A 144,179-nucleotide genomic window follows, 5' to 3' on the forward strand; every position below is an offset into this window, starting at 1 on the left:
AGGTGTATATTAAATATGCAGATACTCTGAATCCCCAGTTATTAACTGTATTTGAGGACGCCTTTCAGAAGGGTGAATTACCAGTCTCGATGAAAGATGCCACTATAGTTGTCATTTTGAAACCAGGAAAAAATTCAGAGGAATGTGAGTCGTACCGCCCGATATCCCTACTCAATGTGGATTATAAAATCCTAACCAAACTTTTAGCTAATAGACTTAGTGGCGCTATCACAGATATTATTCATCCAGACCAATCCGGTTTTATCCCAGGCAAATCAACATCGGATAATATCCGCAGAGCTCAGGTGGTGACCCAGATAGGGTGGTGGGAGCAGCAGGACTGGGCATTGGCCTCGTTGGACGTGGCTAAGGCCTTTGATTCAGTAGAGTGGCCTTATTTGTTTGAGGTCCTTCGCAGATTTGGTTTTGGCGAGAGATTCCTTAAATGGATTAACATCCTATACAAAGATCCGAAAGCATCGGTGTTGGTCAATGGGATTTTGTCTCCCACCTTTTGTCTCCATAGAGGCACGAGGCAGGGATGCCCCCTGTCCCCTCTTCTGTTTGCAGTGGCCATCGAGCCCCTGGCTATCCGCATCCGTCTAGATGCGGCTTTTCAGGGTATCCGCATAGGACCACAGGAGGATCGGATCGGTCTTTATGCCGATGACATGATTTTGTATATGGCTAATCCAAACGCCTCCTTACCAAGAGCAATGACAATACTGGAAGAGTTTGGACGGTTCTCAGGCCTATATATCAATTGCAGTAAGTCATTTCTTATGCCCCTTAGACCCGATAACTGTAAGTGGGATATGGAATTCCAGGGACTGCAGGTGGTTTCCTGTTTTAAATACTTAGGGGTCTATATAGTTAGGGATAGTGGCGCTTCATATGATCTAAATATATATCCCCTATTGACATATCTGAGAGATAAATTTGCTGTCTGGAAGGCGCTCCCTATATCGACAGCAGGAAGAATAAATTTAATTAAGATGATAGTGCTGCCCAAAATGTTATACCTCCTAGAACACGCGGACACCCTGGTCCCTAAATGATTTTTCAACCTGGTAAGCTCCTTATTTTCCTCATTTGTATGGGGGGAGAGTCGCCCCAAGCTTAAACTTAGCACGCTCCAACGCCCCAAGGAACAGGCGGGGGCTGCTCTACCTGACGTGTTCTTGTATTACTTGGCAGGCCAATTAAGATATATTAAGGCATGGGTGGCTGAGGAACCAATGCCTAATGCAGATCTCCACTTGGCCCATTTTCTTAGGATCCCCTCTTTGTGGCCCATACTTGAGCCGCATGGATATAGCCCTAGGCATTCCTTGCCAATAATTAAACTAGCCAGACAGGTCTGGTCACATGTTAAGAAAGTTCTGGAATGGGAGGACATAGTTGCAGAGCTGCCACTTTGGTCTCATCAGGGTCTTTCTCATTTTAGGGGGATGCAGGATTCTGATTTTTGGATTGAAGTAGGTATAACGCAGGTGCAAAACCTGATAGATGACGAGGGACATATGATATCAGCCAGAGAGATACAGGATACATTCCGGGTCCCTGAGAGAGATGCATTCCGCTGTGTACAGATTAGGCATGCTTTACAATCCCAGTTCAGGGAAGATCAGAGATCCATTTCTTCACTTCCACTCATTGGTATTCTGAGAACACAGGGACCAAGGGGGATGGTATCTGCCCTTTATACTTACCTCCTGTCGCAGAGGGTCGCTCACGCTGAGATGTCGGTTGAGGTTGGATGGAGGGGTCTTATTCCCACACTATCCAGTGAGGACTGGGGGAAGGCCATGGGATCACATCTCTTGGTCTCGCCTGCAGCGAACAATAAATTGACGCAATTGTACATCATACACAGATGTTATATTACCCCCATCAGATTATATCGGATGGGAAGGGCACCTAGCACACAATGTCCTAGATGCTCTCAAGATCAGGCTGGCTTTGATCACATGATGTGGTTATGCCCAGTCATAGCCAATTTCTGGAAAGAAGTAACGCAAATACTGTCCTCAATTATGACCATCCCGATTCCATGTGAACCAGGTCTATGCTTATTGGGGCTGTTGGGAGAGAGGACCCGGACACACTATGAGGGTATCTTCCTGCGAGAAGCCCTGTTCTTAGCCAGAAAAGCGATAGCCATCCGATGGATGGGGGACACTTTTCCGGATACATCACAATGGAAAAGCTTGGTCAATGCTATTCTCCCATATGAAAATATAGTATATAAACATAGAGGATGTCAATATAAATTCTTGAAAATCTGGGGAGAGTGGTGCTCCTCACCTCTTGCCTCCTTCAGCGTGGGCGACCTTAGAGAATCCTTACCACTTCAAGTAGGAGGGATCTGAGATCTATTTGACCAGGTATTTAATGCCCTAGGTGTGAGAATGGAGCTTGGATCTGGTAAATAACTGCGACCTGTATGTCTACAGAATCACAAATAAGTGAGACACTGACCTGCCTGCGTGCAGTGAATATTTTGAGTCTCCTGTGACTCGCCTTCATGTATAAATGTAAATTGCAAACTCTTGTTTCTAATGTGTATTCATGGTATGCAGGAACGTTAATGTTAATGTCATTATTTTGTTTCCATTTGCTGATGATTTTTGTATGTACTTTTACAATAAACCGAGTTTAAAAAAAAAAAACGGAGTATAGAGAAACTGTGTATGAAATATACAATAGTAGGTTTTGCTAAACTTAATACCTTATGCCCCTAGAGACAAGAGAACGCCCGCATACACAATGCCGAAGACTCAAGTCTCACAAAGAACTACTCTACCAATGTGTCGATGTATAATCAACACAGAGGTATACGTGTTACTCCATACCGGGATCTTTGGAAAGAAAGCCAAGTCCTACACACTCAGTTAAAAAAAACTCCCCATATACAGAACTACCATTCACGACTCAAACAGCAAAAGGGTCAATAATCAACCCATATGGTAACAGATTAAAAAATAGCAGATGTGGTGGAACTGTGCATCGTCATGGCAACATTACAGTATACACGGTTAAAAATATATAGAGAAAAATGATTTTAATTCAATAACAATCTTATGGACAAAAAAGAAAACCACATGTGTTCAGTGTTCCTTGTTCTAGTTGGTGAGTGTCTTCTAATACCCAAACCGAGACGTCGATCTATAATGAAGAAAGAAGAGATGGGTAAGTACATTAAAATTTGTTACAGTATAATTACTGTCTTATTTCCATACATCAAAAAATATATCGAGAGTAGTGAATGGATCGTGAACAAATATCACCAGGCAAGAGAATCCCCAAGAGCAGCACAGGCCATATCAAAAAGTCTGTATATATAGAGGATGAAAACTTCTCAAAAGTAGCTGGACCACAGTGTCCTAGAAGTAAAGACAAAATTATCATTCGAATACATTCAAGGGATAATCAATATTGAGACCATTGGGATGAAGAGAATTCAATCTGTTGATCCATTGAACCTCCCGTTGTTTAAGAATCAATTCCCTGTTCCCTCCACGCTTAAGAGGGGGAACCTTGTCTATAATGGAAAATCTAATTTGTTGTACACTATGTCCCATCTCCACAAAATGTCGTGGTACAGGGAGTTCAACCTTCTTTGTACGTATACTGGACTTGTGATTGTTTAACCTCAGTCTACATTCAGTTGTAGTTTCACCCATGTAAATCAAATTACAAGGGCACTGTAGAACATATATGACATAGTCGCTTCTACACGTATAGTAGGAAGTGATTTTATAAGCTCTGCCAGTGGCAGGATGTATAAAAGAGCTGCTGTAAAGGATCTGCCAGTCACAGCTTCTGTGTCGACGCCCGTGGGTAATCAGTCTGCACCTGCTCCTATGTCTGTGAGACTGACTGCATCTTCCACCACTCAGGATGGCAGGCTTAGGAGTGGGAGAGCCTATCACAGCCTGGCCAGACGGAGCTAGCTCCCGCCCACTGTCTATTTATACCTGCCTTTCCTGTTCCTCCTTTGCCTGTGATTCTGCTCTGCTTGTTTCCTGGCTTTGCTGCTGCTGCTTGAACTACTGATCCTCTGCTTGTTATTGACCTTGGCTTACTGACCACTCTCCTGCTCAGCGTTTTGTACCTCGTGCACTCCTGGTTTGACTCGGCTCGTTCACTACTCTCGTTGCTCACGGTGTCTCCGTGGGCAGCTGCCCCGTTTCCCTAGCTTCTGTGTACCCTTGTCTGTTTATCTGTCGTGCACTTACTGAGCGTAGGGACCGTCAGCCAGTTGTACCCCGTCGCCTAGGACGGGTCGTTGCAAGTAGGCAGGGACTGAGTGGCGGGTAGATTAGGGCTCACCTGTCTGTCTCCCTACCCCGTCATTACAGCTGCCCTTGAGAATAATAGCACAGCTATCACAGGACAGACATGGGAAACATCCATTCCGTGTCAAGTCCTGTTGTCTACCCCTAACCTGAATATTCTTTGAACTGACATCCGTCACGACAAGCCTATCCCTAAGATTACGGGGTCTTCTGTAAGAAAATAGGGGAGGAGATTGGAACTCTACTACCTTATCATAATAATTACTCAAAATTCTCCAGTGTCTTTTAATGATTCCTGCCACATTTGGGCTACATACACTAAATGTGGAGACCATAGGTAGTCTGTCAATCGTCTGTTGGTTCCTCCTATTACTCTGACTTAATTGGGCCTTGTGAACTCGCCTCACTCTCTCAAGGTGTTTCTTCAGAAGTTTTCCTGGATATCCTCTGTCTAGAAACTTCCCTACCATCATATTGAGTTTATGATCTAAACTAATGGGATCATCCACAATCCGTTTAACCCTTAGTAACTGACTGTACGGTAAGGACTTAATAATCCCCTTAGGATGATGACTATCATAGCTGAGCAGATTATTACAGTCTGTCTCTTTAACAAATAGGTCAGTCCTTAACTTATGATTATGTATGCAGACCAGGGTATCAAGAAATTGGACATGGGTATCAGAAACCACCATCGTAAATTTTATGTCAGTCAATAAGATTCAAGTGTCCTTGTTTATCCAGATTGGTGAGTGCCAGCTTTTGTGTATTGTATTGTGATGAATAATTAATATGCAATCAATGTATTACACGGTTTTATATGCACATACTGCACATGCTAGGATTTTAAAGTTTTCTATATCTCATGTCATAGATTGACTCTTCTACACATCTATATGATATTTTTATACACTGTTACACATGGTCATTTTTCTACATGAATTGTATAATTGCTGTTATTTAGAGCACTTGTTAATTGAGCTCTGCTCTCCTAATATATACCTGTGTGTGATTTTCACAAATTGCTTGAAAATGAATATATATATATATATATATATATATATATATATATATATATATAATAACCCCAATGATCGCAGTGCCAGAGCATTGTGATTATTAAGTGGTTAAACGGATCAGATTGGAGGAAGGACTGCGAGTGATCACATTGAGTTATACTGCCACCTGCTGTCAAAACAGAGGAGGCACATTCAACCTCACTGGGACCCAATGTCCTGGGGTTGCTGTACCCTTAGAGCAGGGGTGGCCATATTGTTGAGCAAAAAAGGGTCAAGCTATCTTGGTACCAAAGGCAGAATTTTCTGGGACCACCCCCCCACATATTCAGGGGTGCAGCCATAGAGTGATGCAAAGGCATCAGTCAGACGTCGGCCCTGGAGCCCGAAGGAGGCCCTTCTTCAACATTTAGTGATGCAAATTTTATGGCACATGGTAGGTGAGGGCCCTACTACAGGTTTTGGATTGGTGCTCCTTGCACTTCAAGTTAAGTCTGAATTTATTGGTTGGTGATCAGGAGGAATGCATTTACATTCTCATAGGTGCAGACATAAGTCGGCACAATACGCGAATTCTATCTGTAAACTACAGTGTGCTATACAGATATGTCTTATCGGGCATTGAGTCACATATGGAAGATTTTTACTATTAACCCCTTAAGCACCAGGCCAATTTTTTTAAAATCTGACGTTTCACTTTATGTGCTAATAACTTTGGAATGCTTTTATTTTTTCAAGCAATTTTGAGATTGTTTTCTTGTGACACATTGTGCTTTATGTTAGTGGTAAAATTTGGTCAATACATTCAGTGTTTATTTGTGAAAAACACCAAAATTGTAAGAAAATTTTGCAAAAATGCTAATTTTTCTAAATTTAAATGTATCTGCTTGTAAAACAGACAGTTATACCACAAAAAATACTTACTAGTTAACACTTAACAGATGCTTGCTCTGAAGAAGTCATGTGGTGACAAAACGCGCCGAACCTGTGGGTTCGGCTTTATGCCGCTTTGGATGACAAACATGCTGCATATGCTTTCCTCTATTTGGCCTTCGAGACAAACTTCATTGCATCCCTGATTGTGGGGATTACTTCATCATTCACTGTGGAGACTAACTCACTGACCATTCCGCCGGCTGGACTTTCCCAACACTGTCAGATCATCGTCTACAATTTATGCCAAGCCTGCCTCGGATGAGGCATCATTATGGCGGATAAGTATAAGGTCTAATTGACTTGCTTTCTCTGTGAAGATTTGTTGATCATCTGTCTGCACTTGAGCCTCGGACTGGGTACATGGTCTATCCACTTTGGAAATAATCTACTGGGCCTAACAGCGGATGTTATGCATCTGTCAATATATACAGTGTTTCTGTGTATTTCATGTCTCTATGGCCATTGCTTTCGTCAGCTAATATTCTACATCCTTGCATTTTATTATGTTGTTTTCTAAACCCACGTGGTGTTACATCAATTTAGGCTGATAGCCTTCACCAGCCCCCCCTTCATTGTAAGGGATTTATATATTTACTTATTTTGCTCTACATTCTCTGTGTACATATTTGATCAATAGTATCCTTTACTATGTGATATTGTTTATACAGTATTACTCTAAGTGCTCTAGATTACTACTTGCACAGTATCGGTTTGTGTAATTTAGATCACTAATTGCAATTTGTGAACAGTATTTCATATCTTGGCAGTAACATTTCTATCCGGCTAGTTTATAATGTAAATTTTATTGTGATGCAGGATCACATATGATGTTAATTTTTTGCATATATTCTAATAAATTAAAATGTTGCTAATAAACTCTTTGATACTTTTAACAACCCTTGAGCCAAGTGCCCTTTTCTTCCCAGGGTTCCCCTTTTTCCCTCCCTTTTTTCATTTCCTATATAGATAACATTATCATATGTCTACTTTATGTTGGGATAATTTTTTTTAAAATCCTTTTATTTTTCTAGGACGTTACAAGGCTTAGAACTTTAGCAGCAATTTCCCACATTTTCAAGAAAATTTCCTAAACCTATTTTTTTAGGGACCAGTTCACTTCTGAAGTGGTTTTGAGGGCCTTATATATTAGACACCCCCATAACGCTCCCCATTTTATAAACTGCACCTCTCAAGGTATTCAATACAGCATTTAGAAAGTTTCTTAATCCTTTAGGCGTTTCACAGGTATTAAAGGAAATTGGAGTTGAAATTTACAACACAGAAATTCTGTAACAGAAGATTTTACCAGAAAAATGCAACTCAATATTCATTGCCCAGATTCTGCAGTTTTTAGAAATAATCCACATGTGGCCCTAGCGTGGTAATGGACTGAAGCACAGGCCTCAGAAGCAAAGGAGCACCTGGAGGATTTTGGGGCCTTATTTTTATTAGAATACATTTTAGGACTAGGTCAGGTTTGAAGAGGTATTGTGGTGCCAAAAACTTGTAAACACCACCAAAAAGACACCATTTGGCAAACTACATCCCTCAAGGACATTTTATAGGGGTATAGTGAGCATTTTGACCCCAAAGGTTTTTTGCTGAATTTAGTGGAATTAATCCATGAAAATGAATATCTAGATTTTTTCCAATAAAACGTAGACATTTTACTAGAAATAAATAAGAAAAAGCACCCAAACATTTGAAAAGCAATTTCTCTTGATTATGACAATACCCCATATGTGGTCATAAACGGCTGTTTGGACAGACGGTAGGGCTCAGAATGGTAGGAGTGCTATTTGGCATGCAGACTTTTGAGCGCCATGTCGCATTTGCAGAGCCCCTGAGGGACCAGTGTAGCGTCCATGGCTACGGGCCGTCGGGTTTACTCACTGACCGACGCCCGCAGCCATGGATTCTTCCTAGGAGACGCCAGCGATCACTTCCGCTCCGGTCTGCTGTGTTCCGTAGGGCGCGCACGCTCGTGCCCGGTAATAAAGGGCCAGTGCACGCACATGTGAAACAATCATCATCAACTACACATGATTCTTGGACTATAAGAAGGGCTCTGCCCTTCGGGATCCTTGCCTGAAAAATTGTCAGAGTATCCCAAGTCTGTCTTGCAAATTGTCCCTTAGTGTTTTCCCATTCCAGTTGTTACGCGTGTCCTGTTACCCGTGTCCTGTATCCCGTGCTGTGTTCTAATTTCTTAGAGTTGGAGTCGTGTCCTACTGCACCTGCTGTCGTTTGCCCCGTCCGGTGTAGTTTGCCACGTCCAGTGTTGTTGGCCACGTCCAGTGTCTTCTGCCACGTCCAGTTTCGTCTGCCATGTCTAGTACTGTCTGCCACGTCTGGCCAAAAATCCTCTGCCGCAGCCACTCTGTTGCCACTTATATACGAGCTGTTTGACTGTATACGAGGAGCCAGAATTTTTTCAAAATTAGACTTGCGTGGGGCTTATAATTTGATTTTAATCCGGGCACTACGAATACCTGGTGATACCCTTCGGACTGTGTAACGCTTCCGCAGTCTTTCAGGAATTTGTTAATGATGTTTTCCGAAATCTCCTCTATATCTGTGTTGTAGTCTATCTTTTTTTTTAAATCAAACCAGTTTTTATTGATAATACAACATACATTATACATCTCATGTACATTAACTTGGGTCCAACAGTCAATACATTTTCAGTTTTGTACATCATATACAGTTACATGTAACATAACTCCCCCCCCCCCCGCAGTACCTCCTCTTTTCCCTGACTCGTATAACCATTCTCTCTCCTGCCTCCTACTTATATATCCATACTCGCCTCCTGATCATTCCACCTTAAGGTGTATCCTACCTCCCTGCCGTGCCATAATTGTGTACCCATTTTCCCCATTGCTTATCGTGTTTGTGTATTGCCCCACGTTTTAGATATATCCGATGTTCCAATGCCACCGTGTGGTTAACGTATCCCACTAGTTCAGACACCTCCGGGGGATCCGTATTCAGCCAATATTTTGCTATTAGTTTCCTAGCATGATACAAAACCTTTTTTATGGCCAGTAATTCAGCTCCATCTCCTCCCTCTTCCCCCATGCAGCCCAACACATAGATCTTAGGTTCTAACGGAAAAACTCTCCCAAATACCCTCTCTACCATGCCTCCAACCTCCTTCCAGTAATCATTCAGCTTCGGACAACTCCAGAACATATGCTTTATGTCTGCCCCCTCAAACGAACACCTGGGACACTCCTGCGTTGGTCTGAGTCTCATTTGCATTAACACCTTAGGCGTCCTATACACTCTATGTAGGAGAAAAAGTTGTGACCTCCTGTGTGCTACATTAATGGAGAGCATTTTGGGCGATTCAAGTATCTCCTCCCACTCATCATCCGTTATATTCCCCACATCCTCTTCCCATTTGCGTCTGATCTCCCCCATCGGATCTCCAAGGAATTTGGAAAGTAATGTACCATAGATCACAGAAATAATCCCTTTAGTGTCCTTTGCTCCCAATACCTGTTCCATCACTCCCATAGTAGAGCAGCTCAAGTCCACCAATCTACCCTGAGCCTGTGCCGCGTGACGCAACTGGAGGTATTGATAAAACATCCGATGTGGGAGTCCAAACTCCTCCTGTAGCTGTGAGAACAATTTGAGACTTCCCCCCTCATATACCTGGTATACATATCTGACCCCAGCTTGTTCCCACTCCTGAAAGCCGTCCAAGATATGGAATTCCCATAAGTATGGATTATCCCATAGAGGCATATAATTGGAGCACCCAGTAACGCCCAGTATTTTTTTGCATTCCCACCAGACCCTATGTATCAATAGCAAAGTCGGTTTCCCTTTCGCCTCCCTCCTCAGTTTATGAGACTCCATTGCCTCTAGTATATCCGCGCACCGACTCAAATGATGCACCAGTTTCCCACTAGAACCCCACTCTTCCCTATTCTTCCAACCTTTAAAATGTTGTGCTTGGGCTGCTAAGTAATATATCCACGCATTTGGAATAGCTAATCCTCCCTTTTCCGTTGGTAATTGTAATTTTTCCAATTTAATCCTGGGGATCCCCCTTTTCCACACTAAGTCCCTAAACAGATTATGTATTCTCCTGAACCAGTATTTAGGCAACCACACTGGGGCATTATGCACCACATAAAGAACCTGAGGCATCAGAATCATTTTAATCAGGTTTGCTCTTCCTAGCGCTGAAAGTGGTAGTCCAAGCCATATTCTAGTCTTATCTTTTAGTTTGTCCAATAATGGTTTCACATTCAGCGCAACAAAATCCTGCACCCTCACCGAGACCTTAATCCCCAGATATTTAAATTCCTTAACACAAGGTACAGCAATTCCCCCCACCACCAGTGGCACCTCCGATGGTTTGAGTGGCAGCAATGTCGATTTACTCCAATTAATTTGCAACCCTGAAAATTTACCAAACCGTTCCAATATGGTCATTATCAACGGCAGTGACCGAACTATCTCTCCCAGGAATAGTAAAATATCATCCGCATATAATGCTATGCGTTCCTCCAGCTCCCCACATCGAAACCCTTCTATACCCGGATGTTGCCTTACCACATTTGCCAGAGGTTCGATCGCTAGAGCGAATAATAGCGGGGAAAGTGGACATCCCTGACGCGTCCCCCTCCCCAGTCTAAAGGAATCTGACATCCGCCCATTGGCTCTAATCCTAGCCACCGGTTCCTTATACAGCAATTTTACCCATGTTATAAAATTATTCCCAAATCCAAACCGCTCCAAAACAGCCCACAGATACCCCCACTCCACACGATCAAATGCCTAAGGACAACACTGCTCTACACTGTGTATCTGCAGCCTCTGTCTGCAAATTCAAAAATAATCTTCTCAGATTAACTGCTGTAGATCTTGATGGCATAAATCCCGACTGGTCCGGGCCCACTACCTTAGTCACCACTCTTGTCAGCCTATTAGCCAGAACCTTTGCCAAGATTTTTACATCTGCGGACAGCAGGGATATTGGTCTATAAGAATCCGGCTGTGTTCGATCTTTCCCCTCTTTAGGAATGACTACTATTGCCGCTTCATACATAGTCTGCGGCAGTCGTCCCCTGGCAAAACTATCTTGGAACACCTCTCATAACTCTGGCAGAAGCTCTCCCCCATATGTTTTGTACATCTCAGTAGGTATACCATCCATCCCTGGAGCCTTTTCATTTGCCATAGAACTCACTGCTTCCTGCAGTTCCTCCAAAGTAATTGGCTCTTCCAGCCACTCTCTCTCTTCCTCCCCTAAGGTAACCCACTCCATTTCCTCTAGATAGTCTGTCAGTAGATCTTCCGGATAATCTACCCTCGTACAATACAGCTCGGTATAGAAGGACTTCAACACACCCAGTATGTCCCCTGTTTCTCCAACCAGTGTCCCCTCTTTGTCCTGCAATTGGTGGATGAACGCACCCTCCCGCTGAGGTCTAGCCATATTTGCCAACAATCTGCCCGTCATTTCCCCCTCCTCATAGTATTTTTGTTGCAAAAACAACCTTTTATTAGCTGCTTGTTCCAGCTGATGTTCCTTTAGTAATTTTAGGGCTACCTTCCACTGGGCCTTCGTTTCTGCTGTATTATTAGCTACATGGTTCTCTTCGGATAATGTCACCCTTTCCAGCAGATGTTTTCCCACCTGTCGTGATCTATTTTTTATGGTCGTGATTTCCCGAATATACACCCCCCTGATATTTGCCTTCATAGCGTCCCATAAGATATCTATGGGAACCGTACCTTTATTAAACTCAAAGTACTCCTGCAAGCTCGCAGTTATTTTCTCCTCCCCCACTAGTCGTATCCAGAACGGATTTAGCCTCCAATGCAGTCTTAGCCCCCCTATCTGCGGACTAGTTCGGACCTTCAATATCATTGGGGAGTGATCAGACAGTGACCTTGGCAAATATTCCACCCCTTCCACACACTCAATCCCTAACCCGTTACTAAACATCAAATCTATTCTAGACAACGATCCATAAGTAGATGACACACAAGAATATTGCGTAGTAGAGGGCCACTTTGCCCGCCAAACATCCGTGTACCCAACCTCCATCATGTACTTCCCAAACCGCGTCAGAACAGCCTCTCCTACCCCCCCCCCCCCTTTTGGAAATTTATCACGTCTTATATCCATTACATTGTTGAAGTCTCCCATAAGTATAGTCGGGACCATCGGCCAACTAGCCAGCCTTTCCAACACTTCTCTTATTGGAACCACAGAGTATGGGGGAGGTACATACAGTACCACAATTATACATTCCCAATTAAACAACTTACAATGTACCCCTGCATATCTGCCCTCTCCATCTCTAAAGGAAGCCAAACAGCAAAAAGATACATCCCTATGAACCAGGAGACTAACCCCCCTTGAATATGTGGAATGATAGGAGTGAAAGCTGTGTCTAATCCACACCCTATGTGCCTGTTGCACAGTATCAGCGGTAAGATGCGTTTCCTGTAGTCCCATCACTCCAGCAGACTGCCCTTTCAGAAAGTCAAATATAGCTCGCCGTTTTGTTGCCTCTCCCATACCTCTCACATTCCAGGACAAAAGATTTACCCTACCCCCATCTATCCATTTTTTTTATCTGACAGAGGCCATTACCCTTGAATCCAGTGCCAATCAGAGCGTACTGCATTTCCAACTCCCTTTCCCTCCAAAACATGCTCCTCCCTGCACCCCCCTCCCTAGCCCACTCAACATTCCAGAAACTTACCCTCCAAAGAGGGCCCGGGCTGGCGAAGAAATCTCCACCAATGTGACTGTTCAGCTTCCCATTTACACTGCAGAAACACATCTTTTCCCGCAATATAAACCTGAGAACCACAAACCTCCCGCCACCTTACTACCATAGACATATAGCATTTTAGTGACTCCAACCTCTTCAATTAAACTGACATCTCTGTCTTTCCTTCAGCATTATAAACCTAGAGGCTGCAGCCCCAAATTAGAACAGCAAATAAAATGCAGAAAAAACAGTGCCTTATTCCCCTGTGCGGCGCATCCTCCTTCTTTTTCATAATAAGCAGAGTCCCCTCTTCAACCATCCACCTGATAATCACGCAGCAGCTTCCTCTCGATTCTGACGAAGGCGATCCTCGTGACTGTCCAGCCATCTTAACGCATCTTTTGAGATCTCAAAAAATTGTACGGATCCCAGCGCCGCAACCCGAAGTTTTGCCGGGTACAACATGGAGTATTGAGCACGCAGATCCCTCAGTCGTCGTTTGATATCCAGAAATTGCATCCTTCTTTTCTGGACCTCTACAGAAAAATCCGGGTAAAATGACACTTACACACCATTCACCCGTATATCTTGCTTTTTCCGGGCCTGCCGAATAATTAAATCTCTGTCTTTATAATGAAGCAGCTTTACCAGCACAGGTCTTGGCGGCCGTCCAGGTGGACCCGGGCGAGTTGGTACTCTATGGGCTCTTTCCACCGCAAACAATGGTGTCAACGACTCCTTACCAAACACCTCCAGTAGCCATTTTTCGAAATAGGAATCCGGATTGGACCCTTCCACTTTTTCGGGTATTCCCACCATCCTTACGTTATTGCGACGTAAACGGTTCTCCAGGTCATCCGTTTTAGATAACAGATAAGTAACATCCACAGCTACCGCATTTACATCCCTCCTCATGGGCAGCATTCTGTCTTCCACATCACTGACTCTACCTTCCACCGCTGTTGTACGCTCCGACACCTTCTGTAGATCGTGCCGTATTATGGAAATATCCTCCTTAATTCCGCCCACCTGGCAAGTGAGTTTAGCTAGCGTGGCATTACATAAGCTTACCGCCGAAAAAACATCTGCCAGCGTAGGCCCAGGCTTATTTGAATTGTGCGGGCCTCGATCCAGCCCTCCTCCTGAGCTGCCTGCAGCATCTTCTCCATTCTCCTCCTCCTCCTCTGAGTCCATCTGTGCCCGCAGCGGTTCATATCTGGACCCGGAGCAGCCTGCCTGCTTTTTCCCTCCACCTGTCATCTCTCCTCCAGCATCTGCCTTCACGGGTGTCTTTCTGGCAAAGCACTCCAGTCGGGATGCCGCTGCCCCTCTCAGGTCTCTGCTCTCTGCCATCACGCACATGTCGGCGCCATCTTGTAATCCCAGCTCACCTTCCTCTGCCGCCTTAGACTTCCTTGAACGGGTCATTACAGCCTCCAGATTCTGCAGAATAGTGTCACCAGGTTCTCCTCCTTCTCCCCTCTCTGCACAGGTATGTCTCCGTTAGAAGAATTTAGCCACAGGATGTGTATCAGGATATCGGCAGCGGGAGCTCCGGTTCCTGCGTCTGCTCACATATGCCGCTAAGCCACGCCCCCCCGTTGTAGTCTATCTTGATGATATTTTGATTTTCTCCCCAGATCTGATGACCCATCAGAAGCATGTTAGTCAGGTTCTACTGCGACTAAGGGAGAATCGCTTATATGCCAAGTTGGAGAAGTGCGTCTTTGAAAAAAAGTCTTTGCCCTTCCTGGGCAACATTATCTCGGATCAAGATCTCAAGATGTATCCTGAGAAACTAAAGTCTGTCCTGGAATGGCCACGTGCTCAAGGCCTGAGGGCCATACAGCATTTCCTGGTATTCACCAATTTCTACCGGCAGTTTATTCTAAACTTCTCATCTCTGACGGCTCCCATCTCTACCCTTACCAAGAAGGGTGTGAATGCCAAGGTGTGGATTCCAGAGGCAGAGTCTGCATTTTTTAGCCTCAAGAAAGCCTTCACTTCAGCCTCGATCCTCCATCATCCAGACGTATCTCGGCAGATTTCATTGGAGGTGGACGCTTCTTCTGTTGGTGCAGGTGCACTTCTGTTCCAGAGGAGCTCCAAAGGAAAGGCAGTAGTATGTGGCTATTACCCGAGACTTGTTTCTTCTGCAGAGCGCAATTACTCTATTGGGGATGGGGAGCTACTGGCCATCATCAAATCAAATCCTCCTCTGGAGGATTGGAGACATCTTCTAGAGAGCGCAACTCACCCAATCTTGATCTACACCGACCACAAGAACCTCACCTATCTCCAGTCCGCTAAACGACTAAATCCCCGTCAAGCCAGGTGGTCACTGTTCTTCACCCGTTTCCAATTCGTGCTCCACTACCGTCCGGGTGACAAGAATGTGTGGGCCAATGCCCTGTCCAGGTCATTTGAGACAGATGACACAGTGGAGCCCCTTCAAAGTATCATAGACCCATCCTGCATTGTCACTGCCAACCCTTTGAAGGTTAGAGACATCCCTTCGGGGAGGACTTATGTTCGGTTGGCAGACAGGAGAAGAATTCTCCACTGGGGACACAGCTCTAAACTGGCAGGGCATGCTGGTGTTTGTAAGACCCGGGACCTGATTGCTCATCTCTTCTGGTGGCCCACACTACCCAAAGATGTTGTGGACTTTGTCTTTTCCAGCCCGGTGTGTGCTTCTAACAAGGTTACTCACTGCAGGCCTGCTGGCCTGCTCCAACCTCTGCCTGTACCCAATGCTCCCTGGCAGCACATTGCAATGGACTTTGTCACAGACGTTCCTCCCTCAGCAAGATGCAACACTGTCTGGGTGATGTTGGACCGGTTCTCGAAGATGGCACATTTTACCCCACTGACCGGCCTACCTTCTGCTCCCCAACTGGCTTCATTCAGCACATCTTACGCTTGCATGGCTTGCCCCTTCACATTGTGTCTGATCGAGGGATTCAATTTACCTCAATGTTCTGGAGAGCCCTCTGTAAACTCCTGGATGTGAGATTGGACTTTTCCTCAGCCGATCACCCCCAGACCAATGGCCAAGTCGAGAGGATCAAGCAGATCATGGAGAATTATCTCCGCCGCTTTATCTCCTTGCAGCATGATAAATGATTACAGCTTCTTCAATGGGCCGAGTTCTTGTATAACAACCACACAAGCGAGTCAACAACTTCCACTCCGTTTTACATTGTGTACCGTCAACATCCTAGAGTCTCTCTTCTTATGTCGACTACATCTCAGATACCCGCTGCTGACTCTGCATTTGGGGACTTTCTGCAAATCTGGCAACAGACCCGGTCCTCTATTTTGCTGGCAGTCGATCGCATGAAACGAAAAGCGGATACAAAGAGAAGAGAGTCGTCTCAGTATCTTCCAGGTACCAAAGTCTGGCTGTCCTCACGGAACATTCGTTTGAATGTTAGAATTTCTATTTGGTGGACTGGAGAGGGTTTGGTCCTGAGGAGAAGTCCTGGGAGCCGGAAGAGAACCTCAGTGCCCCTGCTCTCAATAAGAAATTTGTCTCTGGATCTGGTCACAAGAAGAGGGGCGTAAGAGGGGGGATACTGTAGCGGGCGTCAGGTTTACTCACCTCCCTACGCCCGCAGCCATGGATCAGCGAGCGCTGGCTTGCATCTCCTTCCTAGGAGTCGACAGCGCTCACTTCTGCTCCGGTATGCTGTGTCCTGTAGGATGCACATGTGAAACAATCATCATCATCATCAACTACACATGATTACTCGACTATAAGAAGGGCCCTGCCCTTGTGATCCCTGCCTGAGCATTGTTAGTGTATCCCAAGACTGTCTTGCAAATGGTCCCTTAGTATTTTCCCGTTCCAGCTGTTACCCCTGCCCTGTTACCCATATCCTGTATCCTGTGCTGTGTTCTCCTTTTTGAGCCTCTTAGTGTTGGAGTCGTGTCCTACTGCACCTGCTATCGTTTGCCATGTCCAGTGTCGTTTGACACGTCCAGTGTCTTCTGCCACGTCCAGTGTCTTCTGCCACGTCCAGTGTCGTCTGCCACATCTAGTACTGTCCGCCATGTCTGGCGCAACCTGCTGCACCTACCTCTATCCGTGCTGAAGCCACAGCCACTGTCTGGACTAGTTCAGGTACCCGTGTGTTACGAACTGCTATAAACTTTTGTATAGACCGTGACTAGGCCAGCTGCCTCTCCGCAATGGCGGAGCGGCCTAGTGGGTCCATATACCCTGTGATCGTGACAACCAGTACAGTGGTAAGCCCTTAAAGTGACTCCATTTTTTAAACTACACCCCTCAGTGCATTAATATATGGGAGTAGTGAGCATTTTGACCCCACAAGTGTTTCACAGATTTTTTTAGAATTAGGCAGTTAAAATGAAAAATCTAATTTTTTCCAAAAATATGTCGTTTTAGCTCCCAATTTTTTATTTTCACAAGATGAAAAACACCACAAAATTTGTTACTCAATTTCTTCAGAGTACAGAAATACCCCATGTGCGGCCCTAAACTGCTGTTTGGGCACATGGCAGAGCTCAAAATAGAAGGATAACTATTTGGCTTTTAGGGTGCAGATTTTGCTGGATTGGTGTTGGGCGCCATGTCGCATTTGCAGAGCTCCCTTAGGTAACAGAGAATAGTGGGAAAACCCAGAGAAGTGGCCACAGTTTTGAAACTACACCCCTCAAGGTATTTAGAATTTTCCTGAACATATGACAAGGCTTAGGAGTGAAAAGCCACTATGCCAATTTGAGGCCTATTTTGGTGATTTTCACAGCATTGGCCCAGCATTGGTATATGTAAGCTGTGCGGAGTACATCAGGGTATATGTAAGCTGTGCGGAGTACATCAGGGTATATGTAAGCTGTGCGGAGTACATCAGGGTATATGTAAGCTGTGCGGAGTACATCAGGGTATATGTAATCTGTGCGGAGTACATCAGGGTATATGTAAGCTGTGAGGCGTACATCAGGGTATATGTAAGCTGTTCGGAGTACATCAGGGTATATGTAAGCTGTGCAGAGAACATCAGGGTATATGTAATCTGTGCGGAAAACATCAGGGTATATGTAAGATGTGAGGAGTACATCAGGATATATGTAAACTGTGAGGAGTACATAAGGGTATATGTAAGCTGTGAGGCGTACATCAGGGTATATGTAAGCTGTGCAGAGTACATCAGGGTATATGTAAGCTGTGCGGGGTACATCAGGGTATATGTAAGCTGTGCGGAGTACATTAGGGTATATTTAAGCTGTGCGGAGTACATCAGGGAATATGTAAACTGTGCGGAGTATATCAGGGTATATGAAAGCTGTGCGGAGTACATCAGGGTATATGTAAGCTGTGAGGAGTACATCAGGGTATATGTAATATGTGTGGAGTACATCAGGGTATATGTAAGCTGTGAGGAGTACATCAGGGTATATGTAAGCTGTGAGGAGTACATCAGGGTATATGTAAGCTGTGCGGAGTACATCAGGGTATATGTAAGCTATGAGGAGTACATCAGGGTATATGTAAGCTGTGCGGAGTACATCAGGGTATATGTAATCTGTGCGGAGTACATCAGGATATATGTAAGCTGGACGGAGTACATCAGGGTATATGTAAGATGTGCGGAGTGCATCAGGGTATATGTAAGCTGTGCGGAGTACATCAGGGTATATGTAATCTGTGCGGAGTACATCAGGGTATATGTAAGCTGGATGGAGTACATCAGGGTATATGTAAGCTGTGCAGAGTGCATCAGGGTATATGTAAGCTGTGCGGAGTACATCAGGGTATATGTAATCTGTGCGGAGTACATCAGGGTATATGTAATCTGTGCGGAGTACATCAGGGTATATGTAAGATGTGTGGAGTACATCAGGGTATATGTAAGCTGGACGGAGTACATCAGGGTATATGTAAACTGTGCGGAGTACATCCGGGTATAAGTAAGCTGTGTGGAGTAGATCAGGGTATGAGTAAGATGTGAGGAGTACATCAGTATATGTAAGCTGTGCGGAGTACATCAGGGTATATGTAAGATGTGCGGCGTACATCAGGGTATTTGTAAGCTGTGCGGAGTACATCAGGATATATGTAAGCTGTGCGGAGTACATCAGGGTATATGTAATCTGTGCGGAGTACATCAGGGTATATGTAAGCTGGATGGAGTACATCAGGGTATATGTAAGCTGTGCAGAGTGCATCAGGGTATATGTAAGCTGTGCGGAGTACATCAGGGTATATGTAATCTGTGCGGAGTACATCAGGGTATATGTAATCTGTGCGGAGTACATCAGGGTATATGTAAGATGTGTGGAGTACATCAGGGTATATGTAAGCTGGACGGAGTACATCAGGGTATATGTAAACTGTGCGGAGTACATCCGGGTATAAGTAAGCTGTGTGGAGTAGATCAGGGTATTTGTAAGATGTGTGGAGTACATCAGGGTATATGTAAGCTGTGCGGAGTACATCAGGGTATATGTAAGATTTGCGGCGTACATCAGGGTATTTGTAAGCTGTGCGGAGTACATCAGGATATATGTAAGCTGTGCGGAGTACATCAGGGTATATGTAAGCTGTGAGGAGTACATCAGGGTATATGTAAGCTGTGAGGAGTACATCAGGGTATATGTAAGCTGTGCGGAGTACATCAGGGTATATGTAAGCTATGAGGAGTACATTAGGGTATATGTAAGCTGTGCGGAGTACATCAGGGTATATGTAATCTGTGCGGAGTACATCAGGATATATGTAAGCTGGACGGAGTACATCAGGGTATATGTAAGCTGTGCGGAGTGCATCAGGGTATATGTAAGCTGTGCGGAGTACATCAGGGTATATGTAATCTGTGCGGAGTACATCAGGGTATATGTAAGCTGGATGGAGTACATCAGGGTATATGTAAGCTGTGCAGAGTGCATCAGGGTATATGTAAGCTGTGCGGAGTACATCAGGGTATATGTAATCTGTGCGGAGTACATCAGGGTATATGTAATCTGTGCGGAGTACATCAGGGTATATGTAAGATGTGTGGAGTACATCAGGGTATATGTAAGCTGGACGGAGTACATCAGGGTATATGTAAACTGTGCGGAGTACATCCGGGTATAAGTAAGCTGTGTGGAGTAGATCAGGGTATGAGTAAGATGTGAGGAGTACATCAGTATATGTAAGCTGTGCGGAGTACATCAGGGTATATGTAAGATGTGCGGCGTACATCAGGGTATTTGTAAGATGTGTGGAGTACATCAGGGTATATGTAAGCTGTGCGGAGTACATCAGGGTATATGTAAGATTTGCGGCGTACATCAGGGTATTTGTAAGCTGTGCGGAGTACATCAGGATATATGTAAGCTGTGCGGAGTACATCAGGGTATATGTAAGCTGTGCGGAGAACATCAGGGTATATGTAAGCTGCGATGAGTACATCAGGGTATATGTAAGCTGTGCGGAGTACATCAGGATATATGTAAGCTGTGCGGAGTACATCAGGGTATATGTAATCTGTGCGGAGTACATCAGGATATATGTAAGCTGTGCGGAGTACATCAGGGTATATGTAAGCTGTGCGGAGAACATCAGGGTATATGTAAGCTGCGATGAGTACATCAGGGTATATGTAAGCTGTGCAGAGTACATCAGAGTATATGTAAGATTTGAGTACATCAGGGTATGTGTAAACTGGGCGGAGTACATCAGGGTATATATAAGCTGGGCAGAGTAAGGGGGCCGGCACAGCCCCCCCATGTCCAATGGCGCCTCTAGTAGCCGCTATGTCTGCTGCAGCGGTAGTGACCGCACATCCAATAGTATCTGTGTCCTTAGGATGGCACAATCTACAAGGAGGAGGTGGTTGGTGCTATCTACAAGGGGGGGGGGGGTTGTATGGCACTATCTACAAGGGGGGATGGGCACTATCTACATGGGGCATTATCTACAGGGAGGCTGTAGAGCACTATCTACAAGGGGGTGGGGCACTATCTACAAGGGGGGATGTTAAGCACTATATACAAGGGTGGTGTGACTATCTACTGGAGGGCTGTATGGCACTGTCTACAATGGGGAGGGGGACACTATCTACAGGGGGGAAAGGGCAGCACTATCTAAAAGGGGGTGTGACACTGTCTACAGCAGGGCTGTATAGTACTGTCTACAGGGGGGCTGTATGGCACAATCTACAGGGGGCGCTGTATGGAACAATCTACAGGGGGCACTGTACAGCACAATCTACAAGGGGTACTATCTACATGGGGGGCTGTGTGTGTCACCCAGGGGGAGGGGGGCTCGCACCCAGGGGAGGGGGGCCCAGTCAAAAGTTTGCTATGATGCCCAGTCTTTTCTAGTTACGCCCCTGCTTTTGATCGCTGCATTTAAGGTGTTAATCGGCCGGATCAGAGGTTAGCTCTGGTCCTGGCTTTACAGCAGGGTGTCAGCTGTAATAAACAGTTGACACCCACTGATTATGGATCTGGCTCAGCTTCTGAGCCCGCTCCATCTCTGTCACATGCAGTTACGTGCTGTTGCATTATGTACCTAACTGCAGCGTTGTAACTGTACGTGACATGCCAGTGGTTTTGCTGCCAGGGGTTTCAGGACAATTTTCACACTTTTTACGTACACAAATAAAACTGGATTATAAGAAGATTGTAGAAGCTTGGAGTCCACTATAAAACATTGTATAAGCTTAACTGCTTCTACAATAGAGTGAGGGAGTGTCATTATCATATATACATGTAGTACTTTTTCTTGCTGTTATGTGAATAGAAAGTTGAGCAACTTCATTTAAAGACGTTCTCTGGGACTATAAAAGTGGTGACCTTACCTTAAGATAGGCTGTCAATGATTAAATGGTGGCAGTCTGAATGCTGGGAGATTTCAGCTTTGAAGCTTGCAGAATTCTGAATGCAGCTCTGCAGTATAATACAGGCTGTAACTCAGGATCAGCACAAGATAAATAACATAATGAATGTACACAGTTGGGCAGATTTATAAAAACTTGTATTTCATACACCAGTCTTAGGCTCAGTTTACACAGACTTTTATGGTGCTGATTTTGACGCAGAAACCGGATCGGAATCAGTGTAAAAAAATGGCCCAAATTGCCTCCCACTGATTTTAATGGGAGGCAGAGGCATTTTTGTCATGGTTGGCTTTTGGGCGCCAGCGGGAGAAAAAAGCGGCAAATCAATGGGAGGCAAACAACGCTGGCAATTCAAAATTTGCCTCAAATTCCTGAAGTAATTTTAATTTAGATTTTTTTCTGCCTGTCAAAAAACTCTGTGTGAACTAGGCCTTAATAACAAATTTGCTGGCATAAAATGCAACACCTTTATTAAGAGGCAAATGTCTCTAAATGAATGTGTCACATACCTCCGCTGGCAAGGTGGCACAATTTTAGCGCAAACTATGGGGTGCGGTAAAATCTGCAACTGTTTTTATGCCTGAAAAATGGCGTAAAACCCTTAATATATCCCCCCCACCTCCGTGACTCCACCAGCAGAACAGTGAGTGCAGCTCTGGAGTACAATACAGAATGTGACTTATGTAGATTTATTCTATATGTATACTGTTCAATGTCACGGACATATGTTTTAAACCAATTAAAATGGTGACGTTCCCATATATATATATACTACTCCTCAATTAATAAGAATATCATCAAAAAAGTTAATATATTTCAGTAATTCAATTTAAAAAGTAGAACTAATATATTCTATAGATTCATTATACACACACAGTGATTCTATTTCCAGCATTTTTTCTTTTAATGTTGATGATTATGGGAACAGTTAATGAAAACCCAAAACGTAGTGTCTCAGTAAACTAGAATATTAAATAAGCCCAATTTCAAAACGGATTTTTAATACTAAAATGTTAGATTACTGAAAAGTATGTCCAGTATCTGCCCTCAAAACTTGGCCGGGGCTCCGACTCTGCATGAATTACTGCTTCAATGCGGCGTGGCATGGAGGTGATCAGCCTGTGGCACTGCTGAGGTGTTAACAATGCAGCGTGGCATGGAGGCGATCAGTCTGTGTCACTGCTGAGGTATTACCAATGCGGTGTGGCATGGGGCGATCAGCCTGTGGCACTGCTGAGGTGATATCGATGCGGCGTGGTATAGAGGCGATCAGCTTGTGGCACTGCTGAGGTGTTATGGAAGCCCAGGTTGCTTTGATATCGGTCTTCAGCTCGTCTGCATTGTTGGGTCTGGGGTCTCTCATCTTCCTCTTGACAATACCCTATAGATTCTCTATGGGGTTTAGGTCAGGCGAGTTTGCTGGCCAATCAAGCACAGTGATACTGTGGTTATTACACCAGGTATTGGTACTTTTGGCAGTGTGGGCAGGTTCCAAGTCCTGCTGGTAAATGAAATCACCATCTCCATAAAGCTTGTCAGCAGAGGGAAGCATGAAGTGCTGGAGAATGTCCTGGTAGACGCTGCTCTGACTCTGGACTTGATATAACACAGTGGACCAACACCAGCAGATGACACGGCCCCCAAACCATCACCGACTGTGGAAACTTCACACCGGACCGCAAGCAACTTGGATTGATGCCTCTCCACTCTTCCTCCAGACTCTGGGACCGAGATTTTCAAACAAAATGCTAAATTTACTTTCATCTGAAAACAGACTTTAGACACTGAGCAGCCGACCAGTCCCTGTGAAGGCTTAGGAAACCTTTGAAGGTGTTTGTGTTGATTTGCTGATTAGAGTGTCACACCATGAGTCTACAATTTTCGACCTTTGCCCAACATTCTAATTTATACCTACAAAAACATAGGACTTCAGTATTTGTTGGCTAATAACAAATAAATGTCCTGTCTTGTCATCTTGCACTATGTTGCAAAAATCACAGCAAAAAACGCGATTTGACTATGACTCGTACGGAACGATACAAAAATTTTCATAATAACTTCTTTTCATCAAAGTTTGTTCTGGGGACCAGAAGGCACGAGAAGCACAGACTGTGAGAAAAACTTCAAAAAGATCAAGTTCAAAGGTACAACAGACTCTAATAACATATAGGACTGCAGCATATGTTGGCTTATATGGTAGAAGCGTCCTGTCTGTCATATTAGGACATATATAAGACAACATAAGGTCCACCTCGTTCTTGATGACTGGAGGTCCTGGGTGGATGTTGTCGGGGAGATAGTGGCAGGATGTCATGTCCCAGGCATCCAGGATTATCACCCCCATTCCCTTGAAGGCTGCCCTCAGTAATATGTCCAACTGAAGAGACAACCAGTCACTGCCGTATATTGACTTATAACCCGTATTGGCCGATTTGATTATCACAGTCGTCTCAGGACTCCGAAAAAGCAGAAATGAAATTGCCTGACGGACTCTTTCCAGTCTTTCTAAATAAACCCTCACAGGGTAGGTGGTAAAGTGGGCCCATAGGGTCATGACTATCACAGTGTGGGGTCCTCCACCAATCCCAGCCAAGTCAGCTGCTTCATAGTGGAGGTCAGCTATCAAGGTCTTGGAGGTTCTCAAGGGCAGTCCATGAGCACGCCATCGCATGACCAGTCCAGCGTCGGCATCTGTGGCTAACAATGGTCCCGATTTGTAGGAAGTATGCAAGTCTATCCTCTTGAGACCTTCAATATAAAAATACTTAATGTTACTACATAGATATGACTGCTATATATAAACTATAAGCTATAAATGATCACATAAAACCTTAGATTGTTGCTCCAAGTTTTTCCGGTTTTGCATTTCTACGACTGCTTCAAATGGCCGTAATATGGTCGCATTCTAGGATCCATATTAAAGCTGCAATACCCCACAACCACCTGCCGGGTACTACTTCAGTGAGATCGCAATCGGGATCTATGGTGATCTAAGTTTAGTTTAGTAGAAAGGTAAACCGGTTGTTGTGACTATTTGATCTATTACAGACATCAAAAACCGGCCTGATCAAACACAAGCTTATAGAACTGTGTGATATGTTTAGTAGCAGACTATAAACGTTTAAATAACACAGAAACATGTCCAGATAATGTTAATTTAATTCCTGGTGTAATTATTGAAGTACCATCAGCTCAGTTCTGTACTAGATCATTGTGAGTTGCCATAAAAAAAACTTGACTTCAAAATGGCATCACAGAATTAACTATGTCAGGAGGTGGGAATACAGGGGAGACATAATTTGTGTCTTCCCTGCATTACTGTATGTACAAATCATTTGGAGTAACAATGGGGTACCAAAGCAAAATGTGGGATGTCACCTGCAGCTGTGAGAAAAATTTGTGCCCAACACAATGACAGATATTTACACATACATTATCAACATGCACATACAGTACACACACCTATGTATAGAAGTAGGAAGATACATCCACACATATACAGACGAATGCACAGATGTACCCAAAACACATACATACATACATACATACATACATACATACATACATACATACATACATACACATATACGCATGCAGTGTTAGTCTGGGGTAACTTGGGTTCACCAACAGAATGGATTCTGAAGGGCTACTCCAAATACATAGTGTATATTTTTTGGCATCATTGTACACGCAGGGCATATCATCAATAAAGTCTAATCGGTCTTCCCATATGAAATAAACCACAGTGACAACTAGATGTCTCCAAATAGGGTTGTCTACAGTTGGACATTTGGGGCCCTGTTTTAGTAGGGACCCATTAGGTTGTTAGAACCTGGATCAACGAGAGGACCCTTCTGTAGGGCCAGTCCGACTCTAAAGCACATATACATAATTTTATAACTGTTGGTCAGGCTTCCAAAATGTTAAGTGCAACAGATGTAAGGAAATATAAAGTTAATTATATAGAAAAATATTTCTCATCTCAAGAATGAAGACACTTAATCAGTAACGAGATATTCTTACTTGAAATAAATTGTTCCAGGTATTCAAACCACTGGCGTAGAGTGGAGTCTCCGACCATGTAGATGTCTGTCCCTTTCAGGCAGGCAAGAGCATCAACAGGCTGAGGGAAATGCCGCCCCAAGCATGCGAATGATGTCCAACGATCACCATAATAGAATCCGGAGGGCTGCGGAGATTCTTGGCCAGGTCTGCAGGCTGAGAGGTTCGCGGTGAGTTCTACAAAATAATGGAGTGATAAGTCATTAGAATAAAGTCAGTTTTCAAGTTTTCACCTAACCAAAACCTCTGCCACTTCTGTGGTGATCATTGCAGAGAAGATTATTGATATACATGACTAAAATACTGTGTCTAAAGTAAACCTCCTGTATAAAGCCTACTTTGGGTGCGGTGTATATTATTAAAAGATATTTGTCCATAGGTAGCAGTATTATAGTAGTTATATTCTTGTATATAGGGGGCAGTATTATAGTAGTTATACAGGGTGGGCCATTTATATGGATACACCTAAATAAAATGGGAATGGTTGGTGATATTAACTTCCGGTTTGTGGCACATTAGTATATGGGAGGGGGGAAACTTTTCAAGCTGGGTGTTGACCATGGCGGCCATTTTGAAGTCGGCCATTTTGTATCCAACTTTAGTTTTCTCAATGGGAAGAGGGTCATGTGACACATCAAACTTATCGAGAATTTCACAAGAAAAACAATGTTGTGCTTGGTTTTAACGTTACTTTATTCTTTCATGAGTTATTTACAAGTTTCTGACCACTTATAAAATGTGTTCAAAGTGCTGCCCATTGTGTTGGATTGTCAATGCAACCCTCTTCTCCCACTCTTCACACACTGATAGCAACACCGCAGAAGAAATGCTAGCACAGGCTTCCAGTATCCGTAGTTTCAGTTGCTGCACATCTCGTATCTTCACAGCATAGTCAATTGCCTTCAGATGACCCCAAAGATAAAAGTCTAAGAGGGTCAGATCGGGAGGCATTTCTTCTGCGGTGTTGCTATCAGTGTGTGAAGAGTGGGAGAAGAGGGTTGCATTGACAATCCAACACAATGGGCAGCACTTTGAACACATTTTATAAGTGGTCAGAAACTTGTAAATAACTCATGAAAGAATAAAGTAACGTTAAAACCAAGCACACCATTGTTTTTCTTGTGAAATTCTCGATAAGTTTGATGTGTCACATGACCCTCTTCCCATTGAAAAAACTAAAGTTGGATACAAAATGACCGACTTCAAAATGGCCACCATGGTCAACACCCAGCTTGAAAAGTTTCCCCCCTCCCATATACTAATGTGCCACAAACAGGAAGTTAATATCACCAACCATTCCCATTTTATTTAGGTGTATCCATATAAATGGCCCACACTGTATATTTGTACATAGGGAGCAGTATTATAGTAGTTATAATCTTGTCTATAGGAGCAGTATTATAGTAGTTATATTCTTGTATATAGGAGCAGTATTATAGTAGTTATATTCTTGTATATAGGGGGCAGTATTATAGTAGTTATATTCCTGAATATAGGAGCAGTATTTCAGTAGTTATATTCTTGTATATAGGAGCAGTATTATAGTGGTTATATTCTTGTATATAGGAGCAGTATTATAGTAGTTATATTCTTGTTTATAGGAGGCAGTATTATAGTAGTTATATTTTTGTATATAGGAGCAGGATTATAGTAGTTATATTCTTGTACATAGGAGGCAGTATTATAGAAATCATATTCTTGTACAAAGGGGACAGTATTATAGAAGTTATATTCTTGTATATAGGGGGCATTATTATAGTAGTTATATTCTTGTACATAGGGGCAGTATAATAGTAGTTATATTCTTGTATATAGGTGCAGTATTATAGAAGTTATATTCTTGTATATAGGAGGGCATTATTATAGTAGCTATTTTCTTGTATATAGGAGCAGTATTATAGTAATTATATACTTGTACATAGGGGGCAGTATTATACTAGTTATATTTTTGTACATAGGGAGCAGTATTATAGTAGTTCTATTCTTGTACATAGGAGGCAGTATTATAGTAGTCATATTCTTGTATATAGGAGCAGTATTATAGTAGTTATATTCTTGTACATAGGAGGCAGTATTATAGTAGTCATATTCTTGTATATAGGAGCAGCATTACAGTAGTTATATTCTTGTACATAGGGGCAGAATTATAGTAGTTATATTCTTGTTCATAGGAGCAATATTATAATAGTTATATTCTTTTATTATAGTAGTTATATTCTTGTATATAGCAGGCAGCATTATAGCAGTTGTATTTTTGTACATAGGTGGCAGTATTATAGTAGTTATATTCTTGTACATAGGAGCATTATTATAGTAGTTATTTTCTTGTATATAGGGGGCAGTATTCTAGTAGTTGTATTGTTGTACATATGGGGCAGTAGTATAGTAGTTATATTCTTGTATATAGTGGCAGTATTATAGTAGTTATATTCTTATATATAAGGACAGTATTATAGTAGTTATATTCTTGTACATAGGGGCAGTATTATAGCAGTTATATTCTTGTATATAGGGAGCAGTATTATAGTAGTTATATTCTTGTATATAGGAGCAGTATTATAGTAGTTATATTCTTGTATATAGGAGCAGTATTATAGTAGTTATATTCTTGTACATGGGGCATTTTTATAGTAGTTATTTTCTACTATATAGGGGGCAGTATTATAGTAGAAATAGTCTTGTACATAGGGTGCAGTATTATAGTAGTTATATTATTGTATATAGGAGCAGTATTATATTAGTTATATTCTTGTATATAGGGGCAGTATTATATTTGTTATATTCTTGTACATAGGGGCAGTATTATAGTTGTTATATTCTTGTATATAAGGGCAGTATTATACTAGTTCTTGTATATAGGAGTAGTATTATAGTAGTTATATTCTTGTATATAGGGGCAGTATTATAGTAGTTATATTCTTGTATATAGGGGCAGTATTATAATAGTTATATTCTTGTACATAGGGGGCAGTATTATAGTAGTTATATTCTTGTACATAGGAGGCAGTATTATAGCAGTTATATTCTTGTACATAGGGGCAGTATTATACTAGTTATATTTTTGTACATTGGGAGCAGTATTATAGTAGTTATATTCTTATATATAAGGACAGTATTATAGTAGTTATATTCTTTTACATAGGGGCAGTATTATAGCAGTTATATTCTTGTATATAGGAGCAGTATTATAGTAGTTATATTCTTGTACATGGGGCATTTTTATAGTAGTTATTTTCTACTATATAGGGGGCAGTATTATAGTAGTTATAGTCTTGTACATAGGGTGCAGTATTATAGTAGTTATATTATTGTATACAGGGGCAGTATTATATTTGTTATATTCTTGTATATGGGGGGCAGTATTATAGTAGTTATATTCTTGTATATAGGGGGCAGTATTATAGTAGTTATATTCTTGTATATAGGGGGCAGTATTATAGTAGTTATATTCTTGTACATAGGGGCAGTATTATAGTTGTTATATTCTTGTATATAGGGGGCAGTATTATAGTAGTTATATTCTTGTACATAGGGGCAGTATTATACTAGTTATATTCTTGTATATAGGGGGCAGTATTATAGTAGTTATATTCTTGTACATAGGGGCAGTATTATAGTTGTTATATTCTTGTACATAGGGGCAGTATTATAGTAGTTATATTCTTGTATATAGGGGGCAGTATTATAGTAGTTATATTCTTGTACATAGGGGGCAGTATTATAGTAGTTATATTCTTGTACATAGGGGCAGTATTATAGTAGTTATATTCTTGTATATAGGGGGCAGTATTATAGTAGTTATATTCTTGTACATAGGGGGCAGTATTATAGTACTTATATTCTTGTACATAGGGGCAGTATTATAGTTGTTATATTCTTGTATATAGGGGCAGTATTATACTAGTTATATTCTTGTATATAGGAGTAGTATTATAGTAGTTATATTCTTGTATATAGGGGCAGTATTATAGTAGTTATAATCTTGTATATAGGGGCAGTATTATAATAGTTATATTCTTGTACATAGGGGGCAGTATTATAGTAATTATATTCTTGTACATAGGGGGCAGTATTATAGTATAAATACTCTTGTCCATAGGGGTAGACTGGCTAATCAGAAAACAGAAGGATCCCTTGGTTCCAACATCCTTTTGGAGCCCTATTCCAATTGGGCTAATGACTTCCAGCAGTGGACAACCCATCTGAAGTTGATAGTAGCGCGAACACTTGCTGCTGTTTAGCACTTTTTTGGTTTATTTCACTAATAAACTATTCATTCTTATTTATGACATGTCCTGTGTGTGTAAGTTTACTAGGACAATTAAAGGTGTCCCGTCACATGGAGGATGGGTGCTCATTGTCGGTTTTTTATTTGCAGCCAGGGCAATAGGAAAGGTATCTTGAAGGCTAAGCTAAGGACGAGGGAGAAGGAGTGGGAGATAAAATGAATGTCTCTAGAAAAGTATAGAATGGGAATATAGGTGATAGCTTTCCTTTAAAATAGAAGTACAGTTGTATCATGTATAACCTTGCACGGAACTTACCCATTGAGCTGTTGTCAGACTTCACATTGATTGCAGGTACTGAGCCAGGGATAATCCTGTTTGTGAAAGGGCTGAGAGAGGCAATAAAGAAAAAAAGGGGTGAAACAAAAATTCAGCTCAAAAGGAAATGTAACCATTAAACAACATTTTTAAGTAGTTGCCACCACCCTAAAAAAGAAAAAAATTATATATATATATATATATATATATATATATATATTTGAACGCATATACTCACACCGATCAGTCATAACATTACAACCATTGAAGTGAATAACATTGATGATCTGGTTACTATGGCGTCTGACAAGGGGTGGGATATATTAGGCAGCAAGTGAACAGTCAGTTCTTGAAGTTGATGTGTTGGAGTCAGGAAATAGGGCAAGGGTAACGATCTGGGCGACGTTGACAAGGACCAAATTTTGATGTCTAGATGACTGGGTCAGAGCTTCTCCAAATTGGCCGGTCTTGGGGGGTGTTCGCGGTATACAGTGGTTAGTACCTACCAAAAGCGCTCCAAGTAGAGACAATAAGTGATCCAGGGACAGGGTCGTGAGCCTCATTGATGTGCGAGGTGATTAAAGGCTAGCTCATCTGCTCCGATCCCACAGAAGAGCTACTGTAGCAAAAATTGCTGAAAAGTTAATTCTGGCTATGCTGGAAAGGTGTCAGATCATGCAGGGCATCGCAGCTTTCTGGGTTTAAGGCTGCCTAGCTGCAAACTGGTCAAACTGGCCATGCTGACCCCTGTCCACTGCTGAAAGTACCTACTATCGGTATGTGAGCATCATAACGGGAGCATTGAGAAATGGAAGTAGGTGGCCTGATGAATGAGATTATACATCATGTGGATGGCCGATGCGCTTGCGTCGCTTACCTGGTGAAGGGCACTATGGGAATAAGACAAGCCGGCAGAGGCATAGTGATGCTCCGGGCAATGTACTGCTAGGAGCTGAAAAAAATTTCAGGAATGGTTTGAGGAACATGACAAAGAGCAGTGGCGTAGCTATAGGGGTCGCAGCGGTCGCAGTTGCGACCGGGCCCCTAAGCCTGGGGGGCCCACGGGCCCCCGTTGCCATACAGCATTTTTTATAACTAAATCTTCTGTGCCGTGAAGCCGGCACTTCCGGGTTACGGTCACATGGTACACTTAGTGTACCATGTGACCGTGTTGTCACGTGACACGGCTTCCAGACAGAGCAGAAGAGTCGGTGCGGAGGACTCCAGGTAAGCTGCAGTGTAATGTAATGTAATGTATTGTGTTGTAACGTTATGTATTGTAATGTAATGTATGTGATGCCTTGTAATGTATTGTGTTGTATGCGGTGGAGAGGGGGGGAGCGTTAAATCACAGCCCCCCCCTCCTCCACCGCAAACTGCACAATACAGTATAGTACATAACACATGAGTGTATGAGAGCGGGGCTGCGGCTGTGTAATACAGTCACTGCCCCGCTCCTGAGTCCTAACATGTGCGCGCCGTCAGGATGATGTGATGCGGCCGGCGCTGCACTAATGAGCGTCGGCACTGAAGACAGAACATGGTGGGCGCGCTACAAAACACCCCCATGTTCTGTCCTCAATGCCTGAACCGCCGCTCATTAGTGCAGCGCCGACCGCATCTCCACATGCTGACCGCGCGCGCACTTATATCAGGAGCGGGGCAATGGCTGTATTACACAGCTGCAGCCCCGCTCTATAACGGCGGAGATCAGAGAAACCGCTCATCTCCGCCGCTCATCTCCTGAATGCTGCGATCAAAGCTGACTGCAGCATTCAGGGGAAAATGAGAAGGGCGGATGCCCCTGGATCGCGTCACAGGGAATTCCTGTGATGCGATTAAGGGACATACCATATATGGGCAGACAGCCCAGGGTCTGTTGAAGGACCCCAGGGCTGTCCTACCATATTTCCTGTTGTTAGGGCATACTGAGGTATGTCCTAACAACTGCCTGTGTACTATCCGTACACAGGCTAATGTACTGGCATATAGCTATAGGCCAGTACATTGAAGTTTAAAAATAAAATAAAAACAAAGTAATGTTAAATAAAAAAAATACACATACACTTTTTTTATAATAAACATTAAAATAAGTCTCAATACATAAAACATACACATAATCGGTATTGGCGCGCCCGTAATAACCTGCACAACAATTTTTTTGCATCATTTATGATGTGTACTCTGTAAAAAAATAAAATAAAAATTGCTTTCTATCACTTAGGCCCCATTCACACGACCGTGCCCGCAATCAGGGCCCGCGATTGCGGGCACGGCCGGCCGCCGACTGCCACCCGCATTTTCGGCCCGTGCTCCCATACAAAGTATGGGAGAACGGCCCGCAAAATGCAAATGGACGGACATGTTCCATAATTTTAGTGCTACGGAAATGTGTCCGCGCTCAATGAAAGTGAATGGAGGTTATTTACGGTCGTGTTCATGGGGCCTAATTGTGAGGCACAAGGTGCGATGATGAATTTAACCTCCATGTGCCTCACATTAATAGTAATTAACCCCATCATGTACCTTACACATTAACCCATTATGACTGAGAAACATGATGAGGTTAATTACTATTAATGTGGGGCACATTCAAAATTCATCATCACACCTCGTGCCTCACATCAGAAAATGGAAGAACTTTTTTTTTTTTTTTATTACTGTTGGCAAAGTAAACGAAGTATCGGTATCGAAGTCCAAATTTTGGTATCGTGACATCCCTACACTGTGGGTCGCGTCCCCCTGGGGGTTCGTGAGTCACTCACCGAGGGCCCGGTTCCAATCAATGCTGGAGCAAGGAGCTGACATCTCCTTGATCCATCATTCCCTGTGCCGTGAGCAGCTCGACGCACGCAGGCGGGATGTAGCGACATCATCGCGCCTTCCTGCGCTGAGTCACTCATAGTACACACCGGAGGAGGCGAAGGATCCTCCACTCGACGTGGGAACGGGGATAGGTAAGTAATTATGCACATATGGGGGCATTATACTGTATGGGGGGGCTGATATTGGGGGCAGCTATGGGAGCATTAACTGTGTGGGGGCAGCTATGGGAGCATTAACTGTGTGGGGGCATTATACTATGGGGGCTGTTGGGCAAGGCGTCTGGGCATAGGAGCGTGCAGGGGTCTGATGATGATGGTGGTGCTGGGGAGGGGTAGGGGGGCCCAAGCTGAATTCTTGCACCCGGGCCCATGAGCCTTTAGCTACGCCCCTGACAAAGAGTTCAAGGTGTTGACTGGTCCGTTCCATGGAAGTCCCACCTCGCAACTTACAGGACTCAAAGGATCTTATTCTAATGTCTTGGTGACAGATACCGCAGGACGCCTTCAGACGTCTTGTGGAGTCCATGCCTCGGTGGGTCAAAACTGCTTTGACAAGAAAAGGGGGACCTACACAAAATTAGGCAGATTTTTCCGGAATAGTTTCACCTCTGAACAATATTTCATAATTCACACTAAGGTATAATGTACATATAATGTGGCATATACGGCAGTTGTGTTAGGCCTCATGCACACGAATGTATTTTTTTCCTCCCGTAATACTGGCGTAAATACGGGTACTTTGTCACACGTATTCGACCCGTATCCCACCAGTATTTACGGACCCGTGCCCGTAAATACGGGCCCGTTGTCACCACTTTTCCACCCGTATTTACGGACCCGTTTTCTCATTGCACTAATCGGCAGCCCCTTCTCTCTGTCAGTGGTGGATAGAGAAAAGGGGCAGCCATTTCGGGAAGAGTTTCTGCAGCGGAACGCAGCGATTGTAAGTAAAAGAAGTTCATACGTACCCCAGACGTTGTCTTGGTAACGCGTCCCTCTTTTGACATCCAGTCCGACCTCCCTGGATGACTCAGCAGTCCATGTGACCGCTGCAGCCTGTGATTGGCCTGCGATTGGCTGCAGCGGTCACATGAGATGAAACGTCATCCCATGAGGCTGGACTGGAGGAAGAAGCAGGTAAGTTAACTTTTAATACTATTAACTCCAGCGGTAGTAACTGTCCCGGGTGCTGAAAGAGTTACTGCCGATCAGTTAACTCTTTCAGCACCCTGGACAGTGACTATCCCCTGACGTCGCCTGGCAACGCGCCCGTAATTACGGGTGCACATGCGTAGCCACCCGTAATTACGGGAGCCCCTTAGACTTCTATGGGCCTGCCCGTGCCGTAATTACGGCCTATAATAGGACATGTTCTATATTTTTCAACGGCACGGGCACCTTCCCATAAGCAAACGGGAAGGTACCCGTGGGCAATAGAAGTCTATGGGCCCGTAATTACGGGGGTTTTTACGTTCGTGTGCATGATGCCTTATGTCTTATACTGCAGTCACTTCCAGAGCTGTAGTCACAATTCTTCTGATTGTTGCTTGGAAACAGTCATTGCTGCGCTGACAAACACGCCCTAACAACTCCTGCTGCGCTACATTCAGGGAAATTTAGGGGGAGGTTTATCATAAGGGGTGAAACCAATTGAAAACTCGTGGTAAACATTGCACGTTTAGAGTAAACTGCGTGACTTTTATCAAAACGTTGATTCATAAATTTGTCGCATTTTTCACTACTCACTTAAATTTGACTTACACACTTTGCCACGAAAGCAGAATTGACTAACACCTCACAAGCAGAAGCTCCGACTTTATCATGGAGCCTACCAAAGAAGGAAAAGTCGCAGACTCCATGGCCAAATCATTTGAGTTTCTACAATGGAAATTTGTAAACCAGCATCTATCTGTAAATACTGAGGAAATAATAAGCATCTCGTTAGCTTCCACTACAGCTAGTGAAGCAGTAGTTAGGGTATGTTCACACAGGATGCGCTCCAAAAAAAAGTACAGTGTACCCGCCCTGGACACCGCAGGGAATTCCGGATGAAAAACTGCACCAAATTGTAATGCAGTTTTTCAGCTGGAATGTCAACTGCGGAAAACCGCAGGTTAAAAAAAAAAGAAAGTCTATAGTTACCCGTAGTCATTGCAAAGCATCCCTCTGATGTCCTGCAGCCCGGCCTCCTGGAATTAGGCTTCATCCCATGTGACCGCTGCAGCAGTCACATGGGATGAAACGTCATCCCAGGAAGCCGACCTGGACGGAGAAGCAGAGAGATTTGGGTAAGTATAGGATTTTTTTCTTTTTCTGAGTTGCGATTTTTGCGGCAGAATCGCAGCTTTTCCGATGCAAAAAATTCAATGGGGAAAACCCGCAGCCGAGAACCAGTGATTCCGTAGCAAAAATTAACATGCTGAGGATTAAAAAAAAAAAACGCACCGCAGGTCAATTTATGAACGTTTTTTTCAGCTGATTTTTTTACACGTCTTGTGGAAAACTCTGCCACCACTGTATTATGCTGCGGATTTTCCTCAATGAAATACAAGGCAGGAAATCCGCAGTATTTACGCTACATGTGTGCCATGGGCCGTATTTGGAGTTGGTTCTGCCCTAGGCACTTTTAGTTCTGACGCCCCTGATAAAGCAGCCTCTCCATCCAAAAAATGGCAACATGTGCTATTTATTGCGGGTTTTACCTCCCCAATGAATTCAATGGGGAAAACCTGCAACAGAAAACCAGCAATTCTGCAGCATAAATTGACATGCTGCGGATTAAAAAAAAAACGCACCGCAGGTCAATTTATGAACGGTTTTTCGGTGGGTTTTTTATAAAGCGTGCTGCAACTGTATTACACTGCAGATTTTTCGCAATGAAGTCCTTTGCTGAAAATCCGCAGTGTTTACGCTACGTGTGAACTTACCCTAAAATAAATGCTCAGCGATGCCCCATTAACATTCTCTCAAGTGCCCCCCCCCCCCACATGAACAGTGGGGCCCATTTCCCCTATTATTGATCAGGTCACAGTTAATTATATTTTAGAAAAAAATAAAACACTCCTACAGCCTTCCCTTCCCGACTGGAGCAAATTATGCCCCTCTGGTCACGTGCCTTGTCCTACTTTTTAAAGTAAGCCAATGTACTGAGGAAACCTCAGATCATGTGATGTAATCTATGCAATAACAGCTTAGAACTGACCCTGCTTAGTTTACTGTCACTGATCCGGGAAGGTAAGTATGATAATGGTTTTTCATTTTTACTTATTAGTTATACTAATGTCATTTTTTTTGTGTTTTTTACATGTTCAGTCGTCAGACTACATCGGATTTGAGGACTACTTTAATGACGGTGTTTTTATTTTCAATAAAATGGTTTACAAGTAACAAGGGTTGTGTTGTGGGGGGTCTTATTTCAATAAAATATTTTTTCTGTGTTGGTGTTTTTTAACTTCATTACTACTGCCTTAGGAATGGTGGCTGTCTGATAGACAGAGTCTACCACTAAGGTGGAGCTTAGTGTTAGCCGGTGAAGAGGCTAACACTAACCCCCCATTATTACCCCGATACCCATCGCCACCAGGGGAGCCGGGTATGATCCAGTACCAAACCATCTGTAATGATGGTCGGATACTGGAGCAGCCGCAGGCCGGTATTATTAGGCTGGGAAAGACCAAAAACCGTGGGCCTTCCCACGCTAGTAATGCTAGGCTGCAGCTGCTTTATTGCATTTGGCCGGTTATGAAAAATGGTGGGGACCACATGTTGCTTTTTTCAATTTTTTATTTTTTTTTAAAACGATGTGCCCCCCCCCCCCATTTTTCATAACCATCCAGATACAACATAGCAGCAGCAGGATAGTATTACCAGGGTGGGAAGGCCCACTGTTTTTTGGCTTTTTCAGCCTAATAATACCAGCCTGCGGCCGCCCCAGTGACCAGCCATCACTTCAGATGGTTGGGTGTTCAATTGTACCTGGCTCTTCCCAGCAGCTCTGGTGGCGGTGGGTACCTATTAATGGGGGGTTAGTGTTAGCCTTTTCACCAGCTAACACTAAGCCCCGCCTTAGTAATGGACCCTGTCTATCAGACAGCCGCCATTGCTGAGGCAGTAGTAATAAAGATGAAAACAATAAGGACACACCAAAAATATTTTATTGAAATAAAAACCCCCACACAACCCTCGTTAACCAATTTATTGAAAATAAAAACGCCGTCATTGAAGTAGTAATCGAATCCGAAGTAGTCCAACAACCGAACCTGTAACAAAAAAACACACACACAAAAAAATAGAAATAGACTTCCTGGTAATTCGGTTTCTAGTAAACCCCCCAATGACAGCACCACAGGAGGTAAGACCCCGTCTCTAATATGGACAGGAAAAAGCACAAGAGGTTAAATAGCCCCACTCCACCATTCCTCCTCTGTATGTCCACTAACCGTGTCTGGTAACTTTATTTATCTATTACTCATCATAAATATGTGTAAATAAATAAGGATGGAAATGCAAGCGTGCTGTCATGGAGGGTAGGGGCTGGCTGGGCCAGGGGGCAGGGAGGCATGTGCCCCCCCGGGCCAGTCCCCCAGTAGAAGTTTAGGGCTGCGGCAGCTAGTTGCTACTAGTAAGGGTCAGAGCCAGCTATCAGCACAGCACATCAGCTGTAGAGAGCAGACTGACAGAGATAGGGAGGCGCTGGAGCCACTCTCTATGACAGCCTGATCTTTTTTGTGCACTGTCCGAACTGTCTACAACTCCAGTAGAGCAGACGGCTTGATAATGACAAGACTGCAGCTAGGAGGCGTAGGACCTGTACTGACACCACAGTCACATGATCAAGGTCTTGTGGGCTGTACCCAAGCACCGCAGAGGCAGAGGAAGGTGTGTGTGTGTGTGTAATAGTGCATGTGTGTGTGTGTGTATAGTGCATATAGCATGTGTGTATGTACTGCTTATAGAGTGCATATTATGTGTGTGTGTGTGTGTGTGTGTATAGTGCATATAGTGTGTGTGTGTGTGTGTGTATAGTGCATATAGTGTATGTGTGTATAGTGCATATAGTGTGTGTGTATATAGTGCATAGTGTGTGTGTGTGTGTGTGTGTGTGTGTGTGTGTGTGTGTGTGTGTGTGTGGTGCATATAGTGTGTGTGTGTATAGTACATGTGTGTGTAATAGGGCATATAATGTTTGTTTGTGTGTGTGTGTGTGTGTGTGTGTGTGTACTGCTTATAGAGTGCATATAGTGTGTGTGTGTGTGTGTGTGTGTGTGTGTGTGTGTGTGTGTGTATACTGCTTATAGAGTGCATATTGTGTGTGTATGTGTATAGTGCATATAGTGTGTGTATGTTTGTGTATAGTGCATATAGTGTGTGTATATATATTGCATATAGTGTGTGTGTATAGTGCATTGTGTGTGTGTGTGTGTGTGTGTGTGTGTGTGTGTGTGTGTGTGTATAGTGCATATAGTGTGTGAATAGTGCATATTGTGTGTGTATAGTCCATATAGAGTGCATATATTGCATATAGTGTGTGTACAGTGCATATAGTGTGTGTGTGTGTGTGTGTGTGTGTGTGTGTGTGTGTGTGTGTATATTACATATTGAGTGCATATTGTGTGTGTGTGTGTGTGTGTGTGTGTGTGTGTGTGTGTGTGTGTGTATATGTATAGTGCATATAGTGTGTGTAGTGCATGTGTGTGTAGTGCATATAGAGCATATATACTGTATATAGTGTGTGTGTGTGTGTGTGTGTGTGTGTGTGTAGTGCATATAGTGTGTGTGTGTGTGTGTGTGTGTGTGTGTAGTGCATATAGTGTGTTTGTGTGTGTGTAGTACATAGTGTGTATGTGTGCATAGTGCAAAGTTTATGTATGTGTAGTGCATATTGTGTGTGTGGGTAGTGCATATAGTGTGTGTGTGTGTGTGTGTGTATGTGTATATATATATATATGTGTGTGTGCGTGCGTGTGTGTGTGTATAGTGCATATAGTGTAAGTGTGTGTATATAGTATGTATGGTTTCAATATATAGTGTGTGGTGTGAGTTGTATATAGTGTGTGTGATATACAAAAACAAAACTGTACATCTCAAAAAGACTCTCATAACACAGTATAATGGGTATGGTGCCTCCCGACAGTGGCATAGCTATATGGGTCGCAATTGGGATGGGGGCACGCGGCCCCCATCACCACGTCTATTCACCGTTACTGTAGTAACTGGGGCCTATGTAATAAACCACACTGGTCCCTGTTAATTTATTAACAGTATACTTACCGCTCTCTCCTGAGCGCAGCGCTGGTCCGGACATCTTCAGTGTCATGACGTCACAGAGCTATATGCACCGCGCACAACATCTGGCTGGTAATGACAAATAAGGGGACCCCATGTAATTCTTTAAAAAACATAATAATAATAAGTAGGAAAATAGATGTGGGGGGCCCCCATTTTTCATAGCCAGACAGATACTACATAGCAGCAGCAGGCTAACATTATCAGGGTGGGAAGGGCCACGGTTTCTGGCCTTTCCCAGTCTAATAATACCAGCCTGCGGCCGCCCTAGTGGGATGGGCAGGTTATGGATCATACCCTGCTCTTCCCAGTACCGCTGATGGCACTGTGGTTATAATGGGGGGGGTAGTTTTAGCCTCTGCACCAGCTAACACTAAGCCCCGCCTTAGTAATGGACGCTGTCAATCAGCCAGCGGCTATTACTAAAGCAGTAGTAACAAAGTTAAAACAAATACATAGAAAAAATATTTCATTTAAATTAAAATACCTCACACAACCTGCGTTAACCATTTTATTGAGAATAAAAAAATTACAGTCATGGAAGTAGTCCTCGAATCCAAAGCAGTCCAACAACCCAAACCTGTAAAAAAAAAACACAAACACACAAAAAAAATAAGTAACACATAAAAAAAACGAAATCATTATACTTACCTTTCCTGGGTCCAGTGCTGGAGCCGCAATTTCAGCGAGCTGGGCCCTATATCTAAGCTTATCATATGTGATAAAGACTGCTGAGACACTGTATCTAATCTGTCAGGTCTAAGTGACTAACGGCTTCGGTGACAGCGGGTCCTGCGTGTCTCATAGATGGTTTCTTTTTTGGAACTTTAGGTTCGGGAAGGGTTTTCTTTTTATGTGATGCCTTCTCTAAAATGGTATCCAGATCTGGACCGATCAAATATTCTCCTTGAAAGGGTATAGCGCAGAGTTTGTTTTTTTGATAATGGATCCCCAGACCACATTTTTAGCCACAGGACTCTTCTTGTGGTGTTGCAGAGTACGCTAGCTCTAGAAGCAACTTTTATGGCTCCTGCGGAGGCATCTGCCAACGGTGGCTTTAGAGAGAAGGGGAAAATGTCTTCTCTAGGAGTGCCCTCTTAGGGGTGAACCTCAAGTTGATCGAGCCATCTAAACATAGATCTGGCTACACAGGTTGCACCGATATTTATCTGTACTAGAGCGGAGGTAGCTTCCCAGGATTTTTTGAGAAGACTGTCAGCCTTCCTAATGGTTCTTCTAATTGGGAAGAGTCCTCAAATGGAGAGTAGTCTTTTTCCACACCTTTACCACCAGAATATAAATTTTTGGTATTTCGGACCAGGATTTACTTTCTTAATCATCCAGGGGGAATCTTTCTCTAATTTCATGAGGTATGAAGATCGGTTTCTCAGGAAATTTCCATTCATGCTCAATAAGTCCTTTGAGGTTTTTATGTATAGGGAATACTTGTTTTCTCCGGGTCCTTAGGCCTGCAAACATCTCACCTTGGACAGAGCGTGATTCTTGGACTTCTTCCACCCCCATTGTACTTCTCACGGCCCCTAGCAGCTCGACCATAAGTTCAGATGAGAAATAATAATTTCTCTTCTTTCTGTGGTGTGGAGACAGATGCAATCTCTCCGTCCTCTAGTACACCTGATACCGAGGGAGTATAACCGACACCTTCAGAACCTGAATCCTCTTCAACCATGATTGTTCATTTTTTAGGTGTGGGAGGGGGGGGTCAGTTAGGAGGTATGTTTGAGAAAAAGATGTCAGAGTGGATTGTATCTCCTGTTTGACCATCCCTTTAATTTCCTCCAGTAAAGATGCTGCTCATACCTGATAACTATAACTTTTTCTAAACACATTTGACATAAATTCTTCTTATTTGAAGATAATTTTTTAGTGCAAATAGCACATCTACAAAACTGGGTTTCTTTTTTAGGCTTGAAGGGGGCTCCTTTTCCGCCTATACACAAGAAATAGACAAGATAACAGGATTAAGTCGGCGTGTTGTAAGAAAAACAGATCTCACCCACTTCCCTGGAACAAAGTTACGGATCCAGGGGCCACACAAGGTTCAGAAGAACTGGAATTAAGGGTCAGGTTATCCACAGTGGCGGATCATCATTAGGGCGATTCGGGCGGCTGCCCGGGGCCCAAACCACACATGATCGCATGGGCCCCCTCATGCCTGGTGGTGTCGCTAGCACCGGAGTCAACACTACTTCCCCAGTGGAAGTAGCATGGCCAGGGAGCCTTGGAGAGGACCGCAGCCAGTATCAACCCCAGCTTTACCAGATCGGTGCAGGAGGGGTTGTCGTAGGTCCCGGACCCAGAAGGGAACGGGAGCAGCAAAAGGAGTAGGTAGGACTAAACCCCCGCTGCCTGGTGGATCCCATCTGTTACTAGCCTTCCCTGCCACCAGCCAAGAGACGTTATTATCCTCTTGTTTCCCGATAGGGACAGGAAAAAACACTAAGGAGGAATGGTGGGGTGGGGCTGTTTAACCTCTTGTGCTTTTTCCTGTCCATATTAGAGGTGGGGGGGTCCTACCTCCTGTGGTGCAGTCATGGAGGGTGCCTTGAGAAATCATTAGTAACATAAATAAATAAAAAAGAAAACCATCATCATACTTACCTTCCTGGGTCTGTGACAGTAAACTAAGCAATGACAGCTCTAAGCTTCATGCTGTGTGCTTCGCTGTTACGCTGTTTCCGTAACTCCCGACCATGCCCTGACCATGTAATCAGGAAGTGGCCAGGAGGCAGCGAGACCACAAGAAGCTAGAATGGGGTTTAGGGGGCCCTGTTGGGACCCGCGTCTGTCTGACATTTATGACATATCCTGTGGATATATGTCATAAATGTCTTTCATGGGGAAACCCCTTTAAGGCTGGATTCACACTGCATTTGCACTGTACATCAGAGGTATGCGTCGGGAGTACTGTGCAGAAATTTCGCAGCATTTACAGTAGCAGCAAAAACGCACCATTTGCCACGGATTTGTGCAACAGATTTATCTGCATTTTTTTTTTCGATTCTGCAACGGTTTTTCCGTAGCGGGAATTCGGCAGTGTACTCTAAGGGCACGTTCAGATGTGGCGGATTTGATGCGGAATTCTGCTGCAGACAGGCCGCAGTAGAAATCAGCAGCAGACTTTTTTTCTTTGGTTACTAAAGCTTTTTAGTAAACTTTTTGCAGACATTGGAGAACAACGGTGCATAAAATAGCTTGCGGTGCGGAATTTACATTATGCAGCATGCTCAGTTTGTTGCGGTGAAGCAGCGGATTGTGGTGAATCTTTAGCCAATATCACTGCTGCGAACAAAAAAAAAAGTCAATACTTACCTCACTGACGTTACCACATCCATCTGGTCAACGTTCAGCCTGCCCTCCTGTGATGACGCTGCAGCCCATGTGACTGCTGCAGCCTATGATTGGCTGCAGCAGTCACATGGGATGTAAGATCATCCTAGGGGACCGGGCTGCACGGAGAACAACAAGGAAAGACAGAAGCTGTCGCTATGACAATGCCATGGGGGTAAGTATAGACTTTTCTTTTATAAAAAAAAAAAAAAAAAAAAAGGGGTATGTTTTTTTCAGATTTGGAGCAGCGGCGCTGGAATTTAGGAGCCAGAATCGCAGAAGAATATACTCATGTTCCTCTCCCAGGGGTAGGGACCTCCTCTAGAACCTTCCCTTCTAGGAATTGTAGAAAGGAGACATCCGGGATGACCTGATGTAAAAGAGCAGTAAGAGAAATGTTTTCGGAGTAAGCAAATGGAAATCTATTAAATAGCTGGACTGCATGATCTTAAACCTCAGGAAAAGGTTATATTTTGCCAGCTTCAGAAGACATTTGGAGGCCCCACCTATGGGAAGGGATCTAACGTCAGAGATTGGGCTTTCTGGTGTCAAAAATTAAATCTGAATCACTACCTTCATGGGGGGCTGCGACCTTAAAGAGGCTCTGTCACCAGATTATATGTGCCCTACCTCCTACATAATCTGATCGGCGCTGTAATGTAGATAACAACAGTGTTTTTTTATTTTGAAAAACTATAATTTTTGAGCAATTTTAGATTTATGCTAATGAGTTTCTCAATAGACAACTGGGCGTGGTTTTACTTTTTACCAACTGGGCGTTGTACAGAGAAGTGTATGACGCTGACCAATCAGTGACCAATCAGCATCATACACTTCTCATTGTTACAGTGTGATTGTGCAGTGAAAGAAGCTGGGCTGGAACAATGAGAAGTGTATGACGCTGATTGGTCACTGATTGGTCAGCGTCATACACTTCTCTTCACAACGCCCAGTTGGTAAAAAGTAAAAACACGCCCAGTTGTCTATTAAGAAACAAATTAGCATAAATCTAAAATTGCTCATAACTTGCTCAAAAATGATCGTTTTTCAAAATAAAAAACACTCTTGTTATCTACATTACAGCGCCGATCACAATATGTAGGAGATAGGGCATTTATGATCTGGTGACCGAGCCTCTTTAGACTGCTCGGCCGATCCAATTGACTTTGTTAAGGGCTATGGAGCCTCTTAATCCCCCTCTGTGTAACCTTTGTCTGAGGTTTTCCACGTTTGAATGGTTTATGTCTACCTCAAAGAACTGCGGTAATGATTACCCTTTCTTGTCAGAGAAGCTCTCCATGATCTTAATGAGCTCAGAGCCAAATAATCTACTTGATAGGTTGTACTTGGAAGCATTAACTGCGACCCAGAGTTTAAGCCCGAGAGAACGTCTAGTAGAGATAGATAGGGCCATAGTCATCTTAGCCATCTACTGCGCCACTCACCCTGCTCAGCAGAGCAGGCCCTTCAAAAACACTGACTTGAAGATTTGAAATGACCTCAGCAGATACAATAGTACGCCTGGACAATCTTGCCCATTTCCTCACCTTCCCCAGAGAATTCTCCATTAGAATGATATAATGACTGGAGGCGTTGCCCGTGCAACGCTTAGACTTTCCCGATAGAAGGGAGACTGACTCCCCTCAACATGGATTTTTGTACAGAGTTCTTAACTCCTATCAGGTCACCTTGCAGAGATGATTCACCAGTAATGTCACAAGGGTTAGAATCCTGGCACCTAGAAATTTATATCTAAAAGGCAGGGGGATATGACAATCTCTGCAGCTACAGTGCTTTCAATTGGAAGTAGTTTTTCTTCCCAACAACCTGTAGGGTGGCGAAAAGCAAAGGAGGAACGTTTGACACAGTGTAATGGCAGGAGGGAGGTGAAGGGAAAGTGAGCCCTAATCTACCCACCGCCCTGACCCTGCCTACTTGCAACGACCCGCCCTAGGCGACGGGGTACAACTGGGCGGCGGTCCCTACGCTGTCTAAGTGCACGGGAGAACAAACAGGGAACACGCAAGGGAAGGGGCAGTAGCCCACGGAACACCGCGAGGAAACGGAGCAGTGAATGAATAGTCAGGACCAGGACGAAGTGGAGTATACCAACGTGAGCACGGAGAAGGAAGCAAGCCAGGGCAAAGCGAAGCAGGTTAAGCAGAACTGCAGCAAGGCAGAAGCACGGCAGAAGCAGGCTGGAGCAAGCAGCAGTGGGGCCAGGAATCCAGAAGAATTACAAGCACTGAGGAAGAGAACACGGCAGGTAATAAAGGACAGGGGGCGGAGCTAACTCCGACTGACCAGGCCGCGATAGGCTCTCCCACTCCTGAGCCTGCCACCCTGGTTGGTGGGAGACGGTGTCAGTCTAACAGGTCTGGCCTCAGGTGTGGATTGATTAATCTCAGGAGTATACCTAGACGTAGTACCTGGCAGATCCCTAACAGTACTCCCCCTTTTATGAGGGGCCACCGGACCCTTACTAAGAGGACCCGGTTTAGTAGGGAAGAGAAGGTGGAACCTCCTGATCAATACCCCAGCGTGAACATCACGGGCAGGTACCCAAGTCCTCTCCTCCGGCCCGTATCCTCTCCAATGGACCAGGTACTGGAGGGAGCCCTGGACCATCCTACTGTCCATAATCTTGGCCACCTCGAATTCCACCCCCTCAGGGGTGAGAACGGGAACAGGAGGTTTCCTCGAGGGGGACCAGGACGGGGAGCAGCGTTTGAGGAGGGAGGCATGGAAGACGTCATGTATGCGAAAGGATGGGGGCAGCTCCAGACGGAAGGATACAGGGTTGAGGACTTCAATGATCTTATAAGGTCCAATAAATCGGGGAGCAAACTTCCTGGACGGGACCTTAAGGCGCAAGTTCCTGGACGACAACCAGACCAAATCCCCGACGACAAACCGGGGGTTAGCAGAACGTCTACTATCAGCCTGAATCTTTTGTGCGCTCTGGGATGCCTCTAGGTTCTTCTGAACCTGGGCCCAGACTGTGCACAGTTCCCGATGAACATCCTCTACCTCAGGATTATTGGAACAACCAGGGGAAATGGAGGAGAACCTTGGGTTAAACCCGAAATTACAGAAAAACGGGGAGACCCCTGACGAGTTACTGACCCGGTTATTAAGGGAAAATTCAGCAAGGGGAGTTGAGTCGATACCTACTACAGGGATAGGATAAGGTAAATCAATAAAAGGCATCTTTAGAGACATAGCAAATTCCACAGACATGATATTAGCAGATGAGCCAGAATCCACGAAAGCACTGCCCGTGGCAGACCGGCCAGCAAACGAGACCTTTAAGGGAAGCAAAATGTTATTGTGTTTCACATTAACGGGAAATACCTGTGCGCCCAAGTGACCTCCCCGATGATCACTTAGGCGCGGAAGTTTTCCGGCTTTTTATTCTTGCGCCTGGGACAGGTGTTCAGTAGATGCTTGTCGTCCCCACAGTAGAAGCAGAGACCATTCATTCTGCGAAACTCCCTACGTTGTCGAGGGGACATGGAGGCCCCGAGTTGCATAGGTACCTCCGAGTCCTGCGTGGAGGGGCGAGGAGACGGGACCTCGGGGGGAATCGCAGGGAAGTCAGAGGGGAGCACCTTGAAACGTTCAAGCTGACGTTCCCTGAGACGTCGGTCAAGTCGTACTGCTAATATCATGTCTGTGGAATTTGCTATGTCTCTAAAGATGCCTTTTATTGATTTACCTTATCCTATCCCTGTAGTAGGTATCGACTCAACTCCCCTTGCTGAATTAGTACTGTTAGGGCCATAACCTGTTCAAGGGAGTCAGAAGAGGGGTAGCTAACCAGCAGATCCTTCAGGGCGTCAGATAATCCTAACCTAAACTGGCACCTTAGGGCCGGATCGTTCCACCGAGAAGCTACGCACCACTTTCTAAAATCAGAACAGTATTCCTCAACCGGTCTCCTACCCTGACGTAAGGTCACCAGCTGACTCTCGGCTAAAGCAGTCCTGTCAGTCTCGTCGTAAATGAGTCAGAGGGCAGAGAAAAAACGATCAACAGAGGAAAGTTCAAGGGCGTCAGGAGCCAAGGAGAAGGCCCACTCTTGGGGCCCTTCCTGGAGCCGGGATATGATGATACCCACCCGCTGGTTCTCGGAACCTGAGGAGTGGGGTTTTAGGCGGAAATACAGTCTGCAACTCTCCCGGAAGGAGAGAAACGTCTTACGGTCCCCTGAGAACCGGTCAGGTAACTTGAGGTCGGGTTCTAGAGGTGAGGTGAGGGGTACTACTAAGGCAGCGTCACCCTGTTTGACCCTCTGGGCCAGGGCCTGGACCTGTAGGGAGAGGCCCTGCATCTGCTGGGTCAGGGTCTCAAGGGGGTCCATGATAGCGTCAGTGTAGGAGAATGGTAGACTAGGTATGGGCTTGTAATTATGTAATGGCAGGAAGGAGGTGAAGGGAAAGTGAGCCTTAATCTACCCAACGCCCTGACCCTGCCTACTTGCAACGACCCGCCCTAGGCGACGGGGTACAACTGGGCGGCGGTCCCTACGCTGTCTAAGTGCACGGGAGAACAAACAGGGAACACGCAAGGGAAGGGGCAGTAGCCCACAGAACGCCGCGAGGAAATGGAGCAGTGAATGAATAGTCAGGACCAGGACGAAGTGGAGTATACCAACGTGAGCACGGAGAAGGAAGCAAGCCAGGGCAAAGCGAAGCAGGTTAAGCAGAACTGCAGCAAGGCAGAAGCACGGCAGAAGCAGGCTGGAGCAAGCAGCAGTGGGGCCAGGAATCCAGAAGAATTACAAGCACTGAGGAAGAGAACACGGCAGGTAATAAAGGACAGGGGGCGGAGCTAACTCCGACTGACCAGGCCGTGATAGGCTCTCCCACTCCTGAGCCTGCCACCCTGGTTGGTGGGAGACGGTGTCAGTCTAACAGGTCTGGCCTCAGGTGTGGATTGATTAATCTCAGGAGTATACCTAGACGTAGTACCTGGCAGATCCCTAACACACAGGTCTTTAATTCAATTCTTTACTTCAAATACATTCGTCAACAACTCTTTTTACGAATGGGAGCAAGTAGTACAGAACTGAGGTTGGGCACATGGAACCTGCTGGAGTCTCCCTGAGAGAGTCTGTGCCTGATTCCACGCTACATGCAATATACGTACGTGCCTCCTGCAGTCGCGGCAGGAGCTACCTGCTATTGCACAGAATACCCAGGAATAGGAGCCATACTCAGTCTTCCGGCTGCGCCATGGTAATCAGCTGAACTAACCGGCCGTTGCACCCAGGGCCGCCATCAGGGGGGTATTAGGGGTATTGGTGTGAGGGGCCCGGCCAAACCTAATTGAAAGGGGGGCCCGGCAACTGCCGCGACATTCTTTTGGTAGGAAAAAACGGGCTCCTGCAATGGGGCCCGTTTTTTTCACCAAAGGAATGTCGTGAGCTGCTGCGGGCCCCCTCCCCTCCCCTCGTCATGGGGGGCCGTCAAACCGTCCGCCCGCGCGCACCCGATCGCGTGCACAAGGAAACTCCCGCGCGTGCGCACTCGCGAGCGCGCACCCACAAACGCCCGCACTCGAGACCACCCGCGCGCGCACCCGCGCGCGCATCCCTTATGATGTCGCTCCTGGAGCTGCTGCCGGTCTCTAAATAGGCAATTGGTCCAGTAGAATTTGGAATTATTTTTTTTTGTGAACCAGCTTACAAAAATACAAAACTTTTGTGTTAGGGCCTGTTCACATCACCGTTCGCTTCCGTTCCGGGGTTCCGTCTGAGGTTTCTGTCGGGTGAACCCCGCAACGGAAAGTGAAAGTGACAGCACAGCTTCCGTTTCAGTCACCATTGATCTCAATGGGGACGGAAACATCGCTAATGGTTTCCATTCGTCACCATTCCGGCTGGTTTTCGGACGGAATCAATAGCGCAGTCGACTGCACTAATGGTGACGGAAACGGAAGCTGTGCTGTCACTTTCACTTTCCGTTGCGGGGTTCACCCGACAGAAACCTCAGACGGAACCCCGGAACGGAAGCGAACGGTGATGTGAACAGGCCCTAACACAAAAGTTTTGTATTTTTTTAAGCTGGTTCACAAAAAAAAATAATTCCAAATTCTACTGGACCAACTGCCTATTTAGAGACCGGCAGCAGCTCCAGGAGCGACATCATAAGGGACACACTAGGCGGATATGCTGAGTAAAACTACACAGCTTATCCGCCCCGGTAGCCGAAGGGAATTCCGCCAGCAAAACCGCACCAAATAGTGGCGCAGGTTTCGTGAGGCGTGTCCGCTGCGGGAATCCTGCAGGGAAAAAAAAGTTTAGACTTGCCCTGGCCGTAGTTTAGGTGACGCATCTCTCTCTTCTGAACGTAGCCCCGCCTCCAGGGATGACGCTGTAGACCATGTGACCGCTGCAGCAGTCACATGGGATGAAACGTCATGACAGGAGGCGGGGCTGCGCTAAGAATAGAGGATCGCATCACCTAAACTACTGCCGGGGCAAGTCTAGACTTTTTTATAAATTTAAAAAAGTGCCTTTTTTTTTTTCTCATTTGTGATTTTTGCGGCAGAACCGCAGCATTTCCGCAACAGAGGAGCAGCGATCCCACAGCATAAATGGACATGCTGCGGCTTAAAAAGCCAAAAGCCACACTGCAGGTCCATTTTTTTTGCAGCGTGTGGATGAGATTTGTTCATATCTCATCCACTCTTCTGCGACTGTAATACGCTGCGGATTTTCCACAATAAAATGTGTTGCATAAAATCTGCAGTGTTCATGCCTAGTGTGTTCCTACCCTAAGGCCGGATTCACACAAGCATGTGCTTTTTGCGCGCGCAAAAACGTGGTGTTTTGCGCATGCAAAAGGTCCATAACAGCTCCGTGTGGCAGCAGCGTATGATGCGCGGCTGCGTGATTTTCGCGCAGCCGCCATCATTATGACACTCTGTTTGTATGTTTGTAGCACGTGGTACTGTTCTGTTTTCATTCATAGTTTATACGGCTGCGGAAGTGCTGGGCGTGATTTTCACGCACCCATTGACTTCAATGGGTGCGTGATGCGCGAACAATGCACAAATATCGGACATGTCGTGAGTTTTACGCAGCGGACTCACGCTGCGTGAAATTCACTGACAGTCTGCATGGCCCCGTAGAGTAACATAGGTCCGTGCGAGGCGAGTGAAAATCACTGACAGTCTGCATGGCCCCATAGAGTAACATAGGTCCGTGCGAGGCGTGTGAAAATCACGGGCGTTGCACGGATGTATTACACGTTTGTCTGAATAAGCCCTAACAATAAGGCCCAGTTCACAGAGTTTTTGGGCCTTGATATTGACTCGGACACTGCGTCAGAATCAGCACCAAACAACTTCCAAAATCGCCTCCCATTGATTTAATCTGAAATCAATGGGAGCCAGTCGCGGAAAAAAGAAAAAGCAGCACGTCCTTTCTTGCCGCGGTTCCGCCTCTGACCTGCCATCGAAATCAATGGGAGGCAGAAAATGCATTTTTCGCTGCGTTTTCTGTCTGCTGTCCTCAATCGCCGCGGGCAAAAAACGCGGCAAGATAGTGTAGGCAGGTCAAAATCTGCCTCAAAATTCGGTGCGCGGTTCCAGGCGGTCGCCGGTGCGCATGCACGGGAGTTTGCGGGTGCACGCGATCGGTCGCACGGGCGGCGGTGTTTGACGGCCCCCATGCTACCCAGGGCCGCCATCAGGGGGGGTATTAGGGGTACTGATGTGAGAGGCCCGGCCAAACCTAATTGAAAGGGGGGCCCGCAGCTCATGACATTCTTTTGGTGAAAAAAATGGGCCCCATTGCAGGGGCCTGTTTTTTTTCTACCAAAGGCAAGTCGCGGCAGTTTGCCGGGCCCCCCTTTCAATTAGGTTTGGCCGGGCCTCTCACATCAGTACCCCTAATACCCCCCCTGATGGCGGCCCTGGGTACCATGATATAGTGCTGGACGGAGTACCGTTAACGGTAGGGGGGCCCAGAAAATTTAGCTGTAGGGGAACCTGAAATTCCTGATGGCGGCCCTGGTTGCACCATCGTGGGTCCTAGCGGTGCTAACCGCTACCATTCACGGCCTAACTCTCCCGACCTCAGCCGGCGGCGAAATGTTTAAGCGTGCCTAGGAAAGTAACCAAGCCCTAGGGCACAGGTGTGAAGGGGTGTGAGCTTACTCATATGAGTACGCCCTTCAGTATCTCAGCCACCTGTCCCTTGATTAACTACTTGCGCCCCCAAACTGTACTCTTCATCCACTTTAACAAGGAAACACAATGTTCTGAATAATAAATGCAGTATACATTCTCTACTGAAGGTTCAGGGACACAGGTATTAGTTCGTAATAAGGAGGTATAGCGATCTGTCAGGAATTTAGGCAGTGTACTACTACTGCATAGACTGCCACTGGAAACTGTCAGTGCAATCAGGCTATTTCTTGGACATGTGGTCACACCAGGGTGGGCCGCTACCATTAGTTGCTTTACAGTTAAAGATGGGTTATCTGCCACTTATCTTTTTGTAATCTCTAGATCTATCCAGGTCCTCCTGGGACTGTCGGTCTTTATTTGATCCTTCCGGTTAGAGTACTTCAGTACTCTCTTATAATAGTGGACTGCCGCTGTAGTTTTGTGCTGTACTGTTTCTCCACCCTCTCTCTCTGCTTCCTGCTATTTCCCCTCCTCGCGTCCTCTCTCTCCTCTGCTTCCCATTCTTGACGTCACAATGTAGAGTCGCTCCGCCCCTCCCTCTCCCGCACAGCCCTGACGGAACCTTGCTCCTTCACTATGTGCGGCCGTGTTGACGCCATCAACACTGTTACCATGACGCCACCAACGCTCCTTTCCGAGAGCCGGGATTCTCACACCCGTCTCATTGCCCCCTTGTCCCTGCACTTACAGGGCATAATAAACAGTTCCCCCCTAACAAACAGGAACACCTGAAGACATCTAAGAAACAAATTAATAAGAAATTTATACCAAGAAGGAAAAAAACATATATGGTTTCGCAGAGAATATTTATAAAATTAAATGATAGCTGCGCTTCAATGAGGCAGTGCAGCTTTATGCCCAGATTAAATAGTGGGATGGAGCCAAAGAGAGGCAAAGCCTAGTCTACTGCACCTCTAATGGAGCCTAGTTCCCAAACAGAAAATATTTTAAACAATAGGATGCAGTCATTAAAAAACGATGAACGCAGTAAAAAAATAAAAAAAAAACTGCAAGATTTACTGCTTTCTGTTCAATCTTCCTTCCAAAAGATGTGATAAAAAGAAAATCAAAAAGTTGTATGTAACCCAAAATAGTACCAATAAAAATGACAAGGCGTCCTGTGTATAATAAATCCTAATACAGCTACATAAATAAATGGCAAAGATAAAAAAAAGTTATGGCTCTTAGAATATGGTGACACAAAAACAAATACTTTATTTTTTTTAAAAAGTGTTTTTATTGTGCAAATGTAGTAAAACATAAAAAAAAGTATCAATTTGGTATCGCTATAATCATATCGACCCGCCATGGAAAGCTAGTGCTTCCCCCATTTTGCAGTTTCCATACGCCAAATGCTTGGCACAGGCTCAAGAGATGATCCGGCGTCATCAGCGGTGGATGTCAGCTGTATGATACAGCTGACATCCACCTGTAACGGCAGGAACCGGAGCTAGCTCCGATCCTTGCCAATAACCCCATCGATGCAGCGATCGAAAGCGATCGCTGTATCTTAGCGGTTGCCAGCAGATCGCCAGCCCTGACAGGCAATCAGGACTGACGACTGCTGCTATGACAACAGGAGGCACAATGGCCACCTGCTCTGCCATTACGGAGGCCGATTAGGCCCTGCCGGGAGGCGAAGGCTGGTCGGCTTGCTGTCAGTGAATAACTGACAGATCTAATAAATTGAAATTTTCTTGAAAATGTGAGAAATTGCTGCTAAAGTTTTAAGCCTTGTAACGTCCTAGAAAAATAAAAGGATGTTCAAAAAACAATGCCAATCTAAAGAAGACATATGGGGGATGTTAAATAGCAACTATTGAGTGTGGTATAACTGCCTGTCTTACAAGCAGATACATTTAAATTGAGATAAATGCAAATTTTTCAAATTTTCGCTAAATTTTGGTGTTTTTCACAATTAAATACTGAACATATCAAGAAAATTTTGCCAGTAACATAAAGTCCAATGTGTCACGAGAAAACAATCTCAAAATCGCTTGGATAGGTAAAAGAATTCCGAATTTATTACCACATAAAGTGAAACATGTCAGATTTGAAAAATTAGGTTCTGTCAGGAAGGTCAAAAGTGGCCAAAGCAGGAAGGGGTTAAGACGCAAAAAAAAAATAGTAGCCTTTCTGTTTTTTTCCATTACCCCCCCCCCCCCACCAAAAAAAAAAAGGTAATAAAAGTTAATCAATAAATGATATGGGCCCCAAAATGGTGTAATTAAAAAATACAATTTCTCTCACAAAAAAATACGTTCTCATACAGCTATGTTGACTGAAAAATAAAGAAGTATCTCTAGAACGGGGGTTACCCACCCAGCTGGTATACTGCAGACAGGCCATAAGTGTCTAAGATTGGAATACCCCTTTAATACCTGAAGAAACCATCCGGTGAGAGTTCAGAGAAAGTCACTGATATTAGCTTGTTCCAGTATATTCCAAATCCCCACCCGAGATAATACATCACGCACGTCAATGCTGTTCTACTTTTTACATCTTTTCTACAGTGTCAGTGTTATATGCATTCCATAAAAAAAAACGAATAATTACATTAAAAAACAGGTAGGCACTTTTATGTTAGTCCAAAGTTTTCTACACTTACCCACTCATTATAGAGTTCTCCAGTCTGTTTGTCACTTTGCGGTATCCACCCATGGAGTGATAGACCCAGGAGTTACATGGCAGCTTCCGTGGTCGCACACACTGCCAGGTGTCCCCACTCACGGGGTCCTTATATGTGCACACATCATTTCCCAAAACCTTCAGGTTACACTCCATCACCTCACTGCTGCCATTAAATTGGAAATACCCATTAAAGAAAACCTGCAAAGCAGAAGTGATGGATAGGATTTAACAATAAAGAAACAAGTATTGTCACAGTATTATAATAGTTATATTATAGTAGCTATATTCTTGTACATAGTGGCAGTATTATAGTAGTTATATTCTTGTATATAGGAGCAGTATTATAATAGTTATATTCTTGTATATAGGAGCAGTATTATAGTAGTTATATTCTTGTATATAGGAGCAGTATTATAGTAGTTATATTCTTGTATATAGGGGGCAGTATTATAGTAGTTATATTCTTGTATATAGGGGCAGTATTATAGTAGTTATATTCTTGTATATAGAGGGCAGTATTATAGTAGTTATATTCTTGTATATAGGGGGCAGTATTATAGTAGTTATATTCTTGTATATAGGAGCAGTATTATAGTAGTTATATTCTTGTATATAGGGGGCAGTATTAGGGCATGACCACACATGGCGGAATTCCTCCGCAACTGTCCGCATCAATGCCGCACAGAATCTGCGTTGCAGATTCTGCAGCGGATCTGCACAAAATGTGCAGAAAATTGATGCGGACTGGCCGCTGCGGACTGCAGGAAAAGTGCTTCTCTTCTCCCTATTCAGTGCAGGATAGAGAGAAGGGACAGCACTTTCCCTAGTGAAAGTCAAAGAAATTCATACTTACCGCCCGTTGTCTTGGTGACGCGTCCCTCTTTCGGCATCCGGCCCGACCTCCCTGGATGACGCTCCAGTCCATGTGACCGCTGCAGCCTGTGCTTGGCCTGTGATTGGCTGCAGCCGTCACTTACACTGAAACGTCATCCTGGGAGGCCGGACTGTAGACAGACGCAGGGAGTTCTCGGTAAGTATGAACTTATATTTTTTTTTACAGATACATGTATATTGAGATCGGTAGTCACTGTCCCGGGTGCAGAAACAGTTACTGCCGATCGCTTAACTCTTTCAGCACCCTGGACAGTGACTATTTACAGACGTCTCCTAGCAACGCTCCCGTCATTACGGGAGCCCCATTGACTTCCTCAGTCTGGCTGTAGACCTAGAAATACATAGGTCCAGCCAGAATGAAGAAATGTCATGGTAGTAAAAACAATACGCTCCGCAGCACACATAAGATCTGCGGACTTCATTGCGGAATTTTGACTCTCCATTGAAGTCAATGGAGAAATTCCGCCATGAGTCCGCAACCAGTCCGCCACTGCTCCGCAACAGACAGAGCATGCTGCGGACACCAAATTCCGCTCCGCAGCCTATGCTCCGCAGCGGAATTGTACGCATCGTGTAAACGAACACTGCTAAATTAAAGTGAAAGTCAATGGAGAAACGGCTCCGCTGCGGATTAACGCTGCGGAGTGTCCGCAGCGGAATTTAAGTGAAATTCCGCTATGTGTGAACCCGCCCTTATAGTAGTTATATTCTTGTATATAGGGGCAGTATTATAGTAGTTATATTCTTGTATATAGAGGGCAGTATTATAGTAGTTATATTCTTGTATATAGGAGCAGTATTATAGTAGTTATATTCTTGTCCATAGGAGAGGATAGACGTGTGCTTGTGAGCTCCCTGTTAGGACTATGCATGGCTTCTGACCCAGGTGGAGGGGAGGGGTCCTGGGCTGATGATCCTAGGAAAGCCCAGAGTCTGGAGTTTGGCCTGCAGCATGGAGATGGTGGAGGTGATGATCTGGAAATGGTGGCTGGTGAGTCAACTGAATCTCATGATGTTGGTGAATTGTGCACAAAAATGACAAAGAAAAATATCTTTAAAATGGAAATGCAAGTTCGCAAATTGAGAACTGAAATTAACCAAGAGACTGATCCAAAGGCAAAGCTGATGAAATGTGAGTGTCTGGATGTTTGCACACGTGAGCTGGTGATATTGAAGGAGAGATTGCAGAAAGAATCATGCACAGTACACAAAATAAAGAACTGGGCAATTGAGAACAAAAGGGAGACCAGAGCCCAAACTGTGAAGAGAAAAAATATCATTGCAAAAAAAGACACTGACTATAAGACTGTGTATAATATTGTGGAGCAGGGAAACCCTGGAAGATATGAGTGTGCAGTGGCTGGAGGATCACATCTCTCATCATGTGTGGGGTCTGTGCAATCAGTCAACACAAATGCTGCTAAAGCTGCAGAGAAATGTGTGCCAGCTGACGAGGGGTTAACTGCAGTAGACTCTATGTGCAGTACTGATGAAGTGAATGCGAGTGGCACTCCTGGGAGTGAGCAAGAAAGTGCCGCATATACTGACATTGTAAGTGAGACCTCGCTCAGCGCGGTGATTGACAGTCTGATATCTGATGAACCAGCAGCACAGGCTGAGGCGGACATTGCAGACCCTGTTCTGGAGGTGATTGACAGTCTGATATCTGATGAACCAGCGGCACAGGCTGAGGCGGACATTGCAGACCCTGTTCTGGAGGTTCAGCCGTCCACAGTGTCAGTGAATGGAGTGCAGGTTACACAGCGATCAGGAGCAGACACAGGAGGATCTGCAGTACAATTAGCTGAGGAGAGGTCCAGTCCTGACCCACCTGCTGACAGACCTCAGTACAGGAGACTGTTCTCCAGCGTCACAAGACCGACTAACCCCTCACCTCAGAGGAGGAACGCGGTCAGAATCAGGTACTCAGGACCAGAGGAAAACCTCCCCTCCAGACTCTACATTGGGAAAGTTTTTTTGAAGGAGTTTATGAAGTTTAAAGCTTCTGAGGTGTTCGCTCTGATCCACGTTCCCTCCAGCAGGAATTATGACATTAGTTTCAAGCTGCAATATAGTCTAGATTTATTCTGGAGTATTTATAATGATACAAAGGAGCACGCGATGTGGGAGCATCTACATGTCATCCAGCTGACTAAACCCCAGGTAGTCACTGCCACCATCCTGTTCCAGTCTGAGGTGGTGGCTCTGGCAGATTTGCAGCACTGGTTGAGCAGATATTGTGAGGTGAAGAGACTGCCAACAAAGATCTATGATGAGGAGGAGATCTGGAATGGAGGATATTCTGTCAAGATCCAGCTGGTTCAGGAGAATGGAGTGACCAGACATCTGCCGCACTCCTTCTACCTGGGCTCGGAGAGAGGCGTATGTTACTACCCTGGTCAACCGCGACTGTGCCATAGATGTGGGGGCAGACACCTGGCATTCAACTGTTCCCGTATTAAGTGCTCACTATGTGGTCAGTTTGGGCATGTGAAGGACGATTGTACAGGACCTGTCGTCTGTAACCTGTGCTTAGGACCTGGACATACATTCCGGGAGTGTCCACATGCAGAACATAATAAAGAGGAGACCTTTAAAGAAGCCATGGAGGAAGAGCAGGAGGATGTCTCCATATGTGTAGATACAACCCCAGAACCTGGAAGTCCCAGCGAGGATGTGAGCCAAAGTACCAGAGACCCTGCTCCAGAGACGAATGTCCCATCTGTGGATGCTGCACAAGTGTCACCAGCCACTGAAAATAGAGGTCATGCTAAAAGTAAAATATCCAGTCACTCTGTCACCAAACATCTGCCCGACACCAGTAAGGAACCAGCTGATCCAGCCACAGCGACCAGTAAAAAAACAGCTGGGCCAGCCGCAGCGACCAGTAAAAAACCAGCTGATCCAGCCGCAGCGACCAGTATCGATGAGGAGGGATTTCAGACGGTTAAAAGGAGAAGTAAAACAGATGATTCTTCTAGGAAAAAAATCACTGCTGCAAAGAAATCACCGGAGTCTCCAGTGCTGGCGATAACTGGGGGACGTTACTGTGCGCTGGGGGAAGATGACCAGGAAGAAGAAGCAGAGATGGAGCAAGTCTCCTCACACAACCCAGATGACGAACCTCAGGATGAAGACGCTGACCCCCCAATGTCCACCAAAAGATGGGGTGTTACAGGACATAGCAGTGGAAGAAGGAAAAAAAGTAGGAAAGACATGTAACCAGGATGAGGCTGAAAATCACCTCCATCAATGTGAACAGTGTGAAGAATAGGAGCAGGCGGCAGGCGATATTCCAGCGTTTGTCTGACGACAAAACCAATGTCATCTTTATACAAGAGACTAATCTACAGAGTAATGTCCCTGCTGTGTCCCTGCAGTCACCACATCTATTGGGACAGTGAAACTCTCAGCTGCTGTATGGAGACTTCTACCCCGAACTCCGTTTATATCAGAGGTTCAGTATATGTCATAAATGTGGTGACCGTGTACCATCTGTGGTGTGCGCGATGCTGCCCGGTCACCAATAAAGAAGAACTCTCCTGTAATACTGTCTAGAATAATATCATAAAAAATAGTTGAAACAATCTATACTGGCGCAATATTCATATATTATGGTTTGTTTAATGATTGTGATGTTATTAAGAGACAAATGTTTATTTTCTTTATCTGTTATGAGTGTATTGCAAAGGTATTGTAATAATTTGTTGCAAGTTTTCAAATAAAAAAGATAATTATAGTAGTTATATTCTTGTATATAGAGGGCAGTATTATAGTAGTTATATTCTTGTATATAGGGGGCAGTATTATAGTAGTTATATTCTTGTATATAGGAGCAGTATTATAGTAGTTATATTCTTGTATATAGGGGGCAGTATTAGGGCATGACCACACATGGCGGAATTCCTCCGCAACTGTCCGCATCAATGCCGCACAGAATCTGCGTTGCAGATTCTGCAGCGGATCTGCACAAAATGTGCAGAAAATTGATGCGGACTGGCCGCTGCGGACTGCAGGAAAAGTGCTTCTCTTCTCCCTATTCAGTGCAGGATAGAGAGAAGGGACAGCACTTTCCCTAGTGAAAGTCAAAGAAATTCATACTTACCGCCCGTTGTCTTGGTGACGCGTCCCTCTTTCGGCATCCGGCCCGACCTCCCTGGATGACGCTCCAGTCCATGTGACCGCTGCAGCCTGTGCTTGGCCTGTGATTGGCTGCAGCCGTCACTTACACTGAAACGTCATCCTGGGAGGCCGGACTGTAGACAGACGCAGGGAGTTCTCGGTAAGTATGAACTTATATTTTTTTTTACAGATACATGTATATTGAGATCGGTAGTCACTGTCCCGGGTGCAGAAACAGTTACTGCCGATCGCTTAACTCTTTCAGCACCCTGGACAGTGACTATTTACAGACGTCTCCTAGCAACGCTCCCGTCATTACGGGAGCCCCATTGACTTCCTCAGTCTGGCTGTAGACCTAGAAATACATAGGTCCAGCCAGAATGAAGAAATGTCATGGTAGTAAAAACAATACGCTCCGCAGCACACATAAGATCTGCGGACTTCATTGCGGAATTTTGACTCTCCATTGAAGTCAATGGAGAAATTCCGCCATGAGTCCGCAACCAGTCCGCCACTGCTCCGCAACAGACAGAGCATGCTGCGGACACCAAATTCCGCTCCGCAGCCTATGCTCCGCAGCGGAATTGTACGCATCGTGTAAACGAACACTGCTAAATTAAAGTGAAAGTCAATGGAGAAACGGCTCCGCTGCGGATTAACGCTGCGGAGTGTCCGCAGCGGAATTTAAGTGAAATTCCGCTATGTGTGAACCCGCCCTTATAGTAGTTATATTCTTGTATATAGGGGCAGTATTATAGTAGTTATATTCTTGTATATAGAGGGCAGTATTATAGTAGTTATATTCTTGTATATAGGAGCAGTATTATAGTAGTTATATTCTTGTATATAGGAGTAGTATTATAGTAGTTATATTCTTGTATATAGGGGGCAGTATTATAGTAGTTATATTCTTGTATATAGGGGCAGTATTATAGTAGTTATATTCTTGTATATAGAGGGCAGTATTATAGTAGTTATATTCTTGTATATAGGGGGCAGTATTATAATAGTTATATTCTTGTATATAGGGGCAGTATTATAGTAGTTATATTCTTGTATATAGGGGGCAGTATTATAGTAGTTATATTCTTGTATATAGGGGCAGTATTATAGTAGTTATATTCTTGTACATAGTGGCAGTATTATAGTAGTTATATTCTTGTATATAGGAGCAGTATTATAGTAGTTATATTCTTGTATATAGGGGGCAGTATTATAGTAGTTATATTCTTGTATATAGGGGCAGTATTATAGTAGTTATATTCTTGTACATAGTGGCAGTATTATAGTAGTTATATTCTTGTATATAAGGGCCAGTATTATAGTAGTTATATTCTTGTATATAGGAGCAGTATTATAGTAGTTATAGTCTTGTGTATAGGGGCAGTATTATAGTAGTTATATTCTTGTATATAGGGGCAGTATTATAGTAGTTATATTCTTGTACATAGGGGGCAGTATTATAGTAGTTATATTCTTGTATATAGGAGGCAGTATTATAGTAGTTATATTCTTGTACATAGTGGCAGTATTATAGTAATTATATTCTTGTATATAGGGGCAGTATTATAGTAGTTATATTCTTGTATATAGGGGGCAGTATTATAGTAGTTATATTCTTATATATAGGAGCAGTATTATAGTAGTTATATTCTTGTATATAGGAGCAGTATTATAGTAGTTATATTCTTGTATATAGGGGGCAGTATTATAGTAGTTATATTCTTGTATATAGGGGCAGTATTATAATAGTTATATTCTTGTATATAGGGGCAGTATTATAGTAGTTATATTCTTGTATATAGGGGGCAGTATTATAGTAGTTATATTCTTGTACATAGTGGCAGTATTATAGTAATTATATTCTTGTATATAGGGAGCAGTATTATAGTAGTTATATTCTTGTATATAGGGGACAGTATTATAGTAGTTATATTCTTGTATATAGGGGGCAGTATTATAGTAGTTATATTCTTGTATATAAGGGCCAGTATTATAGTAGTTATATTCTTGTATATAGGGGCAGTATTATAGTAGTTATATTCTTGTATATAGGAGCAGTATTATAGTAGTTATATTCTTGTATATAGGGGCAGTATTATAGTAGTTATAATCTTGTATATAGGGGGTAGTATTATAGTAGGTTATATTCTTCTGTATAGGGGGGCAGTATTATAGTAGTTATATTCTTGTATATAGGAGGCAGTATTATAGTAGTTATATTCTTGTATATAGGAGGCAGTATTATAGTAGTTATATTCTTGTATATAGGGGCAGTATTATAGTAGTTATATTCTTGTATATAGGAGCAGTATAAGGCTATGTTCACACGGAGTATTTTGGGGGAGGAATATCTGCCTCAAAATTCCGTTTGGAACTTTGAGGCAGATATTCCTCTCCCTGCACGCCGATTTTCGCGGCAATTATCGCGCCATTTTTCGCCCGCGGCCATTGAGCGCCGCGGGCATAAAACAGCGAGATATACGCTTTCTCCTGCCTCCCATTGAAGTCAATGGGAGGTCAGAGGCGGAAGCGCCCGAAGATAGGGCATGTCGCTTCTTTTTCCCGCGAGGCAGTTTTACTGCTCGCGGGAAAAAGACGCCGACGCCTCCCATTGAAATCAATGGGAGGCGTTCTCGGGCCGTTTCTGCCGAGTTTTGCGACGCGGTTTCCGCGTCAAAAAACTCGGCAAAATACCCCGTGTGAACATAGCCTTATAGTAGTTATATTCTTGTACATAGGGAGCAGTATTACAGTAGTTATATTCTTGTATATAGGAGGCAGTATTATAGTAGTTATATTCTTGTATATAGTAGGCAGTATTATAGTAGTTATATTCTTGTATATAGGAGCAGTATTATAGTAGTTATATTCTTGTATATAGGGGCAGTATTATAGTAGTTATATTCTTGTATATAGGAAGCTGTATTATAGTAGTTATATTCTTGTATATAGGGGAAGTATTATAGTAGGTTATATTCTTCTGTATAGGGGGGCAGTATTATAGTAGTTATATTCTTGTATATAGGGGGCAGTATTATAGTAGTTATATTCTTGTATATAGGAGGCAGTATTATAGTAGTTATATTCTTGTATATAGGGGGCAGTATTATAGTAGTTATATTCTTGTATATAGGGGCATTATAGATAATGTGTATCTATAATTAGGCGGCATTTTTTTTTAATTTATTTTTTTCTGGTTTTCTGACAAGAAAAAAATTCTGCAATATAGTAATTTCCCTTTTTGTTTGGATGGGATCAATTCCAAGGCTCCTTTCTTTATAAATTCTTGAACCAGATCAATCAATACTAGAGTTGCTTGATTGATGAAAAATTTGTACAGGGGGGGGGGGGGCGTTTGAATTCCAGGGAGTACCCCCTTTGAATTGTGGAGGACACCCACTCGTCCGAGGAGGTCTTGGACCAAATGGACAAAAAAAGATGTAGTCTTCCTCCCCCCTGCGCTTTTACAGCTCTGGCGTCATAAATCATTAGGTTCTGCTTCTTTTTGAAGTTACCCGGGTTGTCTTGGCGAGGTCTGGACCGCCACTGCTTATTCTTTCAGAATTTTGGGGACCTCTTTCTTTTGAAAACGAAAAGGACCTAAAACTGGGATTAGGTATTTTCGTTTGAGGAAAGGAGTGACCCTTCCCATTTGCAAGAGCTTTCAACTGTGGACCAAACAGATTACCTGACTGAAAAGGCAAATTACAACAATTTGTCTTGGCAGGAATATCCCCATTCCAGAGCTTTAGCCATAGGGCTCTTCTGGCTGAATTAGCGGCAGTCATTGCTTTAAATGAATTTTTAATCATATCAAGTGGAGCATCACAAAGAAATTCAGACTCATTTTTAATGAGAGGTAGTGACTCCAAAGTGTCATCTCTAGACACCCCATCCTCTAAATCTTGGGTTAACTGGCTTAACCACACACGTACGGCTCTAGCCACGGAACCGCAGAGAAAAACCATTGTACATGCAGCAGCTGCAGATAAATAGGAACATTTTTTTCTTTTTTTTTTTCTTTTAAATAACCCATTAGCCTTCCTGTCCATAGGGTCTGGAGCATGGTAATATCTGCTGATGGGAATATGGATTCTTTAGAGCGCTTGGCATCCATTTTTGGTACAGAGTCCCACTGATCCACATAATGAGAATACATTTTATAGGTGGATTTAAACTTTGCTCAAACCTCTTTCCAGGCTTAGCCCATTCCCTCTGCAAACACTCAGTGAGGACAGCGGCCAGGAAGACCTTTATCTGTAGTGATAGGAAAGTAAAAGAGCGGCTCTTTATTACTTAGGCCCTGTTCCCACTGAGTTTTTTGACGAGTTTTTTGGGGCTGAAACCTACTGGAGCAGTTTTTGCAGGAGGAATTTTCCTCCTGCAAAAAACTCAGTGTGAACACAGCCTTATACTATGTGTCTTTTTTACACTTATACATTGTGTCTTTTTTACACTTATACTTTGTGTCCTTTTTACACTTATACTTTGTGTCTTCTTTGACTCCATAGTGGCTTTTACCGCTTTAATGAGAGGGAGCAAAATTCTCTTTGAGAAGAAAAAGATCCTCAGGATCATCAGAGTCTTCATCAATAGAAATATATTCCCCTTCAGATGATGGGGATACCTAGAGGATGATGGGGAAGTTGCTCTGGCTGGGTTATGCATACTCTTTTTATGAGAAGATTTAACCCCTTCAAATGTGGAGGAAAATTGCTCTTTAAACCAAGACAAGCAGGATTGGGCTTCAGCCCTCTGAGGATCCTGTTCCTCTATCACAACATATAGAAGAGGCTGGACGGCAGCGCGGAGGGCTTAAGCGGAAGCCTCCATGACTGCCATAGGAGGGAAGAGAGCCAATAGGAGAAGAGGTAGTTGGGGAAAGGGAGGAGACGTACAGGGGAGGGGACGGGGGGAGTTATCTGTTCCTCCCGCTGTTTTCGGCATTGAGCCGGAAGCAGCGGGAGGAACAACAGGTAGAATTGAGCTCCCACCGTTAGATTTTTCTTACCTCCCGTGGCAGCGTTAGGATGGCTTCCCTGGCCGCAATGTTCGAGCAGCTGCAGGCTGCAGCGGCGTTTCACGATCCGGGCTGGAGATATATAATCCCAGCACACACAGAGGTACGCAAAAGATCCAAATGTAAACAAATTTAAGTTTTATTGCAACAAAAGATGGTAAAGTTGAGGTGGAAAGCGACTTGGTAAAGACGTTTCGGCCGAACCTCGGCCTTTGTCACGGTCGCTGTAAGACGATATCACTGGTATGGGTTTTTCCGCCGGATATTCCCTGTGTGTCCGGGCTGGCTGGAGGAAACAGTGGCAGTGCTAGCCCGGATCCCTCAGGCAGGCCCGTCGCGCTCTTTGTCGGCAGCCGGCATAGAGGCGTCCCCTTCCCCCACCCTTTTCACGGGCGTTAGTGTCACTGCAGCAGGGGGAGAGATGATCCCTGCGGCCCCTGCTACAATAAAGCAGGTGGCGTCGTCGGGAGCGGTGGCTCAGGCCAGGTCACCCCGCCGCTCCCGGCGGTCCCGTCCACCAGAGCGTCTGAGCCCAGACATGGCCCCGCGGCCCCGGCGTCGCAGGGGGAGCCCTTCCAAGGACGCTGCAGGCCAGGTTGCTGGGACGGGCGCCTCCTCCCAGGGCCTGCGTCCTGGCAGGAATCCCCAGCCGCGACGGGGCTTGGCGGCTAACAGGGAGTCGCAGGCCGGGCTCCCGATCACACCCCCGCCTTCAGCCGCTGTATGCAGTGTCCAATCGACGGCCGCTCCGCATGGTGATGTGCCGGCCAGGGGGCAGGCTTCCTCGAGATCGGCGGGGAGGACGACAAGATCAACGCCGACGTCGAGGCAACAAGTCCGGTCGGAGGTTTGGATCCCTACGGTCGGGCGGCAGGTGGCCGGCCCTTCGTCAGCATGTCGGAGTCCCCATGTCGTAGATGTCGGTGTGAGCGCCAGGCGGCACCAAGAGAGGATTTGGAAGATGGAGAGCTGGATGAGACGCAGCGCGGTCAGGATTTTCCGGCTGGCGGGAATACAGCGCCTGGGCAGCCCGGTGAGTGTGTAATTCCAACGTTACCGTATACAGCAATTTTCATGTCGGGTTGTGAGGGTGGGTTAGCAAGCGCGGAGGTTGCGGCTGTCGATAGTGGCGTTGTCGGGCGCGATGGCTTATCGGATTTGGTGGGTTGTTTGCGCGAGTTAGTTGGGCGTTTAGATAGGGCAGCGGCCCCTGTAGTTCCTGCGGTGTCCCCGGCGGTGGTATGGGAAGGTCATCGTGATGTACTGCCGCGGTCCATGGGTAGTAATGTTTCAGGGGGTGTCAAGAGAAGCAGTAGCAGTGTCGGTTCAAACTGAGGCGCAGAAGGATGGGGATAGAAGTAGGCTGGATGATCGCGCGCGGGGGAGGTGTATGTCTGTTTTGAAGGTCCGTTAGGTGCTCACCTGAAGCAGGAGGTGAGGGATCGTATTTGGAAAGGTGAATACGTGGAGATATTTTCTCTTCTGCCGCTTGCTAAGTTCAATCTGGATAAAAGCAAGCGGGATGAGAGTAAAAAAAAGGAGGAGGAACGCCGGCGGTATAGGCTTATTCCGCAGACGTTCGTGAACTGGTCGCAAGCTTTCGCTATTTTGGCGAGCGTGATTGGAGAGAAGGTGCCGGAAAACTGCTCGGCGTTGTTCTGTTATTTCGATGCCATCGGGGAGGCGTATAGGGCGTACGGTGGGCAGGCGTGGTTGAGGTATGATGAGCAATTTCGCCAGCGGAAAGCGGTACGACCGGCGATTCGGTGGGATCAGAAAGATATTGCGCTATGGTTAAGGGTTACGGCCCCGGTTAAGCAGTCCTTTCCCGGGAGCGTTGGCCAAGGAGGTCAGTCGGGTCAGTCCGGACAGGGTTCCGGTTCAAAACTTGGGTTCTGCTGGCAGTTCAATGATGGCCAGTGTAAGTTCGGGGCCGCATGCAAATTTAAACATGTCTGTTCGGAGTGTAACGGCTCCTCTCATGGGGCTGCAAAATGTATGCGGAATGGGAAGCGGTCAGGTCCTCAGTCCTCCTCCGCTGGCCAAGGGTCGGTCTCCGGTGAGGGTGGAAAGAATGGCACCGTATCTAACTGAATATCCGGATAGGGTTGCAGCCAAGTTAATTTTTGAGGGGTTTTCGTTTGGTTTTGTTATTCCCCCTCCTCCGTATGAGGTCCTGGTTACGCGGCGTAACCTTAAGTCGGCTTATATGCACTCGGCGGTTGTTTCTGAAAAACTGTTAAAGGAAGTTTCGCTGGGGCGCATGGCCGGTCCTTTTGTCGAGCCGCCTGTTGTGAATTTGGTTGTATCCCCCTTGGGAATCGTGCCGAAGCGGGAGCCCCATAAATTCCGTTTGATTCACCATTTGTCCTTTCCCAGGGGAGCGTCGGTAAATGAGGGGAAAGATCACGATTTATGCTCGGTGGTCTACACGTGATTTGATAAAGCAGTGACGTTGGTGCGAGGGGCGGGACAAGGGGCGTTGTTGGCAAAGACAAACATTGAGGCGGCTTTTCGTTTGCTGCCTGTACATCCGGAAAGCCAACGGCTGTTGGGTTGCTTCTGGAACGGTGGGTTCTACGTCGATAGGTGTCTTCCAATGGGGTGCTCCCTTTCGTGCGCATACTTTGAGGCTTTTAGTAGCTTCGTGGAATGGGTGACGAAGGGTGTAGCGGGGGTGGACTCATTGATACATTACCTGGATGACTTTTTGTGTGTCGGCCCTTGCGGTTCTCCGGTTTGTGGTAACCTATTGTAGTGCTTGCAGAAGGTTGCGTCGGATTTCGGAATTCCGTTGGCACCGGGTAAAACTGAGGGCCCAGTTTCCACCATCTGTTTTTTAGGGATCGCAATTGATTCGGTCACTATGGAGTGCAGGCTGCCGGAGGATAAATTACGACCATTGAGGCAGGAGGTGAGGCGGGCATGCCGACTAAAAAAGATCACTTTGCGCGAACTCCAGTCGCTGCTGGGGAAGTTGAATTTTGCCTGTAGGATTATGCCAATGGGTAGAATTTTTAGTAGGCGTTTGGCGGCAGCGACGGCGGGTATCAGGGTTTCCCATCATTTTGTGAGGCTTGGTGTGGAACACAAGGCAGATCTGCAGGTATGGGACGAGTTCCTCGGGCAGTATAATGGTAAATCGTTGTGGATGTCCCCGGTGCAAGAAATGAGTGACGTGGAGTTGTTTACTAACGCGGCGGGGTCCGGGGGTTTTGGCGCATATACGGGGGGTCATTGGTGTGTGGGGAGCTGGCCGGACAGCTGGGTGATCAGTGGGCTTACGCGAAATCTGGCCCTGCTCGAGCTGTTTCCCATCGTGGTTGCAGTAACCATTTGGGGGGACAGGCTCAGGGATAAAAAGGTTTGTTTCCACTGTGATAACATGGGAGTGGTGTTAGCAATCAACAACTTATCAGCATCATCTCCACCGGTGGTTCAGTTGCTGCGTCATCTAGTGTTATTGTGCTTATCGCTAAACGCATGGGTGGTGGCGGTGCATGTGCCAGGGTTGTCCAACTGTATTGCTGATGCTCTTTCTCGCTCACAGTGGGATCGTTTTCGTCAATTGGCACCGGGAGCGGATGCGTCCGGCTTGGCTTGCCCGGAACATCTCTGGGAGCTGGTTTCGGTCCCGTGGAAGGGTTGATTGAACGGTCGCTGGCTAGGGCGACTTGGAACGCTTATTCGGCTTGTTGGCAGCAATGGGAGGATTGGGTAAGAGTATTGGGCAACGTCTGCACGGAGCAAGACAGGTTGGTAGCATTGTTGTATTGGTTGGGTGATGCGTGGGAGGCGGGGTTTTCACTGGCTAAGGTAAATCGTTTTGTTGCTGGTTTGGCGTTCGGTTTCAAATTACGGGGTTTCCAGGATGTATCCAAGCATTTCCTAGTAAAGCAAGCTTTGAAAGGGTTGCGTAGAGGCAGGGCCGAAGCAGATCAGAGGCGACCTGTGTCTTTTGCCCTCCTTGGTTCACTGGGCACAGCGCTTTAGGGCTGTTTGTAAGTCACCTTATGAGGTTGAGCTGTTTAGGTTGGCTTTTTCCCTCGCGTTTTTTGGGGCGCTCCGAATTGGGGAGTTGGTCTCCCCTAGTAAGGGTAAGGCTGGGGGATTGCGACAGGCGGATGTTGGTCTTTACCGGGATAGACTCGAGTTGTTGGTGCGGCGGTCCAAGACCGATCAGTTGGGCCGAGGTAAGCGGATAGTGTTGTTTGCTCTCCCGGGATCGACGATGTGTCCGGTCGCTTGCATGGGTGCATTCAGGCCGCTGGGCGAGGTGCCGGAGGCGCCATTGCTCCGTCATGAGAATGGCGCGTTTTTGTCTAAGTATCAATTTGATGCAATATTCAAAAAATGCTTGGCTGTGGTTGGTGTGGTGGACGTGTGCTACTCGTCTCACTCTTTCAGAATTGGCGCGGCTACGTAAGCTGGGCGTTGGGGCTTGGATGACGAGGGCGTGCGTCGCATTGGCCGCTGGGAGTCCAATAGGTTTAGGTCTTACGTGCGCCCTCATTTGTTATGAGTTGTTTCGTTGTTTCTTATGATTTTCTGTGAGTTTCTTGTCCTTTCTTTCAGATCATCGCCCATGTTTAGTCTGGCTGTTAGGACATTCTTTTGTGCACTGGGGGGCACTGCGGGCGGATGTGCGCCCGGATGGCCGCCAGCTTTGCATTCCGCGTCGGGATGCGGTGTTACATTGGTTGGGATTTCGAGGTATGTTATGGAGCCGGGTATTGGCCGAGTTTCAAACATATGCTCGCCTGGATAGAGTCCCGGAGGTTTTGGTGTTACATGTTGGAGGGAACGATCTAGGGGTACGCCCCTTTCGTGAGCTAGTGCGGGATATAAAGCATGACTTGCTGTGTTTGTGGGCGTCTCATCCGTCCTTGATGATTGTTTGGTCGGACATAGTTCCGAGGAAGGCTTGGCGCCTGGGAAGGTCGGTGGAAAGGGTCAACAAGGCCCGCATTAAGGTGAATCGGGCGGTGTCACGATTCGTTGCCAAGAATGGGGGCATTTGTGTTCGTCACAGGTATCTGGAGTCCGGGGTTGGGAACTATTGGCGTAGTGATGGGGTGCATTTGACCGAGGTTGGAATTGATCTGTGGAGCTTGGCCTTAGCAGAAGGAATTGAGAGGGCGGTGGTGGTTTGGAGGAACTCACAGGCTTAAGGTAGTCAAGGCCTGTTTTGCTGTGGCGGGGGGAGTCCTTGAGGTTGGTCAGTACAAAATGGTGGGGGGGTCGCATCGGGGGTATGTGTCCCCCAAAAAGGTATATCATTTGAAGACTTCATAGGGTGTTATCCCTTTGAAGTGGTCTTCTGGTGGTTGGAGCCATCTGCAGAGGTGAGCGGTGCCTCCGAGCTGGTTTACGGCTGGAGGTAAAGAGTTGGTGGTGGTTTGCAGATGGCTAGTTTAAAGAAAAATCCGGTTTTAAAATGGCTTCAAGGACTTCCCCTGCTCTGTTAAAGTATTAAAATATGTTTATGGTTAATTCTGATTCTGACCCATGTTGGGTCATGTGAATTAGAAGGTGGAGTTATCCGAATGTTTCGGATTAAATTGCATTTAAATAATGTAAATAAATAAACGGCTGCTGTGGCCATTTCATATCCAACCTCGGTTGTCACGTGTCGTTATTGGGAGATGGGAAAGAGAAGGGGGTGAACAGGTTCATTAGGTAAAATATTGCATGACTCTACTTAAGCCAGTCAAGAACATATATTTAATGCTGCGTCTTCAGACAGGGGCCGGCTGCATCTCACACATTCTATGTCTAGGTTTTCTCTATCCACTGACATGTCTGGAGGAGGACGTCTAGCAGAAAACAGAGAGAAAGCCATTAGGATAATGAGGCAACACCTGCAATCAACATGCAACATAGCAGTGGAAACAGAGCCCAGAAAACCCAACTCAGCAAGTAAAGACTAAGAGCTTTGGTAACAAAAGAGCAACAGCCGCTGTTTATAATGTATAGTACACACAGTAAATACATCAAACATTTTCCACAGATGACCATCAGACTCCCATAGGGACATTACTCACGTGGCAGGAACCGAGGATTCTGCTGTTTAGGCAATGGTGTAATCAAACACATAGCGCCAAAGTTTAAATATCCTCCGAAATCCCATTTATGCGCGCGTCCAAGCCCAGACTGCGACTACATCCCGCACACGGAACAAGCAAGGGATTTACCTTAGATGGCGTCATCTTACGGCAAGTGAGATCGTGCCCGCGCCATCTTTGCCCGGAGTCAGATGGTCAAACACCGGCACCTTCTTTGCACGATTCCCAGGAAGTGCATTGAGAAGGGAAAACCAGGTACGGCTGCCTAAGCAGATTTGTGTGTCCAATATGCCAGTTGGACACACACATTCGTGCAGCAAATGCATGCACAGCCATAGAGTTTTAAATTAAAATAAAGAAATTAAAAAAAACAAAGGGGCATAATGGCTCTTCGGGCCGAGGGACCTGAAACTCTTCTGGTATACAGCCCGGAATGATAGATAAAGAAGGAAGGAAGAAAAGAACTAAATAAGGACTCCAAAGAGTCCCACCTGTAATCTTCTAAACATGAAGAGTAATAAAAATACAAGGAGGTGGGGTTTCCCTGGGCCTTATATAGGAGGTCCTTGCATTACTAGTTAATTGGTTATTGCTTGTTAACCTGTTCTCTTCTAATAATATCTAGGGAGATAACATCTCATATGTGTGCTGCCTCCGGACTCCAGGAAAGTAGTTATATTCTTGTATATAGGGGCAGTATTATAGTGGTTATATTCTTGTATATAGGGGGCAGTATTATAGTAGTTATATTATTGTATATAGGGACAGTATTATAGTAGTTATATTCTTGTATATAGTGCGCAGTATTATAGTAGTTATATTCTTGTATATAGGGACAGTATTATAGTAGTTATATTCTTGTATATAGGGGACAGTATTATAGTAGTTATATTCTTGTGTATAGGAGGCAGTATTATAGTAGTTATATTCTTGTATATAGGAGGCAGTATTATAGTAGTTATATTCTTGTACATAGGGGCAGTATTATAGTAGTTATATTCTTGTATATAGGGGCAGTATTATAGTAGTTATATTCTTGTATATAGGAGCAGTATTATAGTAGTTATATTCTTGTATATAGGAGCAGTATTATAGTAGTTATATTCTTGTATATAGGAGCAGTATTATAGTAGTTATATTCTTGTATATAGGGGGAGTATTATAGTAGTTATACTCTTGTATATAGGGGAAGTATTAAAGTAGTTATATTCTTGTATATAGGAGGCAGTATTATAGTAGTTACATTCTTGTACATAGGGGCAGTATTATAGTAGTTATATTCTTGTACATAGGGGCATTATTATATCAGTTATATTTTTGTATATAGGGGGCAATATTATAGTAGTTATATTCTTGTATATAGGGGCAGTAGTAAAGTAGTTACATTCTTGTACATAGGGGGCAGTTTTATAGTAGTTATATTCTTGTCCATAGGAGAGGATATACGTGTGCTTGTGAGCTCCCTGTTAGGCTGGGTTTGCACAACCTATTTTCAGGCGTAAACGAGGCGTTTTACACCTCGAATTACGCCTGAAAAGCTGGCTTCAATCTGTCTACAAACATCTGCCCATTGCTTTCATTGGGTTTGCCGACGTACTGTGCCGACGACTTTTAATTTTACGCGTCGCTGTCAAAAGACGGCGCGTAAAATTACAGCCTCGGCAAAGAAGTGCAGGACACTTCTTGGGACGTAATTTGAGCCGTTCTTCATTGAATCCAATGAAGAACAGCTCCAAATTACGCCCGTAATTGACGGCTCGCAAAACGCGAGTACGAGCAATTCCGTCTGAAATGCAGGAGCTGTTTTCTCCTGAAAACAGCTCCGTAATTTCAGCCGTAATTGTCGATATCGTGTGCACATACCCTTAGGACTATGCATGGCTTCTGACCCAAGTGGAGGGGAGGGGTCCTGGGCTGATGATCCTGGGAAAGCCCAGAGTCTGGAGTTTGGCCTGCAGCATGGAGATGGTGGAGGTGATGATCTGGAAATGGTGGCTGGTGAGTCTACTGAATCTCATGATGTTGGTGAATTGTGCACAAAAATGACAAAGAAAAATATCTTTAAAATGGAAATGCAAGTTCGCAAGTTGAGAACTGAAATTAACCAAGAGACTGATCCAAAGGCAAAGCTGATGAAATGTGAGTGTCTGGATGTTTGCACACGTGAGCTGGTGATATTGAAGGAGAGATTGCAGAAAGACTCATGCACAGTGCCCAAAGTAAAGAACCGGGCAATGGAGAATAAAAGGGAGACCAGAGCCCAAACTGTGAAGAGAAAAAATATCATTGCAAAAAAAGACACTGACTATAATACTGTGTATAATATTTTGGCGCAGGGAAACCCTGGAAGATATGAGTGTGCAGTGGCTGGAGGATCACATCTCTCATCATGTGTGGGGTCTGTGCAATCAGTGAACAAAAATGCTGCTAAAGCTGCAGAGAAATGTGTGCCAGCTGACGAGGGGTTAACTGCAGTAGACTCTATGTGCAGTACTGATGAAGTAAATGCGAGTGGCACTCCTGGGAGTGAGCAAGAAAGTGGCACATATACTGACATTGTAAGTGAGACCTCGCTCAGCGCGGTGATTGACAGTCTGATATCTGATGAACCAGCGGCACAGGCTGAGGCGGACATTGCAGACCCTGTTCTGGAGGTTCAGACGTCCGCAGTGTCAGTGAATGAAGTGCAGGTTACACAGCGATGAGGAGCAGACACAGGAGGATCTGCAGTACAATCAGCTGAGGAGAGGTCCAGTCCTTACCCCCCTGCTGACAGACCTCAGTACAGGAGACTGTTCTCCAGCGTCACAAGGCCGACTAACCCCACACCTCAGAGGAGGAACGCGGTCAGAATCAGGTACTCGGGACCAGAGGAAAACATCCCTTCCAGACTCTACATTGGGAAAGTTTTGTTGAAGGAGTTTATGAAGTTTAAAGCTTCTGAGGTGTTCGCTCTGATCCACGTTCCCTCCAGCAGGAATTATGACATCAGTTTCAAGCTGCAATATAGTCTAGACTTGTTCTGGAGTATTTACAACGATACAAAGGAGCACGCGATGTGGGAGCATCTACATGTCATCCAGCTGACTAAACCCCAGGTAGTCACCGCCACCGTCCTGTTCCAGTCTGAGGTGGTGGCTCTGGCAGATTTGCAGCACTGGTTGAGCAGATATTGTGAGGTGAAGAGACTGCCAACAAAGATCTATGATGAGGAGGAGATCTGGAATGGAGGATATTCTGTCAAGATCCAGCTGGTTCAGGAGAATGGAGTGACTAGACATCTGCCGCACTCCTTCTACCTGGGCTCGGAGAGAGGCATATGTTACTACCCTGGTCAACCGCGACTGTGCCATAGATGTGGGGGCAGACACCTGGCGATAAACTGTTCCCGTATTAAGTGCTCACTATGTGGTCAGTTTGGGCATGTGAAGGACGAGTGTACAGGACCTGTCATCTGTAACCTGTGCTTAGGACCTGGACATACATTCCGGGAGTGTCCACATGCAGAACATAATAAAGAGGAGACCTTTAAAGAAGCCATGGAGGAAGAGCAGGAGGATGTCTCCATATGTGTAGATACAACCCCAGAACCTGGAAGCCCCAGCGAGGATGTGAGCCGAAGTACCAGAGACCCTGCTCCAGAGACAAATGTCCCATCTGTGGATGCTGCACAAGTGTCACCAGCCACTGAAAATAGAGGTCATGCTAAAAGTAAAATATCCAGTCACTCTGTCACCAAAACGTCTAAAAATCTGCCCAACACCAGTAAGGAACCAGCTGATCCAGCCGCAGCGACCAGTAAGGAACCAGCTGATCCAGCCGCAGCGACCAGTAAAAAACCAGCTGATCTAGCCGCAGCGACCAGTAAAGAACCAGCTGATCCAGCCGCAGCGACTAGTATGGATGAGGAGGGATTTCAGACGGTTAAAAGGAGAAGTAAAACAGATGATTCTTCTAGGAAAAAAATCACTGCTGCAAAGAAATCACCGGAGTCTCCAGTGCTGGCGATAACGGGGGGACGTTACTGTGCGCTGGGAGAAGATGACCAGGAAGAAGAAGCAGAGATGGAGCAAGTCTCCTCACGCAACCCAGACGACGAACCTCAGGATGAAGACTCTGACCCCCCAATGTCCACCAAAAGATGGGGTGTAACGGGACATAGCAGTGGAAGAAGGAAAAAAAGTAGGAAAGATCTGTAACCAGGATGATGCTGAAAATCACCTCCATCAATGTGAACAGTGTGAAGAATAGGAGCAGGCGGCAGGCGATATTCCAGCGTCTGTCTGACGACAAATCTGACATCATCTTTATACAAGAGACTTATCTGAAGAGCAATGCTCAGGTGTATGCAGCCAAGAGAGACTGGAGACACGGACCATCATTCTGGTCCTTTGGACTGGAACGAAATGATGGCGTAGGAATTCTATTTAATAATATGGACGTACAAGTGGAGAAAGTCCTGGAGATCTGCTCCGGCCGCTGCCTTATGCTGGACTTTACCCTGGACACTGTACATTATAGAGTCATTAATATCTATGCCCAGCAAACCAGGAAAGAGAGGACGGAATTATTCCAAAATATTAAGCCCTATTGTTTTACTTCTAAGGTCTTTATTTTGAGTGGTGACTTCAATAGCGTCTCCAGTAATGTGGATCGTTCCAGCAGTCACAAAAGATTGAGATATGATGAAAATGTTCTCAATAATCTAGTCCAGAAGGCTCATTTAGTGGACCCCTATGGTCTACATTGTAGTCGTAAAGCTTACACTTATCATAAGGGAGGTCATGCAAGCAGAATAGACCGTGTGTACATTAAGAAAGAATTGATGTGTTCTCAGTATAGGATAAGTCCTATAGAGTTCTCCGACCATTGTATGGTGAGTGTAACGCTGGATCTGGACGATGCTGTGGTCTATGGTAAGGGCTACTGGAAGGTAAATAGCTCTGCGCTCCAGGATCCACAGTTTAAAGAGTCCTTTATCGCATTTTATAATGACCGGAGAACTACCCAGTGTATGTGCGATGACACAGCGGAGTGGTGGGAGGACATGAAAAGTGACATCAAGCAGTTTATTATAAGAGCTGCAAAGAGACGGAGTAATATGGAGTATATGAGGTGTTCTGCCATGAGACTGCTACTGAGCCGTCTATATAGTAAGATGAATAGTGGAGAGCAGGTAGACGGCGACAGCGTCCGCCAGATAAAGCAGAAGATGAGACAGCTGCAGTATGATCGCCTCAAGTCTCTGAAGGCAGAAGGCCAGTTTGATAGTTGGGGGGTTCATACCCCAGATCCCTTTATTGCCTGTAAGAACCGGGTTAGTAAGAAACTTCTGGTGAGTCTATTAGATGAGAACGGGATGGAGCAATCAGAACAGAAAAAACTTCATAAAATCATTGGAAATTATTATGGAAAACTGTTCGAAGGGGTCAGATTAGAGATGACGACATAAAAGCCTATCTGAAGAGTGTGACCCTGCCAAAATTAGATCCAGCGCAGGCAGATAGCATGGCTGACCCTATATCTGAGGAGGAGGTAAAGAGGAGCATTGACTCCTTAAAAACCAAGAAGAGTCCTGGTCTGGACGGCCTGACCAGCGAGTTTTATAAGGAGTTCAGGGATTTATTGGCCCCTGACCTGGTGCAGGTATATAATGATTGTCTCTCTGCTGGGAAACTTTTACAATCGCAGTATAAATCTGTTCTAGTTCTCCTAGCAAAGAAGGGAAATCTGAAAGATTTAAAAAATTGGCGTCCATTGTTCCTGCTGAACACGGATTATAAAATCCTGGCCAAGATCTTGTATTACAGGCTGAGTGAGGTGGCGGATGATCTCATCATCCCTAATCAGACGTGTGGTGTGAAAGGCCGGACTATAGAGGACTCCTTGCTGCTGATGAGAGAATCCATGACTTATATTAAGCAGCATGAGGTGGGCACATATATAGTAGGCTTAGACCAGAGTAAGGCCTTTGATAGAGTCCATCATGACTACCTGTATCAGGTGTTGTTGGAGTACGGCCTTCCTGCGCAGTTTGTACAATGGCTGCCGGTTCTGTATAAGGAGGCAGTTAGCCGGCTTCTGATTAATGGTCACTTGGCAGACGCCTTCAGTATAAAGTCGGGTGTGCGGCAAGGCTGCCCTCTCAGCCCATTATTATATGTGTTTAGTCTGGATCCATTTTTAAGGAAATTGCAGGACAATAAAAAGTTTATGGGGTTGAAATGTCATTTGCAGAATAAAGTAGAGGAGGTAAAGTTCTGCGCCTATGCGGATGATGTGACGGTCATGTTGTCTTCTGCTGGTGACTGTGCAGCTCTACAGCAAGTGATAGCCAGGTTTTCCCAGGTGTCTAATTCTGCTGTGAATATGGAGAAGAGCGAGGCCTTGTGGTTGGGAAGTGACAGCGATGTCTTCTCGGTGCCCTTCAGAACAGTTCATCAGAAGATAAAGATTTTGGGGGTTGTGTTTGGAGCTGTGGATGAAGGGAAGGTGAACTGGGAGGAGAAGTTAGCGCTGTGTGAGCAGAAGGTGCTGAGCTGGAAGCACTGGCGGCTGACGTATCAGGAGAAGGTCCGCCTGTTGAACAGCTTCCTCCTCCCGCTCTTCCTATATATCAGTGTGGTGTTTCCAGTACCGGATACTTTACTTCCCAGACTGACAAACGTTTTCTTCCGCTTCTTGTGGGGTAACAGGGTCAATGTAGTCAGGAGGAACATTGTCTATCTCCCTCATAAGGAAGGTGGTCTCTCCATGCCCTGCCCGGAGCTCTTCTTTAGTCTTATGTTTCTGATGAAGAATTTTTTATTTTGTAAGAATGCTGAGGTCAAGCCATGGGGCAGTTTGTTTAAAAGTCAGATCCAGCAGTTTGTGTCTGTGTGGTCAATAGGTGACCCCATAAAGAGGATCTCAGGGCGCATTAAGAATAACGTGTCTTGGTATGGAGTCAATATAATCAGGAAGATCATTAAATGGAAGATCTTATATGATGATGTCAAGTTACTCCATAGGAAGGAGTTGTACAAGAAGCTCCTTAGATGTCAGTTCACTGTCCATATACAATTGAGGGAAGCCCCGAGCCTTGATATAAGACAGGCTGCAAAAATCCTGGATGACTCTAGAGTTCCTCCGCACATGAGGGACGTGGCATGGTTGGGATTCCATGGCAAAATGTATGTTAGAGCCAACCTTAAGTGTAGATTCGTGTTGGACAGATTCTGTCCTAGAGAAGAGTGTCCCCAGATACTAGAGACCATGGAACATCTACTGTTAGAGTGTCCTTTCAGTATACAATTATGGGAAGCTGTGTCCCTGTCCCTGCAGTTACCACATCTAGTGGGACAGCCATACTCTCAGCTGCTGTATGGAGACTTCCAGCCTGAACTTAGTGTGTATGATAGAAGTTCATTATATGTCATAAATGTGGTGACCCTGTATCATCTGTGGTGTGCGCGATGCAGCCTGGTCATCAATAAAGAAGAACTCTCCTCTAATATTGTGAGGCATAATATCTTGGAAAGTCTTAAGACTGTGTATTGGAAAGATATGAAAAATAATTTGAATTTATACTGGAGGAATATTAATATATCATGCTTTGTTTAATATTTGTGATGTTATTAAGAGACAAGGTTTGTTCTATATTTGTCATAACTGTCTTGTAAATACATTGTAATATTTTGTTGCAAGTTTTCAAATAAAAAAGATCATTATAGTAGTTATATTCTTGTACATAGGGGCATTATTATATCAGTTATATTTTTGTATATAGGGGGCAATATTATAGTAGTTATATTCTTGTATATAGGGACAGTAGTAAAGTACATTATTGTCCATAGGAGAGGATATACGTGTGCTTGTGAGCTCCCTGTTAGGCTGGGTTTACACAACCTATTTTCAGGCGTAAACGAGGCATTTTACACCTTGAATTACGCCTGAAAAGCTGGCTTCAATCTGTCTACAAACATCTGCCCATTGCTTTCATTGGGTTTGCCGACGTACTGTGCCGACGACTTTTAATTTTACGCGTTGCTGTCAAAAGACGGCGCGTAAAATTACAGCCTCGGCAATGAAGTGCAGGACACTTCTTGGGACGTAATTTGAGCCGTTCTTCATTGAATCCAATGAAGAACAGCTCCAAATTACGCCCGTAATTGACGGCTCGCAAAACGCGAGTACGAGCAATTCCGTCTGAAATGCAGGAGCTGTTTTCTCCTGAAAACAGCTCCGTAATTTCAGCCGTAATTGTCGATATCGTGTGCACATACCCTTAGGACTATGCATGGCTTCTGACCCAGGTGGAAAGGCAAAGCTGATGAAATGTGAGTGTCTGGATGTTTGCACACGTGAGCTGGTGATATTGAAGGAGAGATTGCAGAAAGAAGCATGCACAGTACCCAAAATAAAGAACTGGGCAATTGAGAACAAAAGGGAGACCAGAGCCCAAACTGTGAAGAGAAAAAATATCATTGCAAAAAAAGACACTGACTATAATACTGTGTATAATATTGTGGCGCAGGGAAACCCTGGAAGATATGAGTGTGCAGTGGCTGGAGGTTCACAACTCCCATCATGTGTGGGGTCTGTGCAATCAGTCAACAAAAATGCTGCTGCTGCTAAAGCTGCAGAGAAATGTGTGCCAGCTGACGAGAGGTTAACTGCAGTAGACTCGATGTGCAGTACAGATGAAGTGAATGCGAGTGGCACTCCTGGGATTGAGCAAGAAAGTGCCTCATATCCTGATATTATAAGTGAGACCTCGCTCAGCGCGGTGATTGACAGTCTGATATCTGATGAACCAGCGGCACAGGCTGAGGCGGACATTGCAGACCCTGTTCTGGAGGTTCAGCCGTCCGCAGTGTCAGTGAATGGAGTGCAGGTTACACAGCGATCAGGAGCAGACACAGGAGGATCTGCAGTACAATCAGCTGAGGAGAGGTCCAGTCCTGACCCACCTGCTGACAGACCTCAGTACAGGAGACTGTTCTCCAGCGTCACAAGACCGACTAACCCCACACCTCAGAGGAGGAACGCGGTCAGAATCAGGTACTCAGGACCAGAGGAAAACCTCCCCTCCAGACTCTACATTGGGAAAGTTTTGTTGAAGGAGTTTATGAAGTTTAAAGCTTCTGAGGTGTTTGCTCTGATCCACGTTCCCTCCAGCAGGAATTATGACATCAGTTTCAAGCTGCAATATAGCCTAGACTTATTCTGGAGTATTTATAACGATACAAAGGAGCACGCGATGTGGGAGCATCTACATGTCATCCAGCTGACTAAACCCCAGGTAGTCACCGCCACCGCCCTGTTCCAGTCTGAGGTGGTGGCTCTGGCAGATTTGCAGCACTGGTTGAGTAGATATTGTGAGGTGAAGAGACTGCCAACAAAGATCTATGATGAGGAGGAGATCTGGAATGGAGGATATTCTGTCAAGATCCAGCTGGTTCAGGAGAATGGAGTGACCAGACATCTGCCGCACTCATTCTACCTGGGCTCGGAGAGAGGCATATGTTACTACCCTGGTCAACCGCGACTGTGCCATAGATGTGGGGGCAGACACCTGGCATTCAACTGTTCCCGTATTAAGTGCTCACTATGTGGTCAGTTTGGGCATGTGAAGGATGATTGTACAGGACCTGTCATCTGTAACCTGTGCTTAGGACCTGGACATACATTCCGGGAGTGTCCGCATGCAGAACATAATAAAGAGGAGACCTTTAAAGAAGCCATGGAGGAAGAGCAGGAGGATGTCTCCATATGTGTAGATACAACCCCAGAACCTGGAAGTCCCAGCGAGGATGTGAGCCAAAGTACCAGAGACCCAGCTCCAGAGACGAATGTCCCATCTGTGGATGCTGCACAAGTGTCACCAGCCACTGAAAATAGAGGTCATGCTAAAAGCAAAATATCCAGTCACTCTGTAACCAAAACATCTAAACATCTGCCCAACACCAGTAAAGAACCAACTGATCCAGCCGCAGTGACCAGTAAAAAACCAGCTGGGCCAGCCGCAGCAACCAGTAAAAAACCAGCTGGGCCAGCCGCAGCGACCAGTAAAGAACCAGCTGATCCAGCCGCAGCGGCCAGTAAAAAAACAGCTGATCTAGCCGCAGCGACCAGTATCGATGAGGAGGGATTTCAGACGGTTAAAAGGAGAAGTAAAATAGATGATTCTTCTCGGAAAAAAAATCACTGCTGCAAAGAAATCACCGGAGTCTCCAGTGCTGGCGATAACTGGGGGACGTTACTGTGCGCTGGGAGAAGATGACCAGGAAGAAGAAGCAGAGATGGAGCAAGTCTCCTCACACATCCCAGATGACGAACCTCAGGATGAAGATGCTGACCCCCCAATGTCCACCAAAAGATGGGGTGTTACAGGACATATCAGTGGAAGAAGAAAAAAAAGTAGGAAAGACATGTAACCAGGATGATGCTGAAAATCACCTCCATCAATGTGAACAGTGTGAAGAATAGGAGCAGGCGGCGATCGATATTCCAGCGTCTGTCTGACGACAAAACCAATGTCATCTTTATACAAGAGACTTATCTACAGAGTAATGTCCCTGCTGTGTCCCTGTCCCTGCAGTCACCACATCTAGTGGGACAGTGAAACTCTCAGCTGCTGTATAGAGACTTCTAGCCCGAACTCCGTTTATATCATAGAGGTTCACTATATGCCATAAATGTGGTGACCGTGTACCCTCTGTGGTGTGCGCGATGCTGCCCGGTCACCAATAAAGAAGAACTCTCCTGTAGTACGGTCTAGAATAATATCATGAAAAATAGTTGAAACAATCTATACTGGAGTAATATTCATATATTATGGTTTGTTTAATGATTGTGATGTTATTAAGAGACAAATGTTTATTTTCTTTATCTGTTATGAGTGTATTGCAAAGGTATTGTAATATTTTGTTGAAAGTTTTCAAATAAAAAAGATAATTATAGTAGTTATATTCTTGTACATAGGGGCATTATTATATCAGTTATATTTTTGTATATAGGGGCAATATTATAGTAGTTATATTCTTGTATATAGGGGCAGTAGTAAAGTAGTTACATTCTTGTACATAGGGGGCAGTTTTATAGTAGTTATATTCTTGTCCATAGGAGAGGATATACGTGTGCTTGTGAGCTCCCTGTTAGGCTGGGTTTACACAACCTATTTTCAGGCGTAAACGAGGCGTTTTACACCTCGAATTACGCCTGAAAAGCTGGCTTCAATCTGTCTACAAACATCTGCCCATTGCTTTCATTGGGTTTGCCGACGTACTGTGCCGACGACTTTTAATTTTACGCGTCGCTGTCAAAAGACGGTGCGTAAAATTACAGCCTCGGCAAAGAAGTGCAGGACACTTCTTGGGACGTAATTTGAGCCGTTCTTCATTGAATCCAATGAAGAACAGCTCCAAATTACGCCCGTAATTGACGGCTCGCAAAACGCGAGTACGAGCAATTCCGTCTGAAATGCAGGAGCTGGTTTCTCCTGAAAACAGCTCCGTAATTTCAGCCGTAATTGTCGATATCGTGTGCACATACCCTTAGGACTATGCATGGCTTCTGACCCAGGTGGAGGGGAGGGGTCCTGGGCTGATGATCCTGGGAAAGCCCAGAGTCTGGAGTTTGGCCTGCAGCATGGAGATGGTGGAGGTGATGATCTGGAAATGGATTAGTTATATTCTTGTATATAGGGGCAGTATTATAGTAGTTATATTCTTGTACATATGAGCAGTAATATAGTAGTTATATTCTTATACATAGGAGCAGTATTATAGTAGTTATATTCTTGTATATAGGGGCAGTATTATAGTAGTTATATTCTGGTATATAGGGGCAGTATTATAGTAGTTATATTCTTGTATATAGGGGCAGTATTATAGTAGTTATATTCTTGTATATAGGAGCAGTATTATAGTAGTTATATTCTTGTACATAGGAGGCAGTATTATAGTAGTTATATTCTTGTATATAGGGGCAGTATTATAGTAGTTATATTCTTGTATATAGGGGGCAATATTATAGTAGTTATATTCTTGTATATAGGAGGCAGTATTATAGTAGTTATATTCTTGTATATAGGGGGCAGTATTATAGTAGTTATATTCTTGTATATAGGGGCAGTATTATAGTAGTTATATTCTTGTATATAGGGAGCAGTATTATAGTAGTTATATTCTTGTATATAGGGGCAGTATTATAGTAGTTATATTCCTGTATATAGGGAGCAGTATTATAGTAGTTATATTCTTGTATATAGGGGGCAGCATTATAGTAGTTATATTCTTGTATATAAGGGTAGTATTAGTAGTTATATTCCTGTATATAGGGGCAGTATTATAGTAGTTATATTCTTGTACATATGAGCAGTAATATAGTAGTTATATTCTTGTATATAGGGGCAGTATTATAGTAGTTATATTCTGGTATATAGGGGCAGTATTATAGTAGTTATATTCTTGTATATAGGGGCAGTATTATAGTAGTTATAGTCTTGTATATAGGAGCAGTATTATAGTAGTTATATTCTTGTACATAGGAGGCAGTATTATAGTAGTTATATTCTTGTATATAGGAGGCAGTATTATAGTAGTTATATTCTTGTATATAGAGGCAGTATTATAGTAGTTATATTCTTGTATATAGGGGCAGTATTATAGTAGTTATATTCTTGTACATAGGAGCAGTATTATAGTAGTTATATTCTTGTATATAGGGGCAGCATTATAGTAATTATATTCTTGTATATAGGGGCAGTATTAGGGTATGTTCACACGGCGGGGGTCCGTAACGGCTGAAATTACGGGGATGTTTCAGCCTGAAAACATCCCCCTAATTTCAGCCGTAGCGGCATGTGCAGGCGCTTGAACGCCGCGTCAATTACGGCCGTATTTAGCGCTGCTATTCATTGGAGTCAATGAATAGCGGCTCCAATTACGGCCAAAGAAGTGACAGGTCACTTCTTTGACGCGGGCGTCTATTTACGCGCCGTCTTTTGACAGCGGCGCGTAAATATACGCCTCGTGTGAACAGACAAACGTCTGCCCATTGCTTTCAATGGGCAGATGTTTGTCAGCGCTATCGAGGCGCTATTTTCAGACGTAATTCGGGGCAAAAACGCCCGAATTACGTCCGTAAATAGGCCGTGTGAACATACCCTAATAGTAGTAATATTCTTGTATATAGGGGCAGTATTATAGTAGTTATATTCTTATACAGAGGAGGCAGTATTATAGTAGATATTTCCTGATCGTCCTTGGCAGCACAACACATATGGGTTTTAGTCCCCTAGGTACAATCAAGCAGAGACCGGTTAATTATCAATACGCATTAAGCAATTAGACAATTAAGGACTTCCCCTATAAGTATGTACCAGAAACCGGGCCCCAGTGTATTTTTTCTTTCTCTCTTAGGTCAGTACGGAGACAGCACCCTATCCTTCTAACAGAGGAAAATATTATTGCGGGCTGCATACAGGGCTCCGCCTCTGTCGCTCAGCCGCGATGGTGTACCAAGATGGCGGTCAACGTCTTGGTACACGGCGACGGGGCACCTTAACTGATCTTGGTAATAGTAGCAGGGGAGGAGGACTCCCTGTTGGAGTATCCCCCGTTCGTCTAGGTCCGAAGTGGATTCCGGACCGACCGCCTGTGCTCTGCCGGTTACCCGGAAGTGCTGCTCGGCGTTACAGAGGCATGGATGGGGGCGGAAGTGATGTCATCATTGGCTCCGCGCCAGGTTGGCCCCACCCCCGGGTTGGCCCCGCCCTGGGTTGGCCCCGTATGTGACGCGCGGATTCAGCAGGCTCATAATGCGGGCGTCCTGTTTGAAACCTGGCGCGCTCTGCCCGGGGACATCCCTCTGCTTGCTAAGGTTAGTAATGCTGTTTACATTGATGGGTACTGATGTGTCTCTATGCTGATGGCCAGGGCCGCCATTAGGAATTTCTGGGCCCCATACAGCCATGATGTCTGGGCCCCCCCCTCCATTACCGGGGGTGGGCAACGGAAAGTGTGGCGCTCACGTTTGTACACTATTCGCATTAAATGATTTTGGTGCAGATGTCAATTACAGTGAAGGAAACCATGGAGCCGGCAGTGACCGGTTCATGCTCCGGATTTTGATCTATTTAGCTAAAACGTATCCGACTGTATGGCATATAGTGGGATACGTCGCCTGGGGAATGGCTCAGGGGAAACTACTGAAGTCACTGTCCATGAACAGGGCTGGAGCCTTCTACTAGCGCTCTGCCCAGTGACTATGGCGCTGCTCCTGATGTCCATATACATAAAGTGACGTCCGAAGCTGCACAAAGCCTGAGTACACGGCCGGAGCGTCGGCAACATTCTGGCCAGGGATTCCGGCCCTGGAGAATCCCCTGATGTCACTTTACATATATGGACAGTGATGTCAGGAGCTCCCAGGGACAAAGTCCACGGGTAGAGCACTTGTGATGCTGCCTGGGGACTCCGGAATAACAAAGTTTACTACGCCATTTCATCTTTCAAAAAGAAGGTAAACCGACGTCCACCAGCCCGACGGAGGCTAAAAGGACATAATGGAGCCCTGTGAATTATCGTCTACGTTGTTTATACTGTAAGGTAGGAGATTTCCTGACTACACGATAAACTTAGGGCAACAATACTTTGTGAAGGGGCCTTAAAGAGGCTCTGTCACCAGATTTTCAAACCCCTATCTCCTATTGCAGCAGATCGGCGCTGCAATGTAGATAAGAGTAACGTATTTTTTTTTTCAAAAACAAGCATTTTTGGCCAAGTTATGACCATTTTTGTATTTATGCAAATGAGCCTTTCTTAAGTACAACTGGGCGTGTTTAAAGTTATGTCCAACTGGGCGTGTATTGTGTGTGTACATCTGGGCGTTTTTACTTCTTTTAGGCTATGTTCACACGGAGTATTTTGGGGGAGGAATATCTGCCTCAAAATTCCGTTTGGAACGTTGAGGCAGATTTTCCTCTCTCTGCACGCCGATTTTCGCGGCGATTTTCGCGGCGATTTTCGTGCCGTTTTTCGCCCGCGTCCATTGAGCGCCGCGGGCATAAAACAGCACGAAATACGCTTTCTCTGCCTCCCATTGAAGTCAATGGGAGGTCAGAGGCGGAAGCGCCCGAAGATAGGGCATGTCGCTTCTTTTTCCCGTGAGGCAGTTTTACTGCTCGCGGGAAAAAGACGCCGACGCCTCCCATTGAAATCATTGGGAGGCGTTCTCGTGCCGTTTTTGCCGAGTTTTGCGACGCGGTTTCCGCGTCTAAAAACTCGGCAAAATACTCCGTGTGAACATAGCCTTACTAGCTGGGCGTTGTGAATGGAAGTGTATGATGCTGACGAATCAGCATCATCCACTTCTCTTCGTTACCACCCAGCTTCTGGCAATTCACAGACACACAGCGTGTCCTCGTTCGTCCGACACGATGAAGTTCCTGTGGGAGGAAGTGAGTGACGTCACAGCGTGATCTCGCGAGGACACGCTGTGTGTCTGTGCACTGCCAGAAGCTGGGTGGTAACGAAGAGAAGTGGATGAGCAAACACGAGTTTGCTTAAAAAAATTCTGAAAATCAGGAGCTGTTTTCCCTTGAATATCTCTGTATTTTCAGACTGTTTTTGCTAATTGTGTGAACATACCCTAAGGCCTTATTCACACGACAGTGTCCCGCCGTTTTTCCCGGTCGGTTTGCATTAGTTTTGCATCCGTTCCGGGCCGGGCATATCTGGACAGTGACATCAGGGGCAACTCCTGAAGGGGAATACCCATGTGGCCGGTGATTCCACTTCAGGAAAAGCCCCTCTATCAATGTGAACAGTGTGAAGAATAGGAGCAGGCGGCAGGCGATATTCCAGCGTCTGTCTGACGACAAATCTGATATCATCTTTATACAAGAGACTTATCTGAAGAGCAATACTCAGGTGTATGCAGCCAAGAGAGACTGGAGACACGGACCATCATTCTGGTCCTTTGGACTGGAACGAAATGATGGTGTAGGAATTCTATTTAATAATATGGACGTACAAGTGGAGAAAGTCCTGGAGATCTGCTCCGGCCGCTGCCTTATGCTGGACTTTACCCTGGACACTGTACATTATAGAGTCATTAATATCTATGCCCAGCAAACCAGGAAAGAGAGGACGGAATTATTCCAAAATATTAAGCCCTATTGTTTTACTTCTAAGGTCTTTATTTTGAGTGGTGACTTCAATAGTGTCTCCAGTAATGTGGATCGTTCCAGTAGTCACAAAAGATTGAGATATGATGAAAATGTTCTCAATAATCTAGTCCAGCAGGCTCATTTAGTGGACCCCTATGGTCTACATTGTAGTCGTAAAGCTTACACTTATCATAAGGGAGGTCATGCAAGCAGAATAGACCGTGTGTACATTAAGAAAGAATTGATGTGTTCTCAGTATAGGATAAGTCCTATAGAGTTCTCTGACCATTGTATGGTGAGTGTAACGCTGGATCTGGACGATGCTGTGGTCTATGGTAAGGGCTACTGGAAGGTAAATAGCTCTGCGCTCCAGGATCCACAGTTTAAAGAGTCCTTTATCGCATTTTATAATGACCGGAGAACTACCCAGTGTATGTGCGATGACACAGCGGAGTGGTGGGAGGACATGAAAAGTGACATCAAGCAGTTTATTATAAGAGTTGCAAAGAGACGGAGTAATATGGAGTATATGAGGTGTTCTGCCATGAGACTGCTACTGAGCCGTCTATATAGTAAGATGAATAGTGGAGAGCAGGTAGACGGCGACAGCGTTCGCCAGATAAAGCAGAAGATGAGACAGCTGCAGTATGATCGCCTCAAGTCTCTGAAGGCAGAAGGCCAGTTTGATAGTTGGGGGGTTCATACCCCAGATCCCTTTATTGCCTGTAAGAACCGGGTTAGTAAGAAACTTCTGGTGAGTCTATTAGATGAGAACGGGATGGAGCAATCAGAACAGAAAAAACTTCATAAAATCATTGGAAATTATTATGGAAAACTGTTCGAAGGGAGTCAGATTAGAGATGACGACATAAAAGCCTATCTGAAGAGTGTGACCCTGCCAAAATTAGATCCAGCGCAGGCAGATAGCATGGCTGACCCTATATCTGAGGAGGAGGTAAAGAGGAGCATTGACTCCTTAAAAACCAAGAAGAGTCCTGGTCTGGACGGCCTGACCAGCGAGTTTTATAAGGAGTTCAGGGATTTATTGGCCCCTGACCTGGTGCAGGTATATAATGATTGTCTCTCTGCTGGGAAACTTTTACAATCGCAGTATAAATCTGTTCTAGTTCTCCTAGCAAAGAAGGGAAATCTGAAAGATTTAAAAAATTGGCGTCCATTGTTCCTGCTGAACACGGATTATAAAATCCTGGCCAAGATCTTGTATTACAGGCTGAGTGAGGTGGCGGATGATCTCATCATCCCTAATCAGACGTGTGGTGTGAAAGGCCGGACTATAGAGGACTCCTTGCTGCTGATGAGAGAATCCATGACTTATATTAAGCAGCATGAGGTGGGCACATATATAGTAGGCTTAGACCAGAGTAAGGCCTTTGATAGAGTCCATCATGACTACCTGTATCAGGTGTTGTTGGAGTACGGCCTTCCTGCGCAGTTTGTACAATGGCTGCAGGTTCTGTATAAGGAGGCAGTTAGCCGGCTTCTGATTAATGGTCACTTGGCAGACGCCTTCAGTATAAAGTCGGGTGTGCGGCAAGGCTGCCCTCTCAGCCCATTATTATATGTGTTTAGTCTGGATCCATTTTTAAGGAAATTGCAGGACAATAAAAAGTTTATGGGGTTGAAATGTCATTTGCAGAATAAAGTAGAGGAGGTAAAGTTCTGCGCCTATGCGGATGATGTGGCGGTCATGTTGTCTTCTGCTGGTGACTGTGCAGCTCTACAGCAAGTGATAGCCAGGTTTTCCCAGGTGTCTAATTCTGCTGGGAATATGGAGAAGAGCGAGGCCTTGTGGTTGGGAAGTGACAGCGATGTCTTCTCAGTGCCCTTCAGAACAGTTGAGGAGAAGATAAAGATTTTGGGAGTTGTGTTTGGAGCTGTGGATGAAGGGAAGGTGAACTGAGAGGAGAAGTTAGCGCTGTGTGAGCAGAAGGTGCTGAGCTGGAAGCACTGGCGGCTGACGTATCAGGAGAAGGTCCGCCTGTTGAACAGCTTCCTCCTCCCGCTCTTCCTATATATCAGTGTGGTGTTTCCAGTACCGGATACTTTACTTCCCAGACTGACAAACGTTTTCTTCCGCTTCTTGTGGGGTAACAGGGTCAATGTAGTCAGGAGGAACATTGTCTATCTCCCTCATAAGGAAGGTGGTCTCTCCATGCCCTGCCCGGAGCTCTTCTTTAGTCTTATGTTTCTGATGAAGAATTTTTTATTTTGTAAGAATGCTGAGGTCAAGCCATGGGGCAGTTTGTTTAAAAGTCAGATCCAGCAGTTTGTGTCTGTGTGGTCAATAGGTGACTCCATAAAGAGGATCTCAGGGCGCATTAAGAATAACGTGTCTTGGTATGGAGTCAATATAATCAGGAAGATCATTAAATGGAAGATCTTATATGATGATGTCAAGTTACTCCATAGGAAGGAGTTGTACAAGAAGCTCCTTAGATGTCAGTTCACTGTCCATATACAATTGAGGGAAGCCCCGAGCCTTGATATAAGACAGGCTGCAAAAATCCTGGATGACTCTAGAGTTCCTCCGCACATGAGGGACGTGGCATGGTTGGGATTGCATGGCAAAATGTATGTTAGAGCCAACCTTAAGTGTAGATTCGTGTTGGACAGATTCTGTCCTAGAGAAGAGTGTCCCCAGATACTAGAGACCATGGAACATCTACTGTTAGAGTGTCCTTTCAGTATACAATTATGGGAAGCTGTGTCCCTGTCCCTGCAGTTACCACATCTAGTGGGACAGCCATACTCTCAGCTGCTGTATGGAGACTTCCAGCCTGAACTTAGTGTGTATGATAGAAGTTCATTATATGTCATAAATGTGGTGACCCTGTATCATCTGTGGTGTGCGCGATGCAGCCTGGTCATCAATAAAGAAGAACTCTCCTGTAATATTGTGAGGCATAATATCTTGGAAAGTCTTAAGACTGTGTATTGGAAAGATATGAAAAATAATTTGAATTTATACTGGAGGAATATTAATATATCATGCTTTGTTTAATATTTGTGATGTTATTAAGAGACAAGGTTTGTTCTATATTTGTCATAACTGTCTTGTAAATACATTGTAATATTTTGTTGCAAGTTTTCAAATAAAAAAGATCATTATAGTAGTTATATTCTTGTACATAGGGGCATTATTATATCAGTTATATTTTTGTATATAGGGGGCAATATTATAGTAGTTATATTCTTGTATATAGGGACAGTAGTAAAGTAGTTACATTCTTGTACATAGGGGGCAGTTTTATAGTAGTTATATTCTTGTCCATAGGAGAGGATATACGTGTGCTTGTGAGCTCCCTGTTAGGCTGGGTTTACACAACCTATTTTCAGGCATAAACGAGGCGTTTTACACCTCGAATTACGCCTGAAAAGCTGGCTTCAATCTGTCTACAAACATCTGCCCATTGCTTTCATTGGGTTTGCCGACGTACTGTGCCGACGACTTTTAATTTTACGCGTTGCTGTCAAAAGACGGCGCGTAAAATTACAGCCTCGGCAAAGAAGTGCAGGACACTTCTTGGGACGTAATTTGAGCCGTTCTTCATTGAATCCAATGAAGAACAGCTCCAAATTACGCCCGTAATTGACGGCTCGCAAAACGCGAGTACGAGCAATTCCGTCTGAAATGCAGGAGCTGTTTTCTCCTGAAAACAGCTCCGTAATTTCAGCCGTAATTGTCGATATCATGTGCACATACCCTTAGGACTATGCATGGCTTCTGACCCAGGTGGAGGGGAGGGGTCCTGGGCTGATGATCCTGGGAAAGCCCAGAGTCTGGAGTTTGGCCTGCAGCATGGAGATGGTGGAGGTGATGATCTGGAAATGGTGGCTGGTGAGTCAACTGAATCTCATGATGTTGGTGAATTGTGCACAAAAATTACAATGAAAAATATCTTTAAAATGGAAATGCAAGTTCGCAAATTGAAAACTGAAATTAACCAAGAGACTGATCCAAAGGCAAAGCTGATGAAATGTGAGTGTCTGGATGTTTGCACACGTGAGCTGGTGATATTGAAGGAGAGATTGCAGAAAGAATCATGCACAGTACCCAAAATAAAGAACTGGGCAATTGAGAACAAAAGGGAGACCAGAGCCCAAACTGTGAAGAGAAAAAATATCATTGCAAAAAAAGACACTGACTATAATACTGTGTATAATATTGTGGCACAGGGAAACCCTGGAAGATATGAGTGTGCAGTGGCTGAAGGTTCACAACTCCCATCATGTGTTGGGTCTGTGCAATCAGTCAGCAAAAATGCTGCTGCTGCTAAAGCTGCAGAGAAATGTGTGCCAGCTGACGAGGGGTTAACTGCAGTAGACTCTATATGCAGTACTGATGAAGTGAATGCGAGTGGCACTCCTGGGAGTGAGCAAGAAAGTGCCTCATGTCCTGATATTATAAGTGAGACCTCGCTCAGCGCGGTGATTGACAGTCTGATATCTGATGAACCAGCGGCACAGGCTGAGGCGGACATTGCAGACCCTGTTCTGGAGGTTCAGCCATCCGCAGTGTCAGTGAATGGAGTGCAGGTTACACAGCGATCAGGAGCAGACACAGGAGGATCTGCAGTACAATCAGCTGAGGAAAGGTCCAGTCCTGACCCACCTGCTGACAGACCTCAGTACAGGAGACTGTTCTCCAGCGTCACAGGACCGACTAACCCCACACCTCAGAGGAGGAACGCGGTCAGAATCAGGTACTCAGGACCAGAGGAAAACCTCCCCTCCAGACTCTACATTGGGAAAGTTTTGTTGAAGGAGTTTATGAAGTTTAAAGCTTCTGAGGTGTTTGCTCTGATCCACGTTCCCTCCAGCAGGAATTATCACATCAGTTTCAAGCTGCAATATAGCCTAGACTTATTCTGGAGTATTTATAACGATACAAAGGAGCACGCGATGTGGGAGCATCTACATGTCATCCAGCTGACTAAACCCCATGTAGTCACCGCCACCGCCCTGTTCCAGTCTGAGGTGGTGGCTCTGGCAGATTTGCAGCACTGGTTGAGCAGATATTGTGAGGTGAAGAGACTGCCAACAAAGATCTATGATGAGGAGGAGATCTGGAATGGAGGATATTCTGTCAAGATCCAGCTGGTTCAGGAGAATGGAGTGACCAGACATCTGCCGCACTCATTCTACCTGGGCTCGGAGAGAGGCATATGTTACTACCCTGGTCAACCGCGACTGTGCCATAGATGTGGGGGCAGACACCTGGCATTCAACTGTTCCCGTATTAAGTGCTCACTATGTGGTCAGTTTGGGCATGTGAAGGATAATTGTACAGGACCTGTCATCTGTAACCTGTGCTTAGGACCTGGACATACATTCCGGGAGTGTCCGCATGCAGAACATAATAAAGAGGAGACCTTTAAAGAAGCCATGGAGGAAGAGCAGGAGCATGTCTCCATATGTGTAGATACAACCCCAGAACCTGGAAGTCCCAGCGAGGATGTGAGCCAAAGTACCAGAGACCCAGCTCCAGAGACGAATGTCCCATCTGTGGATGCTGCACAAGTGTCACCAGCCACTGAAAATAGAGGTCATGCTAAAAGCAAAATATCCAGTCACTCTGTAACCAAAACATCTAAACATCTGCCCAACACCAGTAAAGAACCAACTGATCCAGCCGCAGTGACCAGTAAAAAACCAGCTGGGCCAGCCGCAGCAACCAGTAAAAAACCAGCTGGGCCAGCCGCAGCGACCAGTAAAGAACCAGCTGATCCAGCCGCAGCGGCCAGTAAAAAAACAGCTGATCTAGCCGCAGCGACCAGTATCGATGAGGAGGGATTTCAGACGGTTAAAAGGAGAAGTAAAATAGATGATTCTTCTAGGAAAAAAATCACTGCTGCAAAGAAATCACCGGAGTCTCCAGTGCTGGCGATAACTGGGGGACGTTACTGTGCGCTGGGAGAAGATGACCAGGAAGAAGAAGCAGAGATGGAGCAAGTCTCCTCACACATCCCAGATGACGAACCTCAGGATGAAGATGCTGACCCCCCAATGTCCACCAAAAGATGGTGTGTTACAGGACATATCAGTGGAAGAAGAAAAAAAAGTAGGAAAGACATGTAACCAGGATGATGCTGAAAATCACCTCCATCAATGTGAACAGTGTGAAGAATAGGAGCAGGCGGCGATCGATATTCCAGCGTCTGTCTGACGACAAAACCAATGTCATCTTTATACAAGAGACTTATCTACGGAGTAATGTCCCTGCTGTGTCCCTGTCCCTGCAGTCACCACATCTAGTGGGACAGTGAAACTCTCAGCTGCTGTATAGAGACTTCTAGCCCGAACTCCGTTTATATCATAGAGGTTCACTATATGCCATAAATGTGGTGACCGTGTACCCTCTGTGGTGTGCGCGATGCTGCCCGGTCACCAATAAAGAAGAACTCTCCTGTAGTACGGTCTAGAATAATATCATGAAAAATAGTTGAAACAATCTATACTGGAGTAATATTCATATATTATGGTTTGTTTAATGATTGTGATGTTATTAAGAGACAAATGTTTATTTTCTTTATCTGTTATGAGTGTATTGCAAAGGTATTGTAATATTTTGTTGAAAGTTTTCAAATAAAAAAGATAATTATAGTAGTTATATTCTTGTACATAGGGGCATTATTATATCAGTTATATTTTTGTATATAGGGGGCAATATTATAGTAGTTATATTCTTGTATATAGGGGCAGTAGTAAAGTAGTTACATTCTTGTACATAGGGGGCAGTTTTATAGTAGTTATATTCTTGTCCATAGGAGAGGATATACGTGTGCTTGTGAGCTCCCTGTTAGGCTGGGTTTACACAACCTATTTTCAGGCGTAAACGAGGCGTTTTACACCTCGAATTACGCCTGAAAAGCTGGCTTCAATCTGTCTACAAACATCTGCCCATTGCTTTCATTGGGTTTGCCGACGTACTGTGCCGACGACTTTTAATTTTTTATGCGTCGCTGTCAAAAGACGGCGCGTAAAATTACAGCCTCGGCAAAGAAGTGCAGGACACTTCTTGGGACGTAATTTGAGCCGTTCTTCATTGAATCCAATGAAGAACAGCTCCAAATTACGCCCGTAATTGACGGCTCCTAAAAACGCGAGTACGAGCAATTCCGTCTGAAATGCAGGAGCTGTTTTCTCCTGAAAACAGCTCCGTAATTTCAGCCGTAATTGTCGATATCGTGTGCACATACCCTTAGGACTATGCATGGCTTCTGACCCAGGTGGAGGGGAGGGGTCCTGGGCTGATGATCCTGGGAAAGCCCAGAGTCTGGAGTTTGGCCTGCAGCATGGAGATTGGTGGAGGTGATGATCTGGAAATGGTGGCTGGTGAGTCAACTGAATCTCATGATGTTGGTGAATTGTGCACAAAAATTACAAAGAAAAATATCTTTAAAATGGAAATGCAAGTTCGCAAATTGAAAACTGAAATTAACCAAGAGACTGATCCAAAGGCAAAGCTGATGAAATGTGAGTGTCTGGATGTTTGCACACGTGAGCTGGTGATATTGAAGGAGAGATTGCAGAAAGAAGCATGCACAGTACCCAAAATAAAGAACTGGGCAATTGAGAACAAAAGGGAGACCAGAGCCCAAACTGTGAAGAGAAAAAATATCATTGCAAAAAAAGACACTGACTATAATACTGTGTATAATATTGTGGCGCAGGGAAACCCTGGAAGATATGAGTGTGCAGTGGCTGGAGGTTCACAACTCCCATCATGTGTGGGGTCTGTTCAATCAGTCAACAAAAATGCTGCTGCTGCTAAAGCTGCAGAGAAATGTGTGCCAGCTGACGAGAGGTTAACTGCAGTAGACTCGATGTGCAGTACAGATGAAGTGAATGCGAGTGGCACTCCTGGGAGTGAGCAAGAAAGTGCCTCATGTCTGGATATTATAAGTGAGACCTCGCTCAGCACGGTGTTTGACAGTCTGATATCTGATGAACCAGCGGCAAAGGCTGAGGAGGACATTGCAGACCCTGTTCTGGGGGTTCAGCCGCCAGCAGTGTCAGTGAATGGAGCACAGGTTACACAGCGATCAGGAGCAGACACAGGAGGATCTGCAGTACAATCAGCTGAGGAGAGGTCCAGTCCTGACCCACCTGCTGACAGACCTCAGTACAGGAGACTGTTCTCCAGCGTCACAAGACCGACTAACCCCACACCTCAGAGGAGGAACGCGGTCAGAATCAGGTACTCAGGACCAGAGGAAAACCTCCCCTCCAGACTCTACATTGGGAAAGTTTTGTTGAAGGAATTTCTGAAGTTTAACGCTTCTGAGGTGTTCGCTCTGATCCACGTTCCCTCCAGCAAGAATTATGACATCAGTTTCAAGCTGCAATATAGCCTAGACTTGTTCTGGAGTATTTATAACGATACAAAGGAGCACACGATGTGGGAGCATCTACATGTAATCCAGCTGACTAAACCCCAGGTAGTCACTGCCACCGTCCTGTTCCAGTCTGAGGTGGTGGCTCTGGCAGATTTGCAGCACTGGTTGAGCAGATATTGTGAGGTGAAGAGACCGCCAACAAAGATCTATGATGAGGAGGAGATCTGGAATGGAGGATATTCTGTCAAGATCCAGCTGGTTCAGGAGAATGGAGTGACCAGACATCTGCCGCACTCATTCTACCTGGGCTCGAAGAGAGGCATATGTTACTACCCTTGTCAACCGCGACGGTGCCATAGATGTGGGGGCAGACACCTGGCATTCAACTGTTCCCGTATTAAGTGCTCACTATGTGGTCAGTTTGGGCATGTGAAGGACGATTGTACAGGACCTGTCATCTGTAACCTGTGCTTAGGACCTGGACATACATTCCGGGAGTGTCCGCATGCAGAACATATTAAAGAGGAGACCTTTAAAGGAGCCATGGAGGAAGAGCAGGAGGATGTCTCCATATGTGTAGATACGACCCCAGAACCTGGAAGCCCCAGCGATGATGTGAGCCAAAGTACCAGAGACCCTGCTCCAGATACGAATGTCCCATCTGTGGATGCTGCACAAGTGTCACCAGCCACTGAAAATAGAGGTCATGCTAAAAGCAAAATATCCAGTCACTCTGTCACCAAAACATCTAAACATCTGCCCAACACCAGTAAGGAACCAGCTGATCCAGCCGCAGCGACCAGTAAAAAACCAGCTGGGCCAGCCGCAGCGACCAGTAAAAAAACAGCTGGGCCAGCCGCAGCGACCAGTAAAAAACCAGCTGGGCCAGCCACAGCGACCAGTATGGATGAGGAGGGATTTCAGACGGTTAATAGGAGAAGTAAAACAGATGATTGCTGCTGCAAAGAAATCACCGGTGTCTCCATTGCTGGCGATAACTGGGGGACGTTACTGTGCAGAGATGGAGCAAGTCTCCTCACACAACCCAGACGACGAACCTCAGGATGAAGACGCTGACCCCCCAATGTCCACCAAAAGATGGGGCGTTACAGGACATAGCAGTGGAAGAAGGAAAAAAAGTAGGAAAGACATGTAACCAGGATGAGGCTGAAAATCACCTCTATCAATGTGAACAGTGTGAAGAATAGGAGCAGGCGGCAGGCGATATTCCAGCGTCTGTCTGACGACAAATCTGATATCATCTTTATACAAGAGACTTATCTGAAGAGCAATACTCAGGTGTATGCAGCCAAGAGAGACTGGAGACACGGACCATCATTCTGGTCCTTTGGACTGGAACGAAATGATGGTGTAGGAATTCTATTTCATAACATGGACGTACAAGTGGAGAAAGTCCTGGAGATCTGCTCCGGCCGATGCCTGATTCTGGACTTTACCCTGGACACTGTACATTATAGAGTCATTAATATCTATGCCCAGCAAACCAGGAAAGAGAGGAGGGAATTATTCCAAAATATTAAGCCCTATTGTTTTACTTCTAAGGTCTTTATTTTGAGTGGTGACTTCAATAGTGTCTCCAGTAATGTGGATCGTTCCAGTAGTCACAAAAGATTGAGATATGATGAAAATTTTCTCAATAATCTAGTCCAGCAGGCTCATTTAGTGGACCACTATGGTCTACATTGTAGTCGTAAAGCTTACACTTATCATAAGGGAGGTAATGCAAGCAGAATAGACCGTGTACATTAAAAAAGAATTGACGTGTTCTCAGTATAAGATAAGTCCTATAGAGTTCTCTGACCATTGTATGGTGAGTATAACGCTGGATCTGGACGATGCTGTGGTCTATGGTAAGGGTTACTGGAAGGTAAATAGCTCTGCGCTCCAGGATCCAGAGTTTAAAGAGTCCTTTATCGCATTTTATAACGACCGGAGAACTACCCAGTGTATGTGCGATGATACAGTGGAGTGGTGGGAGGACATGAAAAGAGACATCAAGCAGTTTATTATAAGAGCTGCAAAGAGACGGAGTAATATGGAGTATATGAGGTATTCTGCACTGAGACTGCTGCTGAGCCGTCTATATAGTAAGATGAATAGTGGAGAGCAGGTAGACGGCGAGAGCGTCCACCAGATATAGCAGAAGATGAGACAGCTGCAGTATGATCGCCTCAAGTCTCTGAAGGCAGAAGGCCAGTTTGATAGTTGGGGGGTTCATACCCCAGATCCCTTCATTGCCTGTAAGAACTGGGTTAGTAAGAAACTTCTGGTGAGTCTATTAGATGAGAACGGGATGGAGCAATCAGAACAGAAAAACTTCATAAAATCATTGGAAATTATTATGGAAAACTGTTTAAAGGGAGTCAGATTAGAGATGACGACATAAAAGCCTATCTGAAGAGTGTGACCCTGCCAAAATTAGATCCAGCGCAGGCAGATAGCATGGCTGAACCTATATCTGAGGAGGAGGTCAGGAGGAGCATTGACTCCTTAAAAACCAAGAAGAGTCCTGGTGTGGACGGCCTGACCAGTGAGTTTTATAAGGAGTTCAGGGATTTATTGGCCCCTGACCTGGTGCAGGTATATAATGATTGTCTCTCTGCTGGGAAACTTTTACAATCACAGTATAAATCTGTTCTAGTTCTCCTAGCAAAGAAGGGAAATCTGAAAGATTTAAAAAAATTGGCGTCCATTGTCCCTGCTGAACACGGATTATAAAATCCTGGCCAAGATCTTGTATTACAGGCTGAGTGAGGTGGCGGATGATCTCATCATCCCTAATCAGACGTGTGGTGTGAAAGGCCGGACTATAGAGGACTCCTTGCTGCTGATGAGAGAATCCATGACTTATATTAAGCAGCATGAGGTGGGCACATATATAGTAGGCTTAGACCAGAGTAAGGCCTTTGATAGAGTCCATCATGATTTCCTGTATCAGGTGTTGTTGGATTACGGCCTTCCTGCGCAGTTTGTACAATGGCTGCAGGTTCTGTATAAGGAGGCAGTTAGCCGGCCTCTGATTAATGGTTACTTGGCAGACGCCTTCAATATCATGTCAGGTGTGCGGCAAGGCTGCCCTCTCAGCCCATTATTATATGTGTTTAGTCTGGATCCATTTTTAAGGAAATTGTAGGATAATAAAAAGTTTATGGGGTTGAAATGTCATTTGCAGAATAAAGTAGAGGAGATAAAGTTCTGCGCCTATGCGGATGATGTGACGGTCATGTTGTCTTCTGCTGGTGACTGTGCAGCTCTACAACAAGAGATAGCGATGTTCTCCCAGGTATCTAATTCTGCTGGGAATATGGAGAAGAGCGAGGCCTTGTGGTTGGGAAGTGACAGCGATGTCTTCTCAGTGCCCTTCAGAACAGTTGAGGAGAAGATAAAAATTTTGGGAGTTGTGTTTGGAGCTGTGGATGAAGGGAAGGTGAACTGAGAGGAGAAGTTAGCGCTGTGTGAGCAGAAGGTGCTGAGCTGGAAGCACTGGCGGCTGACGTATCAGGAGAAGATCCGCCTGATGAAGAGCTTCCTCCTCCCGCTCTTTCTATATATCAGTGTGGTGTTTCCAGTACCGGATACTTTACTTCCCAGACTGACAAACGTTTTCTTCCGCTTCTTGTGGGGTAACAGGGTAAATGTAGTCAGGAGGAACATTGTCTATCTCCCTCATAAGGAAGGTGGTCTCTCCATGACCTGCCCGGAGCTCTTCTTTAGTCTGATGTTTCTGATGAAGAATTTTTTATTTTGTAAGAATGCTGAGGTGAAGCCATGGGGCTGTTTGTTTAAGAGTCAGATACAGCAGTTTGTGTCTGTGTGGTCAATAGGTGACCCCATAAAGAGGATCTCAGGGCGCATTAAGAATAACGTGTCTTGGTATGGAGTCAATATAATCAGGAAGATCATTAACCCCTTAATGACCGCCGATAAGCCTTTTCACGGCGGTCATTAATGGGCTTTATTCTACAGCGCCGCCATTCTACGGTGCTGCTGTAGAATAAAGTAAACAGAGCAGCGAGCCCTCAAATCTCCCTGCTCTCAGCTGCCAGATGCAGCTGAGGGCTGGGGGCATCCCTGCTCTGCCGGGTGAGATCGATATTAGTATCGATCTCACCCGTTTAACCCTTCAGATGCGGTGCACAATAGCGTGCACCGCATCTGAATGGTTTTGGAGAGAGGGAGGGAGCTCCCTCTCATCCCACCGACACCCGGCGATAAAATCGCCGAGTGTCTGTGTCTTCTATGGCAGCCGGGGGTCTAATAAAGGCCCCCAGGTCTGCCTGGAGCGAATGCCTGCTAGATCATGCCAGAGGCATGACCTAGCAGATGCCTGTCCGTTTTAAACGGACAGGCAGTAATACACTGCAATACAAAAGTATTGCAGTGTATTATAATAGCGATCGGAGGATAGTGAAGTCCCCTAGTGGGACTAGTAAAGAAGTAAAAAAAGTTTAATAAAGTTAATAAAAAAAAAAAAATGAAAAACCCACTTTTTCCCCTTACAAAATGCTTTACTATTAAAAAAAAACTACAATAAAGCAAAAAAGTTACACATATTTGGTATCGCCGCGTCCGTAACGACCCCGACTATAAAGCTGTTACATTATTTAACCCGCACTGTGAACGCCATAAAAAATAAAATAAAAAACAATGGAAAAATTGCTGTTTTCTGTTAATCCTGACTTAAAAAAAATGTGATAAAAAGTGATCAAAAAGTCGCATCTACTCTCAAATGGTACCAATAAAAACTGCAAGTCGTCCCGCAAAAAACAAGACCTTATACAGCTATGCCGACGCAAAAATAAAAAAGTTACAGCTCTTCGAATGTGACAATGGAAAAATGTAAAAAATGGCTTTGACATTAGGGCCCAGAATGCTAGCAGGGGGAAGGGGTTAAATGGAAGATATTGTATGATGATGTCAAGTTACTCCATAGGAAGGATTTGTACAAGAAGCTCCTTAGATGTCAGTTCACTGTCCATATACAATTGAGGGAAGCCCCGAGCCTTGATATAAGGCAGGCTGCAAAAATTCTGGATGACCCTAGAGTTCCTCCGCACATGAGGGACGTGGCATGGTTGGGATTCCATGGCAAAATGTATGTTAGAGCCAACCTTAAGTGTAGATTCGTGTTGGACAGATTCTGTCCTAGAGAAGAGTGTCCCCAGATACTAGAGACCATGGAACATCTACTGTTAGAGTGTCCTTTCAGTATACAATTATGGGAAGCTGTGTCCCTGTCCCTGCAGTTACCACATCTAGTGGGACAGCCATACTCTCAGCTGCTGTATGGAGACTTCCAGCCTGAACTTAGTGTATATGATAGAAGTTCACTATATGTCATAAATGTGGTGACCCTGTATCATCTGTGGTGTGCGCGATGCAGCCTGGTCATCAATAAAGAAGAACTCTCCTGTAATACTGTCAGGCATAATATCTTGGAAAGTCTTAAGACTGTGTATAGGAAAGATATGAAAAGTAATTAGAATCTATACTGGAGGAATATTAATATATCATGCTTTGTTTAATATTTGTGATGTTATTAAGAGACAAGTTTATTGTATATCTGTTATGAGTGTTTTGTAAATATATTGTAATATTTTGTTGCAAGTTTTTAAATAAAAAAAGATCAATATAGTAGTTATATTCTTGTATATAGGGGCAGTATTATAGTAGTTATATTCTTGTACATAGGGGCAGTATTATAGTAGTTATATTCTTGTATATAGGGGGCAGTATTATAGTAGTTATATTCTTGTACATAGGGGGCAGTATTATAGTATTTATATTCTTGTACATACTGGGCAGTATTATAGTAGTTATATTCTTGTACATAGGGGCAGTATTATAGTAGTTATATTCTTGTATATAGGGGGCAGTATTATAGTAGTTATATTCTTGTACATAGGAAGCAGTATTATAGTAGTTATATTCTTGTATATAGGGGGCAATATTATAGTAGGTATATTCTTGTATATAGGGGCAGTATTATAGTAGTTATATTCTTGTATATAAGGGTAGTATTAGTAGTTATATTCCTGTATATAGGGGCAGTATTATAGTAGTTATATTCTTGTATATAGGAGGCAGTATTATAGTAGTTATATTCTTGTATATAGGGGGCAGTATTATAGTAGTTATATTCTTGTATATAGGGGCAGTATTATAGTAGTTATATTCTTGTATATAGGGGGCTGCATTATAGTAGTTATATTCTTGTATATAAGGGTAGTATTAGTAGTTATATTCCTGTATATAGGGGCAGTATTATAGTAGTTATATTCTTGTACATATGAGCAGTAATATAGTAGTTATATTCTTGTACATAGGAGCAGTATTATAGTAGTTATATTCTTGTATATAGGGGCAGTATTATAGTAGTTATATTCTTGTATATAGGAGCAGTATTATAGTAGTTATATTCTTGTACATAGGAGGCAGTATTATAGTAGTTATATTCTTGTATATAGGGGCAGTATTATAGTAGTTATATTCTTGTATATAGGGGGCAGTATTATAGTAGTTATATTCTTGTATATAGGGGGCAATATTATAGTAGTTATATTCTTGTATATAGGAGGCAGTATTATAGTAGTTATATTCTTGTATATAGGGGGCAGTATTATAGTAGTTATATTCTTGTATATAGGGGCAGTATTATAGTAGTTATATTCTTGTATATAGGGAGCAGTATTATAGTAGTTATATTCTTGTATATAGGGGCAGTATTATAGTAGTTATATTCCTGTATATAGGGAGCAGTATTATAGTAGTTATATTCTTGTATATAGGGGGCAGCATTATAGTAGTTATATTCTTGTATATAAGGGTAGTATTAGTAGTTATATTCCTGTATATAGGGGCAGTATTATAGTAGTTATATTCTTGTACATATGAGCAGTAATATAGTAGTTATATTCTTGTACATAGGAGCAGTATTATAGTAGTTATATTCTTGTATACAGGGGCAGTATTATAGTAGTTATATTCTGGTATATAGGGGCAGTATTATAGTAGTTATATTCTTGTATATAGGGGCAGTATTATAGTAGTTATAGTCCTGTATATAGGAGCAGTATTATAGTAGTTATATTCTTGTACATAGGAGGCAGTATTATAGTAGTTATATTCTTGTATATAGGAGGCAGTATTATAGTAGTTATATTCTTGTATATAGAGGCAGTATTATAGTAGTTATATTCTTGTATATAGGGGCAGTATTATAGTAGTTATATTCTTGTACATAGGAGCAGTATTATAGTAGTTATATTCTTGTATATAGGGGCAGCATTATAGTAATTATATTCTTGTATATAGGGGCAGTATTAGGGTATGTTCACACGGTGGGGGTCCGTAACGGCTGAAATTACGGGGATGTTTCAGCCTGAAAACATCCCCCTAATTTCAGCCGTAGCGGCATGTGCAGGCGCTTGAACGCCGCGTCAATTACGGCCGTATTTAGCGCTGCTATTCATTGGAGTCAATGAATAGCGGCTCCAATTACGGCCAAAGAAGTGACAGGTCACTTCTTTGACGCGGGCGTCTATTTACGCGCCGTCTTTTGACAGCGGCGCGTAAATATACACCTCGTGTGAACAGACAAACGTCTGCCCATTGCTTTCAATGGGCAGATGTTTGTCAGCGCTATCGAGGCGCTATTTTCAGACGTAATTCGGGGCAAAAACGCCCGAATTACGTCCGTAAATAGGCCGTGTGAACATACCCTAATAGTAGTAATATTCTTGTATATAGGGGCAGTATTATAGTAGTTATATTCTTATACAGAGGAGGCAGTATTATAGTAGATATTTCCTGATCGTCCTTGGCAGCACAACACATATGGGTTTTAGTCCCCTAGGTACAATCAAGCAGAGACCGGTTAATTATCAATACGCATTAAGCAATTAGACAATTAAGGACTTCCCCTATAAGTATGTACCAGAAACCGGGCCCCAGTGTATTTTTTCTTTCTCTCTTAGGTCAGTACGGAGACAGCACCCTATCCTTCTAACAGAGGAAAATATTATTGCGGGCTGCATACAGGGCTCCGCCTCTGTCGCTCAGCCGCGATGGTGTACCAAGATGGCGGTCAACGTCTTGGTACACGGCGACGGGGCACCTTAACTGATCTTGGTAATAGTAGCAGGGGAGGAGGACTCCCTGTTTGAGTATCCCCCGTTCGTCTAGGTCCGAAGTGGATTCCGGACCGACCGCCCGTGCTCTGCCGGTTACCCGGAAGTGCTGTTCGGCGTTACAGAGGCATGGATGGGGGCGGAAGTGATGTCATCATTGGCTCCGCGCCGGGTTGGCCCCACCCCCGGGTTGGCCCCGCCCTGGGTTGGCCCCGTATGTGACGCGCGGATTCAGCAGGCTCATAATGCGGGCGTCCTGTTTGAAACCTGGCGCGCTCTGCCCGGGGACATCCCTCTGCTTGCTAAGGTTAGTAATGCTGTTTACATTGATGGGTACTGATGTGTCTCTATGCTGATGGCCAGGGCCGCCATTAGGAATTTCTGGGCCCCATACAGCCATGATGTCTGGGCCCCCCCCCCTCCATTACCGGGGGTGGGCAACGGAAAGTGTGGCGCTCACGTTTGTACACTATTCGCATTAAATGATTTTGGTGCAGATGTCAATTACAGTGAAGGAAACCATGGAGCCGGCAGTGACCGGTTCATGCTCCGGATTTTGATCTATTTAGCTAAAACGTATCCGACTGTATGGCATATAGTGGGATACGTCGCCTGGGGAATGGCTCAGGGGAAACTACTGAAGTCACTGTCCATGAACAGGGCTGGAGCCTTCTACTAGCGCTCTGCCCAGTGACTATGGCGCTGCTCCTGATGTCCATATACATAAAGTGACGTCCGAAGCTGCACAAAGCCTGAGTACACGGCCGGAGCGTCGGCAACATTCTGGCCAGGGATTCCGGCCCTGGAGAATCCCCTGATGTCACTTTACATATATGGACAGTGATGTCAGGAGCTCCCAGGGACAAAGTCCACGGGTAGAGCACTTGTGATGCTGCCTGGGGACTCCGGAATAACAAAGTTTACTACGCCATTTCATCCTTCAAAAAGAAGGTAAACCGACGTCCACCAGCCCGACGGAGGCTAAAAGGACATAATGGAGCCCTGTGAATTATCGTCTACGTTGTTTATACTGTAAGGTAGGAGATTTCCTGACTACACGATAAACTTAGGGCAACAATACTTTGTGAAGGGGCCTTAAAGAGGCTCTGTCACCAGATTTTCAAACCCCTATCTCCTATTGCAGCAGATCGGCGCTGCAATGTAGATAAGAGTAACGTATTTTTTTTTCAAAAACAAGCATTTTTGGCCAAGTTATGACCATTTTTGTATTTATGCAAATGAGCCTTTCTTAAGTACAACTGGGCGTGTTTAAAGTTATGTCCAACTGGGCGTGTATTGTGTGTGTACATCTGGGCGTTTTTACTTCTTTTAGGCTATGTTCACACGGAGTATTTTGGGGGAGGAATATCTGCCTCAAAATTCCGTTTGGAACTTTGAGGCAGATTTTCCTCTCTCTGCACGCCGATTTTCGCGGCGATTTTCGCGGCGATTTTCGTGCCGTTTTTCGCCCGCGTCCATTGAGCGCCGCGGGCATAAAACAGCACGAAATACGCTTTTTCTTCCTCCCATTGAAGTCAATGGGAGGTCAGAGGCGGAAGCGCCCGAAGATAGGGCATGTCGCTTCTTTTTCCCGTGAGGCAGTTTTACTGCTCGCGGGAAAAAGACGCCGACGCCTCCCATTGAAATCATTGGGAGGCGTTCTCGGGCCGTTTTTGCCGAGTTTTGCGACGCGGTTTCCGCGTCTAAAAACTCGGCAAAATACTCCGTGTGAACATAGCCTTACTAGCTGGGCGTTGTGAATGGAAGTGTATGATGCTGACGAATCAGCATCATCCACTTCTCTTCGTTACCACCCAGCTTCTGGCAATTCACAGACACACAGCGTGTCCTCGCTCGTCCGACACGATGAAGTTCCTGTGGGAGGAAGTGAGTGATGTCACAGCGTGATCTCGCGAGGACACGCTGTGTGTCTGTGCACTGCCAGAAGCTGGGTGGTAACGAAGAGAAGTGGATGAGCAAACACGAGTTTGCTTAAAAAAATTCTGAAAATCAGGAGCTGTTTTCCCTTGAATATCTCTGTATTTTCAGACTGTTTTTGCTAATTGTGTGAACATACCCTAAGGCCTTATTCACACGACAGTGTCCCGCCGTTTTTCCCGGTCGGTTTGCATTAGTTTTGCATCCGTTCCGGGCCGGGCATATCTGGACAGTGACATCAGGGGCAACTCCTGAAGGGGAATCCCCATGTGGCCGGTGATTCCACTTCAGGAAAAGCCCCTGTCGTCTGTGTCCATTTATGGACACTGAACGTTACTGGCTTCTCTTGGTGTGGAATCCCCGGTCACAGAGTGTTCGGGGATTCCGCTTCAGGAGTTTCCCCTGATGTCACTGCCCAGATATGGACAGAGACATCAAGCGCTCTGTCCAGGAGCGGAATCCCCGAACACACAGGGATTCTGCTCCTTCATGGAGCTAAAGTGGGGCTAGCACATAGCAGAGCGGGGACGAAGCTACAGCAGTAGCAGCCGCAGCAGCTGCTAGCGGCGCCATCGGCCATGGTAGGTGTCGCCGCTAGCAGCCGTATTGGCTGCTATAGCTGTAGCGATGCCTGAAGAAGCGCCAGGGCGGAAACGAGGCTGATTCGCCGGGCCAGGGGGATTTGGGAAGGGAGCCAGCGCAGTGCCCCCTTCCACCTGCTGTACACCCCAGCCCTGCCACACAGTACCCCTGCACATAGCAGAGCAGGGACGTCGCTACAGCAGTACCCCCACAGTGTTACCTCCAGCGTAGAGTGCTTCTTCTGAATGAGATACACTCCTCCTCCTCACATGCACTCTGCTCTGTGAGGAGGAGAGAGCGAGCGACGGTAGACACGGCCATCACTCGGGACACATTCCGGTGATGGCCGGGTATGACCCGGCCCCATAGACTTCTATGGGAGCCGGGCGGCCGGGTAAACGGCCGAAAATAGGGCATGTCCCATTTTTTGACGGCCGGTTTTCCCGGCCCGTCAAAAAATCGGTCGTGAGAATAGCCCTTTAGGGGTCTATTGTTCCTACTGCAGCCGGGTGACGGCTGATTTATGAACAGCCGTCACCCGGCCGGGAAACCCTGTCGTGTGAATAAGGGCTAATAGGCATGCAGCTTCCCTCCTCAGCCATTTTTTGGATTTTAACTTTTGTTTATTCCTTGACACCTTTTTACTTGAGGGCTTGTTTTTTGCGGTACAAGTTGTCGTTTTTCATGGCACCATTTATTGTACCGCATAATGTACTGGGAAGCTGAAAAAAAATTATTTGTGGGGTGAAATGCTGCACGTGCATGACGTTCTGACTAACCCCATTCACATGAGTTGGGGCTTATTCAGACTAACGTGTTAATCGTCTTTGTGAAGGAAGTTTTTTTAATGGCCGTCACACGGCTGCATATATTTCTATGGGGTTAATCACACGGTTGTTGTTCTAACGGATCGTGTGAAGGGCCTGTACAAAAATAGGACATGTCCTATTTTTGTGCGTTTTCACGGATCCCTCAATAGACGCAAGTCTATGAGGGATGTGTGAAAACGGGTCCCGCATGGCTGCAAATCGGCCACAAAAAACGGCCGTTCTTCACGTCTGATTTCACACACGTTGGTCTGAATATCGCCTTAGGCTTTATTCACACGAACGTGTCCGTTTTGCACGCGCAAAAAACGCTGCATTTTGCCCGAGCAAAAGTTCAGAGTGGCATCAGCATATGGTGCGCGTCTGCGTGATTTTTGCGCAGCCGGCATTATTATGACACTCTGTTTTGATGTTACAACACAGTAAAGAAGGGGGGGCTTTTATGTTTCCCTTCTCTTCTTTACCTACTGTAGCGCGAATCACGCGCGTCACCCGGAAGTGCTTCCGTGTGCCGTGCACGATTTGCACGCACCCAATGACTTCAATGGGTGTGTGCTGCGCGAAACACGGGCAAGTATAGGACATGTCGTGAGTTTTACACAGCGCACACACGCTGCGTGAAAATCACTGACAGTCTTAACGGCCCCATTCACTAACATAAGTCTGTGCGACGTAATAAGTATCACGGACGTATAACACGTTCGTGTGAATAAGGCCTTATATTGTAATTTGTAGTGAATTTTCAGTGCGCAATCCGCACCAAAAATAGGAGGCAAGTAAGTGGCTTATTCAGATGTCCATGTTCGGTCTGTGATATAAGGACCGTGTATCGGCCATATTTCCCAGACCGACCACAGTTCGTTCAGGGAGCCGGGTTTCTAGCATCACAGTTATCTATGATCATAGTCCCTCCCTTCCCGTGGGAATACTGTCCCCGGTCCCGTACAGAAAGCATCATTACAGTATGGGACAGTATTCCCGCAGAGAGGCAGGGACTCCCAGCAACACTGATAACTATGATGCTATGAGTCCGGCTCCATGAATTGTGGTCAGCCTGTGAGATACAGCCGATACACGCTCCGTATGTCACGGACCGAATGCGGCCGTCTGAATAAGGCCTTAGTCTAGTTACACAGTGCGGTGAAATCCCATTTTTTTGCCACAATTTTTGCAAAAACGTGATTTGACCGCACTGTGAGAATATAGCCTAACAGCACTTTTCATGTTTTGTATCTTTTTTTTATGCAATTTTCGTAATTGCGGCACAAATCACGCGGTTTTGCCGCGATTTTTATATAATCGCGGCAAAACTGCGCCATTTTTGCCGCGATTACGAAAATCGCGGCAAAAAACCGCTAGGAAAACGAAAAAATACCAAAAAACTTTTTAACCAACTTTATACAATCTACAAATGGGGTCAGGGGGATGGGAAGCAGGATGGATAGGGGAAAATACTCACCAGTCTGCAGGTCCGTTCGGCAGTGTAGAGGAGCTGGGGGGCGGGATCTCCACACGCAGCTTGAGCACATGCTGCATCTTCCCCGTCCAGTGAAGCTACAACAGGTATGCAGGGGCTGCCGCGAGTGTTTCTAGGGGGGGTCACTAGGGGGGGGGTCGCTAGGGGGGTGCCGCGGGCGTTGCAAGGGGGGCCTGTGAGCGTTGCGAGGGGGGGCCCGTGAGGGTTGCGAGGGGGGGGGCAACAGTCCGAGGGGGGGGCGACGGCAGCCCGGCGGGCCCCTTTTCTTCATTCATGTGGCCGGGCCCCTGACGGGAGTACCAGTAATACCCCCCTGATGGTGGCCCTGCTGATGGCTATGCACATTTTCCTACCATGCGTTTCTTTCTGCCTCTTCTCTAGATGTCTGCCAGAAGAGAAGGCAGGAAAAGGACCCACAAGTCCAGGCACAGGCTTTGCAGGGAATGCCTCCAGCCTCTGACGGTGTCAGATCTATGTGTATCTCATGCTCCACCCCAGTCACCTCCCCTCCCAGGAAGGATTCTAGGGGATTTATGCAATTGTTTAAACAGCTGTCTGTAGTTTTTGAGGATGTAAAATCATCACACCATCTAAGAGGGCCAGGCGCTCTCCCTCTCCACCTCCTCAATACCAGGAGGATTCCTCCTCAGCAGGAGGTTCAGATTCAGAGGTGGTCTCTGACTCCCCAGACTCTGACGACCCCGAGGAATGGTACATCCTGAGTAAGGATAAGCTCCATGATCTCCTCAGAGCGGTGAAGGATACATTGAAGACGGGGAAGGAGGTTAAGCATAAGCCTAAAAAGGACAGAGTTTTTTATTTTCCAATTACCAAAGGGAAACATTTTCCCAGCCATCCTGTCCTAACGGAATGGATGTAACGGGATTGGGATAAGCCTGAGAGGAAATCAGAACTGGGCTCTCAGTTCAAAAACCTCTACAGGCTGGATAAAACTGGCTCCAAAGATTGGGAGAATATACCAAAACTGGATTTGCCAGTGGTTAAATTGGCAAAGAAAGACGTTTTTCCACCCGATGAATCAGCCCTGCTGAAAGACCCCATGTATCGCAAGGCGGATTCCCTTCTGAAGAAGGTGTATACTTCAGCAGTGGGCTCGTGCAAAGCCTCCTTGTCTTTAGTACCGGTGGCTAGAGCACTGCAAGTCTGGCTAAGCCACCTGTCAAGGGATCTAGAGGATGGAGTCCCAAGGGCAAAAATTCTCCAGTCCCTCCCAGTAATGAAGTCAACTTCGGAGTTCCTCTGCAACTCCCAGCTGGATAACATTAAGTATGCATCCAGGGCCTTATCCCCATCAAAGGCGGCCAGAAGGGCTCATTGGCTTAAGTTATGGTCTGGGGATAATCTCTCCAAAAATAATTTCTGTAGCCTCTCTTTTCAGCCAGAATCTCTGTTTGGTCCCCAATTAACGGATATTTTGAATTCCTTAGGGCAAGACAAAGGGGCTAGGTTTCCTGAACCTAAAAGGAAGGATACCAGGCGTTCCTTTCGGGATCAGAGAAGAAAATCCCTGTAGTTCAAAAGAAGGTTTCCAACCATCTGCGCACGTTTAAAACGAAGAAGGAAAACCCTCCTTTCGGAAGAAAAACCCCGCTCAAAATCCAAACAGTCTATGATGCCCAGCCAATCCTACAAGTAGGAGCAAGGCTTCAGAGATTCTCCTCTCGGTGGTCGGTGACATCATCCAATCATTGGGTGACGACAAACATCAGGAGAGAATACTCTTTGGAGTTCAGAACTCTCCCACCAGACCACTTTTTTCAAAACAGGCATCACAACCCGATAGTCCATAAGCTTCTGCAGGCCTTTCCCCAGAAAGCAGCCCTGGAAGATGTCCCAGTCTCAGAAAAAGGGCAAGGAGTTTACTCCAGAGTGTTCCCTGGAGGCTGGTAATAGACCTAACTTTAATCAATCAATATCTGGTGAGGAAAACCTTCAGGATGGAGACTGTCTGGTCAGTGATGAACCTTCTGGAAAGGTATGACGTGCTGGCAACAATCGACCTCATGGACGCCTACCTGCATGTCCCTATTTTGGCCGCGCGCAAAAGATTCCTCCAATTGGCGGTCCAAATGCAGGGCGGAGTATAGCACTTCCAGTTTACCTGCCTACCCTTCGGGATTTTGTCGGCACCCCGTGTGTTCGCGAAAATCGTGGTGGTCCTAACAGCAACACTGAGGCTAAAAGGGATATGTGTGGTCTCTTACTTGGACGACTGGCTAATAAAAGCATCATCAGAGTCCCTTCTACAAGAACATCTCCAAACCATATTGGATTTTCTTCACTTTCACGGGTTCCTGGTGAACTTCAGAAAGTCACACTTCTCACCATCACAGAATCTGAAATTTTTAGGGTTCATGGTGAATTCTCAGTCGATGACAGTCAAGCTGTCTCCAGAGAGGATTACTGCAATCCGGGGTTCAATAGAACGCCTTATTTGCCATCCGAAGATATCGGTTTGAGGAGCTATGAAAATCCTAGGTCTAATGACCTCATCCATAGATGCGGTTCCCTGGGCCAAAGCTCACATGAGATCATTGCAGCTTGACATCCTCATAGATTGGGACGAAAATTTCAGAAATCTGCACGCCCTCAACAAAGTCTCCGACTTCACCGTTCAAGATCTCAGCTAGTGGTTAATCCCAGACACTCTCCCATCTGGCAAGTCCCTTGTTCCCCCACCACAGAAAGTCCTCACAATGGATGCCTCCTCCTGGGGCTGGGGTGCCCATGTAGATCACCTATGGGTTCAGAACAGTTGGAGTTAGAAGGAAGTGTCACTATCCTCCAACATGAAGGAACTCAGAGCAGTGAGATTGTCGCTAATGTCGTTTCATTCACATCTGAGAAATACCCAAATCCTGATCCAGTCAGACAACCTTGCAACTTTGTTCTATATAAACAGGCAAGGAGGAACGAGGAATGCCTCAATGTCAGCCGAGTGCAGACGACTTATGAGTTGGGCAGAACAACATTCATTGGGAATTTCAGCAGTTCACATCAAGGGCTCCTTGAACCACACTGCAGACTTCATCAACCGCAATCTCCTCCATCCGGGGGAGTGGAGTTTCAACCCTCAGGTTTTCAGCAGCTTAGCTGCCACATGGGGAATGCCAGACTTGGATGTGATGGCATCAGTAGAGAACAACAAAGTCCTCGGCTTCTGTTCTCTGTACCACACCCGCCATGCAGTTGCAATATACGGCCTGTCTGCCAGTTGGGGAGGAAAATTAATCTACATTTTTCCTCCCCTCCCCTTAATACCCAGAGTATTTAAAAACGTTCGGGACGAGAAAGTGGAAGCCATTGCAATCCTGCCATTTTGGCCCTGCAGGGCCCTGTTCTCTCTAGCATTGTCTCTCTCGAAGGGCAGGATCCTAAAACTACCAGTGTCACCGGACCTCCTGTCCCAGAAATGGGTGTATCACCCGAACCCTCGCAGTCTACATCTCACGGCCTGGAGACTGACCGGGAGAATCTGACAGAAATGGGGCTTTCATCAGAACTTATTAACACCTATCTGTCCGCTAGACGCCCCTCAACGGTCAAAGTATACAACAGAGTTTGGACCCTGTTTACCTCCTGGTGCTCTAAAAATTCAGCAAAAGTAGTCTCTCTGAATACTATCCTACAATTTCTTCAGGAGGACTTCAATAAAGGTTTGAAGCTAAATACCCTTAAGGTGCAGTTAATGCCCAGCAAAATCATTTCTCCAACCAGCAGTTGGTGAAGACCTTCTTCAAGGCTTTAAGAAACCTTAGCCCAGTCTCTCGGGTACCCTCTGCTTCCTGGGACCTTTCAGTGGTGGTGTCGGCTCTAACAAAGCCACCGTTTGAACCCATGCAAGAGGCATCCATCAGATTTCTCTCCTTCAAGGATTTCTATCTAGTGGCAATCACGTCGGCCAGGCGCAAAAGCGAGCTGCAGGCCCTTTCCTTCAAAGAACCCTATTTGAGGGACCTGGGAGATTGTCTTCTACTGCGTAGCATGCCTGGATTCTTGCCTAAAGTTCCCTCCTTTAGGAATATAAATCAAGAGATATTATTGTCAGTTCTTTTCCCTCATCCCCAAGGTGAAGATCAGGAGAATTGGCATACACTGGACGTGAGAAAAGCCGTTCTCACCTATATTCAAAGGACCAAGGCTTTTAGGAAAGCAGAAAATCTGTTCCTTCAACATGCCGGTCCTAATAAGGGGCAAAAAGCAAGTAAAGCCACCCTAGCCAGGTGGATTAGGTCAACAATTGAAAAATGCTATCATCTCAGTGACCTTCAATCTCCTCTGCAAATCAGGGCACATTCCATACGCTCTACAGCTACCTCATGAGCAGAAGTCGGGCATATTCCCCTGGATCAAATCTGCAGAGTGGCTACGTGGTCATCTGCATCAACCTTTTTCAAGCACTACAGGCTCGACTCGCTGGCATCAGAGGGTACCCTATTTGGCAAAAGAGTGCTTGAAATGCTGTCTGCTATCCCACCCATATAGCTATTACTTGACAAGTCCCATATGTGTTGAGCTGCCAAGGATGACCAGGAAAAAGAAAATTTTCTCACCGAAATTTTTATTTTCTGGAGTCCGTAGGCAGCACAAGCTTCCCCACCTTGCAGGACTTATGACTATTGCTTCGTAAAAATACGCTGGGGCCCGGTTACCGGTACATACTTATAGGGGAAGTCCTTAATTGCTTAATGTTTATTGCTAACTAACCTGGTTCTGCTTGATTGTACCTAGGTGACTAAAACCCATATGTGTTGTGCTGCCTACGGAGTCCAGGAAATAAAAATTTTGGTGAGTAAATTTTCTTTATTCTTGTATATAGGAGGCAGTATTATAGTAGTTATGTTCTTGTATATAGGGGGCAGTATTATAGTAGTTATATTCTTGTATATAGGGGCAGTATTATAGTAGTTATATTCTTGTACATAGGGGTAGTATTATAGTAGTTATATTCTTGTATATAGGGGCAGTATTATAGTAGTTATATTCTTGTATATAGGAGCAGTACTATAGTAGTTATATTCTTGTACATAGGGAGCAGTATTATAGTAGTTATATTCTTGTATATAGGGGGCAGTATTATAGTAGTTATATTCTTGTATATAGTTGCAGTATTATAGTAGTTATATTCTTGTATATAGGGGGCAGTATTATAGTATTTATATTCTTGTATATAGAGGCAGTATTATAGTAGGTATATTCTTGTACATAGGAGGCAGTATTATAGTAGTTATATTCTTGTATATAGTGAGCAGTATTATAGTAGGTATATTCTTGTATATAGGAGCAGTACTATAGTAGTTATATTCTTGTACATAGTGGGCAGTATTATAGTAGTTATATTCTCATACAAAGGTGGCAGTATTATAGTAGTTATATTCTTGTACATAGGAGGCAGTATTATAGTAGTTATATTCTTGTATATAGTGGCAGTATTATAGTAGTTATATTCTTTTATATAGGGGCAGTATTATAGTAGTTATATTCTTGTATATAGGGGCAGTATTATAGTAGTTATATTCTTGTATATAGGGGCAGTATTATAGTAGTTATATTCTTGTATATAGGGGGTAGTATTATAGTAGGTATTTTCTTGTACATAGGAGGCAGTATTATAGTAGTTATATTCTTGTATATAGGGGCAGTATTATAGTGGTTATATTCTTGTATATAGGGGCAGTATTATAGTAGTTATATTCTTGTATATAGGGGGCAGTATTATAGTAGTTATATTCTTGTATATAGGGGCAGTATTATGGTAGGTATATTCTTGTACATAGGAGGCAGTATTATAGTAGTTATATTCTTGTACATAGGGGTAGTATTATAGTAGTTATATTCTTGTATATAGGGGCAGTATTATAGTAGTTATATTCTTGTATATAGAAGGCAGTATTATAGTATATTCTTGTATATAGGGGCAGTATTATAATAGTTATATTCTTGTATATAGGAGCAGTATTATAGTAGTTACATTATTGTATATAAGGGGCAGTATTATAGTAGTTATATTCTTGTATATAGGGGGCAGTATTATAGTAGTTATGTACCTGTACACAGAGTGAAGTATTGACCCCCCCCCCCCCCACACACACACACACACACACACACTTTCTATTTTGCCCCTGTGATTGTTAATCTGCTGAGATCTTCACGCTTTACCTTTCCTGGAGAATCTTCTCTTTTTTTCTTCAGAATATCAACAGCTTCACTAGAATGAATGAGTCTGATCAGCACTTGAGCTTCTCCCGGCCATGAAAGAAGGAATGTGATCAAGTAGCTTCCATTATTATAGTCCTTCACTCGTCCGGTCACCCCGGCCTTTAGTGCTGGCGAGTGAAGCTTTGGACGAAAGTAGTCTCCACCATATTGCTTTGGTTGACCATTGTGATCCCGAGCCGTGATGATCACTTCCAGTTTCTCCCCAATTCTATATACTTTCCGTGGTCTCAGAAGATAGTAAGTACATTTTGTGGGACTGGTGGAGAAGTTAAAGTGTCTGACAGAAGTTGGGGGTCCAGGCCAATCAATCAGTTTTAAAAGATTTTTGAATTTGGGGTTAATTGTTCCCGGAGAGGCTGTTGTGGTGTGGGCGGTGCTCATATTAAGAGTGTGCGACTTAGGGGCCGGTGGTTTATATTTCTCCATAGAAATCACATTTAGGAACCTGAAAACCAACTAAAAACATTGTAAATTAAAAAAAACTAGTCATAAAAATCCATTATATATCTCATATCTGTCTTTTTTATTTCTTTATATCTGCTATCCATCAATTTCTATGCATCATCTCTTATCTATCGTTTTAAAAATAAATATGCAATAAGCTAAACAACGTAAAAGATTAATAGTTTCCAGGTCAGGGTTCTGTAAGACATAGTCCCAGGTCAGGACCAAATGAGACAAAGAGTGACCACATTAGTTTGAGGAGTTCAAAGAGTATTAGGTAGGAACCAGCCTGAAAATTGATGTATGTGTTATAAGAAACAGTCCTGTTATCGAAAAGGCCCCCGTGTAGTTTCACATATGACACATTCGCCCCGATCTCATCGTTGAAAATTGCAGGGGCGGACATACCGCATGTGCAGCCGGTGCAGCTGCACAAGGGCCCCGCGTGGGAAGGGGGCCCGTTCAGTGGCGTAACTACCACAGTAGCAGCCGTAGCAGCTGCTACGGGGCCCGCGGCATGGGGGGGCCCGTGTCGCCCTGACAGGCACATTACATTTTATGTACCAGGCCTGGCGGCACGGGCCCCCTCATGCCTAGTAGCATCACAACACTAGGCATGAGGGGAGGGAGGGGGCGGGGGCCCGGTGATAGCCGCCACACTGCACTACCAATCGGGAGGGAGGGGGCGGGTGCCCGGGCCCGGTGATAGCCGCTACACTGCACTGCCAATCTGGCACAGATGAATAGGACAGGACGGCGATGCTGGTGGTAGGAGGAGCGCTCAGGCAGGGGAGAGGACAGGGGGCGGTGCGACGTAAGACTTCGGGCGGCTGGACAGTACAGTCAGGACTGCCGGAGAACTCATAGGATGAGCGGAGGACAGACACAGGACGAGTGGAGGACGTGCAGACTGCAGAGGACAGGTAGATGAAGTTAAAAAGTTCATGTCAGAAGGGAGAAGTTTTTATGTAGAAAAATCTGCCTCATAATTCCTTCCGGAATTTTGAGGCATATTTTGACCTGCCGGTAGAACACTTCCCGCGTTTTTCATTGCGTTTTTTTGTGGCGTTTTTCGGCCATCGGGCCGTGGGCAGGGAAACGCAGCAAAAAACGCATTTTCTGCCTGCCATTGTTGTCAATGGGAAGTCAGAGACAGAAACGCCCGAAGAAAGGGCATTGCGCTTCTTTTTCCCGCATGCGGTTTTTACTGCTCGCAGGAAAAATTTCATGGATTTCAATGGGAGGCACTTTCTGACGTTTTTCGCGAAAAAAACCTCAGTGTGAACTCCCCCTAACACAGGGGCGTAACTACTGCTATAGCAGCCGTAGCGGCTGCTACGGGGCCGCGGCATGAGGGGGCCCGCGTCACCTGCCGGCACGGGCCCCCACCTTGGCCGGAATCTCCGCTAGCTGCCGCTATGGCTGCTACAGCGCGATGCCACGGAACACTACGGCAGAGCAGGGAGTATCTCCCCGCTCTGCCATTAAACATAAGACATGTATCCCCTATCCACAGGATAGGGGATACGTGTGTGATCGCTGGCATTGATAGGGAGAACGGGGGACCGAAAGTCCCCTGAAGTTCTCCATCACAAACCTCGGACTTCCGGGGTCTGTGTCGGCAGCTCCGTAGAAATGAATGGAGCGCCGGTCACACTTGAGCTGCGCAGACACCGGAAGTCAGAGGTGAGTGATGGAGAACTTCGGGGGACTTTCGGTCCCCCGCTCTCCCTATCAATGCCAGCGATCACACATGTATCCCCTATCCTGTGGATAGGGGATACATGTCTTTTGTCTTTTCACACTGTAGGTCGCATTTTTTTGAGTGATTGGGGGTGTATGGCGTTCCCTACAGGGGGGGGGCTGTATAGCGTTCCCTACAGGGGGGGGCTGTAAGGCGTTCCCTACAGGGGGGGCTGTATAGCGTTCCCTACAGGGGGGGCTGTATAGCGTTCCCTACAGGGGGGTCTGTATGGCGTTCCCTAAAGGGGGGTCTGTATGGCGTTCCCTACAGGGGGGGGCTGTATGACTTTCCCTACAGACCCCCCCTGTAGGGAACGCCATACAGAACCCCTGTAGATAACGCCATACAGACCCCACTGTAGATAACGCCATAAAGTCCCCCCTGTAGATAACACCATACAGCCCCCTGTAGATAACGCCATACAGCCCCCCTGTAGATAACGCCATACAGCCCCCTCTGTAGATAGCGCCATACAGTCCCCCCTGTAGATAGCGCCATACAGTCCCCCCTGTAGATAGCGCCATACAGTCCCCCCTGTAGATAGCGCCATACAGTCCCCCCTGTAGATAGCGCCATACAGTCCCCCCTGTAGATAGCGCCATACAGACCCCCCTGTAGATAGCGCCATACAGACCCCTCTGTAGATAGCGCCATACAGTCCCCCCTGTAGATAACGCCATACAGCCCCCTCTGTTGATAGCGCCATACAGTCCCCCCTGTAGATAACGCCATACAGCCCCCTCTGTAGATATCTTGAGATTCAGTCCTGCTTGATAGGTAACAGTGCAGTAAGCTAAGCATGATAAGATCATCTAAATTATTGCATCTCAGTTGCATGAGTGCTTTGTGTTATATTCAATGATTCAATTTAACCTAAGTCTCTAAATGTGGGCAAAGAAAATAAAAAAACTATACTCACCTCCTCCCTCGCCTCCGTTCACCCGCCGCAGCCCCCATCCTCCTGTCTCGGTCTGTGTTACAAGTGTACAAGGCTGCACTGGTGACGCGCTGCCGATGGCACGTGACCGCTGCTGCCAATAACTCCTCATTGGTGTGCTGCTGAGGACAGTAGTTCCACAGCAAATCGCTGTTGAGGGCATTGATTGGCTGCAGCGGTCATGTGCCATCGACCGCGCGTCACCACAGCAGCTTTGTAAACACAGAAAGGGATAGGGGCTGCGGAGGGGGAACGGAGGCGCCGGAGGAGGTGAGTATAGGTTTTTCATTTTCTTTGCCCACATTTAGGGACTTAGTTTAGATAAGAATTTAACCCGGAAAAAAATGTGTTACTTGTGTTCTAAACTGGTAATAAAATGTACAATATAAATCTTCCTTCATAATTTTTATTAGTAAGGTTTATTTTTATATGCATATATATGTTTAGGTAACTTTGTCGGTATTGGGGGGGGGGGCGGGGGGGCCCTGGCACATTATCTGCACAGGGGCCTTTTGCAGTCTGTGTCCGCCACTGGAAAATTGCTTTTCATTAGTTTAATGTTGTGAACTCATTGTGACAAGTCTTTATTGTATGTCATCTCCTGTATGGTGTTCTGCCAAAATTGTCAAACCTTTGTTGTGAAAACTCACCACTTTTTTAAGACTTCATCACCAAACTAATAATCTTTATATAGCGCCAACATATTACGCAGCGCTTAACGATTGGGGAAATTACAAAAACAAGAAAATTACAAATCATTAAAACAAATAAACATTGAGACCAAAGAAGAGAGGCCCATAACAATCTACATGAGAGAGGACCCACCTTTCCCATAAGAGCTTTCACTCTACAGGAGAGGTCCCTGCCCATAAGAGCTTACACTCTATAGGATGGATGACCCTGCCCATAAGTGCTTACACTCTACAGGAGAGAGGACCCTGCCCATAAAAGCTTACACTCTACAGGAGAGAGGACCCTGCCCATAAGAGCTTACACTCTATAGGATGGATGACCCTGCCCATAAGTGCTTACACTCTACAGGAGAGAGGACCCTGCCCATAAAAGCTTACACTCTACAGGAGAGAGGACCCTGCCCATAAGAGCTTACACTCTACAGGAGAGAGGACCCTGCCCATAAGAGCTTACACTCTATAGGATGGATGACCCTGCCCATAAGTGCTTACACTCTACAGGAGAGAGAGGACCCTGCCCATAAAAGCTTACACTCTACAGGAGAGAGGACCCTGCCCATAAGAGCTTACACTCTACAGGAGAGAGGACCCTGCCCATAAGAGCTTACACTCTATAGGATGGATGACCCTGCCCATAAGTGCTTACACTCTACAGGAGAGAGGACCCTGCCCATAAAAGCTTACACTCTACAGGAGAGAGGACCCTGCCCATAAGAGCTTACACTCTACAGGAGAGAGGTCCCTGCCCATAAGAGCTTACAATCTACAGGAGAGAGGATCCTGTCCATAAGAGCTTACACTCTACAGGAAAGTGGTCCCTGACCATAAGACCTTACACTCTGCAGGAGAGAGGTCCCTGTCCATAAGGGCTTACACTCTGCAGGAGAGTGGTCCCTGCCCATAAGACCTTACACTCTGCAGGAGAAAGGACCCTGCCCATAAGAGCTTACACTCTACAGGAGAGAGGCCTCCGCCCATAAGTGTTTACACTCTATAGGAGAGTGGTCCCTGCCCATAAGATCCTACACTCTGCAGGAGAGAGGACCCTGCCCATAAGAGCTTACACTCTACAGGAGAGAGGACCCTGCCCATAAGAGCTTACACTCTACAGGAGAGACCACTGCCCATAAGAGCTTACACTCTCCAGGATAGAGGTCCCTCCCCATAAGAGCTTACATTCTACAGGAGAGAGGTCCCTGCCCATAAGACCTTACACTCTACAGGAGAGAGGTCCCGGCCCATAAGAGCTTACACTCTACAGGAGAGTGGTCCCTGACCATAAGACCTTACACTCTGCAGGAGAGAGGTCCCTGTCCATAAGGGCTTACACTCTACAGGAGAGTGGTCCCTGCCCATAAGACCTTACACTATGCAGGAGAAAGGACCCTGCCCATAAGAGCTTACACTCTACAGGAGAGAGGCCTCTGCCCATAAGTGTTTACACTCTACAGGAGAGTGGTCCCTGCCCATAAGACCTTACACTCTGCAGGAGAAACGACCCTGCCCATAGGAGCTTACATTCTACATGTGGGAGGTCCCTGCCATAAGAGCTTACACTCTACAGGAGAGTGGTCCCTGCCCATAAGAGCTTACACTCTACAGGAGAGAGTACCCTCCCCATAAGAGCTTATACTCTACAGAAGAGAGGTCCCTGTCCATAACAGCTTACACTCTACAGGAGAGAGAGGACCCTGCCCATAAGAGATTACACTCTAGAGGAGAGAGGACCCTGCCCATAAGAGTTTACAATCTACAGGAGAGAGAACCCTGCCCATAAGAGTTTACAATCTACAGGAGAGAGGACCCTGCCCATAAGAGCTTACACTCTACAGGAGAGAGGTTCCTGCCCATAAGAGCTTACACTCTACAGGAGAGAGGTCCCTGCCCATAACAGCTTACACTCTACAGGAGAGAGAGGTCCCTGCCCATAAGAATTTACAATCTATAGGAGGGAGGACCCTGCCCATAAGAGCTTACACTCTACAGGAGAGGGCCCTGCCCATAAGAACTTACACTCTACAGGATAGAGGTCCCTACCCATAAGAGCTTACACTCTACAGGAGAGAGGACCCTGCCCATACGAGCTTAGACTCTACAGGAGAGAGATCCCTACCCATAAGAGCTTACACTCTACAGTTGATAGAACCCTGCCCATACGAGCTTAGACTCTACAGGAGAGAGATCCCTGCCCATAAAAGCTTACACTCTACAGTTGAGAGGACCCTGCCCATAGGAGCTTACACTTTACAGGAGATAGGTCCCTGCCGCCCATAAGAGGTGTATATCCCTGCAAGAGAGGTTCCTGCCCATAAGAGCTTACAATCTAATGTAATGGGAGGAGTGACACAATAGGTACATGGTAATAATTTTTTCCTGGGGATGAGCCCCTTGTGTTGGTACGGGAAATAAATAAACTGCACGAACCTAACACCCAGTCAGTATCTGAACCAACACAGATATAAAGTGCAGAGCAATGCATTGTGGGTAGTTAGATGAGGACAGTGTGGGGTGAAAATATTTGTCACCAGGTCAGGTTGTGTATGTGTCACGATTTTTGGTTTTCAAGGAGCTAGTCTCATAGTTCAGGGCAGTAAGTTCCACAGAATGGGTGCAGCAAGAGAGAAGTCCTGCAGACGGGACTGAGAGAATATTTTAAGGGAGGATGAGAGTTGTAGGTCTTTGGCTGAGCGGAGAGCACGGGCGAGTTGGTAAATAGAGATAAAATGGGAGCTGTAGGACGGTGTAAGACGTTATAGTATTGTGGAGAGCTCTGAATGTAAGAAGAGACTTCTGCGGACTGTAACAAGCACCTTGGCCCTACAGAAAAAGTGCACTTAGGACTACCTTGTGTGTCACTGTATTTAGATATCTTTTAATATGTTCTGTTGGATCTTTCATATGTTGGCACTATACCTTTTAATTTAAAACCCATGATGACTTGGCAATACAGTGGGTATGTGGAGATGTTGGCGGGCTCTGGTCATGGTGTGGACACCTGAGCATGGCGCCACATGGGCTTCGTGAGTTGGGCAAAGTTAGTTCCATATAAGGAGAAGCTGTGATGCATCTCATGGATGGAGCGAGTCCGTCAGTGAAGAGAGACGGTGTGAGATAGATTTTTGTTCAAATCCCTCACCACCACTTATTTATTTCTTCTGGGTGCATTAGAGAGCGCCATATGCTACTACACTCAGACGCTATCCGGTAAGCTGTTATTAGCTATAATACGATGTATACCTTTTTAGCCCAGTTTATCTATTGTACAGGTATCTGTGCCTTTCTGGGATTACTATAATGCTCTTTTCTACTCAACACATTGGACATATTGGTATACTAGCGACTACTATACCTCAATATATATGTACTAGGAGTCTTTATTGGACTACATGGGCTCACAGTTGTCTTCAGATCTAGCATTCTATTCGTTTCAGTTACTACTGACACCATTTACGATATACAGTTCCACCTTTTCTATAACAGCACTACTACAGTATTAACATCGAAGTTCTTACCACTTTCTACAGACACATTATATTTGCACCGTCAGAGTATTCCCCTGAGTCACATCCACGAGTTTCATGATCTAATGTAACTACCTGTTTAACACATTATGCATTGATTAAGTTACAACTACATGTTAAGCTATTTTCCTCCTAGACCATGATGAAATGTTTGCACAATATATTTATATGTGTTTGTCTATATTATAGGTATTTGTCTATATTATTTTTATGATGTTACTTTGAATATTTATCGTATCCCTTTGTATTGTAATTATTTTATAGTATCTGAGGAAGGTCTGGTGTAAGACCGAAACGTTATTTTGGATTACTACCAATTGTATGATTTAATAAAATACTTATTTCGAGAATCATATTGGAGTGCAAAGTTCCTATTGTTACTATACATTGGTGTGTGAGATAGAGATAGAGTACAGAGTCCAGTGGAGCAAGCTGTCAGGTGCGAAAGAAAGATACTGCACGGAGCAGGCAGTGCAGATGAAACCTGAGGAAGGTCTGTGGAGAGGAGTGGGTTGTGCCGGCGTTTGTCGCTGCAAAGGCAGAACCTGTGGATCCTGCTGGGTGGCACACACCAGTTAGGCTATGTTCACATCAGGGGCATAACTAGGAAAGACTGGGCCCCATAGCAAACTTTTGAGTGGGGCCCCCCTCCCCTGGGTGTCACACAACTCCCCCCCCCCTTTGTAGATAGTGCCTTTTTTACAGCCCCCCCCCCCCCCCCCCGTAGATAACGCCATACAGCCCCCTTGTAGATAACGCCATACAGCCCCCCTGGAGATAACGCCATACAGCCCCCCTGGACATGACGCCATACATCCCCCCCTGTAGAGATTGCCGTACAGGCCACCCTGTAAAGAACGCCATACAGCCCCCTGTAGATAACGCCATACAGCCCCCTGTAGGTAACGCTATACAGCCCCCCCTGTAGGTAACGCTATACAGCCCCCCCTGTAGGTAACGCTATACAGCCCCCCTGTAGGTAATGCTATACAGCCCCCCTGTAGGTAACGCTATACAGCCCCCCTGTAGGTAACGCTATACAACCCCACTTGTCGGTAACGCCATGCAGCTCCAACCCCCAAAAAAAATCCGACCTATAGTGTGTCCTATAAAAGACATGTATCCCCTATCCAGAGGATAGGGGATACATGTGTGATCGTTGCCAGCGATAGGGAGAACGGGGGGCCTTTGTAGATAGTGCCTTTTTTACAGCCCCCCCCCCCCGTAGATAACGCCATACAGCCCCCTTGTAGATAACGCCATACAGCCCCCCTGGAGATAACGCCATACAGCCCCCCTGGACATGACGCCATACATCCCCCCCTGTAGAGATCGCCGTACAGGCCACCCTGTAAAGAACGCCATACAGCCCCCTGTAGATAACGCCATACAGCCCCCTGTAGGTAACGCTATACAGCCCCCCCTGTAGGTAACGCTATACAGCCCCCCCTGTAGGTAACGCTATACAGCCCCCCTGTAGGTAATGCTATACAGCCCCCCTGTAGGTAACGCTATGCAGCCCCCCTGTAGGTAACGCTATACAGCCCCCCCTGTAGGTAACGCTATACAACCCCACTTGTCGGTAACGCCATGCAGCTCCAACCCCCAAAAAAAATCCGACCTATAGTGTGTCCTATAAAAGACATGTATCCCCTATCCAGAGGATAGGGGATACATGTGTGATCGTTGGCAGCGATAGGGAGAACGGGGGGCAGAAGTTCTCCATGACTGACCTGACCTTCCGGAGTCTGCGCAGCTCAATAAGAATGAAAGGAGCGCTGGTCACGCATGCACACAAGCGCGACCGGCGCTCCATTCATTTCTACGGAGGTGCCGTCAGGTTTGTGATGGAGAACTTCAGGGGACTTTCGGTCCCCCGTTCTCCCTATAAATGCCAGCGATCACACATGTATCCCCTATCCTGTGGATAGGGGATACATGTCTTTTGTAAAAACAACCCCTTTAATGGCAGAGCAGGGAGATACCTCCCTGCTCTGCCGTAGTGTTAAGTGGCGTCGCGCTGTAGCAGCCGCGGGCCCCGTAGCAGCCGCTACGGCTGCTACAGCGGTAGTTACACCACTGGTTCACATCTGCGTTGGGGTCCCGTTCTGACGTTCCGTCTGAGCTTTCCGTCAGAACGGGACCCTGAGCAGACACAAACTGACACGGACAGAAACCAGGGGTTTCCGTTTCCATCACCATTGATTTCAATGGTGACGGATACGGTGCCCATGGCTTCCATTTGTCTCTGTTCACTGGATCCGTCGTTTTGCCGGAAGCAATAGCGTAGTCGACTGCGCAATTGCTTCCGGCAAAACTACGGGTCCGGTGCACAACAGAGACAAACGGAAACCATGTGCACCGTATCCATCACCAATGAAATCGATGGAATGGAAACGGAAACTCCTGGTTTCCATTCGTGTCAGTTTGTGTCTGTTCAGGGTCCTGTTCAGACGGAAAGCTCAGATGGAACGTCAGAACAGGACCCCAACGCAGATGTGAACAGAGCCTTACCTTGACCAAAACCGGCTCCTGCGAATGACTTAAGCTCAGACAAGACGAATAACGTGTCTGCTCTGGGTGGTAATGGACCACTTCTAGAGGAAGAGAGCTCCTGTACCTAGCAAGGTGGAGACTATGAATTCCTACCAGAAGGATCAAAAATGAAGCCAAAAGGAGCCACGTTACCCTATGTCCCGAAAGTGCTGTGAGTTGTTCTGTGCACATGAAACCGCCAAGCAAGCCCTGTGCCCACTTACAGACTGCAACAGCCAAGCCTGTGCCCATTTGTATCTGTAACCACTACAGATGTAGCCGTCTTTACCTTGACTTTTAATGCATTAAATAAACAATGACTAGATCTAGTTGTTATGTACCAACTCCTGTGAGTGCCAAGCAGTGTGCCGGATTGTAACCATTAAAGAGGCTCTGTCACCAGATTTTGCAACCCCTATCTGCTATTGCAGCAGATCGGCGCTGCAATGTAGATTACAGTAACGTTTTTATTTTTTAAAAACGAGCATTTTTGGCCAAGTTATGACCATTTTCGTATTTATGCAAATGAGGCTTGCAAAAGTACAACTGGGCGTGTTGAAAAGTAAAAGTACAACTGGGCGTGTATTATGTGCGTACATCGGGGCGTGTTTACTACTTTTACTAGCTGGGCGTTGTGTATAGAAGTGTCATCCACTTCTCTTCACAACGCCCAGCTTCTGGCAGTGCAGATCTGTGACGTCACTCACAGGTCCTGCATCGTGTCGGCACCAGAGGCTACAGATGATTCTGCAGCAGCATCGGCGTTTGCAGGTAAGTCGATGTAGCTACTTACCTGCAAATGCTGATGCTGCTGCAGAATCAACTGTAGCCTCTGGTGCCGACACGATGCAGGACCTGTGAGTGACGTCACAGTGCTGCACTGCCAGAAGCTGGGCGTTGTGAAGAGAAGTGGATGACACTTCTATACACAACGCCCAGCTAGTAAAAGTAGTAAACACGCCCCGATGTACGCACATAATACACGCCCAGTTGTACTTTTACTTTTCAACACGCCCAGTTGTACTTTTGCAAGCCTCATTTGCATAAATACGAAAATGTTCATAACTTGGCCAAAAATGCTCGTTTTTTAAAAATAAAAACGTTACTGTAATCTACATTGCAGCGCCGATCTGCTGCAATAGCACATAGGGGCTGCAAAATCTGGTGACAGAGCCTCTTTAAGCTCGTTGCCCCCAACAGTTTCTGTTGTCACCCGCTATGACAGATACATATGAATATGATTTATACATACACAGCTAACTCTGTAAAGTGAATAATGTGTCTTATACATCAGTGTTTCTTAATGTTGCACTAAAAAAAAATTACATCAAAGTGCCCCCAAGACCATCACATACACGTTGCTGCACATTAAATACATCATGACGACATTGTGAGGACCCCCTAGAGACATGGGGTGTAGGCCTTGGGGTGTAATCACTGCAGGCTGAGAACCTCAGATCTAAAAATATTACATTTTATTACGGACGGACTTCACGACACTTTCAAGAGTTGCACCCAGACCAAAAACACCAGTGACTCTACTCAGTCCTTATATATTGGTGTCCCTACAGATAAATACAGGAGGGGGGATCTTCCCACAACACTGACTATAGATCCCCAAACTTGTCAATTCAGAGAAATACAGGGTTATTCTACAGCTACAGGCATCATGATATAAGTGACGCTTGTACTTACCCCTCCCATCCATACAAAACCCAAAAACACGGCGATCCACTTCTGCTTCACGTCCATGATGTAAATACAGTAAGTGAGAAGTTAACGGAGCGTCCTGTGTAGTACAGAGAAAAACTGCAATAAACCATAGTACAGACAGAGCTCATATAATGTCGTAGCAGAAACAGAGGTCATCTAGTGCGGAAATATATCTAATTTATCCCTGGAAAAAACTGTAAAATAATAAACCTGAGGCGTGGCCAGCAGCCAAGAGGGCAAGGTGTGTCTAATCTGGGGGGACCCTGCTAATCCTGCCTAAATCCTGCGCCATCACTCGGCAAACATACCCCGATGCTCATTACCGACTTTCCTACAAGGCTCCTAACTGGTTTAGTGTCACATACTGGCTATTTGGAGAAGGATAGCAGCGGATAGCTGGCTAGAGCTGTGTGACAGTCATTGTCAATGAGCAACCTGTCAAAGACCTGAACTCCTACTTGGACGGGTAACTTTCTTCTCTGCCGCAGTGAACCTGCTCCCTTCTAAACTGCTTCTGGTCCGTGATCTGACTTGACCTGTCAAGTCACATTAAGCCACGCCTCTAACCCATTCCCAATTTCCGCCAATACACACCTAGTTCAGCCCACACAGTATCATGCTTCCATAGTGCCTCCCCATGCCCCCATAAAGCCCTCCACACAGTATAATTGCCCATAGTGCCCCCACACAGTTTTATGCCCCCATAGTGCCCCCACACAGTGTAATGCCCCCATAGTGCCCCCACACAGTGTAATGCCCCCATAGTGCCCCCACACAGTATAATGCCCCATAGTGCCACCACACAGTATAATGCCCCATAGCTCCCCCACACAGTATAATGCCCCATAGTTGCCCCCACACAGTATAATGCCACCACAGTGGCCCTAACACAATATCATGCTCCAGTATAGCCCCCACACACAGTATAATGCCCCCATAGTCACCCAGCACACAGTATAATGGCATCATGTTTTCCCCACACAGTATAATGCCCCCATAGTGCCTCCCCACACAATATAATGCCCCCACAGTGGCCCCAACACAATATTGTATTCCGGTATTGCCCCCACACAGTATAATGGCCCCATACGCTATAATGCCCCATAGTGCCCCCACACAGTATAATGCCCCATAGATCCTCCACACAGTGTAATGACCCATAGTTCACCCCACATAGTATAATGCCTCCATAGCTGCTCCCACACAGTATAATGCCCCTGTACCCAGTATAATGCCTTCATAGTGCCTAATAAAAATAATAAAATACCTACCTAACCCCGTACCCATGACTGCGTCTAGCAGCTCATGACCAGCGTTATATAGTAAATGTGTAGCATGCAGCTCGCACAGGGTAAGCGGAGCAGGCCCAATATGGTGGCAGGATATATGTCTTAACGAGGCCTTGGTCCTGGTCACAGTGGTTAACAGACCTACTGTAATCTCTCCAGTTTTGCCTGGGCTAAACACACACCAGTGATGAGGGGGATTTTGCACTAGGGGTGAGAGGATGGCAATCTCTAGTTCTCCCCCGGGACACTTTCGGTATGTACTCCTGTCCTGATGGTGTTTGAGGCGTCCTTGGTGTTTAAGTGGAAATTAAAGACAGGAGGCCTCGGTAGCAGTTGAACAGGTTTAGCTCGAGGTTCAGTTTACTTAAGGTTCAAGCGTAATGGTTTAAACATTTACAACATGAAGGCACAAAAATTCTTATAATAAACACAATCTTTTTCTAGTACCCGGCCATACACAGGAGTGGAACTGCCTGTCCTGTCTTTTCTTTATGGGGACTGACGCTACCTGCGACACAGTGTACAGCTACTGGGTGTGGGTGACCCTATGTCAATGCTGTGGACTTAGATTCCTGTCAATATCTCTGACTTTGTGGCAATCACTCTGTGTCCTTCAATACATAGATCTATTCTGGACTAAGATGAATCTGCTCTCTGAAGGGTAGTCAGCAGATAATAGAACTGGTCCCACCAAGTCTCTGGTGGCGACGTCCAAGTCGGGTGTCAGCAATGGCTGCCGTAGTAATCCGTCTCTCTTTCTTTATCCTCTTGGCAGAAACGTAGCTAAAGTCACATGTGCCCAGGTGCAAAAGTTCTTCTTGGGCCCCCCCAAACTTCTTCTCATGGCCGATGTCCCGCAGCTTTCAGCTGCATTGCTGGGTCTCCTATGTGACCCAACGATGCAGCACTAGCCGCCAGGGGCGTCACTAAGGTATTAAAACATCAGGGGCAAGAGCCGCAATACATATGTGTCTCCCCAAAGAAATGTGTGAGTGTATGTATATGTGTGTCTGTGTGTGTGTGTGTGTGTATATATATATATATATATATATATATGTAGTGCACAAAAAAAAAGATATATATATATATATATATATATATATATATATATATAGGAGACAGCATATTGATATCACTACGACCCCATAGCTATAGATAGGATTATATACAGTGGCTCAGCAGACAGTATCACACATGATAGGCTTAGATATAGGGCCCAGCTCACTGACATTGCGGCTCCGGCGCTGGACCCAGGAAAGGTAAAATAATAATTGTTTTGCTTGTTTTTTTTTTTACAGGTTCGGTTGTTGGATTCGAGGACTACTTTGATGACGCCGTTTTTTTTATTAGCAATATAATGGTTAATGAGCGTTGTGTGTTTTTGTTTTTTTATTTGAATAAAATATTTTTTCTATGTCCCTGTATTTTTTTAAACTTTATTACTACCGCCTTAGTAATGGCCGCTGGCTTATTGACAGTGTTCATTACTAAGGCGAGGCTTAATGTTAGCCAATGAAAAGGCTACCACTAACACCCCATTATTACCCCGGTACCCACCACCACCAGGGGTAACGCGAAGAGCCGAGAGTGATCCAGTACCCGACCGTCTGTAGTGACGGACGGGCACTTGGGTGGCCGCAGGCTGGTATTAATAGGCTAGGAAAGGCCAGAAACCTCGGCCCTTCCCACCATGGTAATGCTAGCCTGCTGCTGCTGCTGCTGTGTTGTATCTGGCTGGTTATGAAAAATGGGGGGAACCCCACATCGTTTTATCCAATTATTTATTTAAAAATAAAAAAATGACGTGGGGTCCCCCCCATTTTTATAACCAGCCAGATACAACATAGCAGCAGCAGGCTAGCATTACCAGGGTGGGAAGAGCCACTGTTTTTGGGCTTTCCAACCTAATAATGTCAGCCTGCAGCCACCCATGTGCCCGACCATCACTACAGATGGTCGGGTATTGGATCGTACCCATCTCTTCCCGGTATCCCTGATGGCGGTGGGTATCGGGGTACTAACGGGGGATAGCATTAGCCTCTGCACCGGCTAACCATAAGCCCCACCTTAGTAACGGACGCTGTCAATCAGCCCGCAGCCATTACTCAGGCGGTAGTAATAAAGTTTAAAAAAATACAAATACACAGAAAAAATATTTTTATTGACATAACCCCCCCACCCCCACACACACACACACACAACCCTCATTAACCATTTTATTGCGAATAATGGTAGGTTTAAATACAGGGCCAATCAGACAGGATCACACATGGGCCATGTATCTAAGCTTACCATGTGGTCATGGTAAGACGCTTAGATACAGGGCCCCAGCAGACAGTAATCTTATACAGTATAAGATTAATGTCTGATGGGGCCCTGTATCTAAGCCTACCATGTGGTTGGTTTAGATACAGGGCCCAGCAGACAGGATCACACCATGTGTGATCCTGTCTGATGGGCCTTGTATCTAAGCCTACCACATGGTAAGCTTAAAGGGGTTGTCCAGTCCCTAAAAATTAATGGCCTATCCTCAGGATAGGCCATCAATAGCTTATGGGTTGGGGTCCCAGGATAGGCTCTTTATCAATATTCTTTCACACGGTATGAGATTAAAGGGGTTGTCCACCTTCTGAAAACTCATGACCTATCCAACGGATAGGTCATCAGTATATCATCTGTGCGGGTCCGACACCCGAACCCTGCACCGATAAGCCGATCCGGTGGCCTGCGGGTACCGGATGTTATGTCCCATAATGTTATGTACGGAGTCCGGAAGCAGTTGGCTTCGTACATACCGCAGCGGCCATGCTGCAGAACTGCAGGTCCACTCTTATTTTCTTGAAAAATAGGAGAGCTGCAGTAGTGCAGCTCGGCCGCTATTCAGTGGCCGGAGCTAAGTGCTCCCGGTATGTACGTCCGGTGTCCGGACCAGCTGATCTGTGCGGGGTCCAGGTGTCGGTGGATAGGTTATCAATTGTCAGAAGGTGGAAAATGCTTTTACATTTAATGTAGCTGGGTTTTTCAAGGTCACGAATGTTATTATGTTAATGTTAACGTCCGAAAATGCTGCATAATGACCAGGCAATCCCACCAATGACTGAGACAGAGGAGGCTGAGCCAAACTAATCTGTACCATGCAACGGTTGTGACACTCGGGGCCCCACTGGAGAACCTCTCCAGAGTTCCAGTTCAGGACTGGGGCATGTAGTCGGAGCCAAGGCAGGCCCAGCAGCGGCTTTGGACAAGACAAAGAACGAGAGAAGCTCGGAGTGGAGAGCTCCCACCTCGAGCCTCAGCGGGTTACTCACAGCAATAACTGGGTCTGGCAGAGGTAGTCCATTCACAGATGCAACCACCAACGCCCTCTCCAGAGGGGTAGTGGGCAATTGGAGACGATCCACCAGGTCTCTACGAATGAAATTAGCAGCGGATCCAGAGTCCAGATACGCAGAGACCCGATGCGTTTTCTCGCTGGACACTATGGTCACGGGGATGGATAATTTAGACGGAAGTCCTTCTTTACCCAAGGTTGTCTCTCCCACCAACCCTAGGCTTTGGGGCTTTTGGGGACACAGATGCACAAGATGGCCTCCGAGGCCGCAATACAGTCCCGAAGTGCGTCTGCGTTGTCTCTCCTGGGTAGATAGCTTACACTGGTCCATACTCACAGATTCCTTAGGAGGGTCGGCATCAGAGGACAGCAGGGGTCGCTGCAAGGTAGAGACCGGACTAGAGAGGCCTCCCGACGAGCTTCTTGGAGCCGTTCTCGGATCCTTATATCAATCCGGGTGGCCAGAAGGATGAGGTCATCCAGGGTAGACGGTAGATCTCAAGCGGCAAGTTCGTCCTTAATCTTAGGAGACAGTCCCTGCCAGAATGTAGCCACCAGGGCCTCATTGTTCCACAACAGTTCTCCAGCCAGGGTGCGGAAGTGGATGGCGTACTCGCCCACGGAGGTGTCTCCTTATCGTAAGTTCAGCAAGGAAGCCGCTGCAGACGAGACTCGTCCAGGCTCCTCAAACACTGTGCGAAATGTCCATAGGAACCCCTGGAAGTCACGGGTCTCTGGTCCTTGTCTCTCCCAGATAGGATTCGCCCATGCAAGGGCCTTGCCAGTGAGGAGAGAGATGATGAAAGCGACCCTTGCGCCATCAGACGAAAATGCCCTTGCATACAGGCTGAAGTGGATCTGGCACTGGTTAAAAAAGCCACGACAGGTCTCTGCGTCTCCATCATAGCGGTCAGGAAGTGACAAAGAAAAACGTGGATGAACACTGCCAGGAGGTGTAGTCTGAGGATCAACACTGCCAGGAGGTGTAGTAGGAGGAACGGAAGTGGCGACGTGGGATAATGTTCAAGGCCTGGAGGAGTTGGTCCTGTCAAAACCGGAGGTCTAGCATATCCGTCCGCATCTCTTGTGATGTCATCTTGATCTTGGATCGACCAGCGGGGCCCATGGCCTGAGCGTACTGTCACGTTGGGTTTGCGGACCCACTGGGCTGTACCGCCTTGACGGTATGGCACCTGGGCAACAGGGTGCAGGTCACAGTTTATAGTTCGTATAGTGTACCTGTTGCATCTCGGACAGTAGCAAAGCAGGCTCGGCTGGGACTAGGCAGCTGGTAGACGTCAGGCGTGGAGTAGCAGGACGGGTGTGGAATACAGCACAGCATGACTACAGCTCAGCAAGGTACTTGACCAGGATAGTACGGGATACAGGATACAGGTACGGGGAACACTGGGGACTGGAAAACACTAGGAGACCATTTGCATATACAAACTTTGGGTACGACAACAACACTCAGGCATGGGAGGAAGGGGCACAGCCCTTCTTATAGCCCATGGTGCTCTGGGAGCAATCAGCTCAATCTCGCGCTAACGGCTCTTTGCTCCAGCATTCACTATGCCATGAGCGGCTCGATGCAGGCGCTTATGTATTGTCGTCATTGCGCCTGTCTGTGCCGAGTCACTTACAGCACAGACCGGAGGAGAAGGATCCTCCACCCGTTATGGGAATGAGGATAGGTAAGTAACTATGTTGTTATTTTTCTATTAGGCACTATGGGGCATTATACTGGGTGGGGAAAGGGGGCTGATATGGTGGCAGCTATAGGAGCATTTTACTATATGCGGGTCATTTTACTGTGGGGGCATTATACTGTGGGGACAGGTATGGGAGGCATTATACTGTATGGGGGGCATTATACTGTGGGGACAGCTATGGATGGCATTATACTGTGGGGGAAGCTATGGGGGCATTATATTGTGGGGCGCTATATAGCACTGTCTACATGGGGGGCTGTATAGCACTATCTACGGGGGGGCTGTATAGCACTGTCTACAGGGGGGGCTGTATAGCACCGTACGCAGGAGGGGGCTGTATGGCACTATTTACAGAGGGACACTATTTACAGTGGGCTGTGTGTGGCACCCAAGGGAGGGAGCCCCAGTCAAAAGTTTGCTATGGGGCCCAGTGTTTCCTAGTTACGCTCATGGCTTAGATGTCTTCAGCTTCTCACTTTTCCAACATTTCCGCAATTATAAACGAAGAGAAAATTCTCATGGTGCCACACACTATGCTCCTTAATATAAAAGTATCATAGATACTGTAGATAGGGCCCCCATAGCGTTCCCTGTAGACAGGGCCCACTGTAGCATTCCCTGTAGACAGGGCCCCCTGTAGCGTTCCCTATAGATAGGGCCCCCTGTAGCTTTCCCTGTAGAAAGGGCCCCAGGTGGCATTCCCTGTAGATGGGGCCCCCTGTGGCGTTCCCTGTAGATAGTGCCCCCTGTGACATTCCCTGTAGATAGGGCCCCCTGTGGCGTTCCCTGTAAATAGTACCCCCTGTGGTATTCCTTGTAGATAGGGCCCCTTGTGGCGTTCCCTGTAGATAGGGCCCCATGTGGGGTCCCCCGTAGATAGGGCCCCTAAATAGTTCCCTGTAGATAGTGTTCCCTATATAGTTCCCTGTAGTTAGTGTTCCCTATATAGTTCCCTGTAGTTAGTGTTCCCTATATAGTTCCCTGTAGTTAGTGCTCCCTATATAGTTCCCTGTTCTTAGAGCCCCCTGTATAGTCCCTTGTAGTTAGTGCCTCCTATATAGTCCCCTGTATTTAGTGCCCCCTATATAGTCCCCTGTAGTTAGTGCCCCCTATATAGTCCCCTGTAGTTAGTGTTCCTATATAGTCTCCTGTATTTAGTGCCCCCTATATAGTCCCCTGTATTTAGTGCCCCCTATATAGTCACCTGTAGTTGGTGTTCCCTATATAACCCCCCTGTAGTTAGTGCCCCGTATATAGTCCCCTGTATTTCGTGCTCCCTATATAGTCCCCTGTAGTTAGTGTTCCCTATATAGTCCCCTATAGATAAGGCCCCTAACGCTGCCCACAGTAGAGGGGGAAAAAACAACATTATATGCTTACCTGTCCCGTTCCCGCTCTGTCCTCCAGCGAGGCCAGTCCTCCTCCAGCGGAACGACGCAGCGGTGCGATGATGTCATTGCGCCGACTGCATCATCACTAAAGCGCTGAATGGCGAGGCATCCTGTGCCTCGCCAGGGCAGCGATAGGCAATTCAATTGTATCGGTGTGCTAAGGATGCGGATACAATTGAGTGCAGTGGACCAGTCCCGGTTTCCCGCTTCACCCCAGTTCTGCAAACCAGCTGTAATTTTAACAACCGGTTCGGGAGAACCAGGGCAAACCGGCCGGATCCCACCCCTGCATGTCTTCTGAAAGCAAAGATGTCAAGACCCCACTCAGACAGCCAACACGAGTGGGGAAAACCCCTTTCAGGCCGAAGATGTCTTGGCAGAGGAGGACTTTTGGTCCCTGGGTCACTGTTGCCAAGCAGTTCTGGGCTTGAAAGATGGGCATCTGGGATCACTGGGACGACTAGTCCTCCTGTCTGGTCTCTGTGCAGAAAATGACTTCTGGGAGGAGGAGTTAGGAAAGGGATGAAATCTCAGAGATTGGAGAGAAGACTGCAGACGGCACAGTCGGTTCTAAGATAGAATAGAACTCTTACCGCCATTAGCATCAAAAATTATTTCTTACACGGCAACAATAATATTTTATGATGAATAAATGTTACATTTATCTGGTGAACGAGTGTTTGCTCTTCCATTGGCTGATCATTACCTGTTTACATAGGGCAATGATCGGGAACGAGCGTTCATATGTAAAAGGGCCCTAACTCGATTCAAGTATTCAACAATACACAAAGTCCTCCACCTCTATCCTGGTTTAATACACTTCTTTATAATGCTCAACAAATGCTTGAAGAATTTGTTCCGGATTACTCACCAGCCCGCCTGCCCCCAACCCTGACTGCTCCCACATATCCAGACATTTATTAGTAGTTTTGCTATATTGACCAATAATACCCCTGTTGTCTTTTTTGGAAAAAGACATAGCATTTTGAGCCTCTTTAAATCTTATATTATTAATTTCTTCTGTGCCTTTTGCCAAACTTCTCTTGAGTTTTTAGAAAAGTTTGTCACAAATTTTCTTTCAAGCTATCCAGTTTGGTGCTAGCCTCCCATTCTTCTCCTAAATCCTTTTTTCATTTAACCTATTTCTTTCTAAAGGATACCCCTTGACAGAGTCCCATACCCATACCATTGAGGTTGATTTTATACCCGATATTGGTATAACAGGTCTCGGGTATGTCACCCCCACACAGGTATATGGAGCTGTGACATGACCAAACAATGAAATAGAGCTACTCATGAGCCCGCGACACCACCTATGGCATAACCTAAGGCTATAACATCCACAAGGTGGGCTTACCAGGCAAGCACCTTAGACATTCAGTAATGAAACAAATAAAAACACATTGGGGCATGCACCATCCATCCCCCTCCCCATCGGACATAAAATGAAAAAAAATTATACTTAACTTAACACTCTTCACCTCACCCTTCCGGGTCCCCTCAGGCTCCCTCAGCATGCTGCGGCTCATACAAGGTCCTTACGCCGAGCAGCATCAGAGCCAGAGACGTAGCTAGGTTCTCCTGCTCGCGGGGCAATGATTCAGATTGGCGCCCCACCCCGAACTTATTTTCCGACATCTCCTTCCCCCTCGCCATGTTTGCTTTCTCTACCAATCAATGAGGTGTAATTTTTTTCACAATTTTTTTAATGTAACTCGAGCATAAAAGCATTTCTACATTTTACAAGCAATATAGTTATATAACGTAGTTAACATAAAAATAAATTAAAAGAAAATAAATTAAAGAGGCCACATGCAGCACCCTGTAGATAGCGCCACACAGCCCCCTGTTGTATATAGCGCCACACAGCCCCCCTTGTAGATAGCGCCACACACAGCCCCATTGTAGATAGAACCACATACAGTCCCCCTTGTAGATAGCGCCACACACAGCCCCCTTGTAAATAGCGCCACAAAGCCCACCTTGTAAATAGCGCCACACACAGGCCCCCTTGTAAATAGCGCCACACACAGCCCCCCTTGCAGATAGTGGCACACACAGCCCGTTTCCCCCCTTGTAAATAGCGGCACACTCCCCCCCTAGTAAATAGCGGCACACTCCACCCCTTGTAAATAGCAGCACACTCCTCCCCTTGTAAATAGTGCCACACACAGCCCGCTGCCCCTTGTAAATAGCGCCACACACCACACACAGCTTGCTGCCCCTTGTAAATAGCACCACATTCCCCCCTTTTAAATAGCGCCATACTGTAAACAGAGCAGTGAGTGATAGCCTACCGCTACCACTCTCCGCTCTACGTGACGTAACTTACCGGAGGAGCCGAGGAGGTCATGCGGCGCAGGCAGCACGCGGAGTTCCTTCTGACTAGGGTCGGTGACAGCACAGGAGTGGACCAGTCCAGTCAACTGACCTGAGTCATCTGACCTCATTTCGCTGACGTGAGGTCAGGGGACAGGTCAGGTGACTGGACTGGTCCACTCCCTGGCCGTCACAGACCCCAGTCAGAACGCCGCTGCATGAACTCCTTTCTCTTCCTAAAGCAGATCGCTGCTCCAGGCGTCCGATATACAGGGCGCCTATCAGCAGTGATCAGCTGCTTTGCGGCGCCCCCTACTTCTCTACCACCTAGTTGCGCCCGGGGAAAATGCCCCGCCTGCCCCCCCAGCTACGCCCCTGGTCAGAACCTTATATTCGACGTGGCATTCAACGTCCTGAGTCCTCGGTCATATACAACGTCCTTTATATTGTATGAGCTGCAGCATGTTGAGGGAACTTGAGAGGACCTGGAGGAAAGAAGCAGAGCCGTAATTTTAGTCTTTTTTTTATTATTATTGTCCAATCGGGAAGTAGTCTGCGACTTTTGGGCCTTTTTTGCGACTTTTCTGTGCCAGAAAACTGGAATAGAAAGACCTATAAATTACCCTAGTGTGTCTTGGGTATAAGTGCTTTATGTAGGTCAATCTATTAACTGTAAATTATCATGTGAATTCTAGGTGGGCTGCACCGAGGAAGTTTCAAGTATGGGATAATAACCTATTGGTGCTGCTGTGGGACGACTAGGAAATAGTAAAAACTGTTAGGACTCCTGTCATTTTGTGGAAAATAATTACATTGTGCTTCACAGATTACAACCTCCACCCACTCAACAAAAAAAGGGTCCTAGTCCTCACATCAACCCTAGGATAAGTGAGCCCTGCTGTTTTGTTCCACTGTGCATGTATTCATTTATAGGTTATGCTGGGACCTGTAGTAATTCAGTGATCCAGTGTGTAGTTATTTATTTATAGTTTATGCTGGGACTTATAGTACCTCAGAGTTCAAGTGTGAATTTTTTTCCAGATTTTTTCAATACAAAAATATTAGTTATAACTTATTGCCAGGATCGAGATTAAAGATTGGATGTCAGATACAACTAGGTCATTAATTTAATTCCCGGCGATCAGCTGACTGAAGGGGCCACAGCCTTTAAAGGATTTGCCAGACACAGGTTCTGTGTCGACGCCCGTGGGCAATCAGTCTGCACCTGCTCCTATGTCTGTGAGACTGACTCCATCTTCCACCACTCAGGATGGCAGGCTTAGGAGTGTGGGGAGCCTATCACAGCCTGGCCAGACGGAGCTAGCTCCCGCCCTCTGTCTATTTATACCTGCCTTTCTTGTTCCTCCTTGCTTGTGATTCTTCTCGTTTTGTTTCCTGGCCCTGCTGCAGCTTCTTGTACCATTTGACCCTGCTTCATATTGACCCTGGCTTACTGACTACTCTCCTGCTCTGCGTTTGGTACCTCGTACACTCCTGGTTTGACTCGGCTTGTTCACTACTCTCCTGCTCTGCGTTTGGTACCTCGTACACTCCTGGTTTGACTCGGCTCGTTCACCACTCTTGTTGCTCACGGTGTTGCCGTGGGCAACTGCCCCTTTTCCCTTGCTTCTGTGTACCCTTGTCTGTTTGTCTGTCGTGCACTTATTGAGCGTAGGGACCGTCGCCCAGTTGTACCCCGTCGCCTAGGGCGGGTCGTTGCAAGTAGGCAGGGACTGAGTGGCGGGTAGATTAGGGCTCACTTGTCTGTTTCCTTACCCCCATCATTACAGTTACAGTGATTTTTCTCCTTTATTTGATGAGAAAATGAAACATTTTTACCTAAAGCTACGTCTTAGTGGAAAAAAATGAAATTTTTCATGTTTACTGCCCAATTCTAATGAAATCTATGAAACACCTGGGGGGTCAAAATGCTCACTACACCCCTAGTTGAATTCCTTTAGGGGTGTGTTTCCCACTGTACTGGTACCTTAGGAGCTTTACAAATGCGACATGGTGCAGAGAAATCAAACCAGCAAAATCTGTACTCCAAAAGCTAAATGGCGTGCCTTCCCTTCTGAGTCCTGCCGCTTCCCCAAACAGCAGTTTATGACCACATGTTTGGTATTTACGTACTCTGTTGGGGTGCTTTTCATCATTTATTTGTTGAAAAAAATTTTGAGGTAAAGCTACATCTTATTGGAAAATAATGTAATTTTTAATTTTCACTGCCCAATTCTAATGAAATCTATGAAACAACTCTGGGGTCAAAATGCTCACTGCACCCCTAGATGAATTCCTCAAGGGGTGTAGTTTCCTAAATGGAGTCACTTTTGGGGGGTTTTCACTGTACTGGTACCTTAGGAGCTTAACAAATGCGACATGGTGCAGAGAAACCAATCCAGCAAAATCAAAATCAGCGCTCCAAAAGCTAAATGGCGTGTCTTCCCTTCCGAGTCCTGCCGCTTGCCCAAACAGCAGTTTATGACCATATGTTTAGATGAATTCCTCAAGCGGTGTAGTTTCCAAAATGGGGTCTTTTTTGGGGTGTTTCCTTTATTTTTGCACCACAAGACCTCTTCTAACCTGACATGGTGCCTGAAATATAATTTAAGAAAAGGAACGCCCAAAAATCCTCTAGGTTCTCCTTTGCTTCTGGGGCTTTTGTTTCAGGCCCGTAGCACACTAGGGCCACATGTGGGATATTTCTAAAAACTTCAGAATCAGGGCAATAAATATTCAGTTGCGTTTCTCTGGTAAAAACCTTCAGTATTACAGGAAAAATGGATTAAAATGGAATTTCTGCAAAAAAAAATGAAAGTTGCAAATTTCCCTCCACTTTGCTTTAATTCCTGTGAAACGCATAAAGGGTTAAGAAACTTTCTAAATGCTGTTTTGAATACTTTAAGGGGTGCAGTTTTTAAAATGGGGTGATTTGTGGGGTTCCTAATATATAAGGCCCTCAAAGCTTTTGAAATTTTCTGGAAAATTTGAGAAATTGCTGCTAAACTTATAAGCCTTGTAACGTCCTAGAAAAATAAAAGGACGTTCAAAAAATGATGCCAATCTAAAGTAGACATATGGGAAATGTTAGCTAGTAACTATTTTGTGTGGTATTACTATCTGTCTTACAAGCAGATACATTTGAATTTAGAAAATGCAAATTTTTTGCAAATTTTCTCTAAATTTTGGGGTTTTTCACACAAAAATATTGAATATATCGACCAAATTTTTTCACTAACTTAAAGTACAATATGTCACGAGAAAACAATCTCAGAATCGCTTGGATAGGTAAAAGCATTCTGGAGTTATTACCACATAAAGTGACACATGTCAGATTTAAAAAATGAGGCTGTGTCATTTGGTCCAAAAGTGGCTGGGTCCTGAAGGGGTTAAGGATTATTGAGTGTTATGATTATTTGTTGTGTAAAGTTCAATATTGTCGTTAAAAGTATTGAATGATTGAATTGTGCTGTGTAAGGTAATGATGTGTATAGGCAGGGTGCGTAACTAGGAAAGACTGGGCCCCATAGCAAACTTTTGACTGGGGCCCCCCCTCCCCTGGGTGTCACACAACCCCCCCCCCCTTGTAGATAGTGCCTTTTTTACAGCCCCCCTGTAGATAACGCCATATGGGTGCGTGATGCGCGAACAATGCACAAATATCGGACATGTTGTGAGTTTTACGCAGCGGACACACAGACACACGCTGCGTGAAAATCACTGACAGTCTGAACGGCCCCATAGAGTAACATAGGTCCGTGCGAGGTGTGTGAAAATCACGCGCGTTGCACGGACGTATTACACGTTCGTCTGAATAAGCCCTAACAATAAGGCCCAGTTCACAGAGTTTTTGGGCCTTGATATTGACTCGGACACTGCGTCAGAATCAGCACCAAAGAACTTCCAAAATCGCCTCCCATTGATTTAATCTGAAATCAACGGGAACCAGTCGCAGAAAAAAGAAAAAGCAGCATGTCCTTTCTTGCCGCGTTTCCGCCTCTGACCTCCCACCGAAATCAATGGGAGGCAGAAAATGCATTTTTCCCTGTGTTTTTTGTCTGCTGTCCTCAATCGCAGCGGGCAAAAAACGCGGCAAGATAGTGTGGGCAGGTCAAATCTGCCTCAAAATTCGGTGCGCGGTTCCAGGCGGTCGCCGGTGCGCATGTGCGGGAGTTTGCGGGTGCGCGCGATCGGTCGCACGGGCGGCGGTGTTTGACGGCCCCCATGCTACCCAGGGCCGCTATCAGGGGGGGTATTAGGGGTACTGATGTGAGAGGCCCGGCCAAACCTAATTGAAAGGGGGGCCCGCAGCTCACGACATTCTTTTGGTGAAAAAAATGGGCCCCATTGCAGGGGCCTGTTTTTTTTCTACCAAAGGCAAGTCGCGGCAGTTTGCCAGGCCCCCCTTTCAATTAGGTTTGGCCGGGCCTCTCACATCAGTACCCCTAATACCCCCCCTGATGGCGGCCCTGGGTACCATGATATAGTGCTGGACGGAGTATCGTTAACAGGCGGTGCCACGGTAGGGGGGCCCAGAAAATTTAGCTGTAGAGGGCCCTGAAATTCCTGATGGCGGCCCTGCACTCAGTAGCAGGAGTTGGTAGGGAGTGAAGCAGCGAATGTGTAGTGTACTGACTGATACTTTGACCCTTTGTATCTATAAGTTTCTCTATTGTATATTTCTGTGCCTGTGCTTGAGTTACTAATCTCTGACTGCTATGCTATAGAAGCAGAATGTGACGTGTAGTAGTAAGGCTTAGTACGATGATATTGCCTATTAAAGGTGGTCTGACAAGATCCATATTGTGTCCCTGTAGTTTGGGACTTCTGTAGATGAGAGTGAATTTTGGGGTTATGGTAAAATCCCACTGCAGGGGACACGGTGTGTGGCAGATCCAGAAGGAAGCCGTATGATCATAATGATCTAGGCACATGGTAAGAAAGTATACAGAATGTGGAACGGGTGGAGATCTGTGCTTCCAGCTCCACATTTGGGAGTACTCTAGATATTAAAGTGCTGAAAACTGTTGCTCTGTATTGTGAAAATAATGTAGAAAAGAAAATGTATTATAAATGGTTGGATTTAGTTAATACAGATATTAGAGTGATGTTCTTACAGCAATTATAACCCTGCATGCTTCACCAATGTATTGTATGTCACCTAACATGATGATGATGATGATGATGATGATGATGATGATGATGATGATGAACTAACCATGATAAGCAGAATGCTAAAGCCTAGAACAGGGGAATATATCCAATTAGTGAGTTACAGCAAGTAAAAGAAGGTTTGACTGATGGTTACAATAATGTGGATATTTCCAATGTGATTGGGTTTAGGTGATTATAGAAAGCCTTGAACTTGTACTAAATTGTTGGAGTTGAAGAAACAAAGAGAAAGGGAATAATAATAATAATAATAATAATAATAATAATAATAATAATAATAATAATAATAATAATAATAATAAAAATGTTGCCATTACATTGATCCTGCAGGCAACGTATGTGTTAAAGCTAGTCTAACAAAAATAGCTGAGATCAGAGAAAAGTGGCTACAAGAACTAGAGGTTAAACAAAGACTCCTGGCGCAATAATACCTTTTCTTTCTTAAATCCAACTGATGGCTGATGATTATACTTCAAACTGTTCCAAATTATCTTGTTCTCCATACTTGGCTATATAGGGTTTCATTTGTTAATATGGCTTATGAACGGACGTATAAGTTTGTGTAAAAGACTGTTTTGTTGTTGTTTTTATGTACCGTATCTATAGGGTTTTAGAGTTATGAATATAGCAGAAATTTTGTTTTATTACAGCATTTTGGCTCACTGAAGCTTATACAGCTAAAAGAAAAGGTGTGGGCTGAGGGCAGCAGCTGAATGCAGTGTATGAGCATGTTAGAAGGAAGGTAGAGGGCAGCAGCTGAATCCAGTGTATGAGCATGTTAGAAGGAAGGTAGAGAGCTGCTGCTGAATGCAGTGTATGAGCATGTTAGAAGGTAGGTAGAGAGCTGCTGCTGAATGCAGTATATGAGCATGTTAGAAGGAAGGTAGAGAGCTGCTGCTGAATGCAGTGTTTGAGCATGTTAGAAGGAAGGTAGAGAGCTGCAGCTGAATGCAGTGTATGAGCATGTTAGAAGGAAGGTAGAGAGCTGCTGCTGAATGCAGTGTATGAGCATGTTAGGAGGAAGGTAGAGAGCAGCAGCTGAATGCAGTGTATGAGCATGTTAGAAGGAAGGTAGAGAGCTGCTGCTGAATGCAGTGTATGAGCATGTTAGAAGGAAGGTAGAGAGCTGCTGCTGAATGCAGTGTATGAGCATGTTAGAAGGAAGGTAGAGAGCAGCAGCTGAATGCAGTGTATGAGCATGTTAGAAGGAAGGTAGAGAGCTGCTGCTGAATGCAGTGTATGAGCATGTTAGAAGGAAGGTAGAGAGCTGCTGCTGAATGCAGTGTATGAGCATGTTAGAAGGAAGGTAGAGAGCAGCAGCTGAATGCAGTGTATGAGCATGTTAGAAGGAAGGTAGAGAGCTGCTGCTGAATGCAGTGTATGAGCATGTTAGAAGGAAGGTAGAGAGCTGCTGCTGAATGCAGTGTATGAGCATGTTAGAAGGAAGGTAGAGAGCTGCTGCTGCCGCGCTCTGTTGAAATATTTAACAAGCATGGTCTGCATAAATGATAGATTGATAAGTTATCAGGTAATAAACTGATAACTCCCATTGTATCTCCCTATAACATTCGGTTTTTCTCCTTTAGACAAACAGTATGCCTGGTTGGTGTTTCCTCAGGGTGCAGCACATTCCCCTGATATTGTCATCTGTGCAATGAAGGAGCTGTTGGATAAGTAGTCCCCCAAACACCACTTATCTATTGCAATATGTTAATAATTTAGTGTTGTATCTCTTTGACATATGTGCTCAGGAAACAGTCTCATTATTGTTGTAATTTTCCCATATAGGTTTACTGCTATCCAAAACCACCCAGTCCCACACAACCATCACTATGCCTATGGTTGTAGAGAAAGGAGGGGAAGGGGGATGTCAGATCCTTAATGTACGAACTTGCAAATGACAATGTCTTGTTTGATATGGAACATGAGTCTGATTGTCACAGTTTAATGCAACTTGACGCCCAAGGGTTACCAGGTGTCACTGATGGACCTTTGACTAACTATGATGTTCAGTATTTTGTAGACGGATCCAGATACTGGAATGAGCTGACAGGACATTTCACCACCGGGTATGCAGTAGTCCAGGAAGGTAAGACAGTGCTGAAAAAGTCACTGCCCTCCAGCAGCTCTGCCCAAGAGGCCGAACTCATGGCACTCGCAGAAGCATGTAAGTTGGGCACAGGTAAAAGGGTGAATGTCTATACAGACTCGAGGTACACCTTTGGAGTCACACATGATTATGGTGAGCAAGAGGCTTTCTGACTGCAGCAGGCAAATCAATACAACACTGGTTTGCCCCTGGATTTCAGAACGCAGCTACTCGACATGTAGAGGGTTGCCTGACATGCGTCAGACACAACCCCGGTAAAATGACAAAAGTGACCCAGTAAGCGCACGCCTCGCCCTGATTACAACTTCCAGCGACTGCAGGTGGACTACATACAGCTACCCGAGGTGAGTGTATATGAATATGTCCTAGTGTATATGAATATGTCCTTGTGTATATAATTATGTCCTCATATGTACTGACATGTTTTCAAACTGGCCTGAGGCATGGCCAGTAACCAAGGCCACAGCTGAAAAACACTGCTAGGGAAATAGTATGCCGATATGGGATCCCTGAAGTAATGGACAGTGACAGAGGAACCCACTAAACAGGAGAAGTACTAGGGCATATACTTACTAGCCTCGGCAACACACAGGCATTCGATACACCATATTACCCAAGACGGTAAACATCTGTATGAAGGAAGAAAGTCAGCAATACTCCAAGCACCGAAACCTCTGACAAAGAGGCAAATGATGTCCTTTTTGGGTATGATCAACTTTTACAGAAGTTGGATAGCCAATTATGCTGCTATTACAGGACCATTGATGTGTTTGATTTATGAGGAACCCCTTGAGGCCCAGGATACCATTAAATGGACTCCTGAAGCTGAGGAGGCAATTTTTTACAGATAAAACAGGTTCTTGTAGGATCTTCAGTGCTTGGACTACCTGATTATTCAAAATCCTTTATTCAAACTGCAGATTGTAAAAATGGATACATGACTTCAGTGCTAACATAGGTGCATGGAGGAGAGGATAGACCTCTAGCTTACTACTCATCAAAACTCAACCCAGTAGCTAGAGCCTTACCTCCCTGTGTTCAATCAGTTGTAGCTGCCGCAGAAGCTATAAGAGCTTCCGCCACATTAGTGTTATATATGATAGAAAGATGTACCACTTTAAATCCTTGATGCCTACTGCGGAGAATGGTGAACCACATGATTTCCTATCCTCCATAGCAGACAGAGTGTTACCAAGATCAGATCTTAAAGATACTCCACTACCAAGTAGTGATCTTATATGTTTTGTAGATGGATCTTGTAAGAACAAATACATCCTACCCAGCAACTTATTCAGATATGCAGTTATATTGAGCCATCGGACAAGCCATATCTCAACAGGGGGGATGGTAGAAATCATATCTAAAGTGTTCACGGCATATGGCTTTACTAACTACTCTAAAAATTTCGTTTGACCTGTTTAACATGCGCCAAACATAATTTTTAGCTTCCTAAGATATTAGGTATGTGTATAGGGGTGTTAATTTGAATCTCAAAGTAGGTAAGAAAAATTTGGTTGAGAAAAAAATTGTCAGATAAACATATGGTATCTGTGAATATTTCTGTGGGTAGGAGCTATTACAGGTAATCAGCTCAGATCAAGGTACAAATCCTCCTGAAAAGAGTAACAAGTGTGACATAAAATGTACCCAGTCTAGGTGCCCTGTCCAGAGGGACGGAGAAGTT

At 45.3% G+C, this 144,179-nt stretch overlaps 1 protein-coding gene across 1 annotated transcript; it reads right to left on the reverse strand.

Annotated features, from left to right (window-relative positions):
• Window positions 1-23,871: 23,871 nt before the first annotated feature.
• On the reverse strand, window positions 23,872-114,014 carry LOC142750562 (NXPE family member 3-like). Its single transcript, XM_075859560.1, has 5 exons — window positions 113,526-114,014; window positions 53,729-53,949; window positions 30,461-30,531; window positions 25,878-26,093; window positions 23,872-24,602 (listed from the first exon to the last, which is right to left on the reverse strand). The coding sequence occupies exons 1-5, from the start codon at window positions 114,009-114,011 to the stop codon at window positions 23,872-23,874; spliced, it is 1,725 nt and encodes a 574-aa protein (XP_075715675.1). The 5' UTR covers window positions 114,012-114,014.
• Window positions 114,015-144,179: the final 30,165 nt, after the last annotated feature.

This window comes from Rhinoderma darwinii, chromosome 3, assembly GCF_050947455.1.
Source record: "Rhinoderma darwinii isolate aRhiDar2 chromosome 3, aRhiDar2.hap1, whole genome shotgun sequence".
NCBI lineage: Eukaryota > Metazoa > Chordata > Amphibia > Anura > Rhinodermatidae > Rhinoderma > Rhinoderma darwinii.

What these genes read in the sequence shown, in the direction of transcription:
- LOC142750562 (XM_075859560.1), bottom strand. Translation starts at nt 114,011, where the DNA reads ATGGAGAAATATAAACCACCGGCCCCTAAGTCGCACACTCTTAATATG. An exon ending in GTCTGACAACAGCTCAATGG is followed by an intron (nt 26,094 to 30,460) that starts GTAAGTTCCGTG and finishes ATTATTTTGTAG; the next exon opens with AACTCACCGCGAACCTCTCA. An exon ending in CCTGGAACAATTTATTTCAA is followed by an intron (nt 24,603 to 25,877) that starts GTAAGAATATCT and finishes TTTATATTGAAG; the next exon opens with GTCTCAAGAGGATAGACTTG.